At 40.7% G+C, this 105,541-nt stretch overlaps 1 protein-coding gene across 1 annotated transcript; it reads left to right on the top strand.

Moving 5' to 3' along the window:
* Positions 1–16,724: 16,724 nt before the first annotated feature.
* MBOAT2 (membrane bound O-acyltransferase domain containing 2) lies at positions 16,725–91,874 on the top strand. The gene is made up of 13 exons (XM_063125826.1): positions 16,725–16,900; positions 40,614–40,759; positions 43,252–43,329; positions 67,792–67,887; positions 70,704–70,759; positions 71,535–71,589; positions 72,261–72,444; positions 80,977–81,169; positions 82,506–82,609; positions 84,139–84,203; positions 86,027–86,159; positions 87,613–87,764; positions 90,546–91,874. The coding sequence occupies exons 1-13, from the start codon at positions 16,829–16,831 to the stop codon at positions 90,769–90,771; spliced, it is 1,560 nt and encodes a 519-aa protein (XP_062981896.1). The 5' UTR covers positions 16,725–16,828; the 3' UTR covers positions 90,772–91,874.
* Positions 91,875–105,541: the final 13,667 nt, after the last annotated feature.

The following is a 105,541-nucleotide window of genomic DNA, read 5'->3' as shown; positions in this document are numbered from 1 at the left end:
TTTATAATTTTTTTACATTTCCCCCCTTAAACCCTCTTCCTGGTATGCAAAGCGCTGCCACCCGGTGTACAACAACAACAACAGTGATGAAAGCTAAATGCTGTAGGAGATAATTCGAAGGAAACAGGTACGTGGGATGAAGCTCTAAATCTAACTGTGCTGAAAGGAGTTTATTTAGAAAACTTTCCCCCAACAAGCATTGGGAACAGTGCTGATCCTCTGTCTGATCTTTGGTTCTCCCGCAAGCGTTCAAATGTGGAGCATTCCTCTTTGCCAAGCATGTAAAAAGCTGAGCTGAACAAGCGGCCAGGAGTGCCCGTGCCTGCTCTCCGCCAAGCAAATCCATCAGATTGTCTGAGTATTTTGCTTGCCACTTCCAAGCACACCCGAAGTTTTACCAAGGGGAAAGATGGGACGCCTCTCCATTTTTATTTTTTTTTATTTTTTTTGGAAGGTCCCCTTAATGGTCTCCATTTTAACATGGAAAATTGAGCAAAGGGACAAGTCTCTCAAATGTTAAACTGTCAGCTGGATCTTTCCAAACAAACAGAACCACCTTACTCTCTTTTGATGCACTTCGTCCCCTTTACATTTGGTATTAGTTTTCCTCTCCCAAATCCAGAAGGAAGGAGGTTGTGGTGGACAGCTCGATGAAAATCCCCTAGGGTAAGGTGAGCCATGATAGAGGTGTACAAAATTATGCATGGTGTGGAGAATGTGGATAGGAGACACTTTTTTCCCTTTCTCAAAATACTAGAACCTGGGGTCATCCCATGAAGCTCATTGGTGGGAGATTCATGACAAATAAAAGGAAGTACTTCTTCACACAGCACATAGTTCACTACCACAAGATGTAGTGATGGCCACCAATTTGGATGGCTTTAAAAGGGGGTTGGATAAATTCCTAGAGGAGAAGGCTATCAATGGCCACTAGTCCTGATGGTTATGTGTTACCTCCAGTATCCGAGGCAGTAAGCCTATGTGCACCAGTTACTGGGGAACATGGGTGGGAGGGTGCTGTTGCACCATGTCCTGCTTTGTTGGTCCCTGGTTGACAGCTGGCTGGAACCTTGTGAACAGAGTGCTAGACTAGATGGACCCTTGGTCTGATCCAGAATGGCTCTTCTTAAGTTCTTAATTCAAACAGTATAAAACAATAACTAATGTACACAGCTAAAAACATATTAAATTATAAACAAGCTAGAACTAGTAGAAAATTTAAAAGCAATAAAACAGTTTAAACTATATGCAGCTTTTAGGCAAATTTAGCCATCTAAGGCTTTGAAAAAAAGCCATCTTTTAACTCGGCACCGAAATGAGGCCAACATCAGCACCAGTCGGGCCTTCAAGTAGACAAGTTGTCTAGGAGGTATCCGGGCTGCTGCTTGACACAACAAGCTGGAACCCTTCCTGGGTGGGAAGAAGACAGTTAGGGCAGAACTAGATATGGTGGAAGATACAGGCCTTCTGCTGAAAATTAAATATTGAAACTCAGTGCATGAGATGACAGAAAAATCCATCACACCTACTTTTTTTCCTGGTATGCATCAGCAATTTCCACCTCCATTTCAATAGCGCGTCAAGCTCTGGTCACTTTCATGTGTGTGCTATTTCGCCTTGTTTACCTTTTCACCTGTGCCGGCTCACGCTTCCTGGTATCGCCACTGCGCTCGCCCCACCCCACCCCTTTTCACTACCCCACCCCACTTCATTTGTTCTTGTGGTTGATGGACATTGTGATGGATATGGATGCCTTCCACCCCTTGTTCTGGTTTTATTGTCTACTGTTTTAACATTTAGCGTTTGATCGATTAGGCGCTGTTTTTGCCTTTTGAGGGGGAGAAATAGCAATGAGAGAACTATGGGAGAGGGGTTGGAGCAGCGGATGTCCATTCGAGTGACTCAGCACAAGCCTGGTCATTTGAGCAACTCAGCATCACTATAGTCAGGCTATCCATATCCAAAAAAAGGTCGCAACTAAAAAACTACATGAATCTGTTATAAAGTAATTTGAGCCACCAAGGCCACTTGAGTTTCTAGTGATAGTGTTGAATTTTCCTTCGAACACTCCCGAATTGTGCAACTGCTCCTTTAGCAGGAGTGAACCCAACACAGACCACACATTTTTCAGACCCACACCTTAAGATAGCTCTTTTACGGTTCTGACTGGTTCTGACGGACACCCAGAACAGATTCACCGCCCACTGACAGGAGTAATCAGCTTCCAATGGATGGATTCTGCAGTACATACAATCTTTAGAGCCCAGCAAGGATTTCTTAAAGAGTTGTTTCACAGCCTCCTCCTTCAAAGTGGAAGGAACATTCCTTCTCTCAAAGAGGCATAATAACCTCCGATATGAAGTGGTGCTTATATAATGACATATTTATTATCTGGATTCATGGATAGGAGTTCCTGACAAAGTTCCACCAGGACTTCAATTACTTTCACCTCACCATCACCCTGAGCCTAGAGCAGTCAAAATCAATCTGTTCACTTTCTGAACAGTACTGACATTTAAGCACCATCTTATAACGGAAACCCACCACAACACAAGCTTACATGCTTCCACCTTCTAGACAGACCACACTGCAAAATCCATGGCCTACAGCCAAGCTCTATGATACAATCATACCTGTTCAGACTTGTCAGACAAGAGACTCATGGCTTATGGATTTACATTACACATTTCTCAGACTACAATATCCATCCAACAAAGTGTGTGTGTGTGGGAACACAGATCAACAAACTGACAGGAATAATCTATTACACAATAGACCCAAGACAACAGAACACCACTTGTCACCTGTAGTTCCCAAATATATCATCAATGATCTACAGACCACCCTGGACAATGACACTTCTTTCTCACAGGCCTTGGGTGGTCAGCCTGTACTTGCTTACAGACTGCTACTCACCTCCAACAATGGAACTCATCACATATAGACATAGGAACTAGGCCCTGTGGCAGACCCAGATGCTTGCTTGGTAATGTCTGCTGCAGGACCTGATAATGTCATTCCCAACATCAGGGGGTTCATACATCCATTCATCTTCCAATGCCACCATTTGGCAGCAATGCCCTTCTGCATTCCACATAGGACAAACAGGTCAGTCTCTACATGACAGAATAAATAGATATAAATCCTAACACCAGAAATGGCAATATTAAAGAAAACAGTGGGGTAAATATTTCTGCCTCCTGGAATATTCTCTCACTGACCTTAAGAAGGCCATTCTTGAGGAAAAATAATCAATTGTGAGAAATAGATCTGCACACCTTCATCATGATACAAAGACAGATTGATGTTGATCATATGATGCGGATCAGGGGGACGATAATAAACTTGGAAAACTTCAAAGGAATGGAGAAATCAATGTCCACGGCTCTGAAAACAGCTTGCAGTCTTCCTTGTGTGAGAAACCCCACCACCACCACAGTGCAGCATTCTGATTTTTATTATCTTTACAAACAGGTTCTAGCAATAAACCTGGTAGAATATCTGTAGCAAAATATTGCTTATGACTGCTGGCTGACTGTTCCTTCATTAAGCAGATTGCTTGTAACCCTGAATGGTCAACTGAGAGCAACTAATTGTTAAGTGATGGTCTCCTGATAACTGGAGATATCTCTTGAGAGGAGGCAGCCATGTTGAGAGCTCGGGAGAATGTGGAGCATGCATACACAGACATGTACAAACACATACACAGCAGCAAAGGAAAGAGAGGAGATGTATAATGTGTGTGAGGAAACAGGATTCTGCAGTTTTGAATATACAGTAGGTAGAAGCAGAGAGAGAGAAAGAGAGCTGTGGGTGAGAGATTCCTTATATGTAAAACAATTATAGGAAGCCAGGAATTAGGAACCTGTGCCCCTCCAGATAATGTTGGACTCCAGCTCCCATAAACCCCAGCCAGCATGGGCAATGGTTAGGGATGATGGGGGTGGTAGTCCAGCAGAATCTGAAGAGCCATAAATTGTTCACCACTGTAGGGTGAACCTGAGGAGGATGGCCTTAGGAATTGTGGCAATATCTGTAGAAATGAATTATTTCTTTCATTCACTGCCATTACTATGAAATGAACTGCTGTGAAACAGGGCTAGTGCATGGGACAGTCAGGTAAACAGACACATGACCAATCCATTATCACCTTTCAGATATTTGACATTTGAGATATCATTTTACAATCTCACATGCTTGAAATGATGCCAAGCTTCAGGGGATTTAAATTTTATGTGTGTGTAGGCATGGAAGATGGTATCTTTGCTAGGAGAAGTTGCTGCCACCCATTTCAACTAGAAGCCAAAATCTCGGTGAGTCATAACTGAATGTACTATTGAGAATGCTACTAATTTATAACATTGTTCAGAGAAGCACCTTTTTCAAGCCAGCTGAAAGAAAATGATGGACTATATTAAAGCAAGGTCAAGGTGTGATCTTGCATACTCTGGGTAAGTAATGCATGTAACTGGGTGAATTTAAATCACATATAACACAGTGCTTACAGCTCTCCGTTCTGCAGATGATTTTAGCAATGGCATATTAAAACAAAAGCGAAACACCTAATTTCTTTTCTTTTTATGTATCATGCCCATTTTTGTATCACAGCTCAGGTTTCCCCCAGCCTGGTGCCCTGGTATGGGAGTTGCAGTCCAACACATCTGGAGGGCACCAGACTGGGGAAAGCTGAACTTGTTCACAGATTTAGTTTTCTCTCAAACAGGTGAAGCGTTGTTTCTGAAGTCACAGTGCCAAATGGCCTGTTTAGACGACATGCTAAGCCATGGTTAGGCCGCTAACCTTTTGCAGCAAATGGTTAGTGAGCATGTTTAAACTGCAGCTATGTAGCCACCATAGTTAGAAATGGTTCACACGACACACTAAGTCATGGCTGACATGACACGCTAAGCCATAATGTTTAGCTCCAAATACTTAACCACCATGGCTTAGCATGTCGTCTGAACAGGTTCATTCTGACAGGAGAACCTTTTGTAAACCGCCCAGAGAGCTTCAGCTATGGGGCGGTATATAAATGTTATAAAAATAAAATAAGCCTTCATGCACAGTCATTGTGGCAGGGTGGATATACAGCTGGACTTTTCCGTCAGCAATAAACCTTCAGGTCAATTGCCATATCTCAATGTAACTTACGTTATGGGTCTTGTGGATAAAATAAGAAGGGGGGGGACCATAAATGCTGCTCCAAACTCTTTAGATAAAAGGCAGGATACCAATGTCTAGAATGTAGAATTAAATCCCCAGGAATCCTTAAAGATGAAGCTACAGTAGCTACCCTCCCTCACAGTAATAATCTTAAGGTGCAATCCTATGCTTGTACAGCATGCTGGGAGTTATAGGCCTTTTTTCTGTGTAATCATGCATAGGATTGCGCCCTTAGACTGCAATCCTATACACATATACTTAGCAGTAACTTCTTGGAACTTAAAGAGGCTTAGTTCTGAGTAAACACATAGAGGTTTACACCGTTAATCATGCCTTGCAGCCAAAATTTGAACAAAGAACACAAGTGTTTCAAAATGGCCTTGCTGGATGAGATCGTTTGTCTAAGTTCAGCCTTGCCCAACCTGGGTCCCTTCAGATGTTTTGGCCTACAACTCCCATTAGACCTTGCCAGCCTGGACAACAGCCAGGGATGAAGGGACTTATAGAACAAAACATCTGGAGGGACCTAAGGCTGGTATAGCTATTCTACCTTACTGGACCTTTGGTCTGATCTTAGGAAGACAGTTCTCATCTTCTAGGCCAGCATTCTCCAATCTGATGCCCTCCTATCATCCTCAGCCAGCATGGCCAATTGCTCATGGTGGCTGGGATGATGGTGGTTGTAGTCCAGCACACCTGGAAGGAACCAGGTTGGGGAAGGCAGTGTCCCTTTCTGCACATTAAATGAATTAATCTTTCTTAATATAGAATCTTAATATCACTATCCCTTTCTTTCTTTCTTTCTTTCTTTTCTTTTTTTACCCTGCTAAGCTTTCTGGCTTAGCAGGATGAATTAGTATCTCAACTGTGCAGGGTCTTTTTAGAGTATTGTACAACAATGGGAGAGTGGCTGGAAAAGGGGGGAAAGCATTGTTGCTGTTTTTAATGTGTGCCTCTGTTTCAAAGTCATCAAAGTGAATTGTGCTCTGCCTACACATTAATGTTGTGCCTCTGTGTACTTGAGTGAGCTGCCCATAACCACATTCACTGACATTGGGCATTGGGCAATAGACCATAGTGGTGCTGCAGCTCCCCAAACTGGGTCAGCTGAAGCATCCTCTGCTCTACCCAGTCTTTGCAAATGAAGGGCTTTCCAACTATTTCCAGAAAGTAAACTGCTCATTGTAGGGGTTTAACATGCAATTGTCCAGCAACTATATGCCATAAGTATCTTACTGCCAGAAGCTTGAGAATACAGAACCCTGTGCATTTCATATGTGTGGTTCCCAGTGATGCTGACTCTCAAAATGGATTGAGCAGTGTTGTATATATGGTGGCCACGTACATATCACCTAAAAAAGAGGAAATGCTGCATCACCACAAACAAGAGGCCCCATTCAGAAGACACCTAAACCATGGCTTTAACCACTGTGGTTAAGCCAGAAAGCTAGGCTGTATTCAGAAGACACATTAAACCACAGCTTTAACCCGGTGAATAAAGCAAAAAGCCTTGTTCATCATGGCCTGGCTTTCTGGCTTAACCACCATGGTTAAAGCCATGGTTTAAGGTGTCTTCTGAATGGGGCCAGTTTTGCATAAAATTGGCATGTCCTCATTTATACAAATAGACACAAATTTGGAAATAATGACTGCAATTTCGATAGAAATACAGTACATCTCACTATCTTGGGGAAGACTGTGAGCAGATGACCGGTATGCCTTGCTCGGTCTGCTGTCTGGGTGCTGTTGATGAGCAACTTCAAGGGTCCATTCTTCCCTTCTTATGTTTTTTTTAAAAAATCTTTAAACTGGACTTGGACTGGTCAGCCTTTCAAGCAAAGGATTTTCCTCTGTAAAGTAAGACACATGGCCACCCTTGTATCCTTCATGTCCTTCCCTGCAATATCAATGGAAAACCAAAAGCAGTCTTTCCCCCTAACCCCTGTTGTTTATAAATGCATCCTATGTAATTAGAAGCAAAGTCTATATTCCTGGAACTACATCATTTATACATTGGTGGATATTGTCATAGCACTGCCTTCTATGGACTCCTTAAAAGTGTCACATGATTTCTATTAATAACTGCGGGGAACAATCTGTCTCTGTGTGAAGAGTCCTGGCCAGTGTGTGGTATTTCAATAAGCCACTTTGACTGAAGAGGTATAATGACCTAATTTATGGCCTTCATATATTCCTTTTTGCTTCCTGTGCCTGCACTGGTATTACCTTTTTGGGAAGACTTCTTGGTTACATTGTAGTGCCTTGTTTTTCTTCCGCTGTGGATAGCCAAGGGTGCAGGAAGGTTTCTCCCTTCCCCTCCTTGAGTACAAACTGGGCCAGAGACTGGGCTGCAAGCCAGGTAACAGTGGGGATGGTTAGGGGCTTGCCATGGCATGACATGCCTTTCATGGCTGCCACCCTTATTAGAAATCCTTGCATCATTTAGTACAGCAGCATTTGGTGCTATGGGTTGTTTGTAAAAGAAAGAACAGAAAAGATACTATATAAAGCGATCTGTCTGTCTCACTGAATAATTGTGTGAGTGCCATCACATTTGGCTGGGTTCAATGACTTCTTGTCATGGAAGTATGAATTGCTTCCCACTCAACCTAATTTAAAATGTTTTCCACAGATAATAAGCCTAAGAATTGAATTGTTAGCTTTAAGATCTGTGTCAAGGGTGGTTTTATAGTTGGCAGAAAAGTAAGCACCTCATGGGGATTATTTTTGTGTAGGTTTGATAAAATTGATAAAAGTACTCTTTAGTCCTGCAAAAAAAAAAAATATTTAGAAGCCATACACAGCATCATTATACATATGTATATTTTTATATGTGTGTGTGTTGATATATTTAAGGTTCATATTAAAAATAATAATTCACAGGTAAAAATTGACTTACTTATGCACACTATCATTGATAGAGACCATTTGTAATAAATACGGTGAAAGACAAAGGGAATCCAGAAAATGCATTTTCAAGTGTGGTAGCCTTCTGGATAGGTTGTTTGGACTGGGAGTTGGAGACACTGTGTTGCAGCGGTTCCGCTCCTACTTGGATGGACGATTCCAGAAGGTAGTGCTGGGGATTTACTGCTCTGTGCCATGGCATTTAGGCCATGGGGTTCCACAGGGCTCTATTTTATCCCCTATGCTGTTCAACATTTACATGAAACCGCTGGGAGAGGTTATCTGGAGATGTGGGTTGCGGTGTCATCAATATGCAGATGACACCCAGCTCTTTTCATCAAACCCAGGTGAGGCAGTGGCTGTTCTGAATCAGTGACTGAGCATGGTAATGGACTGGATGAGGGCCAACAAACTGAGACTCAATCCAGACAAGTCAGAGGTACTGTTAGCAGGTGGTTCACCTGTCTGGCTAGCTGATGTTCACCCTGTTCTGGAGGGGGTTGCATTCCCCTTAAAGGTTCGGGTTTGTAGTTTGGGGGTGCTCTTAGATCCAGAACTGTCCCTTGAGGCACAGGTGAATTCAGTGCCAAAGAGCATCTTTTATTAGCTTAGGCTGATATACCAACTGTGCCCTTAACTGGACAGAGATAGCCTAGCTACAGTTATCCACGTTCTGATAACCTCTCGTCTGGATTACTACAATGTATTATACGTGGGGCTGCCTTTGAAAACAGTCCAGAAACTTCAGCTGGTACAAAATAGGGCAGCATGTTTACTAACAGGGACTGGCCAACGAGACCACATTATGCCAGTCTTTTTCCAGCTTCATTGGCTGCCAGTCCAGGTCTGAGCCCGACTCAAAGTGCTGGTATTAACATTCAAAGCCCTAAACGGCTTGGGGCCAGGCTATCTGAAGGAATGCCTCCTCCCATATGTACCTGCCCGGACCCTAAGATCGTCCTCAGGGGTCGTTCTCCATGAGCCCCTGCCGAAGGAAGTGAGGCAGATGGCTATTAGGAGGGCGGCTTTCTCTGCTGTGGCACCCTGGCTGTGGAATGACCTCCCTAAAGAGGTTCACCTGGCACCTACACTATACTCCTTTAGACGTCAGGTGAAGACCTTTTTCTTTTCTCAGCATTTTAAAAGTCTAGTAACTTAATTTTAACTTTGTTGTTTTAAATTTGTATTTTAAATCTGTATTAATTTCTGCATTGATGCTTGATTTTATCCTGGTTGTGTTTTATATTGTATTTTATATTATATTTTTATACCGGTTGTTTTATATTTTGAATGGTTTTTGTGGTTTTAATTTCTGTAAACCACCCAGAGAGCTTTGGCTATTGGGCAGTATAAAAATGGAATAAATAAATAAATAAACCCCACCCTCATTGCCCACAGAAATGAAGCCCAGCTGATGAAAGATTAAATCAGTAAATCTCTAAACAACAAAGCCAGAGTAAGGGGGCGAAGGAGCCCACACCCATCAGAGTACCACAACCAATGAACTAGAGGTGGAAGGAGAAGGGGTGGGGTGGAGTGAAAGAGAAAAGAAGTGAAAGGGAAGTTTCATGGTACAGTGCAATACCACAAACCCATGTGAAAGGGAACATTACCTTGACACGCTTATGAAACAGAGGTAAAAAAATGCAGAGGCAAACCAGGGGGGAAAATAGGTGTGATGGAGCCCCAGGTGTATACATGGACCACCCACATTGCACACTCAAGTGAAATTGCTGTGAGAGGAAGAGGACATTTCTTGCATTCAGCAACTCTCCTTAGGTGGGCAGATTCCCCCCTTTCACCAGTGATCTGTCAGTCCAATATAAGGTGGTTAGCTTTCAGTTGTGTTTAGCATAGGGAACCTTCACCTATCCTCCTAAAGCCCACCATCTGAAGCAGCCTTTTCCACCTTGCCCTATGATAGGGCTGGCTCTGTTAGGGTGGGAGCCAATGCAGACATCTCCTTTACCTTCAATGTGGAGAAATGCAGAACCTAGCCCTTGCAACTCTACGGAGAAGCCCCAAAAATGCACAGTTACTGGTAGAAGTGTCATCTTTATTTCCTTCAAAAGCTCTTTCCCTGCCACCACTCTTCCCAGAGGACAGTGGGAGTTTTTATTTCCTCTTCCTTTTAAAAATTAGGTAATGCCTATTTGCCTGTAGTTTTTTAAAATCAAAAGCCCAGCTTACATCCTGTTTGTTTTTAATTGTGCCCTAGAGGTAGAACTCTTTTCCCGAGGATTTGGATTCTTTAAACTACATCCCAAAAAACTAGCATTTGCAAAAGCTGACTTGTGGAGTGAGTGTGTGTGTGTGTGTGTGTGTTTAAAATGCATTTAGATGTCTATTTAAACAAGCGATGGCACCATAGGGAAGCTGAAACTCTGAATGCATAATCAAATATAGGAAGGCCAAATGTTGTGCAAGCCTTTTTGTGTAGTGAATCAAAAAATGATTGTATCTCGCTCAAACTCTCAATCCAGTTAATATTTGGGAAAGTATTTTTGAAGATTAAACACAATGGGGATTACTGAAGAGCACTGCCATTCCCCTCTCCCCCTTAGTTGAAACATGAGTGCTGCTATGAAATCATTGTGGGCTGATTCAGCTTTCTGTGTATTGATATTAAAAAAAAGAGAACACTTAGAAGAGGAGCCAAGGAAAGTGCACACTGCTAGCCACATCTGAATATTATCCTAATGCTGGTACGTGGGCATACTGCTAAGAGTGGGAGCAATAATTCACCACATCACTTGGAACATCTTTCAGGAAATGCCTTATTGAAGACTCTGAAATAGACTCTGAATCATTCACATTTACCGCTGACTCCTTCCACGTTGAAACAAACAATGAAGCCAGCTAGGATTGTATTTTCACAGGAGACACTCAATTTGTGTGCCATGTGTGATTGCCATTACTGTGGCGTAGACATCTAATGTTCGCTCTAGCCGATGGATCAATTTACACACAAACCAGTTCAAGCCTTGGTGTGTGTTTGAGATCAAAATGGTTAAAGGGGGAGCTTCTGATATATATCACATGATGTTGAATTGTCAATTCCCAGATAAGGGAGGGTTAAAAATGATTTGGGAACATGATCTGTGCACCAGTTTCACTGAAGGTGAATGGAAAAACTTATGGCAATCAGCACCCTATAAAACAATATCAGCAAAAGTTAAAGAGCTCACTCTGAAAATCACTCACAGGTGGTATATCACCCCTGTTAGACTGCACCATATTAGTGGTAATATATCCCCACTCTGTTGGCGTGGTTGCTCAGTTCCTGGCACTTATATTCATCTTTGGTGGGAATGTCAACAGGTCAAAACTTTTTGGTCAAGGGTTTTCCAAACCATTACAAACATTATTCATGTTGAAGTAAAAACTGACCCGGCACTGGCTCTACTTTCTATTTTTAGGAATGCCAATAGAAAAATTATTCCCAAAGCTCTGGTCACCCATTTGCTGGTTGCAGCCAGGTGGGAAATTGCCCAATTCTGGAAAAGCGACAGACCTTTTGACCATCAACGCTGGTTTGATAAGATCTGGAAACTAGCTTTAAATGATAAATTGACACAACATAGCAGGTTAGCAAGAGGAGAAATAACATCAGACAGATTTGTGGAAAACTGGTTGGACTTTTTCACATTTATTAATGTGAATCCTGGCGAACCTAGACCCCCAATGACTCAGGAATCCTTTTGGTCAGAGGTTCTAACTTAACCTGCATCTTTTTCTGTACCAAGTGCTTATTGAAGGAATGAACACCCATGCTTTTTTATAGTGGTGCTGTGGGAACATTTATATTGTTGTTGAGTGTTTTCTTTTACTCTGTGTGTTTATTGTATTTGTCCTTACTTGAAAATCAATAAAAATAGTATTAAAAAAAAAAAACAACCCTGAAATTGGGGCAAACCAACATATCAGCTCTTCGGGGTGGAGTACAAAACTATTAAGAAAAAATAGGCTTCTAATAAGGCCTGAGCGACTATTGATGCCAATGGGCTTTTTTCTCAGCATAATTGGCATTCAGGCGATATTTTCCAAGGAGGATTGCAGCATGGGAGGGAAGAGTTAACTCTTTCAACCCAAATGCAGCAAATCCCTGCCCAATGTTCCCGGGAATGGCAATTAAGCTTAGAAAATTTGTTTTCTGTTGGTTTGAGATGTTCTGGGACAGGGAAATCATTTGATTTGAGATGATTTGGATGAGAAATTAATTGGCTGGCTTAGACTCCAGTCAAATTTAAATAAATCATTGTGATGATTTCTGAATTTGCATATATAAATATAAAGTAGCATGTGAAGATTTTATGCAGATTTGTGTTCTATGGGCCTGAGTCCCAAATCTTTTAAGTGCCTAGCAACACTCTTCATGGGATTTAAATGTCTTAATATAAATAAATAAATAAATAAATATGTGGCTTCCCCCCAAAAGGTACCACCCCACCATGACCTGCACCCACTGCATGAGGTCTGGAAGCACTCATCCAAAGAAGTGCACAAGCCCTGTAGGGTGGTGTAGACAGCATGCACTGTTTGCCCTCCAGGAAGGTGGCAAGCACCAGGTTCAGAAGCAGCAGCAGTGGCATCTAATCACAAGCGCCTGGACTCAATCTGTGCTACTTCAATATGCCCCTAGAGAACAGAAAAGCATTGAGGGAGACTGGGCGGGCTGCTGAATGGGGTAGACCCAACCCAACCCAACCCTCTCTTCTCCAGGAGTTTGACATCCACATTTGACATCCGAATGATAAGAACAGAGTGCGTAGCACGCAACGAAACTTTTGGCTGCAAAGTCCTTGCACTTTACCTTGAGAGACTCCTTGAGAGACTCCTTGAGGGGAATAAATAATACTCATAGTCCTTATTCACAGTAAAGTTCTTTTATTGAGCCTTTCTTATCAGTTTAGTATAAACTTTCATTTACACGCATGGTCATCATAATCATCATCAACACGGATCTCCAAACACCGAATCACCTAAACATGAACCTAACAAGATGCCATTAAACACTGTGCATCTTAAATACATTTCACCACTAGTATTGCAACATACTTAATTGTCCAATTATCCTCTGTCCATGTCTGACATGCTCCAGCTGCAATCTTGCCCAGTCCAGAAACATGATTACAAAGCTTTTAACCCTTTACAATCATTTTAACCCTCTGGATGTAAAATTTTACTCAACAAGGGGTGGCATCCCGGAGCTGTTGGGCCTCTCACCTTCCCCTCCCCTATTTCCTCCTATTCCCTCTCAGAGCCAGTTTTGATCTTGACCTGGGTGATACCTGCATTTGATTCCTGAACCTTCTCAGCCTCCTTGAACCCGTCATCCATCTTCTTCATGTCAAGGACCTCCTTCCTTCCAAGCTCCTTGGGCAAAAGCATTCAGGTGGGTGTGGCAAATACTTGATTCGGCAGGATAGGGGAGAAGAGTGCCTATCCATGGGATTTGGATGTGAATGGTTAGCCAGTGGCCTCAGTAACAAAAATGGAGTGCCTGGTTGTGGTCCACGGAGTGCAGCTCAATATGACATGTATTCTTCTGGACAAAGTGCAGAAGGTGCAATTCCGGAACCACAGTATGAATACAGATGGGACAGAGTTATTGGAGAAGGGTGGAGGTATCAGCAGTTAGCCATGACAGAATGTGATACCCCTTCTTTCGTACACGGGAGGAGGGCTCTGCCCTGTCCCTGTGTTGTAGGGATGGGGCATATATGCATGGAACCTTCATCTGTCTGCTGATGGAAGAGAAATGTGGTACTGCAATGTACTACAATGTGCATTACTACAATGTACAGAGTAGAAACAGGGTGGTGGTTCCTGAAAACAAGGGAGACTGTTTCAGCAATTCACCCTGAAAGCAGATTACTGTTGTCTTTCAAAGCCAGGTCTTGACATCAGGTGTTGGGGGGAAGTAAGGAAAACAAGGGAGGCAGTTTCAGCAATTCATCCTGGCAGTATCTTCCCTCACCTTCTCTCTGTGCCTTTCCTGGGTAGGGTTCTGTGGGCAGACAGCCCCAGTTCCAGCTGCAGGTACGTAGTGCTCGTGGCTGCAATCCTGGGTAGGACAACTAATAAAAAGATGAATAGAAAGATGTTAACAAGTCCATGGGCTGTCACTTGTGTGGTGTAGAGAGTTTTTTGTGCCAACTCCCTTCAGAGTGTGGGATGCTTTTCTGTGTTCTGGAAAGTGCCCTTTTCCATAGGCTCCTAGCCTACGTTAGCTGTAGGTGTGCTTGGCATGAGGCCAGATAAAGCCCAATGCTGCACAACAAGCCATCTGATTTATGACCTGCACTTGTGGTATTATATACTGATAGTGGTGTGCTGTGATTGAGTGCTGAGTTACACCACTTCCTGAGTTCACTCATTTCAAAGCGGGAATGGCAAGAGGTGGTGATGGTAGTGGTGGGGACACCTATTTTGACTTAATGGAAGGGAATTTAGTCACGCCCACCCTTGATCGTGTGCAACATTATGTTTTTGCTGGGGATGTATCCCTGGAATGGAAGGGTTTGGATGACATCTAGGCATTGTCCACTCCTGCTCCACCCCCCTTTTCTGGCCCTCTAGCAGAGTGGATCTGGTGGCAGAGGTCTGGGTAGGTGGCCAGAGGGGGACCTGCTAGGGGCAGAGGACATAGCCCAATATAGGGTGCTTTCCATCAGGGGAGCTCTCTGCCTCCTAATCCTTTCCATCTGCAAGATCTGTGTTAGCGTTGCATTCTAAAGCTGCAATTCTATGCTCAACTATTTGGAAGTAAGCTCTTTTGAATGCAATGGGACTTACTTCTGAGTAGCTATAGGATTGTACTGCATGTATTTTGCCCTGGAAGCAGTTGTGCTGCTGAAGTGGAGAAGCCATAACCAATTACCATATTTGCGAAGGAAATTATATTGCCATCTATCCACTGGGATTATAGACATTTGGCTTTTCAAAGACTCCCCTTTGAAAAATGCAGCTCTTTACATTTATTTAGAAGGAAGTCCAAGGGAGTTCAATAGGGCTTATTCCGAGTAAGCACAAAACAGGATATTATACTACAATTGCTCCTGGTTTTTTCCTCCAATGAGCTGAATGCTAACTGCACTTTTCCGTCTTGTTCTGAGGAGTGAACCCAAGAGGAAATCTCTAGTGGAACACCTGAAATTCTCATAGCCAATTTTCTCTAAAATGTAGAAAAATCAGCGTTCGAGTAGTTTTAAAGATACTCTCAGCCAGTAGGCAAAGATTGCAGGTAGCTGTGTTGGTCCATTAGGGAAAAATGCAAAGCAACAGTAATATCTTTTGCTTGCTAACTTGGGAGTAAAGTCACACTGCTCTGGGTCTTCCTTCCAAGGAAATATGCAAAAGATCGGACTGCACGTCTTCCTTCCATCTTGGGAATGATACTAGTTGAAGTCTGATTCCCCCCCTCCCCCATCACACCCACTAACATGTTTCCTTTCTCTGACCATTACCCCACACCTCTTCAGCTTGTTTTGCTAAACAAGCAACCTCACCCAAGTAAAATGCAAAGCAACAGTAATATCCTTTGCTTGCCAATTTGGGAGTAAAGTCACACTGCTCTGGGTCTTCCTTCCAAAGAAATATGCAAAAGATCGGACTGATGGTTTTTAAATTTTGTATATTTGTTTTTAATGTTCACTGTTTTTAACTTATAAATGTAATAAATAAATAAATAAATAAAAGTTTTGATGAATCCTAAAACATTCGCTCACTACTTTGTGATTTTTAAATTGATTCCTCTCATAATAAAGGTATCGTGCTACTGTTGCTTTTGGATCATTCTTGACCGGTAAGTAAGATATATTCACCATTACCGGTAATCTTTGGAAATTCATATTACTAGGAACGATGCTCTTGCAGAAACGCATGGATGGGCATGGGCCGGGCCGTCTAGCAATAACGAGGCACGCTGCCCCTCCAGAGGTTTTGGACTACAAACCCCATCATCCTCATTCACTAGCCATGCCTGCTGGGGCTGATGGGAATTGCAGTCCAATACATCTGGAGGTTGGGGAAACCAATCACTGCCTCTTTTCTTTCTCACACGATTCCCTCTCTCTCTTCGCTTCTCTTCCAGGTACTCCGTTTCTATTGTCCCCGTTATCAGCGAAGGCACCCGCGTTTAGTTCACACACGCTTCGCGTGTCGTTCCCCACAGTAACTCGAGGGCAGATCGCCCTCCCATCTCAGCTGGGACCCGCCCATGAGTCCCCCTCGCCATCCGAAGGTGGTCGTGGGAGGGACATCTTTCCCAGCCGACCGAACCTCACTTTCTCTTCCTCGGCAGTAGCCCCAACCCCTCACTCAGGAAAGGGTGCTGCCTCGGCTGGGCAGCAATTGGACCGGTTCCTCCTTTTGTCCTGTCACTCAGCGCCAGAGTCTTGTCAGGATTGAACGCTGGCGTTGTCACTTATCGGCCGCTTCGTCCCGCCTCGGTCGGGCCGCGATTGGGCCCTCCCCTCCTTTCTCCGCCGTCACTCAGGGCCGGCGCTACGTCGGGATTGGGCGGCGGCGCCGTCCCTTTCGCGGCCGTGTTCTGCTGCCCCCTTGTTGTCACGACGCCGCTCGGGGCCGGGGCTTTTTCGCGCTGCCTTTGCCGCCGCTGTTGCTGATGTTCTGAGGGAGCGAAGGGAGGGGAGCGGTGGCGGCGGCTGCTGCTGGTCCTTCTCCACTTTCCTCTCGCCCGCCTTCCCAACCTCTTGGGCCGGCCCCAGAGTTGCGGGGAAGCGCCTTCTTCGCCATGGCCACCAGCACCACCGGCTCCACGTTGCTGCAGCCTCTCAGCAACGCCGTTCGGCTACCCATAGACCAGGTGAGGCTGCCCGGCAGCGGCGGCAGGAGCAGCGAATAGCAGCCGCCCTTTGGGAAGGGAGCGAATATTTATTATTTTTAAAAGGGATGTAGTTCCCCCATCTTATCCCACCCCATCCCCCTCTCTGTCTCTGAGCATTCTTCCCTTCCTCTTTTGCTTCCACCTTCTCCCAGCCCAGCCCACCTTGCACACTAGAAAGTAACAGATTTATTTTATATATGCATCGCTCTTTCTTAATGCTGTGATATGTACAAAAGGTTTGGAAGGGGGTGTGTGTGTGTGTTCGCGTGTGTTGATGAAGGGGAGGTTATGCATTTGCACACCCACCGTTTTGTATGTGCCATCATATTCTTAGGGTATGTATATGTGTGGTTGGTTGCCTACCACTCAGTCCTTTAAAAAAAGAAAAGAAAAGCCACTGGGTAGGCAAAATTCTCTGTGTAATCCCCCCCTTTTTTAGTGTTTTTTTTGTTTTGTGCACGTGTGGATTTCACTACTTCAAAGTGTTACTGTGATTTTTGTGTTTTTTAATGTTTCTGTTACAGGTGCCATAGGGAGAGTGATAAACACATTAATAGGTATGAATTGCTACATTAGAAGCATGATATGTCATATGTAACAAAGATTACTTTCTGAAAGTACTGAACTTAAATACCTACTTTCTGTGCAGCCCCTCAAAAGGGAGAGTTAAAATAGGATACTGGGAGCCAGGAGCTATTTCGTTGGCTGTGGGGGAAATCTTGGCTCCCTTAAGACCTGTGGCAAAATTCCCATTGACCTTCTTGGGGATTCAGGATTTCATCAGTTTGAGTTTGGCCTTGAGAAAACTGTAACAGTGGAACCCTTCTTTTGCTAACTATGAGAAGAGGGGTTTGTGGGGCTCCAGATGTTGCGAAGCTTTAACAGTTTGTAGTTAATGGGTGGGTGCTGAATGACTGGCAAGTATTTATTTTGCATCTCTGAATAAATACATTGCATTGTGATATTTACACAGAAGCAATACAGCATGCAGTACTATCTATATTGTTTCTTGCCCTAAAAGCTGAACCAATACTAAATGACTGTAAAGTTCATATATATTGCAAATTATGTGTACAGTAGGAAAGTGCATGTTGCCAGTAAGAGAACCGAGGCACACAAATTAAATTACTTCCCTGGTACATCTATTTAACACCCCCCCACAGCCCCTCCCCGTTAGATGCAGGAGTAGGATTCTTAAGTTGGGTTATCTAGTGAACACCTTTACTTACGTCTACTCTTTGTAAAGGCTTTTTAAAGGTAATACATTTCATTGCATAGTGAGTAGTTGACAACTGTGAAAATCTTCTCATTTTCATACCTCATGTCCTCTATGGGTTTTTTAAAAATGCTTCAGGCAGGCTGTAAGGATGTGCTTTTGTTCAGAAAAAGTAAGTGGAAAATTACCCCCCATGCTGTGGCTAAATTAATAACAAGCTGTACCAATACAAAGAAAACTTTTAACAAAATCATTCATGGCACTTACTGAAGAGCAGAAGAAACAAGTAGTAGTTTAGGGATGGCAGCCAACTTTCTTCTGAGCATAGCTGAATAATTTCTGAGTTTAAGCTACTTCAGTGCAACTGGAAACAGAATTGATGAGAGACTGAATCTGTTGTATATACAACTATTGAGAGGTGCTTGGGTGGATCATGGAGCTTCACAAGTCTTAGCTTTAGAATACTGGTGTTTTGATGTTATGAGTTCCCCATTATTTGATGCTATAACTTTACCCTATGCGTGAACTGGAGTTTTGGATACAAAGAGTACAATCCAATCAAAGTTAAGGACTTTAAAAGCCCATTAATTTAATTGGAAGATAATTTTCTACTGAAATTAGTAGGACCAAAAAATCCTTACCTTTGGCTGGAGTGAATTAATTAGGAGCATAATTTTCATATTGAAATGGGACTCAGCAGAGTTTAACTGGAGCCAAGTTGCACCCACTAAGTTTAAGGTATGTTGTTGTTGTTGTTGCTGCTGCCAATAGCACTGGTATTTCAGCAGTTGAGTATATCTGGTGAGGACTGCTTCACACTTTATGAAGCATACATCATGGTGTGCAGTGCTTCGTGGGCATATCACTTCATGGGTGTATGAACCATAGACATATTAGAGTAGCAAACACATTAGTGTGAATGGCAGAACCTTAGTTGCCTGCCCTTTCCTAATAATCGTTTACTAAGGGCTTTGCTAGATGTACCTGTTAAACCGGGTGTGTGGAGGGGACAGCCTGTGCTGCAGCTAGCCCTGTTGCGGCTGCCATTTTTAAAAATGTTTTAAAGGGACAGGAGCGCTCAGGTAAGTTTGTTTTTTAAAAAAGGTTTCCCTGCTCCCCCCCGCCCCATCTCTCCCACCGGCTCCGCTCTTTCCCCACTGGCCCTGATCTCTCCCCCCCGCAATTCCCCCCCAGCTCAATGGGCACAGCGCTCCCCCGGCTCTTCCCCCTCTCCCCCCCCTGTGATTCCCCCCCCAGCTTGATGGGCACAGCTTCTCCCACCTACTCACGAGTAAGTCGTGTAGCTGGGAAAAGCCGTGGAACGGGCTAGACCTTCCGCAACCCTGGGCTGAGCCCGGGGCTGCGGAAATACCAGGCCAAAAGTGGTGCCGGTTATCCTGGGCCAAGGGAAGGTTGACCCCAGGCTGACCCTGGGATCCCCTGTGCATCATCTGGACACACAGGGGTGAGCCTGGATATCAGCCTGGGCTAAACCCTTGTCTAGCAAAGGCCTGAGTGTTTAAGGGCATGTCTGTATTTATATTTATCATGTTGCCTTGGTATGTATAGTATAGTATAGTAAACACCTATAGCCAATATGATTGCCATGTACATGTGTAAAATGGCTCAGAGTATGGTCTCTCTAAGATTTCCAGCTCTAGGGAATACTGATTTTGTAATCTGTAAAATGAGCTAAAAATACCTCTGTACAAAAAGTGTGGGGCATTTCAAAATGTATTGCGTTATCAATATATTTTATGGATATTTTGTGTCAAGGATTGTTGGCATGATATCTATAATTATACGATAAGTTTTAAAACTTTATTATTTGGTCTACTTGAGTTGACCAATCAGTGATAATATAATACACACTTGTTGTGCTAATCAAAAAGAGAGACGCTTTGGTGTCTATGATACAAAGTGAAATCACTTTTTCTCTCTGGTGAAAAAGAAGCTCTGGTCAGTTTGGATAAGACACACTACCTCCACTCCTCTCTCTTAAAGATTTGTTTTCAGTTTGCAGGATAGTCCTAACCGTAGTTTGCCATTATGTTCAAATTTGGAAACCATGGTTAGCACTCAGTTTATGAGGGCTGGTTTTGGCATCCTTCAATATTGCATCCTGAAGCTTCTAGGAGAGGTCACTTCTCCCCCATCCAACATGTCTGAACATTTCATGTCCTGCTTGAGTCCCTTCCATTTCCCTTCATTGAGGGCCCTTTGCCTCCATTTGTGGCTATCTTCTACATGCTTCTCAGTAGGCCGTGGGTAAGTGAGTAACAGCAACCCCACGCTTTGCACCCTTGACTCAGGGTCCTCATGACTTGTGATTTCTTAATTTCCTGTATCTGTTGTATGCAAGTCCTTGCTTCCATCGTAGCTTTAAATTCTCCATTCTTCCTTTGCTCTTGCTATTCCTGAGTAAAAGCAGCAGCAAATGTCTCAAGGCAGTGATTGAAAGAGCCAATCATTTTGTTGCAACTGAAGATAATGGCCCCTTCCAACTGCTGACTTAAGTAGGTGCCACTAATTCCCTAGTGGTCCACTCAGTTGTGAATTGCAAAATAAGAAGGGGTTTATATTCTAGACTTCTAGATTATGTTGATTTAAAAATGGTTAGAGTGAAGCTTGAAGGGTGTTTTGTTTGTTTTGGTGCCGTCAGTACATGGGGAGCCAAAATATAATGCATGAAATGGTCTGTGGCAATGCACAGAATGTAGCCAGGTAATTGTGAGCAAGAGTTAGGTGTGGCTGAGAAAAATGAACAAAGGAATCTTACATTATGGTTAGTGAGAAATACCCTTTTGATAATATAATACACACTTGTTGTGCTAGTCAAAAAAAGAGACGCCTTGGTGTCTGTGATACAAAGCGAAGTCACTTTTTCTCTGAATGGTGAAAAGGAAGCTCTGGTCAGTTTGGATAAGACACACTACCTCCACTCCTCTCTCTTGAAGATTTGTTTTCAGTTTGCAGGATAGTTCTAACCGTAGTTTGCCATTATGTTCAAATTTGGAAACCATCGTTAGCACTTCTTCTTTCAAATAGTGTCTGAAGCCATGGTTTGTAGCGCAAGCCATAGTCTGCCAATTTGGGTAGTCACATAGCAAATTATGTTTAGCATTGAATTGCAATCTGAAAATGAATCTGCAACAGAGCGGGGAGAAGAAGGGAGCATCCAGTGTTTGAACTTAGCCAGAGCTTCTGAAAATAAAGCCCTGCATGAGAGGGAGGAGGAAGTGCACAATCCTATGATTCATTTCTGATTCAAACAGTGTTTCAGAAGATCATCTGAACTGAACCTCTGTGTGTATGTGGTCTAGCCTGGACTGTAGCCACTGATGGAAGGTTGTCCCCTTCCCTAAATTTTGGCTTTCCATTCAAAAGTAAATTACTAGTCTTTTTGCTAATGGAGATACAGGGGGAAAAATTGCAGGAATCGTTGTACATGATTCTGAGGAAGATATAAACCTGCTCCTTATTTTCAGCAATCAGGCCAATGAATTCAAAAGGCACTGGGTTGATTGACATGCACTTGCCATTTATTTTTCAATATTATTACAATTAAATGCTTTTTAAAAATATGTAACTAGGTTTTTGATGCATTGTTAAATATTCCCATAGTGTATCCTCTGGTTTCCCCTGTGACGTGCTTACTGCAGACTACTATATTTGGTTGAGGGGAGGGAGTTGGTGAGATTGTACTCTGCTACTGCTTGAAGCAGTTTGGTGTCATGCACAGAGTTGGGCTGAGTCCTGTATTTATATTCCTCTTGAACCATGGAATGTTTCTCTCTCAGTCAAAATGGGGAAATACTGCCCTGCTTCACTAAGATACTGTTAGGATGAGCAAGATAAAGACGATAAAGCACTTTGTAAACTAAGAGTGATATTAGAATGATTAATAAAATACTTAACCAGTAGCAAAAGTGTTGGAAGTTATTTGTGTATTGTAAGGAAGACATTGTGAAGCTGGTTGTATAAAATGCCACAGCTTTATTTTAATTTATGTGGAGTTGGATTGTCTGAATTCCTCTCCCCTTATTTTTTATTGGTCAGCATGAGAAAGAGGCCACATTCAAGAGCTGGCTGAACAGCTCATGTTTCAAATGAGTTCAAATAGCTTATTGTGTGTTAAAAATTGAGAAACTTTCCACCTAGTCTTCTGGGAATGTGAATTTTCATTCCCTGTCATGTTTTTCTCCTAGGTAGATCTTCCCTGCTTGCTCCAAAGACCTGTAGGATCCTTGTTTCACCCTTGTTCAGTCTGACCCTGGCGACTGCGGAAGACAGAAGTCTCTTCTAGCATTGCTGCTTTTCTGTTGCCATAGAAATGGGCAACTGTGATAGACAAGAGGTGTTGAACAGCCTCTAGGCCAGTGGAGTGGGAAAGCTGCCATTGTAGATTCAAGAGACTAGGACAAAGTAGAGAACAATCTAAATCTTCTGGCCCATCTTCAGAGTAGATTGTTCTGAACTCAGTGTGTGGAGACATGAGAGAGGTTCTAAGCTGGGCGTTTCAGCAGCTGGGAAACTCAGGAATGAGAAAAATGAGGTGCAACAGGGCCATTGTCTGCAGGGAATGATTAGATTCTGTATAACTAAAGAACTGAGCCTTTACTGTTTGTACTGGAATGGTTAGATGCAAAGAAATAACTAGGTTCATAAATGTAGATGTGGTTTGCCTTCAAGAAGGGGACAGTTTCACAGTGCAGGCTTCACTGTGTGTTTTGAAAACATATAATGTTGCTAATACCATATGTGCAAGATGTATATGACATTGCAAATGGGATATTCTTACAGATTTATTCATTACATTTCTATGCTGCCCAATAGCCAAAGCTCTCTGGGTGACTCACAACAATTAAAACTATAAAACCCAACACGATAAAACGTAATATAAAAGTTTATCACTATGGTATAAATTAAAAATCAAAGCAAAACCTAGCAGCATTGCAAAGATTTAAAATACAGTAACAGATTTAAAACAGAAACCAAAAGGCTAAAATACTGAGGGAAATAAGGTTTTCACCTGGTATTGAAAAGACCACAAGGTCTTTTCAAAAGATTGTAGGTGCCAGGTGAGCCTGTCTGCGTTTGGACAACACAGTAGTCAGTGGTAGGTTAATGATCAACTCCATGGTTGATTATTGAGGGGGTAGTCCCCACATGACATGATTATAATCAACCATGGTGTAGATTAAGACCAGCGTTGAGTTGACTATTATTCAACAGTGCACTTGATTGAAATAATATGTTAATAAATTAACATATGTACAAGCTTTTCGCCCACACATCCCTTTTGCCCCTCTCTTTGTAGTGTGTCTTGGGCTATAGCTAGACCTAAGGTTTATCCCTGGATCGTCCAGGGGTCAAACCTGTTCACCTAGGTGATACACAGGGGATCCAGTGCTCAGGCAGGGGCGAACCCTGGACGATCCCAGGATAAACCTTAGGTCTAGCTGTGGCCTTGGTAAGCTAGGAAGTCTCTTATTAACTGTAGTTTCTTGTTTTTCCTAACTGGGCTAGGAACAAAGATATCGTAGAAGTCAAAAGTATTTGATATGGGTTTCTGGAAAATTATTTTATTTATTATAATTACACTTATATACCGCCCCCGTAGCCAGAGCTCTCTGGGTGGTTTACAGAAATTCTAAAATTGAGATGAAAACAAATATACAAAATTTAAAATTTAAAATTTTAAAACACAGAACATACACACATAAAGCATTAAAAACCGTTAAAAACTAAACATGTAGGTGATTAAGATGTGCTGCCATATGCCTGGGCAAAGAGGAAAGTCTTAACCTGGCACCGGAAAGATAGCAGCGTTGGCGCCAGGCGAGCCTCTTCAGGGAGATTGTTCCACAGTCTGGGGGCCACCACCAAAAAGGCCCTGTCCCTCGTTGCCACGCTCTGAGCCTCTCTCGGAGTAGGCACCCGGAGGAAGACCTTAGATGTTGAACGTAGTGACCATGTATATTCACGTTGGTAGAGGCGTTCCGTCAGGTATTGTGGTCCCAAGCCGTGTAAGGCTTTATAGGTCAAAACCAGCACCTTGAATTGGGCTCGGAAACATACAGGCAGCTAAAAATTTCAGCTCTAATTTGTGTCAGATAAATTTCAGTTTGCATCAGAAAATTTCAGTTTGCTGGAAAGAATGATCCGATTTAGTCATTATTATTACTCTGAGAAAACCAAATGCAGTAAAACAAACTAACAGATTTAATACAAACTCCTCCACCTTCCCCAGCTCAAGAAAAGAAATGAGAGGATCCTCTGGCATCTGTGTGTTTCTGAAAGTGAAAAAAAAATGAATCACAGTTTTAGTTTGACATTTGCTTTTACTTACAGTCTGAAACTAAGAATTTTAGCTTTGGTTTTCCTGCAAATTTGCATGAATCCATACCTGCACAATTATGCTCTTTAGGCTACAGGGGAAATACAGATTTCTGGCTGGTTTTGCTTATTTCCACCCCCCCCTTATTTGGTGCCCCTTGGATTTTCCCTCCCATGGGTGAAAAATCGAAGGGTTTTGAAGGCGGATTGGGTGCTTCTTGTCTAGGGGAAACTACCTATGGAGTGTGCTCCTATCCTGCAAACCTTGAAGGGGTTATAGAGTGGCAGCAGCTCAGTAGTCTTCAACTGGTGAGTCACAACCCAAAAGTGGGTCGCAAGATCAGTCTAGATGGGTTACAGCAAAGATGTTGCTACATGTTGGATAATTGTGGAAGTGGGTCCCATGTTGCAGGTTGGGAGTCTCATGTGGGTCTTGGGTCTGGACAGATCACTGAGCTATATGATCCCATCTTGCTGCCTGACTGTATAAATGAGGATATTAACCCATGGTGCCTGGCAGATGACACAATAACCTAGAGTGGATTAAATAACCCCTACTGCAGACCATGGGTTATTGGAGTGGGTTATTTTGGGCAAATAGCCCATCCTGGATTAAAAAAAACCCTGACAGATGACATGATAACCCAAAACGGGTTATCTGGACCCAGTTACTCTCTTGAAGAACAAGCATGGTAGAACTCCAGAGTTGTGTGAGATGCGAACTACGTTTCAGGTAGGGGAGCAGGATGTCAAAGTGATTTTAAGTGTTGTGGGGCAGGGTGGGGGCATTTATTACGTTCTAAAGCTCACTCCTGGCCAATAGTAATTTATCTTAAAAGAATTTGTCATCTTGTTTCTTTTAAACTTTACAGTCACTATAGTTGTGTTATTAACACAAGTCAAACAGGCATTTTTGAAGAAAAGAATTTTGGCATTTATACCTAATGGATAAGCTCATTTAATTGCTTATAACTAAAGTTACTCCATATACATCTAGTAAGCTGGCCAGAGATATAGGTGTTCTCAGGAAAAATTACATGTTGTTTGATCCTCTGGGGTTTGGTGGGGAACAAATAAAAATAGCACTCTTATGTTCATCCAATCTTTTAAAACTTGCATAAGTTTATCCTAACTTAGGATAAATAGTTTAGTCTGATAGAAGAAAATGGATGTATTTATTGATGGATGTTCTGAGCCGCTGTATGTAATTTATGGAATTATAGAATTTCAGAGTCAGAGGACGAAAACAACATGATGGCATTCCTTGTAAAGTGGATATTGGAGCTAATCCAGGTCACTCTTCTGCAAGAAACACACTAGAAACATATATGTCGTAGATTAGTCCTGAACCACTGGTTCAGCCTGCAATTCAGAGCCATGGGCTTCAGAGGGGTAGCTAGCATCCTCTCCCATTCCCTAAACTTCCAATGTAAAGAGGAGCTATGAGACCCAATGGCCAGGTATATATTTGTTAAAAGGTGACGATAGAAGCAGCACCTTCATGATTGGGTCAATATACATATCGAACTCAGGATAACTGACATTTGCTGAAGATACCTTTAGCAATTTTAATAACTAAGATGGGAGAGGTAGTCATAGGTGGAGACCTTAACTCAATATGGGATGAAAAAATAGATAGACAAGAGGAAAGGACAACAAGAGTCAGTTCATGAAAGAAGTCGGACAATATCTTGGACGACCACAACCTCATTGATTCACGGAGAGAGCTTTACCTGGATGTTCGGGATTAGACATACTTCCCTGCCACATTTTCCCACACTGCTTAACAGTCTACATTTTAGTGTCCAGGAATTTGGCCCTGTCTCTGGCAGGCTCAGAAACCAGAGGTGTGAGGGTGTCAGATCATGCTTCTGTAACTACAGTTGTAGTTTATTTATTTCGGCCCCAGACCGGCAAAGGCTGCAACTACAACACTAATAAGTTAAGTTTTACATAAGCATATAGCTAGACATCTCCTTTAAAAAGCAAAATACTGTAGTGTGCAGGTTCTTGGTGACCTGTCATCACCATACAACATTATAGCACAATACCATACAACAATCATATGACAAAATACAATTAATGATATAATTAAACTGTTTTCATGAACGCGAAATTCTAGTTATGTGAACACTGACATTTGAGGAGGAAAGCAAGTACATGGAGCTACATAGAAAAATGTGGAAGAGAGAAAAACTTCTAAAAATATTTCCCAGTGCAAAACTACAGACATAAAATAATGTAGAATTTTATACAAATAGATCTCCAGTTCTGTTTTGTTGTTGAAAACTTAGTATGTGAGAATTGCATCTTAAATTGATGGCCATCTCCCACATAGATCTGAAACAATGGATAATTTTAGGAAGCATATTGATTAAAGATCTTTCTCAAGTTATGATTGAAATATGCCACCTTGGTCCCTTTAGGAATAGTACCACTTTGAGAACGATATGATGGTTGTCAGTAAATAAACAATGTGGAGAAAACTGCTTAACAACTTTATTCACTTAGGGGGTTAGAGTATTTTGTTTCCTCTTTGTATACACCTTCAGAAAGAACTAGTTAAATCCTCTATGAAGGTCAAAAAATAGCTTTGTGTAACTTTTTTCTTTAGTTTTTTTTTCTTTTTGCAAGGAATTATCAACAAGAAAAATACTGTCTTCATAGAAGCAACTGTAATCTCTTAAAAGATCAGTCTGAACATGCATGTGATAAGAGACTAAGTAAATTGCATCCCTATTGGTATTGGGATGCTAAATGTATTAAGGTTGCAGGAAATATGGAACAGGTTCCAAATTGTGGCAGATCATCTTCCACTTGCACACAGGGGCTTTTAGCTCTTCTCTTCCAGTAGCAGTTCCGTCAAGGTCAAGGAGACCTCTGGAGTATCACTCCAGAATGGAATATTTCCCTCCCAAGTGTATGTCTTCCACTCCCACACAGAGTGAACGTGGGTGATTGGATTACCGCCATCGTTTACAAGAACCAATAGTGAACATATCCTGTATAAATAAAAAGGTGTTAAATGCTGAAACCTGTCCTGAATTAAACAGGAGAAGTCAGTGTTCGGAAAAGATTGTCAAAATGTGTCTGTATAATTGTATCACTATATGGATGAACTGACTACAAAAGGTCAGTGTAAGAATGCAGATGTTTCTTCAAGCAAAAATTATAAATTGATGGCTCTGGAATACTACAGTACTTATTTCATACATATCTGCTTGCTGAAAATATGGCTTAATCTACACATGAAGATTGTTTTGTTAAAGGAGGGCAACATGAGTTACTCCTATTGAAGAAGCAGTTTATTATTAAAAAGCAATGAAAAGGTGTGTTATGTCTGCTTACTACTGCTTTTGGGGGCAGGAGGGGAGCTACTGTGCTCTTTCCTAAATCATTGTGTTTTCATTTGATGAGCTTTAATATTTTAATTATAGCTTTGTTACTGTATTTGTTAGTCACCTTGAGTACTAATCTTAGTGGAAAGATGGGATATAAAGCTATTAAGTAACTATCACGAGTCTACAAATTCTGCTTGGTCTTGGCAGACAGCCATTTTGTCATGGATCCTATCCCTGGTGGAACTGGGAAGGGGCGCACAAGAGGCACAGTCTCAGATCTGACTTCGTGCTGCCTCTGAAGTACAGCATAGTGGCAACCAAATTTTTGTCCACTTGGTAAATGGATATGGGGAAAATGTTTTTATCTCTTTACATATGGAAAATATCCTATTGGGCAGTATCCAGTGCTGCCCATCCACCAGCTGGAGCCACCACTATCACAATGGGAAAGTAGCATTTTCTAAAGCAATGGGAAATGAGCTAAAATGCTAGTTTTCAGACCAGGGTAGGTAAGCAGAGCTCTGTGGACCATTCCCACTCAGTAAATAAGCATTTCAGCTTGTTTCCAAGGTTGCTTTTGGAAATGCTTGCTTCATGTTGTGCTATAGTAGTGGGTTCCACAGGTGCAAGAGGTTAAGCGGAGGCACAGCGGCAGTATTGGGTAGTACCCATTGAGTATTCATGCATGTGACATCTTGCATACTTGCTGGCATAACTGTATGTGATTTGTGTATCCTAATCTTAAGTATATTTTCTCAAAAGTTCGTTCCCTTGCATTCAAGAGGGCTTACGTTCGAGTACATTTACACAGAATTGTTGTCTAAAGTTTATTATTAAGGATAGTTTATTCTTATGCTATTAGAGTCGTGGTAGACAATTACATTACATACAAAATAGAGCAGTGATAGAAAGGTCTGAAGCTATATTTATTTAAAAATAGCAAACTGACCCTGTTTCACACAGGTTGCAGTTGCCTTTAGTATGATACAGTGAAGCCTTTAATCAAAGTTATGTAGCTATGAGGCTTGGACACACTGTGCCTACTCCACCTGAGTGAAGCCACACCTGTTTACACTGCTAGGCACTTCTTCCGTGGTGCATTCCTACAGTCCTCTGAGGGAGGGGTCTGTCCACTCCATTTCCTTGAGAGAGGTCTGCCCCACAGCAGTGGGAAGGGGCCGCTGTATAATTCTGTCCCCTGGGCTACATCCCCCTGGTTTCAAATTGTGTCAACTGCAAAGCTATGTGCTGAATAGGGAAGTCTGCCTGCTAGTGACTGAAGATGGTACTGCAGGTTTGAAACATACTTGACATGACACATTTAAATTAAAATTAATGAATTAAACAAAACAAAACAAATAACCCTGAGGTGCACGCCCCTTGAGTCCCATTAGCATGCATGCCAACTTTGAGGTATCTAGGTTTCATGATCTTGGCTCTATGATGCTGACAGACAGTCAAGCATACTCTTTTATTCTCACAATAATGTATGAACAAGGATGGGGAACCTGTGACCCTCCAGGTGTTCTTGGATTCAACCCTGGCCAGCATAGTCAGTGATCAAGAATCATGGGAGTTGTAGCCCTTTTAGCTCCCTCTAATGGTCTTCCAACAAAATGTGAAGATCTTTTTCTCTGGACAGGGCTTTGTCCTGTCAATCAGATCTTAGTTATCATTTTCTGCTGCTGTTTATCTAGCTGCTTTATTGATTCTGTGTTTACCTGCTTGTTTTGCATTTTCTTAGATTGTTTTATGTTGTATTTTATCTTATTTGCTGTTAGTGTTCTTTGGCACCATAGTGTGGAAAGGCAGGATATAAATTCAAACAGTTAATTAAAAAGTCAGGCTGAATGATTAAAAACCAACAATATCATAATAGGTTGAAAATGGCTTACATAGCATGCTTAGATCTTTATCTGGTTGGAAAACGATGCAAATTTGGAGGCAGACCATTCTTCCCGGGGAGGACACATTCCACATACAAAGCACCACAGTTGAGAAGCTCTTCCTTCCTTGGGTCACTAGGAGGCAGAGGACTTGGACCTATGATGATGATGGTATTCAGACAGGTTCATGTGGGAGACATGGATGACTTCCCATGCATGGGACCATTCTTCTTTGCATTGTGACAAGGATGGGATTCATCAGTGTGAACGTGGAGGTACAAGTCTGGATCATGGTCTTACCAATTGCCTGTCCCTGCATTAGATATAATAAGAAAGTATCCTCTCTTACTAGAAGTTGTATTGTCTCTATTTGTGCCTATTCTACACCACAAATTATTTATCTACCTAGGTAGAGTTATAACAGAATTGGGTCACGTTCTGAATTAATTTGCCCTCTTCTACAGAGGTTTAGCACGTGGTGGGAAAAGCACCTGGTGTGTGCATTGAGTGAGACTTTGAAAAACATTTTTGCTCTCGTTAATAGGAAAGTTATAGAAACAAAAGCCAAAATTCTATACATATCAAATGGAAAAATGAAGTAGGATTTACAGTATATGGATGCTTTAAAAACACACATGACTTCTACATTTGTGTTAAAATTCCCCATTGAAATGAGCTGGCTTTGCAATTCCTTTTATTTTTTTCATTTGTAACTGTGCATAGTTCTTGTACTTTGGTGTAAAAAATAAACCATACTTAGCCTTTCTAAGTGGTTAGCTTTCTATAGACTTTTCATACCATCTTCTCAGTATGTACAGAGTTTGAATTTGATGTCTTGTGTGTGTCCCATGGGGGATGCAAGGAGAGAACTGTCAAGATATCTGGGCTCAGTGGGATGTTATTAATTAGATAAGTTTTAGTTGAACAACACTTGTTCTTGGAAACTGCTAGAATAGCTTTCTCACATTTTTATTAGACAAGATGGCTTTTGCAAGTAAATTGCAAAACTGTGCAAAGCTACATTTAAATCTGACTTGGAAAGTGTCAGACAAGAGTCAGGTTCAATATTTACAGCAGCCCATATTTTTGTTTCTACAAATGTTATGGAAATAATTTGATTATATCTGTATTTTCATGCCACATATTCCTAAAAAAGAGAAGATGTTTGGTTATTTTTGTGTAATAATCCTGTTGCCATTTTCCTAAGAGTGTAGTAATGCTGGTTGGGTTGCAAGACATCCCCTGCTGTATTTCCCAGTCTGACTTTAAGTGTTGATAGGTCTAGAAGGTGGAGACACCATGGGCTTCTGAGGCCTTAGCTAGACCTAAGGTTTATCCCGGGGTCGTCCCTGCCTGCTCCCAGGATATCTTGTGTGTCATTTATGTGAACAGGGATGACCTTGGGATGATCCCGGGATAAACCTTAGGTCTAGCTAAGGCCTATGTCTCTGCCACTGTTGTAATAGTAATTAATGGTACTGGAGCTAATGTCACCACCCCTCTTTTTCACTGTCGCCTTGTTAGTGAGAGCCAGTGTGGTGTAGTGGTTAAAGTGTTAGAATAGGATTTGGTAAACACATTTCAAATCTCAGTTGTGAAACTCATTGGGTGACTTTGGGTCAGTCACTACCTCACAGGGTGGCTATGAGAATTTAAATAAGGCAGGGTATAGTTAAATAAATATTACTTTAAATACTGCTTGTAGAAAAAGCAGTTGTTTTCAGCAACATTGACTGGTGCTCCTGGGCGAGAGATCACCTTGCCCAGGACCACCGACATTCCGGGAGGGAGGGTCTCGTCATTTTTTTTTTTTACTGAAGGTGAGCGCACGAGCGCTCCAATGCCAAAGTAAGTTAAAAACACACAACAACGATCGTGCCCCCCAATGAGCATGGTGGGCCTGAAGAGCTCCGTGCCCCATGCCCAGTTTCTGGCTCCTTGCGTTTACTCGTGAGGAGCTGGGACGAAACCAGGACGGCCACCCACACCTCGCGTGGTCTTGGGACGATCCCGAGACCACAGGAAAAATCGGGCTAAAAGCCATCCCGGTTATCCCGGGGAAATGGAGGGATCATCCCTCCCTGCTCCCGGGATCCCCTGTGCGAAATGTTGATGCACAGGGATGATCCAGGGGTGATCCCTGGGATAAGGCATGGTGTAGACATGCCCCAAGTTGTTTCATCTCTGCTCAGCTAACATAATAACAAATAGCAAAAATATAGAGTTGATAGATGGATGGATGATATTCTGAAGGTGACGGACTTGACCTTGGGGGAGCTAGGGGTGGTGACAGAAAGTTCTGGCGTGGGCTGGTCCATGAAGTCATGAAGAGTTGGAAGCGACTGAACAAATAAACAACAAAAGGTTTTTCCTGGGTGGGCTGCAGAGACTTCAGGAAACATATAGGCAGTCTAGCTTGTGTGTTCCTGGCTGTTTCCTTTCTGTCCTGCAGCATTAAGCTGAGTTTATAAGGGCATAGATTAGTAATGAGCCAATAGGCCGTTTCTTGTGGGTAGCTTTTTGCCCTAATGCACTGTTTTCCTATCTCTGCTTTAAAGCAAAGTTGGGAACTCTGCCCTGGGCTCATGAACGATGGGCAGGCCTCTGCTTTGTCCTTAAACTGTGGTGGTATTGTTTTTTTCTTAAATTGGAGACCTTTGCTAGAGCAAAGTTTGTGAAATCAAGGTCTGACTAACCCTTTTCTTGTCAAACCAGTTAGAGTTCTATCTTTTCAATCGTGTGTTTCGGGGGAAGTGAAACTGCTCAGAATCTGAGAAATTTTCCAGTTAGAGATCTTGGGTACTGTCTGAACAATGTTATATCCCACTAATTTAAATGCCCCTCTTCCCTCCCCATCCCCCTTTCCTTGTGTGTCATGTCTTTTTTAGATTGTAAGCCTGAGGGCAGGGACTCCCTTCCTGGGTTATTGATTGTAAGCTGCTCTAGGAGCCTTTTTGGCTGAGTAGGATAAAAATATGATAAATAAATAAATGGGACTTAAGAATGCTTAACTTTGACTGAATTGCATTGTGTGTGTGTGTGTGTGTGTGTGTGTGTGTGTGTGTGTATGTATGAGATATATATTCATTCATTCTTAAAACACCTTGGGACTTGGGTGCCTAAAGGACTGCCTTCTTTCTTATGACTCTACCTTCTCAAAAGCATTTTTCTGCTCCCACCCTCAGATCCCAAGTAGTGAGGCAGGCAGTGACTGGAACAAGATTTCTGTTAGATGGTCCTGTTATTGAAAGTTCACCCTGAAATATTTTCAAGTTTTGGTTGGAAACCTTTTATTTGCCCAACTTTAGTTCTTCTGCTTTTAAACTGTGAGCGTTTGCGGTTTGCTGGTTTTAATAGTTTAGTTTGATTTTAGTATTATACCTGTGTATAAATTGTTGCAAGGTGCTCTGAAAGTATTTTGGTTTAAAAATGGGGAACAAGAAATTAAGATAGATACGTTTTGAATTTGTAATCCTCACATTTTCTTCATTTTGTGTGGCTATTTGTGTGTGTGTGTGTGTGTGTGTGTGTGTGTGTGTGTGTGTGTTAAAACTAGTTTAGTTATTATGTAAGTTGGGACCATCATGTTGTGAGTTGCCCATTCAGAATTCTTTTTGGTGCTGATGAAATTCATGACGGCCCTAATTAATATCATGGAAATATATGCTGTGGGATGCTAATTGTTAAGGGTACATGTAACTTAATAGAGCTTGTTAGAGAAGTAGAGAGTAACATAAATGGGGAAAACTCTTAGAAGAAAAACTCTACTTTTTCACCAAAAATGCCATTTGGCAAATCCAGCTCCTAACTGTAGTTATGCTCCTGTGAAATTGCATTGCTTCTGATGTCAATATGTAGTGTACCTAATGCAATCACACAATTTGTGGCTCTTCTGAAGATTTTCCTCCTCAATTTGTTTAATGTGAATTCTTCATTGACAAGATGAATTGTGGGGGAGGGATTCTGTAGAAAAAAATAGAAAAAACCTAATAAAATGTTTCTAAAAATACATAGCCATCTAAAGAAAGTACGATTAGTTCTTAGTATTGTAGTATACCCCTATGTTCCTCTCTCAAGAGTTTCATAATCTGCTTGAATAAAATCGTTACTATCTTTTTTATCAAGGGATACTGGTCTCTTAAGAGGATAATATGTTTAATGTTACCTCTAGAATATTTAACTTTCAATTCTTGCCTCCCTGCCCTGGATAGTGACATGTTACTAAGAAGAGTTTGTTCCACTGTTTTCTCGATATGTTTAAGCTCTAGAGCAGCCTTCCCCAAGCAGGCATGTTGGACTACAATTCCCACCAGCCTTGACTTTATGGCAGGGATGGTGGATATTGTAGTGGACACCCAGATGGGGAAAGCTGCTCTAGAGAATTGCCAGGGGAAGGGAGTTCAGTAATTGTATGTAGCTGCAGATGAACTTTAGGGTCTGAGAACAATTGGTTCCTTTCTTTGTAGTAATGTGTTTAGAACAAATAATAATACTTTTTGTTTGGGGCAGCAATAATGCTAAAAAAAGGGCTAAAGATGCCATTGTTAAATTTTAAAAGTGTGAATGCAAGTTTAACAAGTCTTTATGAATATTTCTTCACTTTCATATATAGATAAACTTTATCAACAGCATGATGGGTGAGGTGGAGATTTTTAATTGCAATATAATCCAGTTCACTGAATCCTTCACAGATCTCGGAGATGTTATATATAAGCATGGAGGAATTTGGATTGTTAATTTTAATGCCATGTTTGCTCTTAGCTAGGTCTGTGGTCAGTTCCAGTGTCTTTGAATAGCAGCTTACATTACTGCACTCAGGCTGAATCAATGCCAGTATCAAATGACTTTCAAGCTTTTGCAAGTACAGTTTTAATATAGCTTCCTTGGAAAGTGTTCCCTTTTAAGCAGTTTGGCTGCTGCAAAATCTAGACATTCTTGGTAGTGCTACAAGAGACACCAATCAAATGAAATACTGTTGGGAAGTGGAACAATTTTTTATCAGTTTCTGCAACTTGGTCAAATGTGGGAAACGGTTTGGGTAGAGTGATTCTTGGGAAGACTCCTTTCATTACAAAAATGTCACAAGGCTTGGGAAATCCAGTTACCACAGTGCTGTGCCAAAGCAGACTGTCAGGTTTTATCTTGTCTCTACTGAGAATTACAGCCTGGCTTGATCTTAGTCTTTAAACAAGCAGCTAAAAAGAGGGGTAAAAAACCAAATTACTTCATGCGCTCTTCAGAGATGGGCCTTTGACTTATCCATTCATCAAAGCATGACATTAATGTCACCCTCTGTAGGCTAAAATTGAATTGAGTTTGTCTCTGCCCACTCATACTTGGGAGTTTTTCTTTCTTTTTCCCCTCCCTTCTTTCTTGGCCATTATATGTGGCAGTGATAATGGCTCATTCTTGAGATGCCTGACCCCACAATGGAACACTCTCACTCACACATGGCACTATGTATTAGCTTCTTATTTGCCTCCCTCACTCTGTGCTCTGGATTGATTGGCTTTTCCTCTTCATCTTCATGAATTTGCTGCCTTATTAGAAAGACGTATGCAAAGTTATACAGAATAGACATTCTCTGTTAATTTACCTGTGGGTGTTGGTCGCGGGGATGTTGATATGAGAGAAAATCACAATTATAAAAACCCATAATTTTCATTACATCTTTCTTCTGGGCAGAGATCTGAGAAAGAGTAACATCTGTTTGGTGGACCTCCTTGAGGGTGGTTACTCCATATTATCCTGGCAGCACAGGCTCCCAAATCCATTTTGGCTGAAGTAATATGAATGAGCAGGATGTGGTGGGTTATTTGCAGGGAAGAATCAGTGGGAAGGAGGAGGTGCTTGGAATGCCTGACTTAGCATTTTATGAAGCATAGCGAAATTTAGGGACATTCAGTTCATTGCTGAAACATCACTTAATACATTGAGGGCTTTGCTAGACCTACCGGGTGTTCCGTCGTTGAGGAGCGGTGAAAGCGGCTTTTCCCGTTCAGCCGTGACGCCTCATCATTCACACCTGCCTTCGATTTGTGGCGGAAGTTTGCGCCGGTTGTGCTGCTGCCGCCGCGAGCATGGTTGCGCAGCCACACCGGCCTGATTGCCGCGGCTTTTTTTTCCGCTCGCTGCACGGTTTGCGCAAGTCCGAAAGACCGCAAACTTGCGCAGCTGTCAGCGATGCCGCCGCTGGCCCCGGCAGCGGTGGAGCCGGCGGCGGCAGTGTCAGTGCCAGCTGAAGTGCTGCTGGTGCTGTTGAGGGTCAACATTGATGCGCTCACTTCCTGATGGGGGTTGTGGCGGGTGTTATATGACCCGAGGTCTATCGTCTGCATGGGCACTCTGTGCCTACATCTCCCATCATGCCTCTGAGGTGTCGCCGCCGATGACCGCCTCTGTGCCCTCTGCCCCATCCCAAGGAGCCAACCCACATCTGGCCGTAGCCATGGCAGCAGCCCACAAACAGCTCTGCCCTCTGCCAGCCTGGTACCCACACCAACAGGCAGCGTACAGCACCGCCATTATGCAGCCACGGTGGCTGCCCACCGTGAAGAGTCACCAATTCCCCATGAAGGCGGACTGTGGGATGCCCAGCTTTCCGAAAAATGACCCACGCAGAGGTTGCAGTAGAAAAAACAGGCGCACATGCCCCAGCAGCGCACCAGCCACTTTTCCGGTCCTCCGTTCCTGCGCTAACTGTCACTGTGGAAATTTTTTTAAAAAGCCGCTCCGCCGCGCTGCCCCAGCTGGCGGGCTGGGCGCAAATGGCGGACGCGGCTTGACCGAAGCCGCTGGCCACTCCCCTTAGCATGCCTTTTCCTGACCAGTGCAGACCGCAGTGACCTCACATCCTCCCACATGTACTCCGAATTACCGCGGCCCGGCAGGAAAAGGCGCACTTGAACTCACTTTTTTAAAGTCGGGATAAAGAGGCTTCACCCCAGGATAACGACGGATCGTCGTGAACGTCATCTGGAAGCCTCGACGCGACTGCCGAAGGTTACGCACGCTACAGCCTCGTCTAGTAATGCCCTAGTTCTCTGATTATAGTACTCCTCGGTCTTTTGTCTGTGGTCTGTCATGTCTGCATCCTTACTGCATCCACATGCTATTAAACACAATTTATATGTAGTTAACCTTTAAACTTCAATTCTACCATGAACCATTGACTGGGTTTACACAAACATGACAACCCATACTCAAGGTTGAGTATGGATTGAATGTGGTTTGTTGTTGAACTGTGGGGTGTTGTGTGAACCTAATCATGCTAACAAATCATGGTTTATTAACCACGAACGACCCACAGTTCACAACCTAATAAACCATGGGTTCTCTTTGTGGGGTGTTTGTGATTAACAAACCATGATTTGTTAGTACAGCTGGGTACATACAACAACCCACAACTCTAAACAACCCATACTTAACCTTAGGTGTGGGTTACTGTGTTGTGTGAGCCGAAACATTGTGACTGATGAAAGCAGCAGGTCAAAAATGAACATAAATCTTTCTTTGTTATTTTGTTTAATATCATTTCTAGAATAAAATGAAAATATCTAAAGGTTCCACAAATCACTGTCTGGACATAGAATCAATCACAAAGAAAAAGATGTGAACACAGTGATTTAAAATGTCATCTTCTAGTACATGAACACCTCTTCCTAATTCCAAAATTCCATGATGTTAAAGTACCCCAAATCTGCAAAAGGACATTCTCAGAACTCTAAAATGTACCTTCCAGATTTTCCAGTGCATATTACCTATCCAGTTCCTTTTGAGACTTATAGTCGTCGTCCCCCATCTATAACCTAAATACATCCATCTGTAGTTGTTTATATTAGTTGGTTTTTATCCAGATTGGTGGTTCTGGTTTGCCTGTGTTGCAGGGAGCTGTAGAAGAAAGATTCCAAGCACTGTGGCATCTCCAGGTAGTACTGGGAAAGTCCCCTATCTAGAACTGCGGAGAGCCACTGCCAATCAGTGTAGACCACACTAATCTAGATTGACTGATAAGGCATGTTCCTACCAAGTTTAAATATTTGGGTTCTGATCTCCAGTTTGTAGTCTGAATAATTGCTTATTCAGATTCTCATAACATATAAAGTTATTTAAAATGATTGATTTTAAATCCTTTGTTATGTAGTTTCTCCCCTTGTAGTTTTAATTATGACTTAGTAAGTCCTGTTCATTAGATTCAATGTCCATTTATTACAGTACAGATTACCAGTGTCACATAATATTTTTTAATAACTTCTGTGCTATGTTCAAGGCTGTTTCACACCATGGTTTTTATCACCTTGGTAGCCATAGCACGTTCTTCTCACTGGGAACTCACCTCCTCCTGGCGCAGTGAAGCCTTAGTCTGGAAGGAAGGACCTCCCACATACTCAGACGATCATATCTCTGTCCAAGCGCCTGTTGATATGCCCCCAACTCCTTGATAAGTATCTTGCTCTGAATTTCCCTCTTCCCTTAGTAAGGAGGAGGGGGAGATCTTTAGAAGGAGGTATCACCTATACAACTACAAGGGCTAGTTGTTTGCCATAAAGTACTATGCCAGGCTCCCAACAAAGGCACTGAGAACTGTTCAGTTAGCTGCAGCCACCAAGGCTCCTGAGTCCCTAATGGAATATTTGGCTCAAGAGGTCACATATTACCTCAAACTTCTCCTAAGGGTCCAGAGGCAACCTTTTCTGAGTTCTTAAGAAAGAGGTAGGCTAAACTATTATTTGCCCCAGTAAGTTCTAGAATCCTGGGAGGTCCCATTAGAAGATATCTTGGCAATAGCCCTTACCTCCAACATGGTTTTTGCAGCTAAGGGCAGCTGCCTTTGTACTTATTTGAGTGGCAGGAGGATTGAGAAAGCCCTCTGTAAAGGATCTGAAACCTCAGGGGTCCTTCTCAGTGACTAAGTTATTATCTCTATTTTTTCTCAGTAGTTCTCATGTACAGTTAAAACATATAAATATAAATTTACAAAAGTAAAATAGAATTAAACATGCAGTAAAATTTAAAAAATGTTAAATTGTTTTAAAAACAGTAACAGATTAAAATGGGGGGATCCAATACATTAACACAAGTCCAGAGTAGTTCCAAAAGCCTGCCGGAACAAAAATGTTTTTGCCTGCCTCTGAAATTGTAGCACAGAGGGAGCCAGCCTAGCCTTCCTGGGAAGGGAGTTACATGTTTATTATTCATTTATTGCATTTTTATACCGCCCAATAGCCAAAGCTCCCTGGGCAGTTCACAAAAATTAAGTAAGATTGTACACATGGCATGACAGAGGCCCCATGTACATGTTTATACCCTACATATAATGTAATTATATGATATTATGTACCCTATTTCTTCGATTCTAAGACACACTTTTCCCCCCGTATAAACATCTCTAAAAATGGGGTGCGTCTTAGAATTGCAGGTTTGTCTTAGGTTTTGTTTTTTTTCTGTTGGTGGTACTGAAATTAGTGTGCGTCTTACAATCGAAGAAATACGGTAATCATGTATATCATATGCCACCTGCGTGTGTGTGTGTGTGTGTGTGATTGGGCAGGATCCAATTGGGGACCCTGCCAGCCCCAGTGTGCACGTAGCCCCTACCATTGGCAGTCTCAATTTAGCACTTCTGCCCCTTCCAGAAATGAGTGGTTGTGTGCATTTTAGGGCTTTCCCCCAGAAGTGCTACATCACTGCTGCCAGTAGTAGGGGCCATGTGCACACTGGGGCAGGCGGGGCTGGCCGTACATGGAAGTCCCCCATTGGATCCTGCCCCTTGACTCCTGCCATTTCTGCCTGGGGTAGAAGGATTGGGAAAACAAAGGTATTATGCATATGGTTATAGATAAATGCCTAATGTTGTACATTGCACTATATGCACATGGGGAGGTCACCTGTGAACCTGAGGCTTTATCATTTGTACTGTATTTACCTGTGGTAAATGTGTGAATAAAGCCTAAATTGATATTTGTATATGTGAGTTACTGATGCACTTTGTGTCTTGGTTGAGTGATGATGATGGGACTGAAGCCCAGGCAATAAAGTTCTCTGATCTGTGCACAAAGCCTGTCTTTATGTTGTTTCCTCAACAGCAACTTCCATGTACATGGCAGGCACACATGCCAGAAATAGCTTTGAGAAGATGGCATTGCATATGTCAATGCTTGCCCTTGATAGGGCTTTTTTGGATCATGGCTGTGGTTCTCTATACCTGCTGTTTGTACTTTACCCATACACTTTAGATCTATCTAGTTATGGAAATATTGCATGTGCTTCAGGTTTCAAGTGTAAGCTATCATATATATCTAATTATTTTTCAGATGAAAACAGATGACTGCCAGTTATTATTTTTATCACACTATGGGCCTATTCAGAAAACATGCTAAGCCATGGTTAGACCACTAACCCTTTTGCAGCAAATGGTTAGTGAGTGTGTTTAAACCATGGTTATGTAGCCACCATGGTTAAGAATGGTTCACATGACATGCTAAGCCCTAACGTTTAGCTCAAAATGCTTAACCACCATGGCTTAGTGTGTTGTCTGAACAGTCTATGTAAATAGCTCTTTCATTATGAAGTACTTTGATGGATAAATGGCCTTATTGGAATGTACTATAACAATCATTTTGCATTCCCTGGGTTTTGGCTTCTGTATATAATTTAGATACCTTGTCAGTATCCTTGAAATTAGTTCTACTTAGCTTGGATCATCATCCACTAGTAAGTGGGAAATGTTTCTGGAGCGTGAATGGGTTGATGATGAAAGGGTGAATATGCATAGTACTGCCTTCCCAGATGATTCATAGGGCTCTCAAGATTGGCTTTCAAACACTTGGTTGTCTCAATGCTATGCAAACAGAGAGAACCAACAGTTTCAGCATAGAACGATATGAATAACATTTCTCTTTTCTCTGCAGGTCAACTTTGTAGTGTGCCAACTGTTTGCCTTGCTTGCTGCTGTTTGGTTTCGAACTTACCTTCATTCAAGCAAAACTAGCCCATTTATAAGGCATGTTGTTGCCACACTTTTGGGCCTTTATCTTGCACTTTTTTGTTTTGGATGGTAAGTAACTTCATATTATGTTTTATCATAATATCATGGGCAACTGGCTCTCTTTGAAATGCTAGTTCTCCAGCTACAAAGAATTACAGGGGAGAGTCACTCATGTGATCCTACATGCAGAAGAGCTGCATCACATCTGAACATTTAGTCTCTCTGTGCTCTACTTCCTAGTGCAGAGTGAAGTAGAGAATAAGGTTAACTGAGCAAGGAAGAGTGATATTTAAAGAAGCAGGAAGACAGGCATAATAGCCTCTGTTAAAAACAAAGGGTAGTTTCCAATGCTGCTGTAATGTTTTTTGGTATCCAGTACTCCCCCTAGAACAGGAGACAAAACAACCAACCCAGTTCTCCCTTTTCGTTTGGATGTGTATCACCTGGATAGCCTAGGCCTAATGGGGGGAAAGGCAAACAACCATAAGTTTGGTTGGGAATCAGCTTCAAAGCTCTAAATTACAAAACAGCATTTATTACAAACAAAGCAAAATACAGTTAAAGTCAAGAGGGAAAACAAAGCAAGGGACTAAAAGAAACTAATATACCAGCTTATTGGCCTAATTTTGGCACAGACAATGACCACATAGGATTACCAACTCTTAGTTTATCTAGAGAGGCAGGTCTGATTCCAAGTAAATCCCATCTATCTAATCTGGTCCAGGGAAAAGCAAGTACCTGCCTAATTAACAGAAAGCACATGGCACCAATTACCCCCTCATGAATGCAGCTAGATGGATATTACTTAAAGGGGAATAACTGAACTCACTCTAGTGGCTAATATACAACTCAAGGCTTAAAGATACAGACATCCATCGAGAAGCCTGATACAATTGCTATGGCCAGTATAAATAGGGTGACCATATGAAAAGGAGGACAGGGCTCCTGTATCTTTAACAGTTGCATAGAAAAGGAAATTTCAGCAGGTGTCATTTGTATATATGGAGAACCTGGTGAAATTCCCTCTTCATCACCACAGTTAAAGCTGCAGGAGCTATATTAGAGTGACCAGATTTAAAAGAGGCAAGGCTCCTGCAGCTTTAACTGTGGTGATGAAGAGGAAATTTCACCAGGTCCCCCATATATACAAATGACACCTGCCGAAATTTCCTTTTCTGTGCAACTGTTAAAGATTCAGCAGCCCTGTCCTCCTTTTCATGTGGTCACCCTAGTATAAACACATGCTGCAAATCAACTCAGCATCACAGCTTTGCTCCCATTGGTGCTCTTGGCTAGCATAAACCAATGCTTGTGCAATGTAACTAATGCAACATGAAAAAGTGGCAATTTGTTGCTGAAATTTGAAATACAGAGTCAAAATGTTCAGATGTGGTTACAGCTCTGCTAGATGCAGGATCACCTGGTTGACTCTCCCCTGCAGTTCCTTGTAGATGGAAAGCTAGCATGTCAAGAAGTACCAGATACCCAGATCTTGTAAGTCCTATATCCTTCAACACTTATATATTATTTCTAATCTAACAAATTCTCTCCAGAATGCCTGAATGAACAAGTGCTCTAACAATTTACCTGTTGTTTCTCTAGCTCATGTAGTACTTGAATTGTTTTACAAAGCCAAAACATCGAACAATGTATGTGCATGACCATGCCATTAGCTACATAGAGGACCAGTTTGGACATCATGGTAAACTAGGATTTCATGGGAACCCTAGTTTACTGTTTACAAGCAGCATACGAGAGCAGCTCAGCAAACCACGTACCTCCTGTCAGTGCTTTGTTTTCTGTGATGTGAACCTGAAACACTGGCTTGTCTCTCCACCAACAAGCCAGAGAAATAACTCTGGTTTGTTCTTGGGTTCCACAGAACCCTAGCGTTACATGTAAACTAAGTCATAAAGTATAGATGGCATTTATTACCCAAACCATCTTAAGCTGTGGACAAATAGTAATTTCTGTGGAGAGATAGGGAGAAGCTTCCCTTTTAATAGCTACCATGGCTCTAACCCTGATTCAGCAGCTGCAACTTGATAAATGAGCGACCAGAATTGAGGAGGTACGGCTTCTTCTACTTCCATACAAGTAGCTTCTAGTATGAACAATTTTGCTCCTAAGAGAAGTTGTATAACTCCTTTAAAATGGGCATGAGTGTATATGTGGATATGCACTTATTCTTCATTTTTTTTAAATCTTTCAAAACTGAAGTATGTGCTGTTGGAATGAAGTATTAGATGCCTGAAAAAAAGTTGAACAAAACATATAAATGTTTATTGGATCAGTACTGGCTGGGTTTGAAGTACTCCAAAACAGATATGACAAGAAGCAAAATGGTCGTGGGTACTAGGGGAATGACAGCTCTACAGTAATCTCCAGGTTTCTGGAAAGCTATTGTCTGTAGACAAACTTAGTGAAAATGTAATGAGTAAAGATAACTGTGTGTGGTTTTGGTTGAGTAAATTAGGGCAAAATAGATATTCCTCTCAGCTATTTGTTTAGAATTGAAATGAGTAGACTAACAAAACATTATAACACTTCTTCTCCCCTAGGTATGCCTTACATTTTGTTATACAAAGTGGAATTTCCTACTATATCATGATCATTATAGGAGTGGAAAATATGCACAAGTGAGTATTGAGATATTCATACATCCTGTAAGTGAAATATAAGGGGCAATGTAATGTGGAAGTGGGTGGAGCTTTAAAGGAACAATATGTATGTGATATGAAGGCAAGCACGTCTTTCCTGGCACATTTTACATATTTTATATTGAGTATAATAAATGGTTTTGCTAGTTTTTAGTATCTAGATTTCCCTGAAGAGACATTGTTTATGTAGAAAAACACTGCTCTTCTTGTCAGCTATTTGAAGTGCCAAAAGCTTGTTACACCTTCTGTTTACAGAAAGAAGTCTCTGGTAGAAGGTGGCTGGAATGCTATAATTCTCAGTACATAACAGTTAACATATTTCCATTGCTGCATCACAAATTATCTGTCTTGCACAATTGTAATACATCTGAGTGCAAACTTCTGTGACGGGTGAGAGCATAAAGAAAATCATATTCCATTTCCCTTTTTTAAAAGAATAAAAAAATATATGACACTGTTTTATCCATGGATAAGCGTGCTTTGGGTTAGATTTATCCAGTCTGTTCACTGTTGTCTAGGGAAAATGTGGGTGCTGAATGCTAGTCTCTCTTGACTTCTTGTTCTTACGCGTTGTAATATGTATTGTCATAAATGGTATATGTTTATGATGTGCCTGATGCAGTAGAAATATTTATATGGAGGGTCTTAACTCAATGTAATTTGTAACAGTGAGGGAGCAAAGGCTGTTTCCTGCTAGTCTATTTCTGTTTTACAATTAGAGGTGGATGAATTTGTGAGTTTCGCTTTCTCCACATTTGAATGTTTAACATTTCAAGTTCTTTCCTTCCATTTATAAAGAAATTTAAGAATCAAAAAAAGAAGTACTGAATGAAATCCTCACCTATCCCTATTTATACCTTACATGTAAAGTGTAGGTGTAAAGTGTGAATTTGATATTCATGTCATTGTTATGATTATGATACATCAAAGAAATACACTAGTCTGGGAACTGGGATTTGTTGCAGCTCCCTGTTGAAGATGTGTGCATGGGTGAAGCTGAGTTTTCTTGTCATATAATGTGTGTCATAGACATATCAGTCTTAGGCAGCTAGATTGGAAAATCTATTCTTCCCTTTTCTTAGTAGAAAATTTTTCCTTTGTGGAAAACTTTTAAAATAAGTCAGTCTTGTTTTTTAGATAAAGCTGATATGAAAATGTAAAATGAATACAAATGTACCAGTTTCAGATAGTGTTCATGACTGATTCCTTTGACTACAGTCAGTCCTAAGGAGAATTAGTCCAAGGAATTGAAACAAAGTATAAATGCTATGGATATTGGGTTGTATGTAGACTTAGTCATACTTAGAGTAGGCCCGTTGAAATCAATGGGAAATTAGTCAGGATTCAAGTGGATCTACTTGAAGTATGATTAGATCTTGATCTAACCCATTGAATTAAGCTTGTTTTTTAAAAAGAAGAAATGTCAACACTATGTGTAGTGTAGTCCAATTGCCAGTTTAAACCTCAATTTTCCATATTTTTGCATATTATCTTGAAGCCTGGAGTAAGCAGGACAACACTGTAGATAGTGCAGTAAAATACAACAGGGCTTTATATCTGGTAGCTTGATCCTGTGCTGCTCTTGCAAAGCTTGTGCTTCTGCAGCACCAGGGCAATTGAGTAGGGGCCGTGTAGACTGTCTTTAAAAGCCTCTGATAACGTGCTCCGGTAGGATTTGCTGAAGCAAAATCACAGTGGTACTGGGGAGGCATGGTATTTACTGGGATGATTTTTAGGACCTTAGGAAAAAGCATTAGCCTAGTCTAAGGCCTGCATGTAGTACCTTACAGTGTCACCGTTGTGCAAAATGCTAGTAGTTAGCATATTATTTAATGTGTCTTTGCTAGAACAGACACCCAAAGAAAGAGTTTCTGGCTAACATGAAGAAAATAGTAACACCAACTGTGTTGTGAGCTGTTGCACATAGAAAATCTAGGATGTGATCAGAGCAAGCTTGTGCATGCAGAAGCAGCTTCTGCACAGCAGCTAAAACATGTAGATTAATCCTTAATAAAGGTTTCTTTTTTGTTCTGAATTAACTTCCGTCAAAGGGCCATCAGGCCCTTCCTTTGCTAACTTACAGGAAAGTTACTTACAGGAAGACCTACTTGTTGCCTTTTCCTTGTATTTTTCAACTGCAGGGTTTACTTGTAATTGTCATTTTTATTTATTTTTCCTATTATAATTCATTACTTGGCTTATGATTTATGCTGCCTTGGGGATGGGGTCGATCCTTAAAGACGGCCTAAAAGTACTTTAAATAAATATATTCCAGATAATCCTGGCAGGTTTTTCTCTTTTCTGCCAAGCTAATAATGTAGTAAAGATGTACTTAAAGGTGTACTGAAGAACTTTGTGTTAAAAATGTAAAGACTTATTTTAGAAATAATACTTATTTGACATTATTTACAGGTTTCTTACATTAAAAGAATTTTTTAAGCAGTGTACAAAACAATATAGTATAAGAACATAATTATATACTATGAGAAGTAACCAATACTGCCTGTGTGCTAGCGTGACCTACAACTAGTACTATGGGAACCTAATGGTTCCTAAAGCAATAGGAAACAAGCAGAAATGCTCATTTGTGGAATGGCACAGATTGGCACAGCCTGCAGAGGGGAGCTCAGCTGACCTGTCCCATTCTAGAAACTAGCGTTTCTATTAGTTTTCAGGCTTCCTTTAGGAAGTGTTAGTTCTTTTTATGCTTGCAGTGGCTCCCATGGGTGCAACAGAACAAGCAGAGGTGCAGCACCCCTGTATATTATTATTATATATAATAATAAACCAATATTACTTTCCTGAAAACACTTGTTGAAAAAAGTATGTTGGATTGGCACCTGTCTCATTTGTACTGGTAGGGAATTCCAGAGAGTGGGCCCTACAGTACTACAGACCTTATTCTGCTGCATCATAGACTGGACTTATTACCTACCAGGAGGGACCTAGTAAATGAAAAAGCATTCTCTTTGCATAAATAGGCCTCCTCCTTTCTTTTAATCACATCTCTCTCTCTCTCTCCCTGTTTATCTTTCTCTCTGTGTTTATCTCTCTTTTGCCACCATGATTTTTGAAAAACAAAAGTTGGCAAGACTGATACTGCTCTAAGTAGGAGAGTTAAGAACCCCTTCGCCAATAAGCTATGAGTGTATTAAAATTATTTTCTCCCATCGTTAAGTTAATTTTTAGAAGTTGATCTCTTAATGAGATTTATGCTGAACAGAATCTTACAAAGGGCCCAATGCAGATCTAGTGTTCTCATTCAGGTTTGCTGAATGTGAATTGAATGTGATCTACAGAGCCCAGATATGTAAATAGGGTGTGTGTGTGTGTGTGTGTATACATTGAGGTAGGAGTAAAATGGCTTTGTGATTCTCCCCCCCCCCTTTTTTTAAAGTGCCTAGATCAATGGCTGCAGAATGATTAAAGACACATATTTCTGTAATGTGAGAGTAGTTCAGATGTAAGCCCGATGCAGATGAATGGCAATTTTTTTTTTTTTGAAGTTGGCCCACTTCCTGCAGATTTGACACACACTCTTCAGTCTTTTCTGGATTTGTAAAACTAACTTATGTTTGGCCAATTTCTGGCAATGTTTACATATTTTGCAAATTCAAAGGAAAAATAGTATTTGATTTGCGGAAGTAAATAGTGTTGTTGCCTTAGGCATAGTCAAGAATGCTGTAGTACCTATGTCAAGAGATGAGCAACAGCCCTTAAAATGTTCCTTCTTGTACTGATTCAAAAACTCGAAGTGTAGTGGGGATTTTCTGTGCCACTGAGCAAACCTATCACTACATTAGGGCTTTTCTCTGCAGTATAAAACCCCCCAAACCTCGTCAGCAACCAAAGAAAACTAAAAATCAATGCAGTCTGATTCACTTATGCCAGCCCCATCTAGTACCAATGGAAGGGCATCCTCTACGTATCACTTCTTACCACAGTTTGATGTCATTAGCTTACAGTAGAGTGGGTGGCAAGTAATTACCAAACATGATTCTGTGCAGCAGAAGCACTGCTTGAAGAGAGGATGTTTGGATCCCCTGCATCAAATGAGTAACAAGAGCGCATCTATTGTACCATAAGCAATCTGGAATGGCTTTTATTTTCATTCAGTTAATTAACAAGTATTACCTGGCTCAGCAAGAGCTCAGTTGGGGAAGATGAACAAATTCAGTTGTGACCAATCCTATTTCCTCTTGGGAAGGCAAGTAAGCAATAACAAGGGTTTCTGTGTAGGAAGACTTGAACTAATGGGTAATTATTGTGAGTTTCTCAAAAGAGCAGTGTGAAGAATGCTTTTTATTACTCTAGTCCAAGAGAGGTCCTGTATGCATAGAGTTTGCTAATTGCTCCTCTTAAAACATTGAGCTGGATTCAGACTTAATCATACTTCAGAGTAGATTCATTGAAGTCAATGGGACTTAAGTTAGTCCTGACTAGGTTAAGTACCAGTGATTTCAATGAGTCTGCTCTAAGTAGAACTACTAAATCAGAACCCAACTCATAGTCAAGCTTTTCATGAAATACTTTTAAATACATGTTGTTACTCTTTTGCTTCCCAAATTTTGTGTGTCACTTTCCTGTTTTAGAATGATTATTACGTAGAAGATATGCACTCTCTGGAAAAGTAGATGCTGGACTACATGGTTATAATGTCTGTTAGGAAGATTTTTGTTTGAATATGCTGATAATACTATTTTATTAAACATCACTGACCATGGTAATTTACACCCTACTGTAGCCACACACATTCTTTTTGTATAATTGCCTTCTCTTCAGCTGTCTTGTCAATCTAGTTTCAGATTTTTTTAAAAAATATTTGACAAGGCCAAGCAGGTTCTCATTTTCTATATTAAACTATTGTTCTCTTTGACCTTCAACTAGCACCAACATCATTTAAGGATAAACATCAATCTAAGACTGGAGTTGCTTAATTTTGAAAGAGTAATGTGTAAGCAATGACATGATAACTTCATTTTTGTTACTAGTTTTCAAAAAGAAATGTGCTACTTGTTTAGTCATGCGATAGGTGATAAGTTGGGGTTGTAACTGAAATAAGCATAGATGTAAATGGGGGAAAATTAGATGCAGTCAGAACTAGAATGGCAATTCAATGTTATGAGGGAGTCTGGTGAGTGTCCAAATCTGTGTTTCTTTCTCTCTCTCTCTTTCTCTCTCTCTCTCTCTCTCTGTGTGTGTGTGTGTGTGTGTGAGAGAGAGAGAGAGAGAGAGAGAGAGAGAACAATTATAAGACATAGAGGTGCTTAGTTTTTCCCCTCATCCCAGATCCTCTTTCCTACAAACATCACCATGTTGCATTTTAAGATTTCTCCCTTCCCCCCTCCCAACTTGGCTCTTAAAGCAGAAGTGAGCAAGTTTGAAGGAAAAACTGTCTTTGAGGGCAATTGCAGGTGAGAATCACTGGGAGATGGTTAAAAGGGAATTTCAGCAGGTGTCATTTGTATATATGGGGAACCTGGGGAAATTCCCTCTTCTTCCCAACAGTTAAAGCTGCAGGTGCCCTGCCCTCTTTTAAATCTGGTCACTCTAGTATAGCTCCTGCAGCTTTAACTGTTGTGATGAAGAGGGAATTTCACCAGGTTCCCCATATATACAAATGACACCTGCTGAAATTCCCTTTTGTATGCAACTGTTAAAGATACAGGAGCCCTGTCCTCCTTTTCATATGGTCACCCTAGTTAAGCAGTTCCTGCGGGGCTTCTCATTGTGAAGCCGGTCGCCATTTTGAAAATTGAAGTCAAGGTGGGGGATTTGCCGCAGCGTGTCATTACATACAAATCCAGCAATGGCGGGTTGTTGGGATGGATAACAAGCCACCCACAACCCTAAAACAGATGAGTTCTGGGGGGCTTGTTAACCACTCTCACTGGGTTCGTATGTAACAACAAGCTGTGGCACGCTCCAGTCGCAGCTTGAATTTTCAAAATGCAAAATATCAAGTCCCACAGGGTAATTCACTCAGGGTGGCTTGCAGTTACATGCAAACTAGGTCAACTTTTAGTTGGACCCACAGCTCCGTATACAGTTGTAGCCATGTATGGACTACAACCCTGTCGGATTATATATTGGTGAAGAGAACAAGGATACAGTTAACTGATAAGAATTAATAGTGCTTACTGACGAGGGCTGTAATTCAGATTGCTCCTTAGGCAGTCACAAGGCTGTAGCTCTAGACCAGTAGAATATGTCCTTTTTATGACGCCTGCGCCACGTCGTGAACTGGTTTTGAAATTCCCCCTCTGTTTTCAAGAACAGTTTGGCATGATGCATCAGGAGGTTGGCTTTTAAGGAAAAACAAGATTAGAGTCCTTGTGAGTTCATGGAACTCGTTCCGTTGTTCTTTGGGGGCTGGGGGGGGGAACTTGACCAGAAACCAGTCAGCTTCTTGTAGATTTTTTAAAAATCTACTTTGGAATACACTTATATCTGCTGATCCTTATGTGCAAGTTAGGATGGTTGTTCTAGAAAGCTTTGTTGAAATCATAAATGTTATATGTATCACTATACTGCTTGAGTACAGTGCTTTCCTTTCAATCAAGCAAATAAAAATTCCAGAGTTTTTTGTGGTCTCTGTCTCTGTTTCATTATCCAGTTTTCATTGAAAGCAACAACTGTATCTTTTACTGATGCTTCTATGAGGGTTTTTTTTACTCCACCTGTCGTGCTGCCAAGTGATTTGACCAGAAACAAATGAGTTCTGAGTCATAGCAGTGCTCTGTATGCTTTATTACCTCAACAAACCATTCTTGTCAAATAAATCAGGCACCACTACAAAACAGAGGAAGAATCAGATGCATTTAGGGAGGGGAAAAGTCCGTGGAAACGAATGTTCCTCATGGCATACAAGGTTGCTTACAAGATGAAATTAGGAGTTATTAGTGAAGCACACACTAGCTCAGTTCAGACGACATGATAACCAATGGTGGTTTAAGTAGTCAACCATTGCTTAACTAGTCAATGGTTGACTATTGTGTCGTCTGCCGGGCAAAACCCACCCCACAGTTGACTGTTTTCCTGAAATAATCAACAGAGCTAACCAACGCTCTGAAGAGTTGACTATTCACACAACTGTTGCTTAGCATGTTGACTGTCAGGCTCTGTGGACTATTTCACTGCCTTGAGTTGACTATTTCGACTGGCTACAGAGTCCCCGCTCTGCTATTTGCTGAAGGGGGTGTTGTACATAGTTCTTAAAATGTGCTTTTGTAGGGTGAATTGTATTTGGGTCAAGTTTAACATGATTGGTGTGAGTCACCTGGTAAGTATAATTGCTACAAATATATCAGCGGAGTTCAATAACTATGTTATGAATCTCTAAGGGATCTAGATTAGAGAAGAAAGGACAAAAGAATTGGTATAAGAATACGTGGTGTAAAATAAGAACATGAAATTCAATAAATACGTACTTCTGAAAGGGATTCAGTCCTAAAAAATTGCCTTGTTCTTCAGTGTAGGTCATGTTAGTTCTTGCCTATTGGGATGTTTTACATTTTAGGGCTGATTTTTTCATTCCTTGACAGATTAATTGGTTGTGTTCAAGACTGTTCATTAGCTTGCCTTTTAATTAGCTGTCAGTCCAAGACTGATTTATCATTCTGGAGTTTTGAGACGAACTGTAATTTCCTGGATTAGGCTGGGGGAGGTTCAAAATACCTAGAGTCAAGCCCTAGTTGCCATACATTGGTATTAGGGCTGTCATTGCTGCTGTGCTGTGTCATGTGCAACAGAGTAGTTTTTCAAGGACATTGGGGCGTTTTAGTAAAACTAACCACACATAACAAGCATAGATCTGGATTTTGTTTTAAGTAATGTTAGACTGTAATTTTTGTGAACCACCCAGAGAGCTTCGGCTATTGGGCGGTATAAAAATGTAATAAATAAATAAATAAATAAATATTGATTTATAACTTTTTTGAAGCAGTAGTTTTAAGACCTGGGGCAATTTTGATGTAGAAGATAATTTCATTTCAGTGACATTGAGATCACTTTTACATTTCCCAAACTGATCAGCAGTATGGCTGGTCAGTATGGCGAAAACATTCCCTTGATGGTTTTTCTATCTTTTTCTTGGAGGATGAGGTCCATACTAAGTAAGTCCTAGAGAGAGAAAGGCATCAAATCTGTGTTAATATGAGGCCTTTAAGCCTGCTCCAAGGCTGCAGTATTGCAACCTTTTGATATGCTAGGAAATCTTGAATGTTACAGAGAAGCTCCATTAAGAACTGCTGTGCTGGCAACCAGGGGTTGCTCTGCATATTCCCAGGCGTTTCTGCATGCTGGATCATGGTGCATATGGTTTTGTCTCTGAGTCTAGTGGGAAAAGATAAATAATTTAGATTGTATTATGCTCTAGATTATAATGTGGCAGTATATAGTAAAGCACTGGGGGAGGTATAGATGTAAAAGTATTTGCTCAGCAGTGTTGTCTTATGTTCTTTGTTGTTGGTTTTACATGTCTAATTGCAATGGCTCTTTATATCAAAGTCTTTTTCCAACTTCAAAGGATTAATTTAACCTTAGAACCCATTTTGATAGGTAGACATGGCATACTTTAGGTGTGATAAAATGGTCTGAATTAAAATGAAAACTACTTGCTGCTTGGCATTTCCAGACAGTTCTTGTTGTAGCAATAATCTGATGATTTTTTTTAGTTGCTCTTTATTAGGACATTTCATTAATCCATGCTATTAAGTTGAGTCAAGTAGTAGCATGCCCATGTTGACTGTATGCGTGTGAATTTTAGTTTTGCTTTGCTATGTTCATTAATATTTGGGTTTTTAAATGTGGCAATCACATTGAGACCTCTTGGATTAGAGAACATCTGTATTACCTTGGGATGTCCATGTCAATGAAGGACTCATCAAACATAAGTTTCTTTTAGGGTATGCATAAGTTAAGGATAAGTTCTCTAAATTCATGCATAGTGGGAGTCAGAAATTCAGAGTCAGAAATTCTTCAGGTTCTGTACATGAGGTTAAATTAGTTCCTGTACATGTGTAGTCAGTGTTTGGCAGACCAGATACCCAAGATTAGTTGCTTTGTAGGGGCATACACAAAGTTTCTTCTATATTAACCACATTTGTTTAATTCCCTGTGATGCAGGTTGGTGTGTTGTCCAAACCCCGGTATGTGGAGTGGCAAAGGCTTTGTACCCACCCTACAATCCACAGCTTGCCATAAGGAATATAGGGTGGGCACAAAGCCATCCCTGTTGCGTCATGTGGCGGATTTGGATGATATGCCAACTGTGCTGCAACATGGGGAATTATGCAAATAGCGCATGGACAGGGGTGGGGGCAGAAACCACAACAGCTTTGGCTGTTGGGCAGTATAAAAATGCAAATAATAATAATAATAATAATAATAATAATAATAATAATAATAAAAATAAATCATCTGAACACCATCTTTGTCTTTTTCTTGCCCAGATTTTACATGGCTATTGTCTTCTATTCAGATCTGATACTCATTTCTGTTGTGGGGTGGGTGGTGTTCAAAATTTCAAGCAGCTCTCTGCCATGACTGATGCGGACAGGTTATATCATAGTACAATTCCCAGGGGGCAGTCTAATAATGTGCCAGCATGTATGTGCCAACACTGCAAGCAAGGTGAGAGTCAGTGATGTGGGCCAATTTGCATAATGCCATTTGCATCAGAAAAATTTCAGTTTGCATCAGAAAATCACTACAGAGTGCTCTAATTTAGCTTGATCACTAGAGAAAAGGAAAATAAACAACAAAGTTTAAAAAAGTAATCCAAGTATGTGACCTGAAATATTTAAGGAAAAAAATTAAGGCACTCTTAATGTGATTTAAATTTAATATTATGTAGACATTTTTATCTGATGCTTTCCAGATATATTCGGATACATCTCCCAGTCAGCATGGGGGATACCAGGTTGGGTGTCCCTGATTAACTGATTAATTTCAGTTAACTGATTAACTGATTAACTTCACTGATTAATTTAGCAACCCAAAGAGCTGTGCATGATATGCTGAGAACCACTCATCCATTTCAACAGAATTCAACTCTCTTGCATTGAGGTTATTGGAGCACCTTCATTTTGCTGTCACTACTTATTAATTCCATTTCACACTGAGACATATATGTATTTCAATGACATATATCTAGTCTCTCACTAGATATACTTGCTAGGGATAATCACCTCAAAAACATTAATTAAGACTTTGAAACTGCCAAGCTTGCATAATATTGTATTTCCAATTGGTATCCTTTCATGGTTACTAATGAATTTATGAAGTGGATTATTTCCCGCAGAAAAATAAAGCACTGCTTTTAAAAAAATTCTCCACCTCACATCGCTGGTGAGAGCTCTCTAAACACATGTAAGCTTTTTCCAAATGCTGTCAAGGACAAAGCCCATACTGAATTGAGCAGAGGGAATTTACCCATCGCTATGCCTAACAATTGTCATATTAAACATACTTGGTGCAATGCTCAATTTGGATCTATTCATATGTTATCCCATTCCTCACTTGTGAGATATGGGTGATCTTCAATCTCACACACTTGCTTCCCTAGTATGTCTTCTCCATACATAGAAGATAACGTTCAATCTTGGAAATCCCGTGATTATTTGAACACTGAATCTCTCTTACTCTTTGACCCTGATGAAGTGTGTCTTAGGGCTTCTCTCAATATGTGTGGGTGTGTCCATATATGTGACAGGGACAAAACCTGGTTCACATGATGAGAAGTGACTTGTCATGGGTTATATAGCCCACACTGAGCCACGGTGCCTATGGGCACCACTTTACAAATCCAAACCCTGCTTGAAAGTTGTCATTTCGTGCAAACTCAGTGAGTGTGGGTTATGCGAGAGTTAAACAACCCTCGCATAACCCATGGTCTGTTCTAGGGTTAAATAACTCACAGTGGGCTGTTATGTCTTGTAAACAAGCCCAGAGAGTGTGCATGCTAATATTCAAACAGGCTGAAGAATAAAAGTGTAGAGTAGTGTTTAATTTCTCCGCAGAAAACTTTGTGTTGTTGATTTTTCTTGAGGATGTTGAATTGGTTTTACACCCTCAATCATTACAGTATCTAGTTCCATATTTCCCTTATGCCATTTTCAGGTTTTAGATGGTTGTTCTTCTAGTTAGCTGGCCATGACCAGTGAATGCAAGGTATGTTTTATCAGTTTTGTTCATAGACCTAATATAGTCGCATTCTGTCATGTTTCCATTTGACTCCTTTCAAAAAGCTTGTGTTTCAGGAAAGGCAAGAACAGAACATTGGAAAGGAATTCCAGGTGGCATTTTGCATATAAACAGGGACCCTTCTAAAGCTGCAGTAAATCTGATCTCCGATATTTGGTTTTACTGCAAACATTTATGTGGCTTGGGGAAAATCAGCTAATGACTTTGGCAATTCTCTTTTGCCGGCAACAGTTTTGAGGATTAACTGCTGTATGTATATGTAATACCTCGAAAAAGAATACCTCTGTAAACAGGAAAGAAATTGCTCACTAAGACCCTTACCAGACTCAAACCTAAACTATAGTTTAGTGCTAATGAGCATGTGCAGCAATGAATGCACAGTGTACCTTGACCTTGCACACTTCCTGTGATTTTCTGGCTCAGCTGCAAGGACGAGATTGGAAGCTTTAGCTTCTGTTTTTAAACTAACCAACATTCTTTGTTGCAACTAAACATGGGGAACTCTGGTTCTTAAAGTTTAAACTATAGGGTCTTGCTAAGCCAGAATCATAAATCACATGATGACTCTGGCTTCTGACAAAGTATAATTTAAACTAAGCAGAGTTCCTCCAGCTTGGGAGTGGCCAGGAACACTAGTTAGTTTAACAGCAGATGGATGCTTTGAGAGGAGGAGAGGAGAGGCACATGAACCCACAGACTGCTAGCACTCATGCACAGAACTGGGTCTTAAATTTGTCTATGGCCCTGCCCACTGCAGCATGCAAAAACCCTCCCAACCTCCAACAGATTAATCTCAAGGGAATGTGCTTCTTGACAGAAAAAAGTTTCCCCATTCCTGCTTTACTCTACAGACTTCCATTACTGGCTATAAAACTGGTTATCTATAGAGGACTTCAGGGCTCAAATACTCCGTTCATAAAAAGATCAGACACAACAATTGCATCAATCCATGACAAAAACAAGAGGAAATTATCCAAAGATGCTGTATGAAGATTGACTTTATTTTTAGAAATGACCCAACAGGTTTGGCGTTTTTCAGTTTTTCCCCCAAAAGGTTTTTTTCTTCTTCATTTGCAACTTTTCAAAAGAGACTATATTCACTTTCTCTCTTTCCTTTTCTTCTTCCTGCCCATTTTCCAATTACTTTCTGTATCTGTGGGAAAGTGAGAACCTACACTGTTTGTGAAAAGTTGTGAAAGGAAAATGCCTATGGAAAAAGAACTGTAAAGCTTAAAAGTGTCAGATGGTGTCTGAGAGTGGCGCTGTTCATGGTTTAAGGTGTCTTCTGAACACAGCTCAGCTTCCCAGCTTAACCACCGTGGTTTAATGTGTCTTCTGAACGGGGCCTGTAAAACCAGTTTCCTTCAGGACACTTGAGGGGTTTTCATCTTGGGTGTATTTGTATAGGGCTGGGTGTTGTTGATGTTTTGGAGATGAACCATATTTTTCCCCTTGTAAAAGTACAGAACTTAAAAAGTATTTGGAGATGTGCATATAATTTTGAAATGCACTCCTTTCCTGAAGGATAACACTTCTAGCATAGGAGCTCAATTATGATAGAGCATAGTGTCAAGAGCCTATACTTAGCTCTTGCTTTCTTCTTTGAGATTAGGAGAGTAAGAACCATTTCATCATCAGTGATTCAAGGCTGCTTCGCACTACACATCTCCTACAGGAATATTACATCCATTTGAAGTTACATTGTCAGCACCTCACACACACACACACACACTGCCAATAACCTTCATAAAGTATAATGTGTTAGATTTGGTGGTGGTTGACTATATTTTAGTTTTAGCAAAATTCTGGTCTTTGCTTTAGTTAAAGGATTATTGAAAGTAGCTTTACCTTATCAACAGCTGTATTTAGAGATTGTATTATGAGTAGTCAGGCTGTCTTTTTCCTGCTATAAGGCCAGTGATCCAGTCACCTGTTTCCTTGAATGCTATGTAAGCTTTAAAAATATGACCCAGCTGTTCTAGGTGCTGTCAGCCTGGGGCCAAATTGTCTACTGACATTTGAAGTAGGTTGATACGAATGTTGAGAGCAGATCGGGATGGAATGAAAGATTCTCTCACATACAAAAACATTAATTAGTGAAAGGCTCCAAAACCACTTAACTGTTTAGCACCAACACATGACCCGTTCACACATAATGACTAACTATGGGTTAAACAACCCACAGTTAGTTGGGCTTGTGCAAGAGCAAATGAGTTGCAGCCTCCCGGCTGCTTGCCACTTCTTTGCATCCACTTTGGTAAGGAACACAGGAACTCCCCCGTTCTCAGGTTGTTCTTTGTGATGTGCAAAACTAAAACTCTGAGGTATCAAGTAAGAAACAAGCCAGAATTTTAACCCATGTTGGGTTAAAACTGGATTTTTTTTTTAGCAAAGCCAATGCGAAGTGGAAGCAGCTAGTGCTCAGTAGGCAGGGTGCTATCTTTCTCTCGTGCAACCCTGACTAGCTGTTAGTCATTATGTGTGTCCTGGGTCACTGATTTTTGAATGCCTATAGAATCCAGACTACTTAATTTTAGCAGTACTAACTCAAATTAAAAATCCCCCAATGCCTCACAATTCCCTTTTACCTATTCCTTTTGATTGGCACACTACAGCTCAACAAAAGGGAGGTGGAGGCACCAATCTAAGGAACAAAAGAAAGAGAACTCCTCAAAAAACAAAGCTGTTTGTTATGGCTGAATATATTTTGAATTAAGAGAAGAACTCTTCCTCTGGGTCAACAGAATATGTTGCCTATAGAGAGCTGCATGTAATAGTCATGCTCTATATGCTGGAATAACTTTAAAAAGGCCCATATTGCTCAGGGACAGTCCTAAGGGCCTTACTGCCTAGGCTTAATTGTGACTGGAGTTGCACTGTGCTCCCCAGAATGAAGATTCTCTGCAAGGGGCTTTCAGAAATCACAAAAGCTTACTCCCCTCACCAACCTGTTTGCAACCTCTTAAAAACTGCTTTGGTGACATTTTTTCTTCCTTTTTAAAAAAGCTTTTTTTTTTTGCTGCTGCCTATGTGTTCCTAGCCAATGAGAAAGCACATAGCCAATATAATGACCTCACTCAGGGCAAATGAGGCTTTCACATTGTTCTCAATTTGAATGGCGAGGGGCGAAAGAGGAAAGTGGCCTGTTGGAAAGGCAACCGTGCCATTGCTCCCTGTCTTGCCACGCAGTGCTGGCAGGCAATGAATTTCTAAGGAGAGCAGCACATGGAGGAGGTTTCTGTGCCACTGTCACTTACTTCCTCAAGGGCTGCATCTTAAATGGGATGCACTTCTGAATGCAGATGTGGTCCGTCCATGCTGCATTGCTTTCAGCGGGATGCACATTCAGAAGCCATGTAGATATGGATGAGTATCCACAATGCACTTCCCATTGAAAATAACGTAGTGTGGTGGATAGACAGCATCCTTATTCAAATGAGCATTTCTATGCACATTTGATTTGAAGCTGCAGCTTCTGATCCAATAAGTCATCCTTCCCCGATCTCATGTTCTCCAGATGCTTTGGTCTTCAATCAGGCCAGTGGTTAGGAATGCTGGGAGTTGTAGTCTAGAGGCACCAGGTTGGGGAAGGCTTCAGGAAGTCATAGGGGTACAGAAGCCTGTTTCTACACAATGATCTCCTTATTTGGATCCCGGTGTCTGATTTGCTGGTGTTTTGTTTCCTACCACTACAACAAGATAAGGAGCATCAGCCCAGTTGTTTTGGCAACAAGTCCATTTGGCCTACTTTTCCAAAAAAAAACACCCCACAATTTTCTGTTCTTTCTCTCTAAGAAGTTGCTGAAAAGTGAGAGCTGCTTTTTGAGAACATAAATGTTCATAAATTCCCCCCTCCGTGCAAATTTTGGCTCAGTTCTAATTGTAATGCCAGAGCAGCTGAGTGAGTGGCAGTTACATAGGCCATAATGCGTTTGTCTGAAGCAGTGTTCAATTTGGCACTAGTGCTAACGGAAGCTACTTCTAGTGCAGTGGCATAGTGTTTGCTGCTGGCAGAACAGGTTTTCCAAGGGATTCCGTCACACCAGAAAATGCTATTGGCATTGCACTAGAGGTAGCTTGTGCTAGCACAATTTAACTTACAATAGTGCTAGTGCTGGATTGGATACAACCCAAAGAAAATTAGACACTGACATCAAATGTGTTGCAGCAGACAGAAAACATATTAAAAGATACTGTGTGAAAATGAAAACACAGTCCTTTGCATTAATAATTCTTTTGGTGGGTGCATAGTATTTACACCATCAATCAGCCCTGGTTTCTCCCAAAGGCATGCAGCCCCTCCTCACTGCCACATGTGGCCGGTGCGGGCCAAAAGCTTTCCCACCACTGCAGTCTAGATAATAGGTCAACTTCAAGAGCTGTGGTCCAGTGACAAGAAAGATGAGCTTAGATCAGAGGAAGAAATTTCATTATTCATGGATTTGTTTTTGGCAGGTCATGGTCTGTCACCCTTGGTTGCCTTTCTGTAAAATTTGAATAATTATCACAAGGCACTTGTGGGAGCACAATAAAGCTTGTAAAGCACTTTTCAGTTGCTTGTCGTATATAAATAACTCATAGTAGCAGTAGGAAGGATTTAATAAATTGATGCAGTCTCTTCCCAGAGGGGAAATTGGCAACCAGCAAAATAACATTTTAAAAATCTTCTTAGCCATGATGTGCCTCATTGTATGTATAGTGTATTTTATATATACACTTCAAACTATGTATTTCCAAACAACGTAAAGTTAAAGCTGAAGAGACTGCCCTAATGTAAATTTTATAGTTGTTACTTTATGTACTTGTTGTACATGCAGGGTTATAATGCTCGCCTCTGAGTACTGGAAACTGGAAAACTAGTTTTTCAGTAAAGTTAAGCCACTTGGTGTTTGCTTAGCAAAGTTCATACCTTTTATTGTGGCTCTATTTATAGCAGTTCTAGAAAGCTTTTCTTTGAAAAAGTATTCAATGTATTGTACAAAATCTCATTAAATTAGGGTGGTCATATGGAAAGTAGGACAGGGCTCCTATATCTTTAACAGATGTATAGAAAAGGGAATTTCAGCAGGTGTCATTTGTATGCATGCAGCACCTGGTGAAATTCCTTCTTCATCACATAGCTAGAGTGACCAGATACAAAAGAGGGCAGGGCTCCTGCAGCTTTAACTGTCGTGCTGCATGCATACAAATACACCTGCTGAAATTCCCTTTTCTATGCAACTGTTAAAGATCCAGGAGGCCTGTCCTCCTTTCCACATGTTCAGCCTGATTAAATTTCAAAACAGACAATTCAAAACCCAGCAATGAAAGAAATAAGGAATTAAGAAATATTTTGTGATTTTATGAAACCCCCAAGCTAGACATTTGGGTGAGCAACCTGCAATCCACAAGCCAGTTGAAGCCCGCTATTTAGTGACTCTCAGGAGGATTCTGGTTGGGCAATTCCCTTTCCTGTAACTCCTTTTCACCGATTTTCTAAGCATACTGTGTAAAAGTGGTGCTAGAATGATAATGGATATGCCTGTTAATGTGGACTTCAGGAAAACAGGTATTTTTTAAGGCCTGGCTGCCTAAAAAAGTGGTCTCCCACTGGTGTAGTGAAATGCTGTTTCATGCTTATCCGTTAGATGAGCATGATTACATGCAGGATAATAAACCTGTGACTTTTATGAAGATGCTTTTCTTCTGCAGACTGTTTGTTCCTTCAATGAAAGGATTAATGTGGAACTAATAGAAAACAGGAAATGTCTCTCTGCTTGGTAGAGTGTGCTGCATTTCTAATGTTCCAACGATGGGGAGAATAATTTTGTGTGTATAATAGCTTTTCTGTGACTCTTGAATTTGGATAATATATTCCTATAGTTTCTCTTTATGAGGCCAGTAAATCCAAATAGTATTAATACTGCTGTAAATAGTTGAATGTTTATCTTAGATTTTCTAGGAATTGAGAACTGTTATGCAGTGTGGAAAGTGCTTGTAAATCTGAACTGCTCAGAATTTCTTACTTGTTTAGGAAATATTCATGATGCACCCTCATGGGAGGCACCACCCTGGTTGAAGATGTGTTAGCTTGTTAAAAACTACATATGCTTCTTTTTCTTTCTTTCTCTGCTTCTGACTGTGCTCCTGTGGTGTGACTTTAGTATTAACTACTCCCCTGTTGTAGCATACACAAATACCTGTGCATTGTTATTTCATTCAACTCATCTTCCTCCAACTTATATGTAGTGCCTGCTTTATGCAGTAAGGTTGTGTATCATTGTCCCCTTGTAGTAAGAATTGAGCAGGGTGAAAACGTATTCGCAACTGATTCTTTCGTCTGTTACTTCTGGTTGGGAAATCAATAGGAATTAAATCCAAATTTTTGATTAGTCAGTTCTGTCTGTTTAACCTTGCTCTCCCTCTAATTAGAAATGCTTCCGAATCTTCCAACAGTAAGCAAATATGATTATCATTTTACATGGAACAATCGTTTGGGAGCAAGGTGGGGGAACTGTCATGTTATTGGAGACTTTCAACAATAATCTGGGGGGAACTGTCATGTTATTGGAGACTTTCAACAATAATCTGGCAGTAAAATATGAATAATCTTAAATGCTATTTGAGCATAAATCCTTAAATCTGAACTTTACCAGAAGGGTTAACCCTTAAGATTTTTCTTGAAAGATATTTTTGAACATAACATCCTCTTTTGGTTTGACATGAGAGGCCCCGAAATAGTGTTGTGTCTTCCAGACCGGGGTGGGTGCCTTTCCATTTTTTTCTCTTTAATAAAAGCAATTTTATACTGCTTTTTGGCCCTAACAAGAGGCTCCAAAATGGTTTACATAGCAGAACAAAACACCATTAAATAATGAATTAAAACTAAGGATTTACCATAAGGAACAGAACTAACACCTTCCAACCATATATTAAAATCATTAAAAACCAAGCTGAATAAGAATGCTTTCTGTTTCTCCTAAACACCATCAGGGATGGGGCTAGTCTTACACCCTTTGGAAAAGAGACTAGTTGGCTTGGCAACTATATTAATTGTTCTTAAAAATCGAAGTTGGAAAAAAAAATGGGGTGGGGTGCAAGTAGCTCGCCTTGCTTAGGGTGCAAAATAATCTGGCACCAGCCCTGCATGTAATGGTAGCTTTCGCCCATGTAAAGAGATCCTTGAAAACTGTCAGATGGGCTGCCTCTGTGTCAATGGTAGGAATGGCTCTCATCTACCACTGTGGCTGTGGAGCCCTTAAGATTTGAAGGAGAAATTGCCTCCAGAGTCATTAGGGGCTGAAGAGAGAAGTCCTGGGGAAAAAGGGGGGAAACACCTCTAAGTGATTTGGCTTGATGGCTGGTGAAGACAATAAGCCATCTGCTTCGATTACAGTTCAATAGCATACTTACTTTGCTTTCTCCATGTTGCCAAATGAAATGCCTAATGTCAGGGTTATACTTGACTAAACCCAAGCTTGAAGGTTTCTTCTGGAGTCTCTGCTAAAAGGGAGACAGAGAGAGAGAGGGCTTTTAAATTAAGACTATACCATCATAGAGCTGGTTCTGGACTCAGACATAAATAATTGTCTTGAGTTTATTTCTCTGCAGTATTATTGTCGAGTAAATCACCTTTCTTTTTATTCCTGAACACCTTTCTGTTCTTGCCAAATGTAGATACCCTATATGTTCTTTTGTGACAATAAATACTATTTTTGAAAGTTATTACTGGTTATACCACATAGCTTGGTATGGGGCAGGGGAGGAGGAGAAGAAACCTTTTGTTGTGTGTGTATAGGTATGTATGCACATGTAGGAACAGTTAGGACACTAAGAATCTAGGCAAGTGTCACCCAGGCATTTGCTTAAAGGAACAGTTGGGGAGGGCTCCTGTAAATTTGCACACTTGTATAAATTTTAATATAGACACAGCTCTTACAGCAAATAAATCTTACTCTCTTTTTCTTTTCTTGTTTTTGTTTAACTCCCAAATATGCTTCTGGGTCTCATGGGAACTTCTCAAATTTATGGCTACTCAGGAACAGCTACGCATGCTTTTGTTTTATTGCTGAAATCATTTACTATAAACAAGAATTTTAATTAATGCAGCTTATTAATAACAGTTATAAGCAAGCAGATGCTCAGTGTTGTGATCATGGGATTTTACATAAAATGCACACTTCCATATTCATTGCTACAGCAGATTCTTCTGTTATACGAGAATACTAATGACTGTGTAAAGTTTGTACATCAGATTGTTATGCATATTATTGTATTTGAATTCATGCTCCGCAGTGCTAATTATTTGAAATGTCACCTTCCATTTATAATTTTCAGTGTCTTGCCTTAAACTAATTTCTGTCATAAGAATTATGTTTTCTGTATTACTTGATGAAATAATCTTGGAATCATACATACGTCTGTGGAAGGGGAATAATAATTGATTGTCCTACAACATAGCTGTCAAAAAACCTCACCCTCAATTTCCACCTGTAATTGTGAATACTAGATTTCATTGATTATTTTTTGTGTAGTTAGGTAATGAAGCACTTCTCTCAAAGCAACTGATGCTAATTTTGTCTGAAATAAATTATATTTAATACTTAATGGTTTGGTTAGCATACTTGAATTTTGAGGATGAAAACAGCTATGCATCCAGCTGTATGGCAACCTTGTAAATAAGCCTACAAAAGTGACTAGTCTGCTGGGAGGACACAAAGAGCTGCCTTTATATGCTGGAGCAGGATACTTTCTTCTCTGGCAGCCTGCTAGGTTTCTATGCTGGCACAGAGGAGAAATAGAGCACTCTGTAAATAGTGACTGGGTTCGGACATCACAATAACCCATGGTAGGTTAAATAACCCATGATGGTTTATTTAACCCATCGTGGGTTATCGTATCATCAGTTGTCAATATTTAATCCAAGATGGCTTATTAGTCAGTTGATAGTGTATTAGCCGGTTCGTGTGGTGGGGCACTGTGGGCTATTTAAAAAATAAACTACTGTGCATAGTTTATTAATCTGTCATAGATTAAAGTGATGTCTGAATGCAGTCAGTATCTAACCCCCAAAAGACAAATTCTGTTAATCAAAACAGTATTAGATGCTAGAAATGTGGTTTGTGGAATGCAGTCTTCAGTGAGTTCTTTTATACAAAATGGAATTTGTAAAGTATTGGAATACATCTATTGGATATCTGGACTGTTGGAGACTTTTTTTTAGTATATATCTATTCTTGTTATTAAAACTGAATTACAATTTATCCTTGCTTTGAGTGTTCGTCTAGCATCTCTCACCAAAGTTGGAAAACCCCTTTGCTTTTGAATAAAAGGCAGTTCTATTCTTCATCATCGAAGAGAAAACTTGAAGTGACTGTGTCCAGATTATCATATCTTGACTTAATGAGCCGAGATATGAATGAGTTTTTTGCCCATGTACATTATTATTATTATTATTATTATTATTTATTTATATAGCACCATCAATGTACATGGTGCTGTACAGATTACACAGTAAATAGCAAGACCCTGCCGCATAGGCTTACAATCTAATAAAATAACATAGCCCCTTCACTCCTTCCTTCTTGGTGTAAGCAATCAAACCAGGAGGCCTCTTGTTATAGTTTCCTGTTTCATCTGGATTGGAAAATTATCACTACCAGCTTTGGAAAAAGCCAGATTATTATGGGTGCAATCCTATCAGACCATCGCTCAGTGCTGTCGTTGCTGCTGCTGGCTTTACTGTTGGCTTTTATTGTTTTTATTGCGTTTATGTTTTTATTGCTTTTAATATTCTAACTGTTTTTATATATTTTATTGCTCTAATACATAGAAGCCTTGGGAGGGCTTCTGCTCTGAAAAGCGGCCAAGAAATATTTTAAATAAATAAATAAATTAATAATACACATCCTTGCTAAGCTTGTCGGCAAGAACCAGGCAAGGCAGGAGGAACAATAGAGGGTTTTTCCCCCCGCCTACAATTTCTCCCAAACTGCTTTGAGCGTTACACAGGACTCATAGCCCATCTTATCTTGCCAGGGGTGGGGATGGGAGCTGAGAGGGCTGTGGATCTGGTGGATCCACAGCTTCTTTCCCCCCTTCCTTACTCACTGGTATTGCCCCTCTCCCTCTTTTTGTCAGGCTCTGGTCTGCAGCACCACCTGGCAGCCGCAGTGCACCTTGCTGGCCGCAGAGTAGCTGCAGGACCCAGGCCCATATCAGCAGCACTCTCAGATGAGCTGATGCAGACCAGCTGGGAGCCGCCAGGAAAGGGCTATATAAGAACTGCATTTCCACCTCAGCCTTTGCCACAGCAACATGGTCTCCTGTGCCTGCTGTAGCCCGTTCCTGACTTCTGTGACTCCAGACCTTGCCTTGCCTTCTGCTTCACCTGACCACACCTTTTGCCTCCGGCCCTGCTTGGACTATGTTTTGCCTTCGGACACTGAACCCTGCTTGCTTCTGGACCTTGCCTTTGTCTCTGGCCCTGCCTGGACTCTGTTGCCGGTTCCACCACTGTCCATCCCGGCCCCGGCGTTCTGCGCTAAGGCCTTACCACCCACGCCCTGGACCCTGACACCTTTCTGTAGTGGCTGGTGGAGCGGCCTGGTTGGATTTCCCCTCCATGGCTGTATCTCTGTCTATGGCCTCAGTGGGAGGGAAATCCTAAGCATCCACTGGCACCTCAGATGCCATCTAGGGGCCATAGGATTACTGTTTAAAGTTGGTTTAGTAACCTGGTTTGTTCTGAAGTTAGTAGCCTTAATTTCCTAGTTCAGTTAAAGCAGGAAACTCAGGTAAATTAGAAGCTTTGCGGTTTCATTGCTCGGGCTCTGAAGAGGATGCATGTGTGGGCCAAAGGCTCACTCATATTTTGGATTATTAAGCCAAGATATGATCATTTTAACTGGGCTACTATGTGTGTTCAAAACCTTGAAGGTCCCAAGCAAAAAATATAACTTGTAGATTTTTTAGATGTTTGTATTATAATAATTTGGGGTTAGAAATCTGATATACATCTAAAATATTCTGATATCTATTGTGATAACATCCAAAGTACTAAAAAATACAATGACTACCCACTGGCAGCAAAGCTGGCACACATCCAGAATTATCCACATGGCATTTGCAAGAATGTTAAGACTCTGAAAAATCACTAGTGTAATTCAGAACACTTGGCCTAATATAAGGGAACACTGCATTATCTCCCAGTATTTATTATGGTATTGCCAGACAATAGTGCTGCATTTTTTATGTTACTCAAAGTATTTCACAATCAATATTTAAGTTGAATTAGCAAGCAAAGTTTAACTTTTGAAAAGAAACTGGTATAAATTAGTGGCACATAAAAGAACTCTAGTAATATGAATCTAAAGGTTAAAGTAATATAAAGAAAAGCAATTGTGTAGTATTGTGTTTCTACGCCAGTATATTTGTTTCGATTTCATAAATTTTGCCAGCGAAGAAGTGATTGGGAGATGATGGAAATTTGCAGTAGTGGCACACTTTTGGCATATATTTCATAAAATCAAACTCACATTTCTCTCCCCTGGCCTCAAATACACTAAATTACTGCTATAATAACTCTATCAACAAATGTAACAATAAAACAAAAAACCATGTTCCATGGCATTGCTAGTGCCACAAAATGGGAGTAGTGTCAAATTAATCAGAATATGGGGGTTTGTCATAAACTCTAAACAGTGTTGCCCGAGTAAATATGGAGATGAAGTTATGATTTCTGCAGGGCAAGGACTTAGTCCCTTGATTTGTCACTCTGTTATGTGATTCTTCGTTGCTGATTTGAGGGGTGGGAAATGATAGGAATAGTTGCCATAGCAGAGGAGTGGAGTTGTGGGCTGCTACTGTGGACTGCTACTCCCCTGCCCCCTGACAGTGTGGGGAGCTGACTTAAAAGGCTGAAGCATAATGTATATGTCCTGAAATAAGGAAATACCTGTGGGAAATGTTTTGTCAACTCTTGGCACTGTATCATAATATCATAGAAATGTCACAAATATATATAAAAATATTCCAGTGGGAAATGTTTAAAATGCTTGGAGGAGAAGGGAGGCTATGAAAAAAGAAGTGGTTTACTTTATTATTGCAGTTAGTTTGTGCAACTGCTACAATAAGCATGGGTGGTTACAAATGTTAAAGGATACTGCTCTAATGTAAAACAATCTCCACTTGTGTTTTAAAAAAAGGCAAAGCGGAAATTAGTAGCTTCAGAACAATAAGGACTCCTTTTTATTTACTGCTGGAGGATGTTAAATGAAATGAATGTTCATGAAGAAGCTTCTTTTAATTAGCTATGATTAATATAGTATATCTATAACACTTATCACATGTTAAGCATGTCTATGTACGTTTACTTGAATGTAAGGCCTACTGCCGCTTATTTCTCAATTAAGTACTGTAAATTAAGGGATTGAGCTGTACAGTCACAATCCTAAACCTACTTATTTGGAAACAAGACTATAGACCAGGATCTAGAGAGTCCTTAGTGTGTGCAGAAGACACTTCCGCTCACACAGGGTAGCCCCCTCCCCCTATTTCCCTATTCCACACCATTCTAGAGAGACCCCATGGCCTTCAGGAGTAGCTTTTCAGGGGGTGGAAGGAAGCTGCACTGGGAAAATCCCATTGTGCAAGTAGAACTCTGGGCTTGTGCACCTATTGATTCAACCCCTGCATAGTACCTATAAAATATAAAAACAGGATAAGATAGAAGTGTGTAGGTTTTGTAATGTATAAAAAATTAGTGAAAAGAACTGTGGTGCTTTACTTAGAATTTTTATTTGTTTTATTTATTTCAACGTTTTATATTGCTTTCCTGCAAGGTGGCATAAATAAATAAATAAATCCGTAAAAAATATCCCAACATCACAGTAAAATCACATATTAGACCAAAGCAGTCATGGAAAACTTAAATCCTCATTTAAAAAAGAAACTGACTAAACAAATGTTTGGGAAAGAAAGCAGAAACGTCAATACTATTTTTAGAGGTGGTCCCAAAGTTTTTGGACTTCTGCTGAAAATCCTGACACTTCAGCATCACTGTCCAAACCTCTCATATAAAAGAAGTGGAAAGCAGGGGAAATTGATAGGACAGCAGTGAGTGGGTTCATTTCAAGCAAGACATATCAGGGTTCCAGGCCGTGCAAGACTTTAAAAGGTTAAACACTATTGATTCAAGTTTGTATCAGTCTGATGGACTGTGAAATATATAATTTGATGTCTTCTTTTCTCTTTCAGATATTGTTTTGTTTTTGCTTTGGGATACCTCACTGTGTGCCAAATTTCTAGAGTCTATATCTTTGATTATGGACAATATTCCGCTGATTTTTCTGGGTAAGAATAAACCTTTCCTGTACCCCAATTATTTTTGTGGAGATTATTTATTTATTCATTTATTAATTACATTTCTATACCGCCCAATAGCCGGAGCTCTCTGGGCGGTTCACAAAAAAAGTGGAAATAAATAAATACTGAGTTAAATATTTTCTAGAACTGTGTAGATGTCTGTATAACTCAGAAATTCTTTAATCAGATTCTATGACCTTGAGCGATCCTTACCTGTTTATCTGTAATAGGAGAAGAATGTTAAGTAATTCTCTTCAGGTGTGGCTTATATTAAGAGACTTATCTGGGCAGGGCTTTTTTCCCCCATTCTAAAAGTTTCAAATCCCTCTCCTAAGGCTTAGTTACTGCCAGTAAGAGCTTTAAGCTACAATATTCTGGTATTTCTTAGAGGGTTTAAAAAATTGTATCAGGATTGCTGATCTGCCCCCCTCCACCCCACCCCCATTTTCCTGATGAAAAACTTTTCTTATTTTGCCCCCTGTGGGGCAAAACATATAGGTGCCACCTCTCCACTTAAAAATATATATGAGGTGAAATAAAAACCATTCAAAACCTGCCTTTTTTGTAGCTAACCTCTGTGCTTGTCACAGGCTAATCAACAGTTTAAATTTATGCTCTCACATGCTCTTGTCACGCTTCTCTTTTCAACCAATTTATCTGACAGGCTGCCTTATCTTCTTTCTCTTTTCCTTGAGGCAAGATGGTTCTTAAGTAGTGCTCTGTTGGCAGTTTGGAGAGAGAGGACACCCCTCAGCTGGAATATTTTATCTGTTCCTAGCACTGTGTTCCTCCTGGATAGGTTTGCGCAGGCACAGCCCTCCAGTCATTTTTAAAAAAATGTCTCTGTATTTACAAATTAATTTTCTCCATACCCAGGGAGGTATATTGATAGAAACCCCTGTTTTGTTGGTGGGTGGCCACATTTGACTGCCATGCTTCTGGGCACCATTTTCCACTAGACAGAATGGTTTCTATTGTGACAGTGTTTGTTTTTTTCAACTCTGAATTGTGTAATCAGGGGATGGCATTCTCCTGGGGACTGATGAATCTTTGTTATATTGCTTTCTCTGCTCTTATCATTACCCATGTGTCTAAGAGCAGCAAACAACGTCTTCACAATGATGCAGGAGAACCAATATACTCCCTACAGGCTGGTTGTACAGAGACACTAATTACTTTTTATTGCTTTTAAAATAAGTTCAATTTTTCAAAGTCAGCTATATGATAATATTTATGGAGCAAAAACGTGGTTGAATTGCATGGGCTGAAACAACACTACTCTATGTTTCAATGGTCCCGATTTACCAGGGATAATCCTGATTTTTCTGTTTCCTCTCCGTGGTAAACAGTGGTATCTCTTTGTCTTTGGAGATTTTAGGAGTGCCTTTGTAAAAACAGTTGCTAACTTGGCATTTTTCAGGTTTCAATCTCCTCTCCCAGGTCTCTAAAACATTTGTGTGTGTGGTTGGGGGTGGGTGGCGTGGGGTAGGGGGTCAGGATGACTGTCATGATGGGGAATCATGCAATGTCTTTTGATCATGTATATGTAAATAAATACATAAATCTGAACAGTTTTGGGCTGTTGAGATGTAATGAGAACAAGCATGCATGAACCTAGGGCTCATATGTGCCCTCCTTCTATTCTCTCTTCTGTGTGTGAGGGAAAGAGATTAGAAGTTTCCATTCCTGGTTTGTGGCAAACCATAGTTTAACATTTTGCCCAAACCCAACCAGTATTGGAAATCATGGTTTGTTCCTGATTTGCCATAAAACCTTGTTTACCAGTTTAAATGAAGGGGCTACTATGGTTTGTTGCAAACCAGGAATGAATGCTTCTAATCACCTCCTGTTGTGGGAGGAGAGAGCATGTGAGCTCAAGGCTGCTTATATTCTGAACAGTCTCTTAGACACCATTTATTGTATTACATTTTTATTCCACGGTGCCTCCAAAGTCTCCTTACTTCTATATATGCAACAAACCCTACAAAGGAAGATAGGCTCAATGAGAATGACTGACTGACTGATTGGCCCAGTTGATTTTCATAGTGTGGATTTAATCTAGCCACTATACCACAATGTACTACACAACTTGCCATTTGAATGAAAGGCCATATTTATTGCTTCCTTTATCATTCTCTGTTATAGAAATATGCCAGAACTAATTTACCCTCCATAAATTAAGTGTCTCCTTGCCTTTTTAAAATTAATTTAATCAATTAAAGTTTTTGTTGATTGTTTTCCCCGTGAAACTGGCTGAAGCTTGAAGTTACTCATTGATGATGATGGGTTTACATCCCACTCTTGTACAAAATGTGCCTAGAAAAAAGTATATAGCATAATCATAAAACAAGTAGAACAGCTAACAGCATCAAAGTTAAAAAGAAGTTACATGTTAACACTGGAAGCGTAGGTGTTACACTTTAAAGACCTAATCAAAATAAAAGTGTCTTTACATTCTGAAAAAAGTGGGAGACTGATGGGTTTCGATCAGGAGATCTGTCAGACATACATATCAGTTGTCTCACAATGGTAACAGAGAATAAGGCCTATGGCATTGATCTGGATTCCTGGGCAGGCTTAATATAATATTCTAAAAATAGTTGATTTCATATCAATGACAACACCACTGGCTTCTTTTTCTTATAGAATTGCCTGTGTCAATCCATGAAGATAGTAGAAATTAGAGGCAGGGGAATGCCCTATCACATCCAGTCTTTCTTTCCCATAGGAAAGCAGTATTTTTTATGAATGTGATCTGATTTCCTTGCTTTGAAGTGTTTTCTTTTTCTTTCACTTTGTAACAGCCCAATGATGATAATTACACAGAAAATTACAAGTTTGGCATACGAAATTCATGATGGTAAGATTTGGGGCGAGAAGAGAGCCCTCTGAATCTTCTGTGATTAATGCCTTCCCTTACAGTCTGAAACATATGTGGTCTTGTTTATTTTTACTTGTCATTTAAAAGGAATTAGGGAGGGGGAGTGTACAAATATGTTTACCTGTCTCTCTCTCTAAAGAGAGAGGGGGAAGAGAGGCAAGGCAGTCTGAACAATCTCTGTTCTCTGTCCATATCCTAGAAGAATCAATCTTGTGGTACCTGAAGTTATGAAGACACATAAGAGTCTAGATATACTAAACTATAGTTGTCATGTCTGATCAGTTTAGAAAGCAGGGCTTTTAAAAGGAGGATATTATGAGACCAGGAAACATTCCTGATTAATTTGCAAATTAATAGGGAGCTAATGACTGCATTGAGATGTAATGCTAAACCGTGGTTTAGTGTTACGAAAATAAGCCTTCGCAAGTCTCAGCATCATGTATTGCCCTCCTTCTGTGGGAAGTTTTAGATTAATCACTGTTTGCTGTACTGTCCAACCCCTAATATGTGGTTAATCTTAACTATGCTTAGTTGAAACAAGCCAGATTTGAAGTTGGCATATTTCAATTAACCAGTTTGTGTTGGTTCAGATAACATGGAAAACTGTGGTTCTTCCTCTTCACAGCCACACCTGAAGAGTAGGGGGAAGTGATTGAGCCCAAGGCTTGCAGCAGCTTATTCTCATAACTCTGGTTTAGCATTACATCTGAACCAGCCCAATGTGCTTTACCCTATTTCTTTCCTCCATCCACAGGAATGTTTCGAAAGACAGAAGAACTGACATCATCACAGCGATGCTTAGCTGTGAGGTAAGCTTTTCTCTATTTCAGTGCCACCTGGCCCCTTAGGTTCCGTCTGCAGTCAGTTAGCAGGAAACAGAGAAATGGCGAGAGCCCTTAAATTGAGTTGCTTTCTGTCTATTTGTATATAATTACAATTAAAGGCATCCTGGACTTTTGGCTAAAAACGATCATTAGGGTATAAATATAATTTAAGTAAATCACTTTGGTTATAGTGTGCTGTTAAGACTCATACAACTCATTTTTGCATTTGAATTGTGGATTAGTGGCTCCCAGTGCCTAGTTTTACTTAGGGACATTTCTTGTGGAGTATTGATGAATTTCACTCACATCTTGGTTCTTCACCCCTAAACAAGAAATCAGAACTCCTTAGTCAAATTCTTATACAATATTGTGAATAACAACCTTTAAGCCAACGTTGAGCTGTGGACAAGTGCTTATAGCTTGGCAACGCACATATAGGCTTCATGTAAACAACCAGTGAGCACAAGGATCTTTAAATCCCAGACCTCTTATATTTCTGTCTGACTATAGTTAAAAATGAAGCAGTAATGTCAGATAGAAATTCTATTTCCACTAGAATATAATCACTGTGTGGTATTAGTAGTATTATTTTTATAGTAGAGTTCACTTTTAAAACTTAAGTAAAATCTCACCAGTTGCTTGTCTTTGAATTACAGACGCATGCCAAGTCTACTGGAGTATTTAAGTTACAACTGTAATTTCATGGGTATCCTGGCAGGCCCATTATGCTCTTATAAAGACTATATTACTTTCATTGAAGGCAGATCATACCAACTGACACAGTCTGAAGCAAATGGGAAAGAAGAGATAAAATATGAACAAACAGATCCCTCTCCAAATGTAAGACCTATGACTTTTGCAGTGCTGCTATTCTGTTGTCATTGCATGAGAAGCCTGGTTTGCATTACTTGTTTTTTTTACAGGCATAACACTCAAGCTGTATCTGGACCATGAATGGTGCATATTCATGAATGGTACAGTTCTACCTTCAAAAAGAAATACTATCTTTTATCTAAAGGGTAGATATTCTCCATAGATACTCACTTCTGGACCTTGTGGACTGTGAAAGGCCTGGGATTGGTATTTCTATCATCCCCACCCAGTGCTGCCAAGATTGTCAATATACAAAAAATATGTTTATTTTTGGGGTGTTTTTTTTAAAAATTCTGCCATTTCAATTCCTTAAAATAAACACCTTGATTTCATTTTTTGGGTAGGGCAGTTAGTAGCCTGGCTAATATGTCTTAGTAGTGAGATTCACCCGCAACTGAGATTGAGTTTAAAGAAGAACCAAGATAATAGCTTTTTTATAGGTATTAATATATGTACACATGGGATTAATTTCCAGATTGCAGGATAATGTATTGAAAGTTGATAATTCAGATCTTCTGCCTTGTGTATACTTGATATAGTTACTAAGGAATAAAGAAGTCAGCTTTGTTTAATTGACCACATTTTAAAATCAAGGGCCTATTTTGCTAATCTCCACCCCAGCCAGCACTCATAGAACAGGGTTAATTCTCAGGTCCAGCCCTTATTCTGTGCCTCTTCCAGCCTAATGTATGTTCAGCCTCAATGAGGGCTTCTTTCTGAAGAGAAGTTTTCACCTGAGTTAGGATCAGTACACTGAAGGCTTTAGATTCCCAGGTACCTGCTTGCTGAAGCTTCTCTGCTTCCTTAAGTACAATCCTTTTGAAAGTTTCTGTCACAAGCTACTGATTTCTGGTTTTTCTTCTTCCAGGCTCTATTAGAGTGAAAAGCTTTGTAGGTCAACAGGAGAAGTTTATATTGGATTCTGAAGTGACTGAAAAGAAACTTTGTTTAAAAAAAAATTACCAGCAAAAAGTGCTCTAAACAGCTGGTGTATGTGCTTTTATAGACTATTGGATGGATGTTGCCCTTTTCCTTGATTTAGAATGGACCATTTTTTTCCTGAGGTTTGAAAAGGCCTCAAAGGCTTAGAAATACATCACCAGATGTCTCATCTGAAAGTCTCTCTTCTAGTAGGGAAGCCTTTGTAATTTCATGGCAGTTTTAGTGAGGAAAAGGTGGGACTGATCTTAACATTTAAAATCCGTCCATAAATGGAGGTATTTTATGAGTTTCATTGGTGACTATCTTGATGATGTCATCAATACTACATGACATGCACCATAGAGTGACACCATGGAAATGATTCATCTATAGGTAGTTTCTGATGAAACCAAACCAGTCCTCACTGAAACTGCCATGGGGCATGGTTTTTCAACATATGCTCCTGGACTATCCTTCTTTTCCTTCACTTTTCCAAACTTGCAAGTTTCATGGGAGATGGGTGAACAATAGCAAAGAAGGCTTGCAAAAGCAAAGTTTGCAGTGAAGGTTATTTACTGATCATATTCAAACCCTCCATTGCCCAACTCTGAGGATTGTAGCCATTCTTATTTCTATTGAATCAGGAGCAATAAAGAACTATATTCCTTAGAGTCAGAATTAGTAACTACTTAGAAGCAGCAGTTCTTCACTTAACTCTGAGTGTTTCTTGATTTCTCTTCATCGATGTATAAAAATTAAAAATGACATTTCCCAGAATTCATATCTGCAAGAATGATTTTAAGCTGTTTCTGCTGCCATCCTCTACATACACACACACACACACACACACACACACACACACACACACACCTACCTCAACTTGGCAAACTTGTGAGAGTATCTTGCCAGGCATTATGAGCTCAACTCAATAGCTAAGGGCTTTCTGAACTTCAGGAGTTCAGCTCCAACCCCACCTCCCCACAAATTAGAAATTTTTCTCTACGCTTGTTAAACATGTATAGTTGACAAAACCATGGCCTTACCCCTTACTGTGTAAACTTGCTAGAAAGCTCTCAAGTGTCTGACAAGCACCAGGTTTATAAGTGAGGATCTATTCAAGAATACTACCCTCAAAATATCAACTAATCAGTCATCCGCAGGTAAGTTTTCTTCCTGGTATTGCTGACATGCTTGACATTTTTGTTTTATTTTTTATGCTGCATTAGCTTTCTGATATTACTTTTAAGAGAACCTGTGTTTGCTCTTGGATTGATACTTTACACTTCCCAATGGTTGTTCAGAGAAATCTGGCTGCACCAGTGAATATTGTGCACTTCTTGGGAAATGATGTGAATGGTGTAACTCTTTCTTTTCCCTGCATTTGTTGTAACAAGTTGCTACCTCAAGTTGCTTTCTTACATAAAGAGTTGCATTTCCGCCTTGTCAGCTTGCTGAAATGCTTATTTAAGAGCATTTGGGGGGGCTGGATTCTCATAATGAATTATAGAACGAAAGAATAATGCAACAGTAGATTAGGTTTAACTTTCACGGGTAATGAGGATCAGCAAATGTGAAGCTCTAGATAAAAGAACTATGTTCTGCCTAATCTAATAAGCTTCCTTTTTTGTTTGAATTTGATTTCTGTAACATAAAATTAATGACAGCCCCTTCTTCTGTTAACTTTGTTAGGCGCATGATGTGAGCTTAATATAAGTTTCTACTGTGCTAATTGCATGTTAACTCAATCTAGTAAAAAATTCTCAAGTGTTTTATTTCATATCTCCCTCCTGTTATGCCTTTCTACAAGCGATCATTTGTTGGTGCTCAAACTGGTGTCAACTGTCTGAAATTAATGTCTATCTTCGTAAGTTTGTTTTTCTTATAGCTATAAGCTACCCTTATATTCCTGTGTTCCTTTGGAACAACCCCCCTTGCTTCTGGCTTCTTCTTAGAATTTTTTTTAGATATTGACCGCCCCCCTCCCCGCACCTGGTTAATTGCCTCCAGTATATGCATAACTCAATGTACTACAATCCCAAATGCCACAAGCTTTATTTCAAGCAGAAAGCTGAACTGAACTAACTACAGAACTAGCTACACTTAGCGCTTGATTCCAAATTTATTGAGATTAGTCATTATCTTTCCATTGATTTCTGTGGGATGTTGAATTTCAAAAATCATATCTAAATAAATAAATTTCTATACCTAGTAATATTATAAAACAGAATATTGTATCATGTACAATTATGCAGAGCTAGTGTGGCAAAGTGGAGAGTTGGTATGGTATAGTACAGTGGTTCCCAAACTTTTTCAGGTAACCGCCCCCTTGGTTCCACAAACTCATGCCCAGTGCCCCCTACCCTACACTATAAAAATCATTATTCAGAATAGCGGTTTTCAATGACCCACTAAGGAAGATAATAACAATAAAATTCAAAACAGTAACAATTCAAAATCCAATTTCATTTTTTTTAGTTAATTCAATTAAACATAATTGATGAACTTGATCCAGTGAAATCATCTTTTCAAAGTCTGATAGTCATTTAGCAAGAATATTAGATACCACATTTAGTAACTAGGGTAGAGTACATCACATTCTTAATGTGATGGATGGGCTTGATGAAGTGATACCACTTTCCCAATGTCTGGTTTAAAGTCACTTAACATGAGACTTAAATCACCATGTTTAGTAATCTGGAGTCTATTTCTTTGCTTGGAGAGAAGTAGGCAGACCACACTAAAACCACATTCCACCAAATATGATGTTGGAAATGCAACCAGGAGCTTCTGAACCACTCTCCATAGTGCAGGATAGCGATCAGCAATTTCCTTCTGTAACCAAAACGCCTGGTACGGAAAAGACCAACTCGAGTGCCCCTGCTGCCCCTTTGCCTCTTAACGCCCCCCTATGCAATCCCACTGCCCCCAAGGGGGCAGTGCCGCCCACTTTGGAAACCATTGGTATGGTATAATTGCTTCAGTGGGGTTGATGTATCATGTGTCTTCAGACCATGGCCTAGGTGCAGAGACCTTAGTTGTGAAGATAGTGTATCCGAGTTCACTCATAAGTGACAACCCATGGTTAACAAACGTTGGATTGTTGAAAATACACTGGGAGTGTGCATGTGTAGTGGTTTCTGTGCACATGTCTGATAGTGCTGCGATAAACAATCCGAGAGCACCCTGTCCCTCAGTTGTTCGCATGATGCCTGAACCCAGAATTCTGGGTTGTTGGAATTGAACAACCTAGAGTTTGAACTGTAGGACCTTCTACAAATGATGAAAAGAAAAGAAATTGTAATTTAGATCTTGTAAATGTGATTTAGAATGGACCTTAACAGGCATATCTTATTAGTCATCATTGATGTTAATAAATATAAATTAATAATTATCTTTACAAAGTGGGGAAATGGGATTTAATATTTAGCTAACATATTGCTTTATGAAAGTGTTTCTGGTTGGATACTGCAAAATTAGTCAGTTTTTTTAACAATAACCTCCGTCATAGACACAGCCAATAGCATTTCAACACTCAGGACTTCAATGGTACAACATATGTATTTAAATAAAATCTTGAAGGATGGATTTAAAGAAAGTTTTCCCCTGGCTCCCTGAGGGAATATGCTGTGGAATAGACTTGTTCAAGATGTCTCTGTGTTCTCCAGAGAGCAGACTTACATTATTAATAATCTAAGTCATATTTGCCCTGTCACAGTTACTTTCTTGAAGCAATATATGTTGCGAAACATAGTAGGAATAGTGATGGATTAAGCACTTCGTGAATTGATGGCTTTAATAAATCTGAGCCAAGTGAAGTTTGTTAAAATCTCTGGCAGCCTGCTGCTTCTTGCTCGGGTGAAAGAAGGGGACTCCATTAAGCATTTTGCTGTTCTTTCTCTTAGCAATTGATAAACAGGGGAACTGGGAACAGAGAGCAGTGGAAAGAATACAGGTTGGAAAAGGAGGTGAAATCGCAAAGCATAAGGAACAGTGCCGAACAGTAAAGAACATGCTACAGTTTTCTCTTCCATCAGTGGCTAGGTAACTTTCTAGAATAGGCAATAGTATACCTACTATATGAAATGAGAAGTTGAGAGTATGATAATGCTGAACTGGTATCTATCTATCTATCTATCTATCTATCTATCTATCTATATTCTTTTGTAGTGTAATACGTGGTTCAGGTAGCAGGGTTTGTAATAAAAAACATCTATTGGTAACCATTCATCTGACCTTTAAAAAAGTACTTGAAAATACTAATAATGTAGAATGGTCAGTTAAAGGTAGCACTCCAAAAGTAGTTTGTTTTTAATACATGTCAACGAGCTTTGGAGTGGATGAGTTCAGACTTACAAGATAGCTAGCTATACTAAAGTCGCCATCTTACGTATGCTTACTTGGGAGTAAGCCCCATTGAAGTCAGTGGGATTTATTTCTGAGTAGACATGTATAGACTTGCATTTATTTATTTATTTATTTATTTATTTATTTATTTATTTATTTATTTATTTATTACACTTATATACCGCCCCCATAGCCAGGGCTCTCCGGGTGGTTTACAGAAATTCTAAAATTAAGATAAAAACGAGTATACAAAATTTAAAATTCTAAAATACAGAACATACACACATAAAGCATTGTTAGTTTGTTGTTAGGTGCACTAAAATTATAATATGTATCCAGGTGTGCAAAGATCCCAGAAATTCGACGTTAAGTAGAGTAATATGTGGCTTGGTTTAAACAATGAATGGAAAACCAGCAACAGATCTACTAGGATATGTTAAGAAAACATGCTAACCCACACTCAGCGTCTGTGTTGGGACGATTGCAACGGGAAGAAGCCATCATAGCTTCTCCCCCAACCCACTCCCGCACATCCTACATGCGTGACTGCTATTTGCATAATCGCCCACGATATAGTGCGGGTTGGCGTGTCAACTGCACTGGGCACATGGCACAGTGGGGGTGGCTTCGTACTCACCCTTCAAGTTCAACTGCACTTTGTGGATTTTAGGATGGGTACAAAGCCACCTACGCTGTGCACCCGGTTCAATCAACTTTCATTGGGGTTTATGCAAATAGCAGGCACATGTGCGTGATTGGGGAGAAGCCACAATGGCTTCTTTCCCCATCATGATTGAACCTAGTCAGTGGTTGAGTATGGGTTGTTGTTAAACAATGGGATGTTTGTTGAACTGTGAGTTAGTGTGTTATCTGAACATCCGTAGGGTGGCTAGTTAACAATGCAGTATGGCTTATTTTCTCAAATAAGGCACCTTGAGAACCATGGTTTGTTGTTGGATTGTTCAGGCTGGTTACTCTGTGGATGTCGCCCTGCGGACATTCAGACACTACGCTAACCCACAGTTTAATAATCAACCCACGGTTCAACAAACAACCCACACTCAACCAGTGAATGTGGATTAGCGTGTTCTCTGAACAGCCCCTTAAGGTAGTATCCAGTTGTGCCCTAGTATTAGTGCTAATGATGTAGCGGTAGCGTAGTCCCACCAATTTTGATCACGAATTGCATCTTTTTCCCATTGCCCTAGTGAGTGCTGGTTACATTGCACAAGTGTTGGTTATGCTAGCACAACTTTGTTAGTACTAGTGCACCGTTGGATACTACCCTTAAAGAGTATGTGCTGTCAAGCCTCCCTCCCTTATATTTGGGCTGAAAGGGGACAAGACAAATTTACTAAAGTTGAGAAGTGAAACGTCATTTCCAACTTTAAAATATCATATAAAAGGCTTTAGACCTTATAATGCCAAATGAGTTATCAGAGTAGTCTGAGAGAAAGTTCACACTGTAAAATTCCTTCACACAGTTGTGTTATGCATGTATATGACCATGTAGAGAAAAGTCAGTATAAACTAGGCTGTACATATGGAGAGCCAGTAATCATCTTCATGGCTGCACTTTTCTCAGCAACGAAAAGAATGCAACCCAGTTCACCTAAGCCTTTTCCCTATCTGTTTGTGTATAGTCTGTTGCAGAGAGCAATTTCTGAAAGTCTGAGCTTACTCTACAAACTCTCTACGTATCAGAGATTTCTACCTATGCAGAGACTTTAAAGGGGATAGGCAAGTGAAAGTGCAAGAAATTTATCTTTTGATGCGTGTTGCATGGCCATGTGCTTCCTGATAGGCTGTATCTTAAAATGGTTTAAAGAGTAGAGACACCTCCATTAAAACCTCCTATTTCTGCTGTAATCCACAAAGCATAACTTGGAAAATATACCAATTGCAAAGTTGAGGAACTCGCCCCTATAAAACTTTAGATTTATTTCCTTTGTCCCAACCAGCTGGAGATGATGCTTCCATGAGGCCTAATCCAGGAGAAGGTTGGTGAAGAAACCACATTGGCTGTGCTAGCATGTAATTCTAAACCATAGTTCAGTGCTACATGCATGAACAGCGTGTTCCCCTGTCCTCTCTCCTCTGACCACAGGCACAAGAAGATTGGAAACTTTGGCTTTTGTGCTCAACTAATTAATGATGATTCGTTATGTTCAAACCCAAACAAACTGTGATTAGTGTTTGCTTTAAGGAACAAGCCAACTTCAAACCATGGTTAATGATCCTTTTCCTAAACTATTATTTACTCTGACCACAGTTCTTAGTTCAGACATAATCAGCCTGTTCAGACAAAACGCTAAGCCATGGTTTGGCTGCTAACCCTTTTGCAGCAAATGGTTAGTGAGCGTGTTTAAACCGTTGTTATGTAGCCACCATGGTTAGGAATGGTTCACGACACACTAAGCCATAATGTTTAGCTCAAAATGCTTAACCACCATGGCTTAGCATGTTGTCTGAACAGGGTCAATGTGTAACTGTGGATGGTTGAAATGAAAGTGTCTGATCCCTTCCTAGTTTAGTGTTGCATTTAATCTAGGCTGGATTAAGTCTTCTGGATTTACCCTTTTACCAGGAGTAAAATTTACCTTGGCAGGTAGCTTCAGCCTGGGCTGCTTAAGGTACAGTAGAGGAAAAGAGAGGATTATCTCTCTAACTAAGTGAAACTCTTCTTGACCTGGGTTACGAGCATTTAGTGGTGATATATGAATGAACATGTATTTGTGAGTGCACAGCCTATTATCCCATCTTCTGTAGACCACTGGTCAATCTAATTCATGCTTTTTAACTTTAGCTTTTTGGCATGTTCAGAGAAGTGGCAAAAGTGGATGTCTATTTGATATGTTTCTGGTGAACTCACATACCTGATTATGAGGGAGATGAGAATGTCCCTGTTTCATATTTACCTTATAGCATGAAAAGCAGACATTGGAGTTGCTCCACTTCTTGCTGCTTTTCTGAGTGTCAATTCATGTGGCACGGATACTTCTGGCCCCATTCCCTAGGGTTTTAAGGGCTTTTAATTGCAGCAACAAGATATTCCATGTTTAGGCTTCAATGCATATTTTATTATTTTAAGCAAGTAAAAGCGATATTGTACTTTTTTGTCTCCAAGCTAAAGCACCTTCATATATTGAATGAAGAAACTGTAAATCATCCATCCTATGTGTAAGTTTTATTTTTAAAACATGCTCACAAAGTTTTACATCTTGCACATTTCAGATAGCCGTGGCGCAGAAACTCGTAGTGTGTGGACTATCCTTATTATTTCATATGACTGTTAGCAAAACTTTGCCTGTAGAATACAACATTGATGATCATTTCAGAGCAACAGCATCATTGCCTACAAGAGTTATCTATCTGTATCTGTCTCTAATGGCTGCCAGACCCAAATACTATTTTGCATGGACTTTGGGTAAGTAGTCTTCTTGGAAGAATGTTCCTGTACAAGCTGTGTAATGAAGTATAGTTTGAAGAACATATTTGATACAGTGCCTTCCGGTGGATTAAAAAGGAACTACGTTCGAAGGGATTTCTTTCTTTCTTTTTTTTGCAAAGAGGAGTTTCTTAAACCATAAGTGAAGAGATTTACCAGGTGCTAGCAATTGATTCTAACAGGATTTAAGCATACAAATGTTTCATGCCATCTATATAACTTGGTGACTAAGACCCTGTTCAGATGACACACTAAGCCACGGTGGTTAAGCATTTTGCGCTAAACATTATGGCTTAGTCTGTTGTGTGAACCATTTCTAACCATGCTGGCTACATAACCACGGTTTAAACACACGTGCTTACCATTTGCTGGAAAAGGGTTAGTGGGCTAACCACGGCTTAGCGTGTTGTTTGAACAGGACCAGTGTACTTGCTCTTAGAAAACATTGCTCTTAATAAAATAATAGTGTTATTGCTTAATTTTGATTCTGTTCATTTGCCATGGTTATGCCGCTAACCCCTTTGCAGGAAATGATTAGTGAGAGTGTTTAAATTGTGGTTATGTAACCATGGAAAATTTGTGATACTATCTCTTTTTGTTGGATGCCACTTGTGGTTAGCTATTTAAAACCAACAAAAGAAACAAAATGGACAAAGTCTTCTCTCTCTTTTACAATGTCATGTGAAGTGTGTGTAAGATTAATATTTTCACTTATTAGTCTGAACTCTTCTAAAATGAAAGCAAATATATTTGCAATGTCCTGGATAATGCATTTGAAATATTAAATTATGGCCACAGTTTGTGCCGTACTGAGAAATCCACACTTCTACCAATTAGGTGTGCATGAAATCAGAATGGTAAAGCAGTCTTTCCTGGCTTTAGATTCAGAGAGAGAAAATCCTTTATCATTTTCCTCCTACTACATCAATGGTTCCTTTTTTTTTTTGTAACTTGAAACAAAAGTTTTGAATGTCTTGCATTGCAAAACTACCAGGAAGTCAATTTTTGAGGAGGCGGGGGTGGTATTTATTTCCCCCTCCCCAAAAATTGTGACAAGTATTACAAGAAGTATATATTTATATTGTATTTTGTATTCATGTTTTTAAATTGTTGGTTGTTTTTATGCTTTTCATGTTTTTAATTTTTGTGAACCGCTCAGAGAGCTTCGGCTATTGGGCGGTATAAAAATGTAATAAATAAATAAATATATTTCAAACTCAACTGTGGAAAAAAGCCAAAATGAAAAGTGATTTTAATATGATGCATATAACATGATCTATAGCTTCTTACAATGGATTCCCTTGTTTCTTTGCAGCAGATGCAATTAATAATGCAGCTGGGTTTGGATTTAGAGGCTACGATAAAAATGGAGTCTCACATTGGGATTCCATTTCAAATCTAAGAATCCTGCATATAGAGGTTGGTACATCGAACTTCTGAAAATATTCATGGAAAACTTTGAGTCCTGTAATCACATTTGTGTGGGGTTTACATTGGTATATTGTCTGTTATAGTGATAAGATCTATATGGGACAGGGTGGCAGAATCCCAGTTGCCATTGGTGCATTAAAAATCAGGCCCAGAGACTGGCATTCTGGTTACTATGGTGACTACCAAGGGGCTAAGGAGCATTTGCCCTGGCTGGTCACTGGCCACCCACATCTCCCTGTTCCTTCTCTCCATGCTTCTGTTCCTTCTCCACGCAAAGGGGAGGACTTACATTCCTTCCATCTAAGACAGGAAGAAGCTCCATTGCTTCCTCCCTTTCCATGTACGCCCTGTGAAGAAAGAGCTAACATTCCTCTTTTATGGGGTTGATCCTTTCACTTTGCATGAAGCATCCAGAATCTGAGCGAAGAAGCAATGCTTCTTCTCAACGCCCTTCTCAACGTTGCCAGATTATCCATTTAGACTTTTCATATTGAAGCTTCAGAATTGTATTTTTTGAACGGAGCTGTTGTACGGGGAAAGGAGTAAAAGGAGAATAAATTATGACTCCCCCAGCTTCTCACCCCCTTCCTCTTTCTCTTTTGACAGCACTAAAAATCACTTCCTTGAGGCGAAGCTCTTAGAGGAATATAGCTGCCAGTTTCCTCATCAGTGTCTCACCTCACCTTGGGCAGCAGTGATTCCAGACATTTCTACTGTTTGTCTTAACTAAGTGAATATGAAGGAGTGCAGTGTTTCCCCTACTCTACTGCAAAACTTTTGATCTTTTAGAGTTCACTTGTCCAGCAGCTCTACAAGAGGGGAACAACCTATATTTACCTAGACAAAGGCCTAATCTACACCAAGCAGGATAATGCCCTATGAAAGCAGTATGAAAGTGATATATAAAAGGCAGGAGCCACACTGCTACTTTAGAGCGGTATTGAAGTGCACTGACAACAGTTGTGGCCCATTGACACAGACCACTTTCATATCGCTTTCATACTGCTATATCCTGCTTGGTGCAGATTAGGCCACAGAGAGGGAAGGAAGTCCTCCCATGGCTGTAGTTGCTGTAGATTACTCTGCTGCTGTGGCAGGAGGAGTAGACATACAGCAACCTCCCCCATGAGGCATGAGCTGTTTCTGACATGGGTTTGCGGGGAGGGCAGGGGGCACCTGGAGTAGCGTAATCCCAGAAGGCTGACCGTCTGCATGTGGTGGAAGCAGTCCTGGTTTGGGGGCTATGTTCTGCCAGCCAGTGTTGTGTGTAATGGTGATTATCAGCTGCAGAATTGTAATGGTGATTCGCAGCTGCAGAATTTCAGATAGCACAACCGAGATAGCTCAGAATAGATTGCGTACTTTTCTTTCTCCCACCTCCCTTGATCCCTGAAAGATACCTTTTATTGTTTGCCTATCACTACAGACTATATAAGGTCTTGATACAATCTCTTTTGTGCCATAAATAACTGCACTCTGTTTTCCTGAAATAAACAAATGGTCTGTTAATTTTACAGTTTTCTACAAGTTTCAAGATGTTTCTTGATAACTGGAATATCCAAACAGCTCTTTGGCTCAAAAGGTACCATTTTTAACATCCCCTTTTTCTTTATCAGCATTCTCCAAGGGTCTTTGGTAGAATAGGTTTGCCTAGTAATATGAGGGTCTGCGCTGTTTCCACTCCATTTGGTTATCTGTCATGTCCCTCTCTTTGCTCATAATAAGATCACAATCGCCATGGTGTGCAAGGCAGCTCCACTGGCACTAGAGCTTTAGCCCCACTGCATTTGAGCCCACTCTCCTTGGACCCCACTTCCATAAAGTAAGTTATCTTCACAATGGTGGAGTGCAGTATAGTGAAGGGAGGAAGTGGGGTACTTTAACTGCAAGCAGTGTAGGCAGAGACAAAAGCTGGCTCAGGTTGAACACTAACCCAGCAAGGTAGGCTGCCACCATCCCTTACGTCTAACTGAGTCTGAGCCAGGGGACTCTCAGACTGTAAAGGAACACCCGAAAGGCTTATGTAACAAGGGCTGAAGCCAGCAACCTCTGGTTCAAAGCCCTAGGCTTCAAACCTCAAACAGTAGCAATAACCAAGAGGAAAGCTCTGGACTTAGTATCACGGCCAATTGCACACAGATTCAAATAGGATAAGTGGTGAGTTTATTTACAAAATGGGAAAGGGAATAATATACAAAAGAACCAGAGGAGTGTTTGGAAACGATACTTACAGGGCAAAACAACGAAACTGACTAAACCTGTTTATATGTACCAGTGGCATGGGTCTTCAATAGAACAGGTCCTCAGGAAGTGAACTCTCCAAAGCAGTTGCTGGACAGGGAAAAACAAAAGTAAGCAAAGACAGAGGCCTCTCTCCCCCCTGCCCTGATTTTATATCAAGAAGCCTTTAGCAAATCTGAGGTGGTCCCTATTAGCCAATCACGAGCAGGCTGGAAACCATCTTTCCAGGGTTTTGTGGGGCAGAAAGCTCTTACCAACACTCAGCTGAACTTGTTCAGCTCAATTAGTAAGAGTTCTGCTTCACCTTGAAGCCAGGGATGGCCCAAGATAACACAGCCAACTGGTTTAACAAATAAATGCAGGCTCAGCCTTACGGAATAGAACTGTACAGATTGCTGACACACAGAAGAAAAATAGATTTCTGAACAATGCCCTTCTGAACAATGTGGAATGGGGGTGCAGGGGGCTGATGGGAGGGGAGAGAATTTACAAAATCAGAGTTAGATTCAGAGGGCTGAAATTTTACAGCGTCCTGCACCTTATTTCACATTGTTAAGGAGGGTCTTCTGGCCTTCTGGGAAGGCTTTGGTGTGTGTGTGCAGGTGCCTGGAGTGACTGCTTCTGTGAACTTATTTAAGTTGCGTTATCCAAGCCATCGTAGTGGTAGAAGATGGATTGGGCTGAAGGAGAATAGTTCCTTCGTGCGCAGGAGAAGACTTCCTGCAGGTCATTTAGGCACCATCTTTAAGTTCCTTGTTCATTAGAGGTCAAATTTGGTTCCCTGTTTAGTCTGGTACAGGGGCAATACCTTCTTCTTCTAAGCAGATTCACAATCCACCCCATGTGAGGTCAGCAGCTATGTCTTGGATCATGTACACCAGAAAGCTGTAGAGGGGATTCAGTATCTCAAATAATCATTTATCCTATGGAAAAGTACTATATTAATAACATTTTCTGTAGTCAAAATTAACTACTAGCTTGGACTGGGTAGTTTCTCAAAGGGTGTATGTCCAGTGTGTGGTGGGATTCAATGGAGGGACTCCCCTCTATACTGTTTCAGTGATTTAATTTTTTAAAACAGTTATTTCTGGTAGGCCAAATTTTTGCTAAACTTTACTTTCTCCTTTCCCTCATATATGGTGCATTTTCTCTTCAAACTTTTAGAGTATGCTATGAACGAGCCTCCCACAGTCCAACAATACAAACCTTTATCTTGTCAGCCATTTGGCATGGGGTGTATCCTGGATATTATTTAACCTTCTTAACAGGAGTACTGATGACACTCGCAGCACGAACTGTAAGTACCACTGTATCTGTGCTCTTAACAATTGAGTAATTCTGTGAATTCAAAGCTGCTGTTCGTGTTTATACTAAAGAAACCCCACTTAAATTGATTTTGTAAGAAGGAACCTTGCTTTTCAAAAACATCTCATATATTTGTGACAATTCACTAAAGTATCAACTACTAACTCCACCATATTGGTGGAATAACTGTGTGCTGGTTCCCTAAACCTTTCAAAGTTGAATTGAGAAAATGGAAAGATATTGCTTAGTTTGCATCACTATGGAGGAGAAACGTATTGATGAATAATGGATCAAAGATGGGTTGAACCTTCTTGGTGCTTGAAGTAGGAGATACAAATGGCTGCCTTACTTTGTCTAACAATAAAACTGGCCCTGAGACTAATGTTTCAAATGGACATTTTGACTTAGGTCTGCTAGAATAGAATGCATGCCTCTGTTAGCAAGTGAGGATCAAACTAGACATGAAGTTGCATATGTGAATGCGTTTAACATCTTGTCCCCTTTTTAACTTTCAAAATAACACCTGTGAGGTGTGTGTGTGTGGGGGGGCAAGATTGGGATTACAGCACACAGAAAAGAGAGTCTTCCTCCCTCAGCAAAAATCTCACCCCTCAAGCTATTTCATTTGGGAAGGATACATTTAATATCACATCTTATTTTTCCCTGAGTTATGATGGGCAGCCTTGTCAGGATTAGACTGCCAGATACAGTTAGTCCCAAAAGTTCAAGGAACAAGAGCTTTGGGAAGAGCCAGGGCTTTGCCTTCCTGAAGCAATCAGAAGTATTAAAGTAGTGAAGAACGTAAGAAGAGCCCTATCAGATCATACTAAAGGTGCATCTAGTCCAGCATTCTGCCACAGAGTGGCCAACCAGTTACCTGTGGGAAACCCACAAGTAGGACAGGAGGGCAATAGAGCCCTCACATTCCTATTCCCCCGGCAATTAGTGTTGAAAGGCTATTGACGTAGTTAGAAATAGTGGGTCACTTTATAAGAACAATCCTTCCATAAGGTTAAACCAGACAAGGTCAATGCTAGAGAAGACCACGAAAACCTGGGATCAGAGTGCAGGAAGGATGGAGATTGAGCAAGCAGCACAGATTGATGTAAAAGGACAGGGAACTTCGGAGGTCTGTGTCAAACATGAGAGAGAACACTGGAGTAGCAGAGAGCAAGTGCACAATTGTTACCTGTTCAGGTAGGGGCCAATAACTCATTTGGGAATTGTTATACCAGGTAGGGGGTTTTCAAGGTCCAGAAGGAAGCTTGTAAATCACTTAATGTGATTTAAATGTAATATTATGTAGAAATTTTTATTAGAGTAGTTGTAAAAACATAAAGACAGTAGCATGCACTTTCCTAAAATACAAAAATATATATACTCACTCTTCTGCAAAGATGTTCCAGGTTCACTTATTCCTTGTTTCACTTTTCCCACCCGTTTAGATTAGAAAGAACATAAGACACTACTTTATTGACTCTCCAGCCATTAAATTTTGTTACGATATCATGACATGGATGACAACTCAAGTAGCAATAAGTTATACAGTGGTACCATTTGTACTTCTCTCAGTAAAACCATCTTACATGTTTTACAGGTAAGTTTATGCTTTGTGTATTTTTTCAAAACAAGATTTAAGTAGCAATTTCATTATTCATGATTTCTGACAGCCGAACAAGCAATAATCTAGTCTTTGATCCATGTGCTTAGAATTTAATGTGATATTTGGTGCTTGGTGGAGAACCAGGCAACTGTCATGGATTCTCAGATTTCATGTAAACCAAAACCGAAATCAAGCTTCTAACTCTTAGTGGGATAATGAAGATATAGTACAAAATATTCAGACAACACCTGAAGAAGACCTCTAGTGGTCATGGGATAGGGGTTTCTATGCCCTGCATAATTATATGCATTCTGCTTATGACCTCCAGTCACTTTCCTCTAATTCATATTATCCATTGTTTTTACATGGAACTGCCACATGGCACATTCACCTCACTGGGCCCATTTAGAAAACACCTTAAACCATGGCTTTAACCATAGTGGTTAAGCCAGAAAGCCAAGCTATGTTCAGAAGACACCTTAAACCATGGCTTTAACCACAGTGAAGAAGTCTTTTTGCTTTATTCAGTATGGTTAAAGCCGTGGTTTAAGGTGTCTTTCGAACACAGCCTGGCTTTCTGGCTTAACCACCGTGGTTAAAGCCATGGTTTAAGGTGTCTTCTGAATGGGGCCACTCTGTGTATCAAAACCCTTTTTACGGCCCAGAAACACAAGTGGAGGGTGGGCAGGCAGAGAAAATATTAAAAATGTTACATTTAATAGAAAACAATTTTACAAAAATGGACAAAATTAAGAAAGATGAAGTTTACAACCTGCTTCTTAAATAGCGATGCTGACTATTGGCCATATTGATTTGGGCTAATTGTTGGGTGTTGAAGTCCCACACATCTGGAGGGCATCAGGTTGGGGAAGGCTTCCCTAGAGAGTGACCTAATTGAGCATGTTTATTGAGAAAAGTACCCCATATTAATTTTTTTGCCGCAAGTATCTGAGCTGAAATATTTATGGAAGGAACATGAAAGCTCACTTGAAATGATTTAAATGTTGACAACTCAAAGAACTGTGCATGATATGCTGACAACTGCACATCTATAACTTTGAAACTGCCAAGCTTGCCTGATATTGTATTTGTAAGTGGCATCCATTTCATCATAAATCCTTTCCCCCAGTGATAGAATTCTTGCAGGGAAAGGAAGGGGAAAGGGCAAAGGGTTAAATAGTCTGACTTGGTATAGGGGAGCTTCCAATCTTCATAATGATGGCGTTCCCTGCTGCTCTTTATATCAAGTCCTGCATAGACTGTGATGCCCGTGACTGGGTTTGGATAATCGCAGCAGGGGAAGAAGCCATTGTGGCAGCTTCTCCACCCCCTGTGCATGCTCTACTGTGTGTGTTGTTCGAATCTGGAATGTGGCGCAGTGGGAGGGGGGCATCGTACCCACCCTACAACCCCTGAGGTTGTAGGGTAGGTATGAAGCCCTCTCCCACTGTGCGCCAGGTTCCAGCACACTCTGCAGCGCAGGGAATAAAACAAACAACAGTTGCAAACGCAGTAGCAGGGTAAGCAGCCACGATGGCTTCTTCCCCCGTTGTGATTGTCTGAACGCACCCACTGGGCATGTCTACACCTCCCGGCGTTCCAGGAGGGAGTGGGGAGGATCTCGCAATATGTGGATCGCAAGATTCCCCAGTGTTCACACGCAGCGCGCAACGTCCAGGGAGGAAGGACCTGGAACGCACCTGCACTCCAGCACAAAAGTAAGTTTTTTCTTTAAAAAAAGCCCCACCCCCTCTCCCCTCCCCAGCCCCATTGGGCACGGAGCGCTTGAAGAGCTCCCTGCCCTGTGCCTGGTTCCCGGCTCTTCGCATTTACTCGCAAGGAGCCGGGATGAAACCGGGACGGCCGCCCACACCTCCCGTGATTTCAGGACGATCCTGAGACCGTGGGAAAAACCGAGAAAAAAGGGTATGGCAATACCCGGGGAAATGAAGGGACAATCCCTCCCTGCTCCCAGGATCCCCTGTGCATCATGTGGATGCACAGGGATGATCCCCTGAGATATTGCCTGGTGTAGACATGCCCACTGTCTCCTTCACACCTCACTAAGGCCCTCCTTCCTTGCATCTTTGAATTGGCCAAGCTTTCTCAGTACCACAGTATTGTTAGGAGATGGTGGGGGCGGGTCATTAACTTTTGTTGGGACAAAAGCTATTATTCATTTCCTTTGGGACAAAAGCCACAGGTTGAACTATAAAAATAAGTCTCAGAAACTACAGCTTTGACAACCCCAATATAATAATATACAGAAGCACATTTTAACGTTCACTACGTTCAACATCTAAGGTCCTCCTCCGGGTGCCTACTCCAAGAGAGGCTCGGAGTGTGGCAACGAGGGATAGGGCTTTTTCGGTGGTGGCCCCCAGACTGTGGAATGATCTCCCTGATGAGGCTCGCCTGGCACCAACGCTGCTATCTTTCCGGCGCCAGGTTAAGACTTTCCTCTTTGCCCAGACATATGGCGGCACATCCTAATTACCCACATGTTTAGTTTTTAATTGGTTTTTAATGCTTTATGTGTGTATGTACTGTGTTTTAGAGTTTTAAATTTTGTATACTTGTTTTTACCTCAATTTTAGAATTTCTGTAAACCGCCCAGAGAGCCCTGGCTATGGGAGCGGTATATAAGTGTAATAAATAAATAAATAAAATAATGTGATGTGTAAGCCTTCTTACAGGTAAGTAGATACTAAAGCATTGTCATATAATGACCAGAGATCAGTGTGACTATTTTTTTTATTTTGATTTATTTCTTAGCTCCTGGTACTTCTGCCTTCATGTTACCTGCATTTTAGTGTTGTTGATACTTCCAATGAAAAGAACTCGAAAAGGAAATAAAGAGCAAGAAAGCATCCAGCCCTCTTGGTCCAAAAAGCAAGAAGAAGAAGACAAAAGCATTATGGGACATAACAGTTACTCTACAGCAAATAGTTTCAATCAAAAAAGAGAAATCACCTGCAGAAATACAGCAGTGAAACAATGATTAGAGATGCTACGGTGGATATATTTTATATTTTCAAAACCCATTTATAGCACCTTTTAAAGGGGTTTGTATTTGTCTGAAAAGATGGTTAGTAAGAAAAGAATACTATATCTTTAGGGAATATTGAATACACTAGTAAGAATGGAAACAAAGCAAATTAACCTCTCCCATGCCATGTTCCTGTGGATCACGCCTTATATGAAAATAATACCATTATTTCAATGGGCACTCAGGACTTACAGCATATGTCTATCGGGTCATCGGTGTGCCCTTTTGCTGAATGTACATTGTGTATCCTAAGGCACTGATGGATGGTAGTGGGGAAAACAATTGTTTCAGTCCAGAGTAACAGAAGGAAAATATCTTTAACAAGCAAATGCCTTGCCTTAAACCCTCTATCTACTGAAATAACATTTCTAAGTGATATTTTCATGTTTATCTTAATGTGGGAAGCATAGTTGAAATATAGGCTTTTGGGTGCTGAAGGAAAAAAATGTAGAGAAATGAAAGCAGAAAGTCATGATGTCCGAATCAATAAGAAGGAATTGCAATAAGCATCTCAGTATTTGGAGATTTTTCTTAGAATATCAATTTCTTATAGTACAGGAATGCAAACGTTGCCAATGCCAAACTATAGTTGATTTTTCTAAAACATTATCATTACAAGAGAGCCCTCTGGAAACTTTTAAAAACTCAAAACATCACCCTTTCCAGGGCTAAATGCTCTGGTTCAAGTTTATTTTGCTCTAGTGGCAGCCATCCTAAGACACAGCTGGAATTCCCGAAAAAGCTGCAACCTTCCAGTAAAATCCCTCCCTGTTATCATGTACAAATCATTTTGCAAAGAGTGTCCTTAAGATATAGTCACTTGGAAATTTTGTCAGAGATGTAAAGTTTAGTGTGAGAAGGTGCTTATGATATAAGTATAGCCAGATTATCTTATGGTTATAATTCAGTTTATATTAAACAAAGGGTGAAATTGTTAAATAGGTATTATCTAACTCATCTTTGACATTATATACCCTGTAACACTGGAAAACCTGTGGTTTAGGAAATCCCTAAACCAGAATTTCATACATGGGGATCATAATGTACCTTTGGATAAATGTTTCAACCCTTCTGTTCTTCCATAATTTTAATTTGTAACATATCTAGGGAATTGATAAATATTAATCACTTTTTGGTGAACATTAACAACTGTTAAAGAAATGAAGTGCTAAAGGGCTATAATTTTTATTTGCTTATTTACATACCATTTTGCTTTTGTTCGCTTTTTTAGTAAATGCAAACCATTTAACCTTTTAAGATATAAAGAAAAAGACACAGCAAAAATAATAAAAATTGGGATGGGATTACTATTAAAATATGCCAGATTTTGATACAATCCTTAATAATGTTAATACCTTAAACTTTTAAATGAGCACAGAAAAGTAAAATGTCTGTCAGAGACATAGAAAACAAGTGCTGTAGAAATCTCAAGGTATCTTGAATTAAGGTATTTTGAACTCAGTCTTCACAGTTGCCCTTCAATCCAAAGTAAGAAATAGGATATATTACTAGAGTGTTACAGGTTTTCCATGGTCTGCTTCTCTGATATCTGCAGCTAGCTGGAGACAGGTGCCTTCTGTCTGAGGAAACTAATGCATGTTAACGCTCCCACTGTTAGAAACCCAGAATGGAATGTCCATTTGGAGATCAGGTAATTGTGCACATTGAAAAGGGCTTTCATAATGACAGTGTCATTAAAATGAATATTAGCATTAGAAGAAATAGGCTTGCTGAAATTATGTAAACATACAAGCTCTATTTAGTGATGATAGAAAGTTGTGAGCAGGACTGCACCACGAGCTGTTCTCTTTGGTGTCTGCTCATTCCATGTGAACGGCTGCAGAGAGGTGGCCTTCACATGACCCTGTGCTATCAGGATTCCAGGTCATGTGGAGGCCTTCGAATGTACAGTGAAGGCATCCTCTCTGCCGACATTTTCACCCCCAGACACCAGGGGGAGGGGTTACTCTGCACATGTGAAAATGGGAACAGAGCGACTGCACAGCCTTGCTCTTGGGTTGCTATAACTATTTTCTATATATTGCTGGAAACCCTGGAGGTTGGTACATTCTGCACAGAGGTGTGTGCACATACTGGAGTATCTCTGTCAGTAGATGTAGGACAATCTAGTGCCAGGAATAGCAGTCTGTTTTGCCCCAGCCATAATAGTGTCCAAGTGGGGTGCTTTACTTTCTTCAGTATGAGTAAATGGCAGCTGTTACTCAGACACCCAGAGCAATTGGAGTAACCTCCCCGCCATTCTGCATGACTTTAGATTCTGGGATGTGGGAAACCCTCTCTGCAACTGTCCAAAATGGCAGCCCATCTTCTTTCACTCATAGAGCACAGTGGGAACCACTGAACTCGCTCTGCCTATTCTGCATAGTCCACTTTGACTTCTGTTTCTATATGCCTATCTAAACACCAGTCTGGGAGGAAAATGTAGTTTCAGTTCATTTCTCAACACCACCCCGCACATGCACACACATTCCCCAAGTGGAGAAGATGGTCTAAATTTCCCATGGTGCCGGGCATTACAGTGGAAAATGGCTTCAGTTAGGACTGAGATACTGAGAGAGTGGGGGTCGTTCTCTTGTCCACCTCTCAGTCACTGTGGTGAAAGGTCAGGCCTGCTTTTCCAAACCAACCATGACTTCCATGCCCTAAGAAGGAAGTATGGAATGTTTCTCTCAATACACTAAGCCAAAAGCTGCATTTGAGGTGGGCAGTGGTGGCAAGGAATATTCCCTTAAGATCCGTGATTGTCTTCTCCCCTACCTCTTATGTAATACTGTATTACTATTTGGATTCTTGTGTGAATGTTACAGTTGCGTAACATTCACGTTGACAGGCTCTTGCAAAGAATATACTTTTCACATTCATTTTCAAATTATAAATTGTGAACATAAAATACTTTGCTAAATTTTGTCCTCCAATGCAAACAGTTATTAGGGCTGCACTTCTATGCACTCTTATGCGGAACTAAATCTGTTACATACAGTGGGACTTATTTCTGAGTAAACTTGCATAGGGTTGTACTGTAAATATATAATTAATCTTCTCTTTTATTATTTCTTGCCCTATACCAGATGAAACATTCTGCACAAATATAAGAATTGAATTATATGTTTTCCTGAATTTAAGTGCGAGTAGCCCTCCAATTCCTTTAATTATAAATGAAATACATCCTCTTTATAAAGGGCCTCAACCCAGCTAAAGTTAGTTGAGAATGAAAGCAGTGGGCCTAAAAGTTAGTTGGGATGCTTGAGACTAACATGTTCCATTCATATCAGTGAGATTCTCTTGAATAACTTAAGTTGGATTGAACCCAAGAAATAGAAAAAAGAGTTATTTTCAATTGGCAGAGGACTTTATTTCAAAATAGTAACTTCAGTCCTGAGGAAATCATTTCAAAATGTCAGAACTCCAAAACAATCTATTAGGGATGTGCTCCACTTCTAATCGGACCGGCGAATTAGAAGCGGAGCGGGGTGCTTCATCTCCCCTTAAGGCGGAGGCGAAGAGGATTGGGGGGCCGGCGGAGCGTGGCGAAGAGGATCGAGGTGAAGGCGGATCCTTCGCCTCTATCCGGACCTCTGCCGGAAAGGTAAGTGGGGTTTACCGGGCCCTGCCGCTGTCGCTGTCACCCATGCAGCGACAGCGGCAGGGCCTGGTAAACCCCCCTCCTCTCCCTTACCTGCCTCCGTCCGCGGTCCCTCGGCTTCTTCAGTTGAGCCCGCGGTTCAACCAGGAAGTCTAGGCCGCACTTGCGGCCCAGACTTCCTGGCTGAATTGCGGGCTCAATTGAAGAAGCCGACGGACCGTGGACGGAGGCAGGTAAGGCCCCCCTCCCCCTTGGTCCCTTACCGGGCTCTGCCGCATGGGCGGCGACAGGGCCCGGTAATCCCCCCCCCGCCCTCCTCTCCCGGCCTTACCTGGCACCACTCCCCTCCACTGCGGAGCTCCGATTCGGAGCCGGAGCTCCGCGGCAAAGAGAAGTGGAGCATGGGCGGAGCGGGCCGATCCGAAATTTTCGGATTGGCCCGCGGGGCGGAGCAGGGGGTCTGTGCACACCCCTACAATCTATGTGGTGTTTTAATTTCTGATTGCCACTTCATAAATTAGGGAAGAATTTTGTTTAATTTATGTTCCAGAAGTCTCTCTTGGCTATACGTAGTTTACTATTCTTTGTCTCTCCCTATTTTGAAAACAAGGTGCTTATACATTTTTGTATTTTGAAGACAATTCTGGCTGCTTGGAACTAACATGAATTTGATATGCCTCATTAGTAATAACACCTTTGGCTCTTAAAGGAATTTGCAAATATAGCAACTCTATGTTTAGACACAGATGAGTTTTAGTTTTAAAAGTGGGACCTCTTAAAGCCTGGCATCATGTAGAAAGTCAACATTTGCAAGTTGTTTGATAAGTATCTGTAACTTTAGCAAAGGACATGTCCTTTATTTGAGACCACTTGTCAAAAAGGCTGGAGTACAATCCTGTCGCTGAATTGGTTCCTTAATAAAAAAAATTGCTAGGCTAGAATCCAAAGGACCGCATGCTGCCCTTTCCCGCTGCTTCCTCTTGTACTCCCAAAAATGATGATCCTGGGGTTGGGAGACCCTTGGAATGGCTGGGGAAGCTCCCTTATATCATGTCAGATTCTTTATCCATTTATGTAGCATTGTCTACTTGGACCGTGACATTCTGGGTCTCATGCAGAAGCCTTTCACCACTTTTACCCTGATACTTTTAATGGGAGACAGCAGGGATTAAACCTAGAGCTTTCTAAATGTGAAAATAATGTGCTTTGCCAATGGAGCTACAGTCCCTCCCTCATTCAGTGGCACAAGGAGCTATAATGGTGTGGGAAAATCTGTATATGCCCACTCTACATTGATAAGTGCTTTTCTGAGCATGCATGGGGCTCTTTGGACCCTGGCCTTAGTTTTTAAAGTGACACAGAACCCTTCATTTTTTATTTTTTTGCTACAGCAGACTAACATGGCTTCTTTGCCAGAATCCTGTCCTAGCTACTCATGCATAAGTCCAATTGAAGCTAGGATTACTCACGTATAAGTGGTGGCAGGGGAGACTTTGCGTCATTTGGTTGAAGTTCTTACTTAGATTCTGCCAGGCTGTGACATCAGAACGTCTATTTTTTGTGAGCTGGAGATAACAGTGAGCCTGTTCAGATGACACGCTAAGCATTTTGAGCTAAACATTATGGCTTAGCGTGTTGTGTTAACCATGAGTTAGTGTGTCATGTAAACCATTCCTAACCATGGTGGCTACATCACCACGGTTTAAACACGCTAACTTACCATTTACTGCAAAAGGGTTTGCAGCCTAACCATGGCTTAGCATGTTGTCTGAACAGGCCCAGTATGGGTGTGATGGTAGACTGTTACCCAATGTGTTTGGCATGAGCAGTAGCAACACTTGACTACTGTAAACCAAGCATCTACTTAGGGAGATGATTGGCCACAATATAGAAAGCTTTCTGACCCATTGTCTTAAAGTAGCATCAAAATAAACATTTTGTTTCCAATGCTATTAATTGACCCAGGTAGATTTTGTCCTTGTCTTTGCTAGGGTTCTAAAACACAGAGTGGCTTTACACCTCTAAGCTTGACATGTACTTCTGCAAATTCCCTTTCCTGGTTTATTATCAATAATCTTGGAGTAAATGTGCAAATGTCAAAATTCACTGCAGATGTTTGTCCATGCATGACTCCTACATTAGGGCAGCCTCCTGCGTGAGTGGAAAAGTAGCATCAGATCTCCTTTTGAAAGGTATAGTACAAAAATCTCAAATCCAAGTTATTGTCAGAGATAAACAGCTGCTTAACAAAACCCAAATACAGTGGGCTGTAACCAATGTAATGCAAGCAGAGGTCTGGTCACACAATTGGACTTTTTCATTCCTCTTCCCACAGAAACCTCTTGGGGCCCTGCACCCCGGAAAGCCTCTAAAGAGCCAGTGTGGTGTAGTGGCTAGGGTGTTGGACTGGGGGTTGGGAGATCTGGGTTCTAGTCCCCACTCAGCCAGGAAGCCCACTGGGTGACTTTGGGCCAGTCACAGACTCTCAGCCCAACCTACCTCACAGGGTTGTCTTGAGAATAAAACAGGAGAAGGATTATGTATGCCGCCTTGAGTTCTTTAAGGAGGAAAAAAGGCAGAATATAAGTGTAATAAGTGTGGGAGGGTGAAGCATTTGTGCAAATTGCCCCTTCTTGATTTTAGGGGATCTCTTCCTGCCACTATAACCTTTCCCCTACCTAATTCTAAGCCTTCCCTGGCAGTTCCCTGATCCCCAGGAAAAGGTTTTTAGAGTGTTGAAGTGGGGAAGTATGGGTGAGAAAGCCCTTTTGTATTAGTAGATAACCACTTCCATGCTGTTGGATACAGCCAGTGATTTTTTTTTACCCTAGTATGTGACTTCAATCCTGGACCCACTTGAAAATACTGGAAGCTCTTTTTACGCTTTGACCTTAACAGGATCTCAACCTTACTGTCATGCCAGGATGAAAAAAAGGTCCTTTTACTTTTGGCACTTAATCAGGTGAGTCCCTGGATTCATTGTCTGGTTCTCTGTAGCTATCTACATACACCTTAGTCATCTTGGCTCTTGGATTTCCACTGCACTTAAATGTGAAATGTTCTGCTTCCATGGCAGAGGTCTCAAAACAATGTTTAGCTGTGCATATCAAAGGTACATTAGCACTTAGGCCAAAAGGCTTTATAAAAGAAGCATTTGCCTACACTTTTATTTTTATTTTTTTTGCCTTGTATGTATTTTGTCAGGTTCTTAACGCTAATGAATCTCTCATTTCATACTTCTTTTCATGTTCATTGATTCTGACTATTTCTATGAAGTCTTTGGATGTGTTTTACAGTGGCATAAAGTATCATACAAAAACAGTAGTAGGTAGATAGTTATTCCTGAAACCAGACCTCAAGCATATTCTAGCTCAGTTAAACTTTCTATAGGTATTGAATGATAACTAGTACTCCAATTCAGGATGGACACACATAATTATTAACAATAACATAAAATTTATTCAATATAAGAATATAAATATGGAATTTAGTTATTTCCTGCCTGGATACATATTGAAGGGGGCTTAGCTCAATGCAGAAATAGTTATGCTCCCTTCCCTCAAAATATCTGCTTTTTGAAATGAGAACTTGCTTCAAAAGTGGATAGTTGCAGTATTTCCTCAACTTGCCTTCCCTGATTCAGAACATAAAGACATTGTCCATGAATTTTGTTTTTATTATTCCAATATATATATATTTTTTAAAAATGGTTATTTTTCAACAGATCCATAAAATTAGGTTTTGGTGTATGGTAATTTTAAATACCACTGTGTTAGTTTACACTGTGATGTGATATTTTAATAATTACTTATTTCTAGTTTTGTCTCAGAGATGCTACACAAAGGTAGCATACTGCTATGTTTTAAAGGTGTTTTTAACTTGCCTATAAATGTTTTTTCTAATTTGTGTCTTTCAAATCTGATTAAACAGTAGTTTTAAAAAGGGTCTGCTTTTCTCCATCTGTTTCATAGCTGTTTGACTATGCAATGTAATGCATAACATCCAAACGATGAGATGAATCACTTCAAACAAAAATAAATCTTTTAAAGTTAATATTTCCACAGTGGACAAAGGGCTCCTTCATGCTGGGTTTTTTCTTGTTGCTGCAATTGTCATTCTTCATTCACAGTATTTCCCATGTGCAATACATGACGTCGTCGTCCTGCAGCAGCTGTCCTGCATCTTCCCAATTTTCCCCATGGTATTTCTGAATGCGGAAAATGCTGTATTACTGAGAACCATGCAACAGTTCCGTCACCACCTGCCCGTATATTGCTGACATTGTGCTATGACATGCTTTGTGTAGGCGAGTGTTGGGCAGTGCAGTGTTGATGTGGCCTAGTGACAATGATCAAGTGGGAGTTTCACCCTCCCCTGTCTCCCTTGACCTCTGGCCCCTTCACCATTCTATTCCTGGGAACAACACTAGGAATTTTGGAAGTGCAGTATACTGGCATTTCACTTGTACAGTATGGCAGAAACTACTGCTCTGAATGCCTGCAATGTTGTAACCCCCTTTCACTAATCCCTTCTCCCAATGAGTACTCAAACAAGAAAAGTGTTATGTCTTGCTTTTACAAGGACAATACAAGCAAGGCGAGGAAGCCAGGGCAGTAAACTCTTCTCTTACCTACTCAGAGTAAGTAACTTTAAATTAAAACCAGCGAACAAACACTAAGCTCTAAATAAACTCCCTACCTTCGCCCAGTAACAGTTCTAGTAAACAAACCCTGTAACAGCAGTAATAACAACAATAGTAAAAAAAAAACCAAGCCAGTTATGAAGGTAGAATGCCAGCAGGGGTGTGGGGGCTTCCCAGTGTATAGCACTGAGTGCCACATGTATGATTATCTGCCTGCTGGGCAGAAATCATGGGTGTGTGCTCAGTGTAATGAGCTCCTGGCAACAAGTTTGTTCCCTTGAGGCCAAGGTTGCTGACCTGGAGAAGCGAAGAGGCAGAGAGGTTGATAGATGGGACCTAACAGCAACGTCCCACTCCTTTGGTGACAGCTCCTCTGCAGTCACGGAGAATGAGGGTCTTGAGGAAGGAGGGTGTCACTCTGAGGAAGAGGGAAATGATCTCTTAGAAGGGACCCATTCCTCAGGAGACATGCAAATATCCTCTTGCAGCGTGGATGTGTTTCCGGGGGGGAGGGGGTTTGTGGTAGTGGAAGATTCGATCATTAGACACAGACAGCTGGGTTTGTGACAGGCATATAGACTGCATGGTAAATTGTGAAAGTTGCGGATATCAAACACCATCTAGATAGCATAGTAAATAGTGCTGGGGTGGAGTCAGTTGTCGTGGTACATGTTGGTACCAACGATGTGGGGAAATGTAGTTGTGAGGTCCTCACAAGCCAAATTTAGGTTGCCAGGCAGGAGATTGAAATCCAGGACCACCAAGGTAGCTTTCTCTGAAATGCTACCAGTTCCACATGCAGGGCCAGCTAGACAGGCGCAGCTGAGAAGTCTCAATGTGTGAATGAGACGATGGTGCAGAAAGGAGGGGTTCAGATTTGTTAGGCACTGGAGAACATTTTGGGACAAGATGTGCAAGAGGGACGGGCTGCACTTAAATCCAAATGGAACCAGACTGCTGACGCTAAACATAAAAAAGGTGGCAGAGCAGCTTTTAAATAAAATCCTGGGGGAAAGCCGACAGGAGCTGGGAAGCATCCGGTTTGGGTAAAATCATCTGAAGGAGATGAATCTGAACAAGTTTTTGTTTGTCCCAATGTAGAAGGGGAGAAAATAGGGTATGAGTACAGGATAGAACATGCCAAAGAAGAGTTCCTGGTGTGTGTGTGTGTGTGTGTGTGTGTGTGTGTGTGTGTGTGAGAGAGAGAGAGAGAGAGAGAGAGAGAGAGATAAAGTCTTCCTCATATTTGAGGTGAGCACGATGAGTCACCAATGTTCGTATTCCTTCAAGTTTAAATTTTTTGTTATTTTAAAAACACAACCACCTTAGACACACACAATACAAGATAAAGAGGTAGAGAAAAGAACATGCAAACAGATAAAAAGCACAAAACACTTAAAAACATACAAAATTAAGATAGACTTCTTATCTCATGTGGCGCAGAGTGGTAATCGGCAGTTACTGCAGCCGAAACACTCCCCACGGCCTGAGTTCGATCCCAGCGGAAGCTGGTTCTCAGGCAGCCGGCTTAGGTCGACTCAGCCTTCCTTCCAAGATCAGTAAAATGAGTACCCAGCTAGCTGGGGGAAAGGTAACTGTGACTGGGGAAGGCAATGGCAAACCACCCCCCTACAAAGTGTGCCAAGAAAACAGCGAAAGCAGGCGTCCCTCTAGGAGTCAGAAATGACTCAAGTGCTTGCACAAGAGGTTCCTTTCCTTTTTCTGATCTTTTCCACAGCAAAAACATGTAACCCTATCTTCTCATATTTTCTAACTGCAAGCACATAACGTAACCATATAATTGCAACCATATAACATGTAACCATATCTTCTCATATTCTAAAGTTGCAAAAATCAAATTTCCCTTCTTTTTTATCTTAAAATTTTCTTCTTAATCATTTAATCCACAGATGTACAAGTCATTTTTTTCTAGTCCCTGCAAAAAGTCTGTAAGAGGTTTTCCTTTCAGTCAAGAATGTAGCTGTTGACTTTCCTCTAATTATTGATGTTAGTTTTGCCATCCCCGCCAGTTCCACCATCTTCATTAGCCATTCATTAATTGTGGGCAATATTGAACTTTTCCGTTTTTGAGCATACAATAGTCTCACTGCCATTATCATATATAAGAATAAAGTCCCATAGTTTATTTATTTATTTATTTATTACATTTTTATACCGCCCAATAGCCGAAGCTCTCTGGGCGGTTCACAAAAATTAAAACCACAGTAAAACACCCAACAGTTTAAAACACAATTACGAAATACAGTATAAAAAGCGCAACCAGGATAAAACCACACAGCAAAGTTGATATAGGATTAAAATACAGAGTTAAAACAGTAAAATTTAAATTTAAGTTAAAATTAAGTGTTAAAATACTGAGTGAATAAAAAGGTCTTCAGCTGGCGACGAAAGCAGTACAGTGTAGGCGCCAAGCGGACCTCTCTGGGGAGCTCGTTCTACAACCGGGGTGCCACAGCGGAGTTCCTTTTCATCTGCTCGTCCATTAAACTCAAGAGGAAATATTCCAGCTTCAGTTGTATATTGGTCTTTAATATCTTCTGAATTAAAGAATGAATTTGTGTGCAAAAGTTTTTCACTTTTTTTATGTCCACCATATATGATAAAATGTTCCTTCTTGTTCTTCACATTTCACAAAATGTATAATACTTAATGGTACAATTATGCTAATTAGTTTTTCAAAAATAACCATATCACTTATAGACACTCAATTTTTGAAAAACAACAGTTATATCTAGCAGTCAAATATATATATATATATATATATATATATATATATAGTTAGTTAGTTAGTTAGTTAGTTAGTTAGTTAGTTAGACTCTACAGCACAGCTAGACCCAGAAAGACAGTGTGTGTGTGTGTGGGGAAGAAACCTTAGATAGTACTACACATCTGCAGCAAATTCACATCCAAACCAGGGAATTATGAGGTTCAGTAACATCAGTACTCTTAAGAACATAAGAGCCACACTGGACTAAGTCCAGCACTCTGTTCACATGGTGGCCAAGCAATCAGGACTCATAGCCATTGTTAGCCTTCTCCAGGAATTTATCCAACCCCCTTTTGAAGCCATCTAAACTAATGGCCATCACTATGTCTTGCAATAGTGAATTCCATAATTTAACTATGCACTTTTCCATTTTCACTGCACCTGGAATGCTTCTATGGCCAGATAACGAGAGGTGGTGGTGGGGAGGTCACCTTCTTTGCCTCTCAGTTGGTGATACAAGTCAGAGAAGAACTATACATCTGATGAAGTTCACAGTATTTTCAAATTAGTTTAATACTCCTAAGATCTAGTTTTTTTAAATAAACAAGAGACTAGCATAGCTTTGAAATTAAAAATTAGAAAAGGACAATTTGAAACAAGACAGTATTTTTTTTAAAAAAACTGGACATTTTTGAAATTGAATTGAAATAGAAGACACACATACGTTCCAAGAACTGTGACAAATAGGATTTCAAAAGGAAAGAGGATGAGCAGGTTCACGTGACCTTTCCTAGCATGCATTACAAAATGAGACTGACTGAAATGCTTACTTCTAAAATTTAGAAACCAAATCAACATCACTAAATTGTCATAGCAGCTCACACATTTTTGGAATTTTGGACTGAAAAAGCTTGAGACTAGTTATTAGTTTCATTGGCTTTTCTTGTGCTGGGATTAAAGCGAATGGCACCATGAGCGTCATCAGACAGGGTGGGTGGGAATCACGTTTCCCTACCATTGCTATGGCCTACTGCTGTCCGACAATAGCGACGATTTCTTTACATGGGGAAAGAAAGAGGAAGCAGCAACGACCACATGGCCCATTCAGTGGATGTTTTTATTGCGCTGCTTTTCCTCACACAGCAAGAAATGGCGGCAAGTTTCATTTTTAAAAAATAAGTTGGATTTACCGGGGTCTATTTTGACACAGAAGAAAGACCAGAAGGGGCAGGAGATGTGTGGAAGGCGGGTGTCATCATCAAAAGGAAGCGCAAAAAAAATGTGAGTGGGCAGTAACGAGTGTGCGATAAAACACTTGTCTGACGATGCCCTTTGAATAGCTGAGATTATTCCTCATCAGTCATTTCAGCTTCACAAGCAGTGCACTATGGAAGAGAGGGAATTCACTGGTGGACCAATACATCTAGTATAACCTGACCCATGTACCTTAGCATGATTCAGTCAAGTTAAGCACTTTAACATCTCACGTATTTCAGTGGGAAAAAACAGATGCTAATTCTCTTATTAAAATTAATAGAATTTAAAAGGAACCGAGCTGAGCAATGTGTGGTCCTCCAGATGTTTTAGCCTACAACTCCCATCAGCCCTAACCAGCATTGCCATGGATGAGGGATCATGGGTGTTGTAGGCCAAAACATTTGGAGGGTCACAAATTCCCCATGTTAGGGAGCTGGATTTTCCTTTGTGGCAAAGAGCACTTTTTTATCATCTTAGACTGGCATGTCAGTTACAACCCTACTTGGCTAGAGGTAACTTGGCTTCAGTGATCCATGCTCTGGTAACCCTCCTGTTTAGATTACTGCAATGTGTTGTATGTGGGGTATTTGAATGATAATATTATGCCAGTACTGTACCATCTTCACTGGCTCCTGTTTGTTTTCAGGCCCAATTCAGAGTGCTGGTGTTATTCCACAACACCTTTCACAGCTTGGGGCCACAGTATCTGAAGGAGCCCCTCTTGGTACATACTCTTACCTGAGATAATCACCAGAGGCCCTGCTCTGAGAGCCTTCACATGCTGAGGCATAGCAGATGACTACTTGGGAGTAGGTCCTTTCAATAGTAGCCCACTAGTTATGAAATACTCTCACCAAAGAAGTCTGCCTGGTTCCAACTCTATCTTTTTGGTGCCAGAGAAAGACCTTTGTGGGAGCAGTAGAAGCAATGCTTGCAGCCCAATCCTATCCGATATTAAGCACAGATAAGCCCATTGGAATAATAAGTGAGCTTTAGGGTGCCTTACTCAACAATGGATTTAGCTGTGACAAATTAATTGCAAGCTAGGGTCTCAAGAGTACTTTGCAGGCACCTTGAGCTAATCAGTACTAGTGTAAATTCCTCCAGTTCTCACCTTTCTTGTGATTTTGAAAAGTGCATTGTTTTGTGAAGTCTGAATGGTAGGCCTTAGATAGGGTGACCATATGAAAAGGAGGACAGGGCTCCTGTATCTTTAACAGGTGTCATTTGTATATATGGAGAACCTGGTGAAATTCCCTCTTCATCACAACAGTTAAAGCTGCAGGAGCTGAGAAGTATATATCCTACAGAACTGCCAAATTTCTTGTCAATGCTCTACAAATACGTGCCGCAAAGTCAAAAAGCTGTATGGAAAACTATTCAACTCTTTAATGGTTTGTTGGTGGAGTTTTAAATTGTATAGTGTTTTATCCTGTATAACGGCAATTTGCTAAGACACAATAAAGAAATTCTGGTCTGGAGTCCAGGCATCAGAAGAGAAAACAGGTGGTGACCAAGGAAAGGGCTTTTTCAGCTATGTTTCTCCAGTCATGGCGGGACTCTTCCCCCAAAGTAGCACACCATACTGTATTATCTTTTTGGTGACAGGCAAACACTCTCTATTCTCCCCAGCTTTTAAATTTCCTTTTATATACTTTTAAAACACTGGCAGTTTACCGTATAGATTGTTTGTAGTGTGTTTTATATATACCCTTGTTTCCATCTTATTCTTTTGTTAGGGTAGACTTCTCATTGCTCAGAGAAGTAGGGTAAATATAATAGTATTGATTGTGAAGAGTGGCATATAGATGTCTTTAATAAATAAAGCAAGTCCCGTTATGTTCAGGGAAATTTATTCTTAAATAAGCATGCGCAGAGCTGCAGCCCAAGTTTCACATACCTCAATGAGGCTTACTTCTGAGTAGACACAGTCTGAATCTGCCTGTAAAATAGCTACAGTGAAAATAAAAGCTTATGAAGTCGGTTCTGTTGTATTCAGTGGGATTTAATCCCAAGGGTGTGCATAAAACTGCAATTTGATGTGCTTAAAGCCTTGGAAATCACATGGATAGGATCCACCTCTGCAACGGGGCACTTCTTTCCTTGTAAAAGTGGTTATGGTTAGCCAGTTCTAAAAATTATTCTGGCCTACTGAAGGCTAGTAATCCAGCACCTGAATTCTACAAAGGAAGTACAGAAGGGTGTGTCCTCCTTTATAAACAAGTTAAGAGATGGGTAAAGGTAATTGCTATTGTCAGAGGTTTAGGGAAGAGCTTGGTTGCAGGGCTAAAAGAGTATGCAGCTCTAATAACAGTGTCTATGAGCTATTTCAAAGGCTAACTGTACACTCCCTGTGAGTAATGTTACTTGCACATATTATATATTGACAGACATGCAATGCAACACAAAGGAAAGTTTTTGGGATAGAGTAGGGGCAGAGTAAGGAATAAGCCTATTTCAATTCCTGTTGAAATAGTAAGTGGGATTTTCT

This window comes from Elgaria multicarinata, chromosome 4 (assembly GCF_023053635.1).
Source record: "Elgaria multicarinata webbii isolate HBS135686 ecotype San Diego chromosome 4, rElgMul1.1.pri, whole genome shotgun sequence".
Classification (NCBI taxonomy): Eukaryota; Metazoa; Chordata; class Lepidosauria; order Squamata; family Anguidae; genus Elgaria; species Elgaria multicarinata.
Note: the sequence above shows the minus strand (reverse complement) of the source record. Positions and strands in the feature narration are given on the sequence as shown.

Bases quoted from the DNA above. Each gene is read 5' to 3' on its own strand.
- MBOAT2 (XM_063125826.1), top strand. From the start codon at position 16,829: ATGGCCACCAGCACCACCGGCTCCACGTTGCTGCAGCCTCTCAGCAAC. The intron at 81,170-82,505 runs GTAAGTAGTCTT...GTTTCTTTGCAG, and splicing joins CTATTTTGCATGGACTTTGG to CAGATGCAATTAATAATGCA. The intron at 84,204-86,026 runs GTACCATTTTTA...TCAAACTTTTAG, and splicing joins ACAGCTCTTTGGCTCAAAAG to AGTATGCTATGAACGAGCCT.